We start from the raw sequence: 144,179 nt of genomic DNA on the forward strand, positions 1-144,179 counted from the left end.
ATGGGCTCAAGAAACCAGGAAGAACAGTATGTAACCTCTTGTAATAATAAACTAGAAAAAAAGACTTATATAATTTTCCAAACAGCAGTTCCCAAAAGGTGTTTTGTGGAATTTTAGGGTTCTAAGGGAGTGTCACAAAGGATCCGGCAATTAAATTTAAAAAAAAACAGTCATGGTTTTTAAAACCTGCGATGACATCTATTTCCAAATAACAATCCATTACTTGTTTAATATTTCCGTTATTTTTATGAAATATTTTTCTGGAAAAATATACTAAATAAATTATGAAAAAGATCAGCATTTATAAAAAATATTCCCAGTTGAATTTTTCACTTTAAAGGGAACAAAAAAAATCAACAATAAAGAAATGTTTTTTATAACCATTCTCACATTTAGGACAGTACTTTAATGATAGTTCAATCAACGTTCCATATTCCTTTTCGAATAAAAACAAAACATAATTAATTGTATTTCATTTATTTTCAGTTTATACATACCAAAATTAAGTTCAGAGCTAAGTTTGATACCTGTGGATTCAACTGTCTTACATAATACCTATTTTTAAAACTATTATTGACAAAAAGGTTTAAAAATGTATACTTGTATTATTCGAAAATAATTAGTAGTGCTTCTTTGGTTAGGTTTGCAATTGCTGACGAACTTTATTAAGCTGTGGTTCCGCCAAAAGAAGGATCCATCCATTAGAGTTGCGTAGTCAGAAAAAATTGAGAACCGCTGTTCCCAAATATTTGTACAAAAAATCGTATTTTTCACAAAGCGCTGTGTTACAAATAACTCGATTACCTGATTCACGCATTCTATTTCTTTAATATCTCTACATTATTTAGTGGAAAAGAGAAAAGAAGTAGTCACATGAAAAATGATAAAATACAGATATACTTTATTAAACGGGAAGAAAAAAAATGAGAAAAGTATAAGGTATAAAATTACAGGATTAAAAAAAAGTAATGGAACTTAAAGCAATTTACAGTGATGGATTCTGATATGTGAATGTTTTGGAGACAAAACTGCTCTCACAGTTTCTTCGAATACCTGTCAACAAAAATAAAAACAAGTTGTAAAAATGCAATGGTAGTAATGCAATGGTACATTATGAAGAAGAAATTTATACAGGGTGTCACAAAAGTCCCAGAATGGGTTAATACTTCGAGAAATGCACACCGGATCAGAAATAATGATGTTTAATGTTTCACGAAAACTTATCCAATGACATTGAACTCGCTACCCCAGATTAGGAAGGTGAACCATCGTATCATTATTCTCATTTATTCTCATATTTTCTTCTGACATGCATTTTTCGAGATATGCCAGTATAGAATAAATAAAAATATATTAAATATAAGTACTGCCCTTTTCATTTATTTAATTTTAATTATTTATCAATAAAAGCGTTTCTTACAAATGAACCACCCTTTGTGGCGGGGTGGCATTGGGTTATAACATTATTTACAAGTAAGATATTATTTTATTTTATAACCTTCGTTGAACAGGTGACCCGATTTTTGTGTTTACGACTACCAATGTTCAACTACGTAGCCTTGTAATTTTGAACCCACTTCAGAAGTCAATGGAACTTCTGGTTCAAGTATTGGGAGAAATTTGCCTTCGTGGAAGAATTTTTTTTGGAACTAATCCGCATTTGCGTTACACGGAGAGGAAGAACACTAGAACTTCGAACGGTTAACCTGACGGCAAGGGAATTCTAAGCCATTGTCCGTCTATCGCTGAGGATATTTCATGTCAGCACTGTGGTCGATGCAAGCCGGATGCGGAATTCGTATCGACCAGCCATCACGGGGATTCGAGCCCGGTTCACCTCATTGGGAAGCGAACGCTCTATCTCCTAAGCCATCGCGGCTCTACAAGTAACATTCAATTATCATTTCTTAAGGTCATAGAGTTGTTTAAAGTTATTCTCTGTTGTCTTAACGTTTCTAATTTTAGAATGAAAACGTTCCGCAATGAAAATTTCTTTTCGGCGGCATTGACTTTATTTTTATGATCTTCTAACGATGCGACTTTCATAATGATTGGAAACTGAAATTTTTCTGAAGAGAAATATTACGACTGCTGCACACCAGCTTAAGCGTCTCCATTTTCAAAATAAGTCTTAACATTCCTACACTGTTTGTGAGACACAATACGCTATTCCTGAGCATGTGCAGCATCGCTGAGAAACGGAAAAACACGTTAGCGTTAATGTAACGTGTACGCAACACAGGAGTTGTTTATTATCCAAAGTTAAGGGGCCTAAAATTAAAATTGTTCCATAATTACACACAAAAATTATCGAATGATATTACTTTAATACGAAGCATTTTATAGATTTATAATATATGTATCGTTTTATATTTATTATAACGTTAACTGTTTTATAATTATAAAACGGTAAGTAAGATAGATTAACTTTTTAATAAGTTATTATTTTTTTTTAACACATTGTATACAAAAGTTGCATTTAGTTAACGCAAGCAATTAAAAAGTTTACGATAATTTTTTTAAAAAACTTTTTTTTTAAACTTAATTTTTTGCACTACTGCTAAATAATTTCGTTAGCAGCAAAAAAAAAAAAATGAACGGCTTCTGATAGCAACCAAAAATTAAACAAGTATTTAAAAACAAGTTTGTGGATGATGCTGCAATGGTAGCGAAGAGAAATTTCAGATTTAAATTTTATTCCAATAGAACCGAAAACTAAATCTGCGGCGAAAAAATTAAAGATCATTTAAATTAATAATTTCAAATTTTCATATAACACTTTATTAATCGCTTTATTTACACTTTATTAATTCACTACATGAAAGTTTAAAATCTCTAAAACTCAAAGGTGAATAGAGATCAGTTGAAATTTAGGCTTTTATTTTTAACAGAGAGACTTAGGGTGTTGTAATTACTGTCTTTTTATTGTTCAAATACAAAATGTCTTTCTTTATACACTCTATTGCATTTTCCTTATACTTATTTTGGTGGAAACGGAAAATTTATTGAAATAAAATAAACTTTTTTTTTGTTTCCAATGAGCTGGACAATCGGTCTTGCCGATGAGCAGACCTAGTGCGTTCTCCAGAGGTGGTATCCACTCTTTCAGGACCACCACAATGGGTGAGATACCGTTGGTCATGTTAATTTGGACGTCTAGTTTCTGCCATACTAGATGGCAGCACCGAGACTCTATTTGGATGCTAAAGTGCACTAGGAATTTAATTTTGCCGAAAATGCGAAGAGCCAATAAGGCACTCCAGGGATCTTTTACATGCCGCATAATCATACGACATCCCGAAAATCCAGTGTCTGGGCCGGGGATCGAACCCACAGACTTGGACTCAGGAGGCCGACGACAAACCAACTGCGCCACCCAGCCACAAAAAAATAAAAAATAAAATAAACGTTGCATAGGAATTTTAATTTAATTGATTGAAACTTTTATTAAATGTCTAGTGTATGGACTACTCCCTACTGGTTGTTTTCTTATCAGCTAACTCAGTATTTATCAGTTGTCTTAAAATTGTGAGTTATTGGGTGAGAAATATAGAAACAATATTATAAAACAACGTGACAACGCCTTGAGCAGCAAACGTTTTACTGAAGAAGCCTCTGAGTAAATATCATCACCGGTTGCAATACATTCGAAACAATCAGTATTACCATATACCAGGCGTTTTATCAACACCTCTTAGAAGAGAGAGGCTCAATTGAGCAATCCGACGTGACGGACATAAACTGCGCAGTGGGGATTCAAGAAAGATGTCACTACGTTCGGGCTACTAAACTGAGCATTCGGTGAAGATATCACTGCGTAAGGACTCTTAAATTATCAGATTTCTCGCTTATTGTAAAACGCGCAAAGGCCTTCTCCTTTCCTGCTTGATAGACACTTTTTGTGTAAATGAAATGTGTAATAAGTTTTGAAAATTAAAAGCATTTTCGTTAAATTACGAACAGTAAAACTTAGAGGTGCGTAACTTTAAACTTATCCCCTATCACTTAACATGTTATTCCACAACGCTCTTTAAACATAAACTTGTTCTCAGATTTCACAGATTTGCATAATTTATCTCAAAACTCAATAGATCTCAAAACTCAATAGAAAAATTTTATCTGGTTTTATTTTTAAACTTTCGGCTTTTAGGTTTTCTGGTTTTAAATTTCTGCTTTTAGTATTTTGCTTCGGCACTTGCCGTTTCCATGACTTTATTCTCCCCTTAAACTGGCATCTTCATTATACATGGGACATTCGAAATGAAACCTTGCTCTTGGTCAAATTCAGCACCCTCTGTCTTACCTGGTGTCATCTTTGAGTGTTATCATCTCAGTGAAACTTTGGTTTACCTTAGAACATTTTAATCTTAGAAGCACTTAGCCTTGAAAGGGAGACACTTGAACTTTTAGTCGACTATTTTATTTATTCTATTGGGCTTATTTTAGTCTTTTTTATTTTTAATGTGATTTTTCATATTTTACCATTTGTTGTTTTACCTGACCTTACTTTTATATGTTTTTACCTGTATTTTTGACACTTTTATTGTCGGTTGATTTTATCCACTTTGATGTTTTAAGCACTTTTAATCTTTATTCTGTTTTATTTTTATTTTACTTTTTCGATTTTGGGATTTTTTCCTATGTGTTTTAATCTTTTTAATTTAGTACTTTTACTTTTCTGTAGTTTGGTAGTGTTTAGTCACGTGCAAACGGGTGAAACCCTTATCCGCAAACTCCTTCGGGGGTAGGTCGGTTACTATTGGTCTTGTTCTTAGATTTCACAGATTTGCATAATTTTTCTCAAAACTCAATAATAAGACTTATATTAGTGTTTCTCGACAAAAATAACTCTTAACACATAACAATAATAAACAATAGTATAGTATATCTGTAAAAAAAAAAGCCACTTACTTCTTTTACTCCATTAATTTCCTTTGCTGAACATTCTACATATTTGGCAGCCTTAATTTTTGAAGCCAGTTTTTTCCCTTGCGTTCTACTAATAAATTTATCTTTAGACTGTCCTTCTGCATTTTCTCTTAGATCTGTTTTAGTACCTGTTCAAAAGTTATTTCATAACTAAGTGAAAATTGATTTCTAAACATTATTTATTCGATTAACATATTGCGAAATAAACTCATTACATGAAATTTCTAACAAAAGAAGAAAAAATCAAGGTTTGGCAAAAGCTATCAAAGATTTTCTATTTGGCTGCAAACTTATTGTATTTGACAAAGACAACCACAGTTATTGTGATGCTGCCACATTTATGTCAGTGTACTAGACAAGCTCAGATGGTGCAAGCTTTGAAGTAAAAGTGAATGTATAAACTAATAAACTAGAAGCACTAAAAACCATACTTACTTCTATTGAAAATGAATTTTAGTTGTGTTTGCAACTAGACGCGTACCTCCGAAAGAGTGTACATCATTTAGCTACTTGACTAGTTAAGAAAAAAAGTTTCAGAATCGTGCCGAAAATGATGAACGATTTTCAAAATTAAATAAAGATAGATATCTACGGTCTGCTTCGTATTTCGTCGATATTTATTCTCACTATGTTTCAAAATAACTTGCTAAGTAAGTCAACAGAAGGCTCTTCTGTTGATGAATGATTTTAAAGCAATTAAATCGGAAAAACTATTAAATATTTCTTGCTGCATATCAGACTATCTGCTGCACCGAGTTCTGTTAATTTTGTCCCCGGCCTGCGATATACTGTTGTTGCAAGTAATTCTTATTTTGGAAACATTTGTTTTTTAGCTTTTCGCAGTTAGCGGCACCGTTTGTTAAACTTTTTTAATAATTTTGAAACTTGGAGAGAAGAAATTTCTCGGCCTCCTAAGCAGAACACTACTGTCAACCGTACATTTTGATTCCCCTTTCGTATTCGTTTTTCTCTTTTCAAATCGCCTCTCATTTTTTGGACACCGGGTAAAATAAATAGATTTAAACTGCTTTTCATAGATAAGTCAAATTAGTCCATTTAAGCCGGGACAGTCGTTGATTCTTCCATGCTACAAAAAAAAAACAATACTTGCCTTTCACGCCTTGCCAGTTAACATCTAAAATGTCTTACTTTTTCTCAGGGTATAAAATCCAACCCCTTTGCCCGAAATGTCACCAACATCAGGCTTTAGCTGAAGATATTTTAAGCTGCTTAGGAGTTAGTTCTTCGAGAAGAAATTTACCCTTCTCCTCTCCTTGTTTTCGACTTTTTATTCGTCAACGGATAAAAAGTCGAAAACAAGAAGGTTAGCTGAAGTAATTTTAAGCTGCTTAGGAGTTCTTTGAGAAGAAATTTACACTTCTCCTCGTTTTCGACTTTTTATTCGTCAACGGATTTATGGATCTGCACTGACACCGTCAGACCTTTGGAGATAAGTAACAACAACAGTCCATCAATTCCTTCTGGATTGTGATCTTTTCATCGTGATTCATCGTGATCGGGCGATGACATCACGTATGATTCTCATCACACGTGATGTTATCGCCCGATTATCCCTTCACGCCGGTATGTACATTTATGTTCAAATGTACACTTATTCCATGTACACTTATTCCATGTACACTTATTCCATGTACATTTATTCCATGTACACTTATACATAAAAGTACATTTCAAATGTGCACTTATGTCCATGGTATCATACATAAAACGTCCATGGTATCATAAATCAATTCGTCACCTAACTCAATTTTTTTCCTTATGCGTCGTACGCTATTTTCAGCAACCTTCATGATATTTCAAGGCTTGAAAATATATCACCATTCACGAGAGCCTTTACTTACAGCTTCTTTGCACGGTGAAGGATCGCCTTTTTTTTACCTATTAGGAAAGTTTCCAATCGATAAATTAAACACTGCACGCAAAATAAACAAATAACTGCATAGTATAAAACTGTGAAACAAATAAGCACAGCGTACTATGCCACAGAAACACGTCCGCAACTGAAGCATGTGAAAACGCGACTGAAACCGGTTTGCACTTGTTTACTTTCGTGTATCAGTTGGTTAACATTGTAATGCAATACGTTAAAAGTAAATACAGATAGGAAGTACATAAAAAATCTCCTGAATGAAATCCCATTACATGTACATTTAAATATATAAGTATTGTATATAAACTTGTGCGAAACGTGTAATTATTGAAAAACTACAGAGAGTCTAATAATTTGGCTAGGAACTGTATACTTTCGGAGTGGGCGGTAATGTACTGTAGAAGCGTACCGTACTCCCTTAATAATGTATTGTTTTACAGAGAAGTTAATGCGCACTTACCTACTAAGATGAAAGGGGTGGTAGGGCAGAGATGCCTTATTTCTGGATACCATTTTGTTGAGATATTTTCATAAGATCTGTTGTTATCCACACTAAAACACAGCAGGAAACCATCTGTCTGAAAAACAAAAGATCCATTATTTTTTATTATTAAACAATTATAAAATGATTTATTCATATGCATGAAATTTTTTTAATAACGATGTACTTCTCACCAAGTCTTTAAAATTGATCAGCAATTAGTTTAGTAACAACATGTGCAAGAAATTCACACAACAGGAAGTAGAAAAATGCAAAATTATAACCACAATTTTACTAATTTTATTAGTACTAAATATTTCTCGGGAATACTAAAATACTTTTCGGCTTCTCTCATTACTGATTCAGAATTTCAAACGAATTTCCAAAGATTGGACTGAAAATTCGCGGGACTTCCAGTTTCAAGCAGAAAATTTTGCCATAAACGTAAAATTATTGTGAAATTTGCGGAGCTAAGTTTGAAATATTGATTGTACGTACGTAACATTTGGTTGAAATAAATAGAATATGGCCACCATTTTGGGGAAATGCATGCATAAAAGTTTGCGGCAGCGGAGTCGTTTTTGCTCTGCGCATTTTAAAGTCCTAATGGTTCCAGAAAAGTAAACTTTTATTACACATTCCAATTCATTTTGGTTATACAGTCAAATCTCAATATCTCGAACTTGAAGGGAGAGGAGAAAAAATTCGATATACCGAAAATTCGAATTATCGAAAATCGCATGTTATCGATAGTAAAATAAAGAAAAATGCTCTTTACATACCTTATTTACTATTCCATATTTATTCTAAAAACACTTTTTACACTTTCATTTAAAAAAAGATTCAATTGTTGTTTGCTTTAGAGATGTGTAAGGAAGTTTGTAACACTTTCCAAGTGGACTATAGCTTTAAATGTCTCTTCTGACATATTTGGCTGCCTCTCAATAAATCTCCTTCCAGTGTCCACTGCAGAAAGTGCTTGTAACATTGGGTGGTAAATCTTCGATTTCCTCATCCTCTTCTTCTGATAGTTCACAAGAACCTTTCGTTTGAGCGATGATATCATTGTCATCCCACTGACCACACACTGTTACTGCATCATCTACGCTTACAAAGTCATGAAATTCCATGTCATCAAGTTTCAAGAGTCCGGTCAATCTGTCCCAACCATTTTCGGTGTAGTTTTCAGCAGAATTAACGATATTGATTGTTTGACTACTTTCGTGATTTTTAATGAATCCAGCCTTCTTGAAGCCATTCATTATCGTAGCGAAAGACGCATCATTCCATGCCACTGATGTCTTCATGTCCATTTTTTTTAAAAAGTTAATCATTATGAGAATTGGTTTTCTATTCTTAATTTTTTTTATTTTTTAAGAATAGTTTTTTATTTTCAGAAGAAAAATCTACACTATTTATGGAGAAAAAAAATTCAAGTTATCTAGGGATTAGAAAAAAAATTCATGAAATCAAGTTTTTTTCAACATTGAGTGTATAGGAAATTTGAAGGGAATTTTTTTTCCTTCGAGATATCGAAAAATTCGTGAAATCAAGGTTGGAGTTAGCGAGGTTCGACTGAAGTAAATTCTACAACGCAAGGAAGAAAACGACTAGCTTTATGATGAGAAGAAAACTTATCTGTGTCGTGGAGACATTAATATTGATCTGCATTTGACTACTAACTAGGTATTTGAGTCGTCATTTCCCAGAAAAAGTTTCGCAATAACAAATAATATAAATACACTCTATAACAAAAAAAATCGACGCACCTAGAAGGAGTTGTCCGATTGAAGCGAAAATTGGTGGATAGGAAGACAATGTACAGAATAGTAAATGATTAAAATTTCAGGACAATTGAATAATTTATTGCAGAGTTACAGTAAAAAGTTCAATAAGGTGTTGACCCGCCTCTAGCCTGGATACAAGCTGCCACACGGAGTGGCATAGACCGATAAAGCTCCCGGATGGACTCTTGCGGTATTTCCTGCCAAATTCGATCCAATTGTCGAACGAGGTCAACAACATTCCATGCCAGATGCAATCGCCCTCCCATCATATCCCAGGCATGCTCGATGGGAGAGAGATCTGGTGAACTGGCAGGCCAAGGAAGAGTTTGAGAAGCTTTCAGACAGTTCATAGCAACATGTGCCGTATGTGGTCTGCAATTGTCCTGCTAAAAAATCAGCCCAGGGCGCTGCAAAAGGAACGGTAGCAAAATAGGTCCTAGGATGTCGTCGACGTACCGCTGTGTAGTAAGTGTACCTCTAATGACGACCAAAGGGGTCCGGCTGAGAAAGGAAATGGCACCCCAGACCATAATGCCTTGTTGAGGGCAGGTGTGGCAATGTGAAGGCAGGATCCCCCTCTGCCCTGTGCGTCTCCAAACACGTTTTCGATGATCGTCAGGACACAGTCGGAAGCGGGACTCGTCGCTAAAGACTATACGTCCCCAGTCGGCATCATTCCAGCCATATCTGTTCAAAACATTCATGCATACGAAATTTCAAAGCAATCGGATGATTGCTTCTTGGTGCGTCGATTTTTTAGTTATAGAGTGTAGAATATACATTAAAGTATAACTGATAAATTCATATAATCCATTCATTGTTTTATAAGAACTTTTACTAATTATAATAAGTGAGCTTTAGTTTTTATAATGTAAAAGATAAATATGTAAGACTTTTCTCTTCTTTTAGCAAGAATTTTCTGAAACCATATAATTTAGTCATTGTTTTAGGGTCATAAACAGAAAATGATATTTTGCGCCCTTTTAATTAGGAATTGAGCAAAAAATGCACCAGATGAATGTTCGATTAAAAAAAAAAAAGAGGCAATCGAGTAAGCAGACATTTTTTAAATCGCCAATTCTAATATTTAGTCTCCCTGTGGCCGATAGTGTCAGCTAGTTTTTATACTTACACATTTATTAATGTCAATAATAATAAGAATAATACCAAGAAGAAGAAGGTGAAAAAAATGCACATGAGATGAATTTTCAATTAAAAAAAGAAAAAAAAAGAGGCAATCGAATAAGCAGACATATTTTAAATCGCCAATTCGCTAATTTAATCGCCAATTCGCCAATTTAGTCGCCATGTGGCTGATAGTGACAGCTAGATTTGATTTACACTTAATTTGCTTGAATTTATTCTTCAATAATTTGAGTATTTTGTAGCAATAGTAAAAATGGTGAAATAAGCATCTGTGATGAAGATAATAGCATTAAATATTTCTTACTTAGTTAGGCGTGGAGCAGTTTCATAAATATTTTTTTATGGAGAAAGAATAAAAATTATTTAAATTAGAAAATTCTAATAAATATAACTTACACCTGGATACGATAAGGGCCGTAATCTTTCGTAATCTTCCTGCCCGGCAGTGTCCCAGAGAGTTAAACTGACCCGTATATTGTCTATTTCCATGCACCCAGCATAGTTATCAAATCTGAAAAAATGATTAAATAAATAAATAAAATGAAGAGAAAGAAAGATACTTAGGCATAAATCATTTGTCCACATACACAAATTCTTCAATTCTCTATTCTTATAATATCTGGTTTAGTTTACTACACCATTTGATTACATTATATTAGGTACGTAATGAAATTTGTGTTGGACGCAGTGCAGTCGAATACGTCTTTGGCGTCATTAAACTTTGCATGGATAAAACGAATCAACCATAAACGTCGATAGGTAAGTCAGAAGTCACATTCAATAACGTTTTTGGTCTTTGTTTTACGTCGCAATTGTTTTGTTCCGAAAATATATAGTTCAGAAATAATGTGATAAAGACACAATTAAAAAATAATAAAAGACGTCAGCTGCTTCGATTCTATAAACAAATATTTTCCTCAGTAAACAAAGATGCAGAAAGGGTGAGTCCCGTGCAACTTCGTCGGTGGAGCGAGCTCTGATTTTTTTCTACTTTTAAAATGTAAAAAACTGTTCAATAATGTTTTTGGTCTTTGTTTTACGTCACAATTGTTTCGTTCCAAAATAAATATAGTGCAAAAATAATGTAATAAAGACACAATTAAAAAATAATAAAAGACGTCAGCTTCTTCGATTCTATAAACAAATATTTTCCTCGGTAAACAAAGATACAGAAAGGGTGAGTCCCGTGCCACTTTGTAGGTGGAGCTAGCTCTGATTTTTTTCAACTTTTAAAATGTAAAAAACTGTTTAATAATGTTTTTGGTCTTTCTTTTACGCCACAATTGTTTTGTTCCGAAATAAATATAGTGCAGAAATAATGTAATAAAGTCACAATTAAAAAACAATAAAAGACGTCAGCTGCTTCGATTCTATAAACAAATATTTTCCTCAGTAAACAAAGATACAGAAAGGGTGAGTCCCGTGCCACTTTGTCGGTGGAGCGAGCTCTGATTTTTTTCAACTTATAAAATGTAAAAAAACTGTTCAATAATGTTTTTGGTCTTTGTTTTACGTCACAATTGTTTTGTTCTGAAATAAATATAGTGCAGAAATAATGTAATAAAGTCACAATTAAAAAATAATAAAAGACGTCAATTGCTTCGATTCTGTAAACAAATATTTTCCCCAGTAAACAATGATACAGAAAGGGTGAAGCCCGTGCAACTTCGTCGGTGGAGCGAGCTCTGATTTTTTTCAACTTTTAAAATGTATAAAACTGTTCAATAATGTTTTCGGTTTTTGTTTTACGTCACATTTGTTTTGTTCCGAAATAAATATAGTGCAGAAATAATGTAATAAAGTCACAATTAAAAAATAATAAAAGACGTCAGCCGCTTCGATTCTATAAACAAATATTTTCCTCAGTAAACAAAGATACAGAAAGGGTGAGTTCCGTGCAACTTCATCGGTGGAGCGAGCTCTGATTTTTTTCAACTTTTAAAATGTAAAAAACTGCAAATAACTACCGTTATAAGTCTGCATTCAGTAATGTATCTTTTATCTACATTTTAAATAATTCTATCGAAAAAATCTACAATAGAAAAGATTGAGCCGTGGTGAGTCAGGAAATGGAACATTCTCTTCCCAATGAGATAGCCGATGTTCGAATTCCAGCGGTGACAAGTTGATGACATCCATCACAGTGCTGACGTGAAATATCCTCAATGATAGACAGTGGATAAGGGAGAATCCCCTAGTTGTCAGGCTAACTATGGGAAGTTTTCGTGGTTTTTCTTTCCATGCAAGGCAAATGCTGGTTAGTTCCTTCGAAAAGTTCACCACGATGGCTAGTTTGTCTTAATTTCGATCCAGAAGTTCCCTTTTCTTTTGGGTGTGGTTCAAAATTGCAGGACTAAGAGATGATCATTGATGGTCGTAAAATCATAATTGGGTTAGTTGTTCAACACCAGTTATGAAATAAAATATAAAAGACTTAGATATAATGATATTCGATTGACAATTTTTAAGGAACATTTTTAGTGGATTTAGTTTGACTATTCCTATCTAAATTTTAATTTATTTTATCACCGTCGTCGAACAGCCGACCCACTGTTCAAATCTGTTGCCTTGTAATTTTGAACTTGATCCAGAAGACAAGAAAACTCCTAGATGAAGTATAAGGAGAAATTTGCCTTCGTAGAGGACTTTTTGATGTTACTAAAATGCATTCGCGCGACATAGAGAGGAAGACTACGAGAACCTCCCACGGTTAGCCAGACGGCAAGGAAACTCTCCATGATACGTCTACCACTGAGGATATTTTACTGGGGTGCAACCTAGATGCGGAATTCATATCGAACAACCATCGCGGAGATTCGAACTCGGTTCACCTCATTGAGAATCGAGCGTTCTATCCCCAGAGCCACCGCGGTTCATCCATTCAAAATTTTTATATCCGTCGTTAATTAGCAGACCCAATTTTAGGTTTACGACAACTAATGTTCAACTACGTATCCTTGTAATTTTGAACCAATCCAGAAGACAAGGAAACGCCTGGATCAGTAATCCCAGAGGTATGATTTGTCATGGGAACATGGAGGACTTTGCGACTCGACTGATTTAACGTGCATCAGTCACTATTTACTACACGGGGAGTCATTAGCCCGCAGGAATCGAACCCACGAACTCTTGGACATGGGCCCAGTGCCCTGCCATCCCAGCCTATCCAGTCTAAATTGTATCAATCAGATTCTCAATTTCACAAAGCATATTTACTATAAATTTTCATTTTGATGAAAAAGTTACAGAGGGAAATATGGTCGGAACAACGTAAGAAAATATTTTACATTACAAATACAAGTTTGCTACTAAAATATTTTATCGTTTATAGCTCGAGATAAATCGTTTATTTATTTAAAAAAGTAAATAAAAATAAAATAAAAAGTTGATGAAGAAGAAGGAAGGAAGGAATATATTCATTCTCCTGCCTAGAACCGTGATCGTTTGAACTATTTAAAATTAAAACTTTTAAGTAACGAGAACGGTTTAAACTGCTTAGACTAGCTTCATATTACGAACCTCGCTCTATTCACACTCGATGAGAAATGCATATTCAAAGTTGTTCTTGATTTATTTAATAAAATCCCTAAAAAAATAGGAGTGATTACGAAGAGGTTCTAAGTTCTGAAAAATCAATACAGTTTGACTGATTCTCATCATTACTTTCATCACCGATGCATTCGAAAACCAAAAAATCTTCGAATTAATTATTTAAAAACTTTGTATATTGCAGAAGTGTATAATTGTTTCAACTTCGTGACAATTTTATTCCCATTAATTTCCCAGGTGTAAACACAACTAAAAAATTGAGTCACTTGACTTCAATATTATATGTTTTACATTAACTAATATTTTGAAGAGCAATTTGAATTGCTTCCAATAGGATAATCGATGAACTTACACAGTTGGTACGTATTCTTCATCTGGAAAAGCTCCTGTGGTGTAAGATATGAGTAAACAAGTTTTACCAACAGTTCCGTCTCCCACTACAACCAATTTGATTGCTCTGTTGACGAGCTTTGCCATAGCCTATAAAAACAAAATAAAAGATTATATTATCCAATGATCGCAAATCAATAGTTTTATAGCGCTTGCAAGAGAGGCCTATTTTTGTTCCAGGACATAAAATAAAAATAGCTAATGCAACGCATAAAATCTCCTAATTCTTTGAAATGACCGGCAATTTGATTCGTTAATTAAAAAGAAACAGAAGAAAGTAGATATGTATGGTTTGCTGAGTTCTGTTTCAGAAATCAGAGTATTTATTCTTACCAGTTTTAATATTAATTACAAAGCTTGTCTAAATATGGCACTGCTGATTTTAGGTAATTTTATAACCGGCGTTTATCAGTCGACGAATTTACTCCAATCAATGTTCAACTTCGAAGCCTCAAACTAACTCAATGATCATAGGCAGACAATCACTAAATTAGTATTCCTGAATTTATCTGAAACCGTGTTTTTATTTTGGATGTGTTTATTTATAATGGAATGATTTTTGTAAAGGAAGGTGGTACAAAAAACCGTCGTGCTATCTTTTCGAAGAATTCAGCATTCTTGAGAGGAATCCTTGTACAAGTACTATGTGCAAGAACATAGTATACAAGTACAGTTCTGATTCAAAATATTAAAATAATTGAAAACTTCGACTATGAACTCTGTTATTTGTTTTTTACTTACTTAAATTAAATTACGATTTTAACGAGTCAAGTCTACATATTTCACAATATGTTTTAACTTAAAAAATTAATTATTAAAATAAAATTTTATTTGGTCCAAAACATGTCATTATAAACACTAAAATTCAATTATAAACGGACAAAACATTGCTTAATATTTTGTAGCTTTGATTGCAATAAGCGACATTGACCCAAGTATACTTAATGCTCTGCACTGACTCAGCTTTGTTTTCAGGAGCAATATCTTGCAGTTTTTTTTTGGGAACTTCAACTATTTCTTTGGGAATGCATTCCATTTTAGGGTCACTTGCGCATATGGAAATCCACATCATCACACAGACTTCAAATTTTACAGAATGTTTCGGGTACTTTTTATTAATTTGTCTTCCAAGCTCGAATGCCTTGACTGCCGTAAAATACACTGAACATACTTTTGTCACTAAATAATATCTTTTTCCAATTTCCCAAGTATCATAAGTATTTTGATTTGCACCATCTCATTTTTTCAAGTTTTTGTTTAACAGTCATAAGTGGTTTTGTTTTTGAAACAAGGGATTGAAAATTAAATTTATGAAGACGTTTTAATGTGTTGCCTATTTAGAAATATTAATTCCTCCTCTCAATTTCCTATGCAATATTGTACACCCGGGAAACGCTTTTTTTTTTAACTACAGCCTTCAATTTTCTACCATCTCTAACAGAAGTTTTTTTTGTTTTCGCTCACCATTGCAACGATTATTTCTAAACTTTCCATTCTTCCGATACTGTTGTAAGATTTTATTACTGATTGACTGAGGACAACTCAAGTAGTAATATATTGTTGATTAATATCATGTCGATGTTAAGTCATTAACTCATAGTTTTATTGATTCTGGAATATCACGTAAGCATCTCATTTTAAAACAAATTCCAAACATAAATAAAGCAGTAAAGTCTTTTTAAAATAATCGTTTGCAATAAATATAAAATTCTTTTGAGCTTTCTCGCTATTAGAAACAAATTAGAACTATTAGAAACATTCTACATTCTAAAAATTTGGATTAATTAAATTAAGTATTCTAATATTTTGAGTTGTAATAATATAATTTTATTTGTTATTAGCTTTCCTTAAAAAATGAGGAAATTTTAGGCTTCCGTCGCAATTTCACTGAAAAATAAATTCCTAAAAAATATCGTTTGCATATATGTATTATATAATACTTAAAAATAAAGTGTTTTCTTTTCAGAGAAAAATCGATTATTTTAATATTTTGAATCAGAGTCGTACTATGTTAATGAAGACTCTATTGAGAATTCTTCGCGTCATAAATGTGTGGCTATCATTTATAACATGAAGATAGTGTAAGATGTTGATATATTTCTTTCATGTACGATATTAATTCAATAATTTAAATTACTTTTAATAACTAAATAAATGTTTCTAAAAATTTTGAAAATTTATTTCTTATCATTCATCGCCAGTTTCTTGTCAAATAAAAAAAAAGAAATTCAAAATTCATCATAAAGTAGTAACTTTCTTCTACGATATTTAAAAATATATAATTTTTTATTTTCTAATTTACGTTTCTTTTTCATGACATTTCTTTTTACGTTTCTTTTTCAGCAACATACAAAGTCTTTTAGTGATATACTATTTTCTTATGCTTTGAGCATGCATCAAAATTTTAAATGGTATTGTCTAAAATAAACAAAATAAAGCTTTTTTTTATAATTCATTGTTCTTTACATATATTTTTAGATGTTATAAAGAATTAAAGCTGGAGTAAAAATTCTTATGGGTCACTGAGAAATAGTATAAAAAGAGAAATATAGTACGAGAAATAAGAATTAAACGCTGTTTTTCGAAGCTCAGTCGCCAAGGAAAATAAAATAGCCATAGTTTAAATACCTTACACTTAAAGCAATGTGATGATTTTAAACTGTATATAATCTTGCCGTGAAGAATTATTTGGACTTTAGAACAGACGAAAAACTTAAATATTTAAAAAGTTATTAAATTTTTTTTTTAAAAAAAAAATCTCTAATTTCACGACATTTTTCAACCTAGATGAAAATTATCAAAATCATTGTCTTATTCCCAGTTTTTGCAAATTTTTATGAAAGCAAGTATGAAAGCGCTGGAGTAAGTTTTTTAAATATTAAAAAATTAGACCAGAAACGCTTTCCATTTTCACAAAACTGTGGTTTTTCTCAATAATGACGTTTTGCGCCATTTACATTATAAGCATAGACAGTGCTGGCTTTAAATGGGCAAAACTTAACCTAGCAGTCATGAGTAACAGTTGCAATCTCACAGCAGTTATAAAAATAGCATATTATTCTCAAAAAAGCATAATTTCATAATATTACGACGTAGCCTTCGAAAAACAGCATTAGATAATTGCTTTCGAAAAGAGAAATAAAAATGGAAGTTCGGCGATAGTTGTAGGGATCAAAATTCAAAATGAATACCTTATTTTAATAATATAAAGAGAAGCAAAAAAATCGTGATTCAAGAATGTGTATTTTTCATTTATTTCTACGTATTTTTCTAATGTACTTTGAAGAAAAACGTATTTTTGATGTTCTAAAGCAGAGGTTTCCAACTTACATGAGGCTGGGGGCCGCAATTAAAAACACCAGTCAAATGGCGGGCCGCTACTTAATAAAAATTTTATATTGAACTCTTTTATGTTTGAAGGAACATTAAATATTACAGTCAGATTTTTATCAAGTTGCACAAAACAAAAGTATTGAATTACAGATAAAAATACAAAGTAGCTTTTTACCCGAGAAATAATTTTTTTTTTTGCACCGTTGGTATGTTAAATTTCACAAAAACAAATAAATTAGTTTTTTTTTCTATTTTATTTAAACGAAAGAAAATTATTTTAAACCCATAATGATTATTTACTCAAATTGTCCGTTAAAAATAACAACAAATATATTTTAGTTCGCGGGTCACAAAACGCAGGCCGGACGTGGCCCGCGAGCTGCCAATTGCTTAGCACTGTTCTACAGCATAGTTTCCATTTTTTTTTCTCGCGTTACTTCAGTTAATTTTATGAGTTTATTCATCTTTTTTTTCTTTCTATGTGTGTAATTTTAAATCTAATCATAAAATCTAATCACAGTGCTTAAGTTGCTTTTAAGCTTATTTCTGTTTTAATTATCGACTTTTTTAAAGCTTTTTCATGCATTGCTGTAATATTTATATACACAAATTACACAACTTAGGTATCTTTCTCATTTTAGGAGTTATTGTGTATTGTGACTCAAAGTTAGGTAATTCTCAATCACCCTGTATTATCTTCAACAAAGAACCCAATAGTTCGCCTATGAATACTAGATGTACAGTTTACCTCCACTTAATATTAAATTCACCACCCTAGACAATTAAAGACCGTAGTTGTGACAAAGAATGAGATAAGAAAAATAAAAAGAACGGAAACGCCTCCACTCTTAAGCTTCTGACAAGCTCAGGTCATCACCGCCTTCACAAATAACGCAGACAAAAGAGAGGCTTAGAAGCAGCTAATAAATAGCTGCTTTTGTTAAGAAATGTCAAATGGCGGCAATTTCTGTCTCATTCAGTATCAAAGGAAGCTTGTATTCGAAGTTGTAATGACTAAAGCTGAAGGAATCGTAAAATTTATTTAAATGCTTAATAAATTGGGAGTTATTCTCAATTTAAAAATGTAGATTTACAAACAATGCATAATTTGGCAACTTGACAAAAATTCTTCGGTATGGCGTAGATATTATTTTTTTTCCTTTCGGTTTAGTAGTAGATTTCTAGTCATTTATTATTCTTGTGTGCTAAAAAAAATTTCCATTAATAAAATGAGAAGCTCATTTAGTTTTTGGTACACGTGTTATGTTTCCTTTTACTAACTGAATATGCGTTCTTCGTATTTGGTGGGGAAAAAAACAGAGAAAATAACCAATAAATCATAACTAAAGAACACTAAGAAATCGTGCACAAAACTGGATGACGTATATCAGCACAATTATTAAAGCTAAAATAATTCCAATACATTTATTTACTCTTACATTTTGTCCTTCTCTGTTACTTTACATTATTAGATAACCAGCGTTGAGCAGCTGTCGGGCTAACTAACGTCAAAAGATTATCAGTTCCATAGTCTTATATTATCATATTATAACCGTAGTTGAACAGCCAACCCAATTTTGGGTTTATGACTACTAATGTTCAACTCCATAGCCTTGTAATTTTGAACCCAATCCAGAAGACAAGGGAACTCCCGGATCAAGTATTGCGAGAAATTTGCCTTCATGGAGTACTTTTTGATGGAACTCACCCGCATTTGAGTTACATAGAGAGGAAAACCACAAAAACCTCCCACCGTTAGCCTCACGGCAAATGGACTTTAACCCATGATCCGTCTACCAATGAGGATATTTCACGTTAGCACTGTGATCGGTGCAAGCTGGATGCGGAATTCGAATCTACCAGCCATTCTCGGGATTCGAACCCTGTTCACGTCATTGGAAGGCGAATTCTCTATCTCCAGAGCCATCACGTCTTAACTCGATATTCTTGAAATTCTGAATCAAACAAGCACCTGGATCAAGCATTGAGTTAAATTATCCTTCGTGAAGGTTTTTTTTCTTCTTTTTTTTCGTAGAACTAATCCGTATTACATGGTATGCAAAACTACGAGAACATCCCACGGTTAATCCAAATTGCAGGGTGGCTCTAACCCATGAACTGTCTGTCACTGAGGATATAGATATTTTACGTCAGCATTGTGGTCGGAGCGAGTCGAGAACAGAATCTACTAACCATAATTGGGATTCGTACCTGGGTTACCTCATTGAGAGGCGAGAGCTCTATCCCCTGATACTATATAGATATATACTATAACAGACCATCCATATAGATAAGAATATATACTACTTCAGAATGTGTACATTGGAATTTTAATAACGCTCTATATATGTATCTTGAGCAAGTAACGATATTTATAGATATATACCCCGATAATATTTAAACTCAACTAATTTATATTATTTTTATTCTGATTAATGTTTTCGTCATACAAATAAAATTTATCAACACTCACGATACTGTATTTAATAATTGAATTATCGGTAATGCTGTAAATTTATCGTTATCGATGATCATCACAATATTATAGTATTATATAATTATAATTAACGTAATACTGGTGATTTCAATCCAAATCAATATTCATCGTCATTGGAAATAATTAATAAATTTAAAAAATAATTAATAAAAATTTAAAGAGAAAAACACTAGCTGGAAATTGGTTTTAATTTTACATTTTATAAAATAAATTTGAATTTTTACTAAACACAATTTGATTTTAAGCAGACTTCATCAATATTCTTCTCTACAATCTGCAAAGTATCCAAGACTTTCTGATCCACATTTTCTGTAGGAATATTCAGGATATTTACTGCGTATTTTACTTCAGATATTGGATGATGCTGAAATGTCATTTTCTTCTAAGAAGTCTCTGTCGCTATCAAACTTTTCTTTTAAAACTGGGGTTCCGCCAAAAGAAATTCGATCGTTCAGGGTTCCATAGACCCAAAAAAATATGAATTGCTGCTCTAACACTCACCATTAGCTTCTTTTTAGATGAATATAATGCTTAGGAGAGCATTTTTGGTTATTCATCTTCGTTCAACCAACATTAAAACCAACTATTAACACCAGAGCCAAATACACCACTTATATTTCGCGTCATTTGTGATGCCGTAACTCATTTTTCAATGAAATTAATTTTTTAATTTTTAGAACTTACGATGATTTATTTCTTTAGGCAGGTGTGATACGTAAAAAAAAGACATACGTGAAAAAAAATTGAAAACAGTAAAATATTTTGTCAAGTAATAAACTGTTAACCCTTTAAAGAAGAATTTTTATTAAATGCGTTTTTCATATTTTTTCCATTATTTTGTATTAATTTAGTTCGAAATAAGTGAAAAATACTATATTTAGCATTTTAATAATTTATGGTTATGAAATACAGCATAAAACATCAGTGTCTAGTTCTGCGTTGAAGGTAAAATCTCCCAAACACGACTCCCTTATAAACAATTAATTTTTCGAATTTGCAGTTATTTAGATCTAGTAAAAACAGTTATAGATCATTGGAATTTCTTTAATTTATAAAATCAAGTATTGATTAATTTTTGAATATGAATAAAAAAGAAATTCTACCTACTTTTTTATTTTATATTTTAGTACAAATATAATTCCTGTATTCTAACAGATTTTTTAGTAACTATTTAACAATGTTTTTTTTATGATTAAAAATTACTAAAATATATTTTTACTCGTAATTAGAACGTCAGGTAAAAATTTATTAAAGGGACACCGGTGTCCCTTTCTGTGTCAAACGGTTAGGAAATGACAATTTCATGTATACATATAAAATTATATTCTTTATAGTATTTTAAAACAAAGCGATTAATACTTATAAGATTATGGTAATCTAACAGATTTTTTTAAGTAACTATTATACAGTTTTTTCGATACAAAAAATATATTTTTGCTTGTAACTAGAGCGATAGAAACAAAAAAATTACAAAAAGGGCACCAATGCGACAAAGGGTTAAAGTTGTCACATCCGATCGACAAATTTTATCCTTGACGATCTAATAACGGATATTTAAAAAAATCTAATAAACCTTGAAGAAGGTTTTACTGGGCAAAACTACATTGCATTAAAATTAGTATTTACACTAGCGTTTAAAGGCGAAAAAAAGGATTCTACTTTGTAGTCTCTGCATTTTTTCCTGTTCTGAGTGTAAGTAAAGAAAATGAGTTTACAAAGGTCTTTTATGTTCAGTTTAGTAAAAAAGAAAAACATAAAATTCGACTTGTCGTTCAAAGAGACATTTTTCTACTTCCCCCTGCGCCGTGAAAGAAATTTTTACTTTTTACAGTAAATTAACTCGGAACTAAGGCACTATTTAGCGCCAATAGGCGACGCGCTGAGGCACTTATTGACCTTTGATCCCGAAAGACGCGCCAAGTATATCATATAATGCCTCACGCTTGAACTTGATTAGGAAATAATGGGTACAAAATATGAGAATATATTTGGGGATTATTTTTATTAGTTGCATCATAAAGGGTAGTGTTTTCTTAAGTATTTCTTCATGCGAGCCTCTTGTTTAATTCGTAATAACGGGTGATTAGGAAATAATGGGTTCAAAATATGAGAATATATTTGGGGATTATTTTTATTAGTTGCATCATAAAGGGTAGTGTTTTCTTAAGTATTTCTTCATGCGAGCCTCTTGTTTAATTCGTAATAACGGGTGATTAGGAAATAATGGGTTCAAAATATGAGAATATATTTGGGGATTATTTTTATTAGTTGCATCATAAAGGGTAGTGTTTTCTTAAGTATTTCGTCATGCGAGCCTCTTGTTTAATTCGTAATAACGGGTGATTAGGAAATAATGGGTACAAAATATGAGAATATATTTGGGGATAATTTTTATTAGTTGCATCATAAAGGGTAGTGTTTTCTTAAGTATTTCTTCATGCGAGCCTCTTGTTTAATTCGTAATAACGGGTGATTAGGAAATAATGGGTTCAAAATATGAGAATATATTTGGGGATTATTTTTATTAGTTGCATCATAAAGGGCAGAGTTTTCTAAAGTATTTCTTCATACGAGCCTCTTGTTTAATTCGTAATAACGGGTAAAAGAAAGATAAAATTTAGTAGAATAATTATTTTTGATGCTGCTTATTGTCTTTTAAATTAGGTACGAAAACATAACTTTAAAATATTTCACCACGAATATTCATAAAAATAAAATGATACTTAAGATGAAATGAAAACAAAAATTTTCAAAAAACTTTATAGTTATTTTTTAAGCATACGTTGAATTTGAAAATTCAATATTTGCAGCTGTTTGCTGAAAGAAAGAAATTTAACGTTTGGACGTCATGTAGGATAATTGTAGTTTTATATTAAGTTTTGATTCATATTCCAAGTAAGTTTTTACTAAATTAAAAAAGGCCAAAAATGGGTAAAAGGCATTTGATAGCAAAAAGTAGTAAACATTTTAACGACTGCACATTTTTATTTATTTATAACACTGAGCCTGAAGACAATTAAAGATTATCACTTACCTACTTTATTCAAGAATACAAGTAAAAAAAGATTACGTATTCAATAGTTTGATAAGAATATATCGCGTCTATTAGGAAAATAATCATCAAAACGTAACTGGAGATACTTCAGTTATTTACATATTTAATGTTTTCTTCGAGTTTAATTGAATTTTCCTGTGGAAAAAAAATTCTGAGAGAACTAATTGTATTCCTTCAATCAACATTAAACATTACACACATAGTAAAGCATCTCAAGTTTACGCGATTTCCCCGCTCTTTCACCCTCTCCGTTACCATGGTTTTGGCAAAAAGATGATAATTTTTCGGTAGTACGCTTTAGTAAGTTATCTGGATAGACTAGCATGGGGAGAAAAGGCAAGATTTTCCAGAAATTATGGTGGTGGAGAGGAGAAAAGTGTGGAGAGTGGGAAAATCGCGCATTGAGACGTCTGTTCTATTTACAAAGACTATAGATACAAAAGTTGTACTTCTTAAAAACTCTTCAGGTTTATCCTACGCACTGAAAATGGTAACATATGCTCCTCGTATTGACAGACGTAATTTGTTTAATTTACAAGAGATATTAGCAAAGTACACAAGCTTCTGAAGCCAAAGAATACTGAATGCACAAGAAAAAAAATTAAATGCATGATCAAGGAAAATGAATAGCAGATTTCCCACTAGCAACAGTGCGGTAAATATATGGGTACTGAACATTTGCTATTTAGTTATTTTAATTTTACATAAACTTTTAAAAACTTTCGCCAAAACAATAATATTTTCGTGAATTGGAAGCAATGATATAGGGCGTAAGTTAATATCTCGTCTAAGTAAGTTGCAAAATTTTTTTTTATAAAATAAGATAAAATTGCTGAAGAATGCGGCCAACTGCTGTGAAAGTTTTGTGTGAAACTTACTCAACTTAATGGTGGAGCCTCACCAAAACATTGACATTTTGACAATACTGGCGAAAAAAGCTGGAGAAAGAACTTTAAATATAACTTTATTAAAAATAAGTAAATGAACAACATATAACAAATAAGAGTAGACTTTTAATAATACATAAATTTAATTGGTTGCAAAGTGAGTTAGTAGTATTTTAATCTATCCCATTCTCGCCAAAGCGATTACTTTAGACAAGCGGTTTGCTATTTTTTTCGGCTATGGAACCCTAAATAATCGAGCTTCCTCTAGTGGAACCCCCAGCATATTAAGAAAAAGTTCGCTTGAAGCTGTAAATATACTAATAAAAAAACTACTATTTAAAAAAGTAAACTATTTAGCAGAGTGAATCATTTCACATTGTCGTTTTCCTTGCGTAAACAACTCTAAAATAGCATTTGGCTTAACATTGCAAAAAATGCTAAAAAAAAAAAAAAAAAAAAAAAAAAAAAAAGATATGTTATAAACTATTTTATAATGAAAGTATGTAGCAGACAAAAAATGAACACACAAATTAAAAGAAATTATTTAACTTCTATAATGTAATAACTTTGTCCGAGCTTTTTTGCCACACCCAGTAGAAAGAAAATAATGTTTTTTCTCCACTTGTCGCTCAATACACACTTCAAAAATCAATTTGCTAAATCAGTTATTGTTCATGAATTCTGCTCGCAAAAAATTACTTGAATAGCAAAATAATTCATTTCGGGGAAGAAATCGAAAATGTCCTCTTCGAAGAAAAACCGCGCAATATCTATACAAAATTGAATATGAATTCAAAAACAAGTGAAATGTTATAAGACAGTCTTAGAAAATGAAAAAAGAATACATTTTTACGTTTTTCGGAATTTAGCAATCACTTGATACATAAATTTGTAGGATAAGATCATTATTTAACTCCATAAATACAGCTTAACTGCCAGATAAGCTAGCTTGAAAATTTATGGCTTAAATTATATTAAGTCCAACTCCCATTAAAACATAACGGCAAGTGTTTAACTCGTTCGTCAGGAGCTGCGTTTTTAGCAGGCATCCACGAGATTACCTGTATGTACAAGCGCCATATTTAGCCGTACATACAGGACAGAAGTTTGTCGGCTTGAAATTTCTGAATTAAGTTACTAAGAATTTTTTGAATGATCCTAAATTGTATTTTTATTCATAATACTTGCAAAAATCTCCAAATATATTGTTAATTAACACTTAAATCGAACCATTCGAACATTAATTAAATAATAATCATAGGTCAGCATGATTGCCATTTTTTACTCTTCCTGCATAATACCTTGAAGTTTCCGACACATGCTTGTCACGGAAATTTTTTAAACCATAACCATACGTCAGCATAATTGTCCTTTTTTACTCTTCCTGCATATTACCTTGAAGTTTCCGACACATTCTTGTCACGGAATTTTTTTAAACCATAACCATACGTCAGCATAATTGTCCTTTTTTACTCTTCCTGCATATTACCTTGAAGTTTCCGACACATTCTTGCCACGGAAATTTTTTAAATAATCATACATCAGCATAATTGCCATTTTTTAAAATTCTTCCTGCATAATCCCTTGAAGTTTTCGACACATTCTTGTCGCGGCAATTTTTTAAATCATAAACATACAACAGCATACTTTTACTCTTTCTGTAAACTTTTACTTTTTCTGAACTCCTCTGTAAACCCTTTTTAAATCTTTCTGTAAAATATTTTCCAAGTATTAATTAAATAATAACTAAAGTAGTAGTAGTAAATATTAATTAATAACAGCTAAAGAATGTCGTGATTAATTTTTAATTTCGTCAGCACAGGAGAACAATAAGCACTTGTTTGAGGTCTATGGAGTTTAGGATGTTCAGTAATCCCTGTCTTTAATATATATTTTTAGAATCTATTAGAATCCAAAAATGTTCACAAAATAGGGATCGTAAGTTAAAATAGGAGTGAATTGAAAAAAAAGGAATCACAACAGAGTACAGCAAAAAGGTGAAACATCAAAACTTATTAGACTGATTGAGGGAACAGCATGGAATTGAAAGATGATCATTTAATTTCAACACGCAATCAAAGTGGTTTTTATTATTTTTACCCACTTTACATTAGTGATTCGTTATATTTCGAAAGCCTTTTTATTTTTTCTTCCGTTAGATGTCAATTTATGCACCCTAACGGATGTACTTTTTATCTTCATTTTTTATACACATTAAAAGCAGTTGTTACTGATGTATGTTCGAATTACTTTCGTATATGGTTTATAAATCCGATTTGCTAAACCGAAAGAAAATTATAGCAGAATGTTTTTTTAAAAATAGATTTTTTGAATAAAATTTGTAAAATATAGTAGCCTATTAGAACTATCAACTTAATTTTTATTTAACTATTTTTATTTTCTAACCAGTTGAAACGTTTTTGATGCATTCCATTAATAAGATAATTCACTGACAAGGGAAACTAGGGAAGTGTGACTCGCCAATTTTAAAATAAACTAGTGGGATGTATGCCTTATGAGAAATAATTTTAAGGGGCAACATTCGTTTCGGTCCATAGAAGGCCCTGTGAGAGATAAAAAATAATTCAATATATAGAAAAATCGATATTTTATTACTTCAATGCAGACTATTAGTTATTGTAATTGTCTCATACTCTAATTAATTTGTAATTAATTCGTTAATTAATTAATTTTCTAATTAATAAATCAATTAGCAAATTAATAAATTAATTAATTTTTAATTAATTAATTATTAATTAATTAATTGATTTGCAATTACATACTCCAATTAATTTGGAAAATTTTTGAAATTTGATGTCAATTTTTTTTTTTTTAAATTAACCTAACAGGTTTTCTGAAAAACTACAGATATATAAAATTTTCAAAATCAATTTTGAGAATAAATATGCATTATATAGTACGTGAAAGTAAGTACCACAAAATTAATTGGAGTATGAGATAATTACAATAACTAATAGTCTGCATTGAAGTAATAAAATACCGATTTTTCTATATATTGAATTATTTTTTATCTCTCACAGAACCTTCTATGGGCCGAAACGAATGTTGCCCCCTAAAATTATTCCTCATAAGGCATACATCCCACTAGTTTATTTTAAAATTGACGAGTCACACTTCCCTAGTTTCCCTTGTGAGCTCAAAAGATGAGTTAATGAGTATACGTATAAGTCTCCTTAGATAAATCACTTTTTAAAATCAATTAATCGTAAAATCGATTTTTCCTCTTAGTTTCAAATTATTAAATTCTTGAAGAACGTAAGAGCCTTGAAAATTAATAGATACATATCTATGGTTATATGGCTCTTTATCTAAATTTAAATACAAAATTAGAATTTATGAGCAATATATGTCTAGTCTCATTAAAGCACCGAAGAGAGAACATTATGCAACAGATGCTCTTATTTTTCTTTTTGAAAAAAAAAGAAGATAAATAGAGGCTACCGAGATAAGATGATCTTCTTAATTGAATAAAAGGATATATCAGCGGTTCGTAGAAGAGTAAAAAGAAGATAAGTTCTATTCTTCTTATCTTGCGGACAATAATACGGCAGATCAAAGATAAAAAGTTTAAAAATAAATTTCTTTTTCAGAAACATTCTCAAACAATTTCAGTTCAATTATACTATTTCATGTGGTTTTATTTTAATTTTCCACATTTTCGAAATAAAAATCAAGTAACTTTCTTGTCCGTTTGTACATTCCATAATATTCCATGGTCATAGTCATAATATTCGCATATTCTATGGTCAACGTTTGTATATTCCATAAAGTGTATCCATTATACTTGGAGTTTCTGCATACAAATACCTAGTTTACTGTTAGCTATTTTCTCATTTATAAAATTCATTCATTTAGATTCCAAAAATAAATTCTATTTAACGCACAATGCGACTGGGAAATTAGCAAGCACTAATATTAAATTGCCGGTGAGCATAAAAGATTAACTGAGGCTGAGTTTTTAGAGCAAATTTAGAGCAAATATAATTCCTTTAATGTAACATATTTTCTTAGTAACTATTAATAATGAAAATATCTGTATATATATTTCTCTTACACGGCGACAAAAAAAAAAGCCTCATTGCAACGCTAGAAAATCGACCAATGATTGCCGCTAAAAATGTTACATGCCAAATCTAGTTGAGATGGCTTAACATATAGCGCTTTTAAAAACGGAAACTGAAATAACCAGAGAGAGCATAAGCTAGGCAGAAGTGAGTAGTCTCTGTCGATAGATCTCTATTTTAGTATTTTGTCGAAAGCTCTTTTTTCGCGAATTTATATTATTACGAATTTATTTGACGATTTTTGATTTATATCACGAATTTATTTGTTTTATTATTGTTATTAGTTATTCATTGAAAAATGAGTCTCAGTCGAGCTGCTACGCTTTAAGATTTTGTACTATAGCACATTTCTAATAGGTTTAACGAATTACATAATCATTTATTTGAATTCAAATTTATTTTAATAATTTAGTATTTACTAAAAAGATGTAATTTTTTTTTAAAAAAAAAAGTTGTTATATTGATTTGAATGATTGTTTTGAATTCTTAGAATTTTGTATATTTGCAATGTACCGAAGTTAGTAGCGAGCGAAGCGAGCTTGGTTTGCAAAGCAAACCATATAAGATTGCGTAGCAATTTTCGGGGGTTGGCGAGCGTTAGCGAGCAGGGGGCGCAGCCCACTAGCACTAAAATATACTTTTACTTAGGGAGTTAGGAAGAAAATTTATAAAAAGGACAATGGTGTCCCATCTTCGTCACAGGGATAAGAGACGAGAACTTCATGGATAAATATAAAACTACGTTCATATATTTTTTAAAACAAAGCGATTAATACTCATGAGAATCCATTTAGGATTACTAAAAAATTGCAAACATAAAAAGATATAGTTTTGAAAAATTGAAAGGGAATCTACGATTTCAAACTAATCTCGGCATCTCTGTGATTTTCAAAGGTTCATTCACAATTATAGCATTAAACTTGATATGAGTCAGAGATATACATTTGTAACTATTTTTTATCATAAAAGGAATTATAACTTAGAAATAAATTTAGAAAATATATCTGATGAAATGGATACGGTTTTATAATTCTAAATGCCGAATTCAATTTAGTAATGCATCAGCAATCGTAAAGAAAAAATGGATACGTATACAGTGGGAAAAAAAATGTCTGAATGCATAATTTAATGGCAGTAGAAGTGGGGGGGGGGGGGGCATTTCGTAGAAAGTCAAATATTTTTCTCTTTCTCGTATAATATGTTGGTTCGAATTGGTATGAATCTTTTTCAAATTTATGATAAACGTTTTACCTTCATTTTGTCCTGTTCAATCAGGTTAGAACATTATTGAATATTTTTTTAAAAAAATTAGTTCTTTAGAAAAAAATTAGTTTCTTATAAAAAAAATTGAAAAAAATTAGTTTCTTATATTTAAAAAAAATTAGTTTGCTAAAAAAGATCTTTGGGTAATAATAGTTAACACGTTGAATGCCTTAGGGGTCACGGGTGAGCGGCACTGAGTTTGTTCGTAGCGTCACGGGAATCACCGGAGACCGGCGAAGCCAAGATTATCAGAAACATATAATTCGAGTAAATTTTTAGATATGTCATGCTAAACCTTTTAAAAAACTAGCAAAGGTCTAACATTTTGCAAATTTAGTTTGTAGCTATTTACCGTTTGGGCAAGCCATGTAAAATTAGCGTGGCATTTAACGTGTTAAGTCACATTTTTTCCAAAGTTAAAATTTTTTTTACATCAAATTGCACATTAGTATTGTTTCCAAGTAGGTTCTTCTATCAAGTTTTTGCATTTTTCCTTAGGTAACAGTGCATTACGCAGAAACATCTTATTCATCATGTAGTAACTTTTTTTACGAAAAAGACTTCTAAACAACTATCCCTTGAACAATATGAAATGTGGGTTATTATTATACAGCTGAAACCCCTTCAATTTGAATTTTATTCAATTCATTAAAAGCTTAGTGAGAATTTTAGTAATTAATATAATTATCGTATGGTAAATAGTTAGTTAAATATTAAACTCGAAATATTAGGACAGATTTTTCTTTCTATTTGACTTTTTTTTCCCAATAAAAATTATAATTGTAATGGAAACTTCAAAATTATCTGCAAGCTGTTGAATTTTTAGGTTCTTAACATATCAATTTGAAATTTCAAAGCAGCTAAAAATTTTACATTACTATTTCGAAACGCTTTTGGGTTTTATTTTCCTTTACGGTAGTAAATTCTTTCAGTAAACAACTCAAATTTCAAAATATTTTCAAAATATATAAAACTTAAAATAAAACTTAAAATTTGTAAAAAAAAAAATAATAATAATAATAACAATAATAATGCTTTTTTTTGTTTCTACAAATGATGCAACAGCAAATGATATAACAATACAAACGTTTTAATTATTCAATGTTACATACAAGTTAGTTGTTTCGTGGTTTTCTTCCCTCTGAGAGGTACATTGGAAATTTTTAACAAAAAAAGACACTTAAAAGGTTTTTCACCAAAAACTTTTCACTAAGAGAATTTTCTCTTACTAAGTAGGTAATAAATAGATTTGATTTCGAGTTTAAAAATTTTCGAGTTTTGAGTATCTTGGAGTTTAAAAACTCCAAGATACATAGTTGGCAATATTTTTCTTTTCTCTATAATATACCAATATGAAAAACATTCACATTTTCTACAACTGTGTTAAGAAACGGAGATAACTAATAATTCAAGAGAAATAAAACGTGATAAAGAAAACGTAAAAATAATACCATTCGTACAATAAATGACCTAGCATTAATTTGATTTATTTCTTTTAACGTTTCTGAATCCCAAAACGTGCTGAATGCCATAACCGAGTTTATATCTCATCACATCTACTTTCTACACCATTTCAGAAGTAGAAAAAAAAAGAGAAGTTGAGGAGCAACTTTGTGAGAGTCACGATTAGCTTAATTAGGTTACAATAGGCACTCAAAACGTGACTACAACAGAATTTTTCTGATTCTTTATTTTTTTAAGCAGGTGTTAGGTGGTTTATCATTGATCCACAGCAATCTCTATTGTAACTTTTTTTATAACAATAAATGCAGAAATGTTTCAGTATTTCAACAGAATGATATCAAAAATGGCATTTCAGGACTTCCGAAAATTAAAATATTTCTAAGGATATCACGAGCAATTCGAAATCGATAAACACATCCTCCATATTTTGACAAAAGCTTATATAATCAAACAGAAATAAATTTAATGTGTTAAATATAAGATCAAAATAAGAAGTTTGCCAAATAAAGTACTTGAGTACTGAGATTTGCGAAATAAAGATTTAAGATAAAAAAGTATTTAAAGGTTTCGGTAATGTTTTTTTATAATTTAATATTTTTTTATCTTCTATCTGTATAATGAATATTCGAGAAAACAAATTACAATTTTAGAGGGTTATTCTAACCCATTTAAATACCACTAGGTATTTTATTTGAAAAATGAAAATCAATTATTTTTAAAAATAAATATTTAAAACTTCTTCTTAGAAAATATTTCTTATTTCTCCTATATTCTTGAATTCCTTTATATTTGAAAAATAAAATTCAAAATGTATGAAGTACTGCTTTGAATTATTGAACTCGATTTAGAAATATTGAAGTAGTCACAATGGCCTGGAGCTCTGCCACGTAATTTGATACCTGCAAATGACGTCCTCGTTGGAAAATCGTGGTAGTTGTCGATTCAGAAGCCAATCAGGTTTGACACATACGCGTGACGTCATTTACAGGTATCCAATTAAAAATTTAATTCATATGGTTAGGTATAATCACATCACATCTGCTCGAGTTACAAGTATCCGATTTCGAACCTAAAAAGAACTTGTTTGTGTACAAGACGCTTTTTGAATGATTTATAACACAAGAAAATTGTTATAATAAGAAATTTTAAGCTTATTTTTATTTTAATTTTTAAACTAAAAATGTATGTTAATAATTTGTCTTCGCTCTTTGCTTTTTATGCCTTATGATAAATTTAGTGTTAATTTTTTAACAAAATAAACAAAATCGATAAAAAAAATCAAACTATTTTTTTTGAACTCCAACTTATTAAAAGCATAGTAAATCAAACTAGAAAAACGGTCACTTCAAAACAATAATAGAACAAAAAAATGAAGGAAAAATGTTCCATCTTGATTGTCACTATCTTCATTTACCTATTGTTACTTAGATTGTTACTTAGATAGTTGAAATGCGGGTAGATGTAGATTTAATGACAGATAACGAGAGCCTTAGAATTTATTTAGATGCAGAAACTTTGAAAAAATTCAAAATTAGAAACATAATTTTTTAGTTTTTCTAATATTAACTACGTTATTAATATTTTTTAAAATCTTTTGTAAAAACGAATTTTTAAGGTTTTTTTCGGCTCAATATAATTCTTATAAAAATAAGCTTCAAACAATGTAATGTTAGTGAAATTCAACCTTGTATAAAAGGGAACATTTTTTTCAATCATATTTACTTTATTTCCAACTATTGTAAGCAAAAACTGATAATTCAATAGCCAATGTTTACAACATGCAAGCTTCTTACTTTTGAAACGTTCTCCAACAAAGGCGAATGAGGAAATATATAAGTTAGGAAAATAATAGAATTTCGTTTCGTAACTAAAAAATTTACATTTTCATTTTCACACAGAAATGCTGGGAATGATTTATGACTAGTTTAATGAATGGTTGGTTAAGCACAGAAAAAATATTATGAAACCTTGAACCTGAACAATCAACGATTCATGAAAAAAGACTTTTATTAAATTGAGTCATTCGAAATGTTATTTTTTTTTTTCGTTTTTAGAAACTGTCACATTTATAAATTGATCACTCCCAATTTCAAGCTTCGTCATCGTTGGTTAGGCTCAGATTATTATAGCTACCTTTAATTTAAAAATGGCAAAGAAAATAGCACAAAATATTTTTTAAAAAATATTTATTTCAGAGGAAAATAGAGAATGTTATTATATGATTAGGGGACGTACACAAATTACATGATCTGTTAGGAGGTGGGGAGCTCCCTATAAAATCAGGCGCAATCACGGTGGAGACTGAAACTTAGAAAACGTTTTCATTGAAATTACGGGAATTCGTCTATTTTAAGAAAGAAAATAGAGTTTTTATTTCCTTGCAAATTATGGGAAGGAAGTATAATGATAACTAAGAGAGAAATCTTAGTGAGAGAGGAAGTGCCTCAAACGGTTCAAAAAAATAATCACGTGATTTATTGACAACGATTTTGTCTAAAATAGTAACAACATTTTGGATTTATACGTTATAAAATGATTATTTTCACAAAATTCGAATAATTTTTAAAGAGAATATAAAAATAAACAATTGTTGATACGGTGATTCATAGGTCAGCTGCACATGAAAATAGACAGTGACGTCCATTACATTATTTTATTACTATTTTATTACCATTTTATATTAGTTATACTTTTCTTTGTAAGCCTTTATCCAATAATACGACAAGAGTAAGGGGCCTTTTAAGTTCTGAGACGTGCGCACATGTGTTAGGCAATAAATAATTCCCCCACCAGAAAAAAGTGTCCAAAGATTTTTTTTTTCATAACAAACAATGAACAAATATAAAAAAGTTTCGGGTAAACGTTGTAAAAGAAAAAACCGTCACGATTACAACAGTTTATTTTACTATTTTATGTTTAGAATAAAACCAGTTTTGTTCATGTTTTTAGATATACATATTACATAACAATAGTACATTTTACTAAGATAAAAAGATGCGATAGAACTTAGATAATCCGAAGTAATTTGAACCGAAACTATTTTGGGTAACTGAATTTTTAGTAAGATATCTTATCATCTTGCTCAATAAAATTAAGTTTATAGTGAAAATCAAACCAGATTCACGGGATTTTCACTTTCACGCAGTTAAGATTTTTCATTCAGGATGCTATATTGCGATTGGAATTCAATTTAATAATGTTTTTACACAGCTTTAAGATATTACTATATCACGGTTCTTGTTTACATGTTTTACAAATGACACATGTCCTTTATTTTTTATTGTATTATGATCTTATCAAATGAAGGGATTTCGAATTGTTGATACTTGTCTTAATTGCAATTTTTCTTGCAATAAACTTCTGCAATACTCTGTTAACAAATGACGAAACTTTAAGTACCCGAAGAGTTCGCAATCAAGTTAAATTTTTCCATGGTCATTTTTTACGAATTATGTTTTATCCGTCAAAATTTTGTCGATTTCATTTTAGTTGAGAAGCTATAAATTATCCAAAATATAAACGAGTCAGTTGGATAAATGTAAAGAATTACAGAAATTTTGTCTATTGCGCAATAATGATAAATGCGCTGGAAAAATCACTTTTAATGTAATTAAAAAGGTAAATAAATTTTATAAGATTTTTCGTTAGAGTTAAAATTTTGCAGCTAATGGTTAGCATGAATATTGCTCGTAAAATTCTGAGTTATGCAGGAGAATTAGAGTTTAAAACTCATATTTACTTTTAATTCTAATTTCTAAATTTAAAAGTCAAATATACCAATTTTTAATGACCCTTTGACGCCGATTTGACACACGTATCCCTTTTATTTACTTTTTTTTGACGCTCTAATTACAAGCAAAAATATATTTTGGTATTTTTTAATTATAGAAAGCAATTTAATAGTTACTTAAGAAATATGATAGAGATAGATTATCGCAATAAAATTTGTACTAAAATATATCATCCAAGAACAAAAAAAAACTAGTTTAAAATTTTTTTCCATTAATACTCAAAAGTCCATCAATCATAGATTTATATAAATTAAAGAAATGTCATTGATGAATAACTGGTTTTCTCTGATCTATTTATATTTTTTAATAATTTATATATAAATTTAATATTTTTCAGCTATTTTGACCAAAATTAATGCAACATTATTAAAAAAGTATGAATAAAATATTTAACAAAAAATCCTGCGTCAAAGAGTTAAGGGCATAAGCATGACATTAGACATAAAGATTTTCAAAAGAGTGAAGAAACCTTTTTCTTCAAACCTTGAACTTGTCAGCAGAACAGATTGCAATTCTCATTATAACTTAATCATTACTTCGAAATCGACAAAACAAATTTCTTACGGTTTTTCCCAACCTCGTAACACGAAAAGAAAATCAGCCTGTTTGGAGGTTGGAACATTTGTAAATTTTTAAAAACATAATAAATTAAAAATCATTATCGGTTAAATTAAATTTTCGGATGAAACATTTTCCCCAAAACGATGTTTCATTTGTTATAAAATAACCCATACAAAGAGTACCTAAACACACAATGTGTCTTCGAAGTATTTTACATGGAGTTTATTTTTAAAGTTCTATTTTAAATATTGTTCTTTCTTTTGCTCCTATCTGTTTCTTTTCTGAATTCAGTGGAAGTAGTTTCACTTCCACTTTTGCCAATGAGCTATCAATTTTTCAATCGCGCGAACTAGACCACATCCGCTTATTATTCACTAGTAAGTTTCAAATTGGAAACTATTCTGTGAGAAAATGCATACATAGATATAACTGATATCATTCATTGTCTAATTTAAGCTTAATAGTCTTTATAATTGAGTGTGAAGAAGGAGAACCCTGGAATGGAAAGTTAAGTGATGTTGATTACACAGTTGATTTGCTGTTTTATTTTTAGTCGAAAAATAATAAGTGAAATAAAAAGTCAACGGGCAAAGCATTAGTCACCGTTAGAGAAATAATAGAAAGCGTCATTAAACAGGAGGTGGGTCTGCGATGTTTTAATTTAATTTAATTTAATTTAATTTAATTTAATTTAATTTAATTTAATTTAATTTAATTTAATTTAATTTAATTTAATTTAATTTAATTTAATTTAATTTAATTTAATTTAATTTAATTTAATTTAATTTAATTTAATTTAATTTAATTTAATTTAATTTTATAACCGTCGTTGAACAGACGACCCAATTTTTGGGTTTACGACTACTAATGTTCAACTCCATAGCCTTGTAATTTTGAATCGAATCCAGAAGACAAGGAAAGTGCTGGATCAAGTATTGGGAGAAGTTTGCCTTCGTGGAAGAATTTTCGATGGAACTAACCTGCATTTGCGTTACATGGAGAGGTAAACTACGAAACTTTCCCATGGTTTGCCCGACTGCAGGGGGACTCTGACCAATGATCCGTCTACCACTGAGGATATTTTACGTCTGCACTATGGTTGGTGCAAGCCGGATGCGGAATTCGTATCGACCAGCCATTGCTGGGATTCGAGCCCAATTCACCTCATTGGAAGGCGAACGCTCTATTCCCTGAGTTTGGAAGAGAATTTATTATTATTAATATAAATTCGGCCCTGCTCACTAAGGTGGCCTTACTGGTAGCGGAAATCCTACAGTACGGCAGCGGACGCAGTAGATTATCACAGATTTGTTGCAGATTATTTTTCATCTCAGACTTAAAAATATAAAACATTTACTCAACAAACAAGCCTAATAAAAAACAAGCCGAAAATAACAATAAAATAAACCAAGGCGTAAATATTACTGAGAGAAGAAACAAGAGAATCATTTTTAATTCTTAAACTTACTGAATTACTATGAAGAAAAAGCTGAAGACAAGTGATGGCTTTCAAAAATTTCAAGTTATACTACTTTGAATTTTGAAAAATAACTTCTTAATTTTCGAAAACTATAATTATTTGTTTGTACACTGTATGAGGACTAATTTCATTTTTTAAATTTGAATTACTCCATTTTTTAAAATATATAAAAATTTTCTATTAAAATCAATAATTTCTAATGTGCTAATTTTGCAGTATAGTTTAAGCCAATTTTTTACGATAGTAGTATCTGCCCGGCAATGTAATGGTCGTAGATAAATTTGAATTTATGAAGATCACGCTGCCGATTGACTCTGTGAATTCTGTTACCGAGGTGACCACTAGGTGATGCTTTTCTGACAATATTTTCCTGGTGAGATTTTAATACTAGTATTTTTTAAGATGGCAACAGCAAAGTTCATCGCGTTGGAAGAATATAGCCGTAGTTGCCAACTCGTAAGTTCTAGCTTTCAGAACATTTAAAGCGGTAGTCAAATATCAATTTAGAATAAACTTAGTTTGTTTAATTTTGCGTGCACTTAAAAAATTCTCAGTCCAATTCATAGGGCTTTATAGATATATGTTTCAATTGTTTGTATGTAGTGCTGAAACAATCATTCTAAAATAAATTAATTTAATCAATAATAAAATGTAAAACATGAAATTTGCTACCGCTCTAAATATTCAAATAAAATCGTTCTGATAAATTAGAACAAGTTGGCATGTATGAGGAACGCTTACTCATTTTTACACTTCTCGAGGACCACCTGATTGGAGTGCAACAGACATATTGGTACAGCAGGTAACAAGGCGAAATCAGCAACTCTGGAATTAGATGGATTTGTACGATCAAATCTCAATGAGTGACAAATTGGACATGACGAAACTGAAAATAAACCTTGCGGACACACATTATACCCGAATTCAGGCGGTTATTAAGTTTAGAAACGGAATTAGATGATATTAAATTATAATCTTTCATGATTCCTCTAGGTTTGAATTTTTTTTTTGTCTAGTGAGTTGAGTAATTGACAATCTATAAAAAAAAGGCATTATCCTTTTTTACGAACGTATAAACTATATTGTAATTTAATTGGATACTTGCAACTCGAGAAGAAGTGAAGTAATTATACATAATCCATGTGATTTAAATCAGATTTAATTGGATACCTGCAAGAGACGTCACACGTGCGTGTCGAATCTGATTGGTTTCTAAATCGGCAAATGACACGATTGAACTATGATGTCACTTGCAGGCATCCAATTAGAAAGAGAAAAAGTTTTGTTTCCCAGACATTTACTTTAAAGCGAACATGAAAATAAAAACTCTGTTTCATTTTTTAGCACTCAAGAAATAGGCTTTCAAAATAGATTAAAACTAAAAGTTTTATTTATTTTCTTGTTTTATTATAAATAGGTAGTTTGAGTAACAAACTAGCCTTGTAATGGCGATCGTTACAATAGTTTCGGCGATAAATTAAATAATAAGTTTCACCATAGTCATTTGATTACAAACTCTATATTTTTAAACTTCATAAAAAGAACCAGTCTTCATTTTAGTTTTACATCTTTTATTATTTTTTTGGCAATATGTATATTTGTTAAAAAAAAATAACTGAAATAACACTGGAGAACAATGTTTTTTTTCTTGTTGAAAGAGACTTTAAAACAGATATTTTCAAATTTGCATTCGGATTTACTCTCCAAACTGCATTTTTTTCTCTTTAAAAAACGACATTATTCGTTTTTTTTTTGTGGTAATGTACAAGTCTTAAAACGTTATATATAAAAGGAGTAAAGTTTCTAAGAGAGACAAACTTCTAGGGGAGTTTGAACATGTCATCTAGATTAAAATTGCATAGAAATGTCTGAAATAGCCCAGCCCATGTCGGAAATAGCCATAATACGCCGCTAGGGCGGATCTCTATTATGAATTATTTCTTTATGTACTTCTGAACAGGTTACAACAGGGGGCGCTAGAGGACGCGTACGACGACATTTTGGGGCTTGGGTTCCAGTGCAATTTGAATCTTGATAGTGTGCCTTAACTCCCTTTGATGTTTGTCATAACATTAATGCGCCCCCCTGTTATACATAACGTGTTTAAACTTGTATATTTAGACAACAAAAAAAATAGACTGAAAATTCAATTTGAAAAAAATCTGTAGCTTTAGAATGAATAAGTAAAACTATATTCAGGATTTGAAAGCCCCCACCTGAATTACGCAAAATCAAGAATTTGTACAAATACACTAAAAAATTGTTCCCCAGTCTAATCTGCGAAAAATATTTGATCTGTTTCATTAAGAACTTTTTTAATTTATCACTCATTTTTTAAAATAAAAGAAGCTCTATATCACGTTGTTGAATAATATGCATATACAAGGTACTATTTATTATTTTTGAAATTTCTAAATTTAACTAAAATTCTCGGAATCGTTGTGCGAAAACTGTTTCAGACGTGAATATTTACTTTTAATTTGTTCAAAAATTTCCTAACAAAAAATTTAATTAATTTCTTTAAAAAATGATTCAACCTATTTCAAAAAAGCAAAGAGGAACTTTTTTGAGCCTAGTTGGTGACATTATCCCAACTATGCCTTAAATTGTAACTCCTTTTCTAGAAATCATTCATCTTTTATTACTTGAAACTCCAAGTTTATAATGCCCGTCTTTTTTCTTTTAGCACAAGATAGATTATCATTATTCATGAAGAACACAGATGAGCAGTGTAATAAGAGAAAAACTGAATAATAATAACAAAAAAAAAAGATTTAAGAAGCAATGAAATCCACTTATAATTAATTCACTTCCAAGTTACTTATATCTTAAAAGCATCGGTTTTTATACTTTACGTATAAGGTGAAAACAAGACAAGAATTGTGGGGGGAAATGTTATCGATATTGCCAACCTTCATCTATTAAAAGTTTCCTTAAGATTGAATTGAGTTAGCATGTTTTATATACCAGTGAATTAATGTTTAATAATTGTAGTGGTAGTTACGTCGCAAAATGTTATGAGGAAATTATTTTTGTTTTGTTAGCTCAACAATTTTGATCTCCGTCATAAAATTTTGAAATTTTATTTCAAATATCATAATTATTTATTCCTTTTTTGAATTATATTTATAAATTTTGCATTCTAATTTGACAATTTCAAACAATTTCTAACTAAACAAGAAACTTTTAAATTGAAATTTAGAAAGAAAAATGCAAAATATAAGTTTTTTGATTTTAGGTACTATAATTAGAATATCGGTGTTCAGAAAACGAAATCAATAATGAAAGTTGAAAACTAGAACATGTAGTCATGATACATTAGAGGTTGCAAAAGCTAAACGGAGTCTCCTATTTCTTCGCGAATCAAGAAACGTAGCAATTTTTATACAAATGCTAATTACAACTGATTCACATAAGTTTATTATTACTATTAAGTAATTACAGTAATAAAATTACATATTAGATATAGTTTTAAGAAAATTATTCAAAAAACTCCTTGCTTACCAAAAAAACGTATGACTTTTACACAACATTGTATCCAATTTCGTTTTAGAACTCAACCAAGAAAGTTAATCAATCCACGGATCTTTTCTTTAGCTGCGATGAACAATTTTTCCATATAATAGATTTATAGTTCCTAAAAATTTACAGCTTTGCACTGAAACCTCGTAACTTCGAACAGAAGAGAAAGAAACACGCGAAGCAATTTTTAACTCGCAAAATAAATCCTTTCTAAAAGAACATAATTATTTTGAGTTATAATAACTATTTGAGATGTATGCAAAGGAAAACCACAAAAAATTTATACGATTACTTTAACTACAATAGAAATATAGCCTGTGACTGATCTATTCTGCTTTTGAAGATATTTTAACACCGCATTTCACTTTATCTTTTGGCGACATTGCAGTCACTGCCAAAAAAGATTTACCCAATAGGATACCTGAAAATCGAAGATAAATCTTGGCATTTCTCCATTCAGAAGCCAATCAGGTTCGAAACACACGCGTGACGTCACTTACAGGTATCCAATTAAATCTGACTTAAACCACGCGGTTAGGTATAATCACTTCTTCTCCTGAGGAAAGTACTCAATTGCTTGTCTAAAATTACAAAAAAAAATATTCTTGATGATTTATTAAAGGCTGTTTTTCAAAGGCTCTGGTGTCACATTAAATAATGCTTTTTAGTGAATAATATGCTATTTTCTAATCTGATATGAGTTTGCAACAGTTATTTAAGACTGTTAGGTCAAGAGCAGCCTATCTCTTGACAGTGTCTTCTAAGCTAACCCTGAAAATGGCACAAAACGTCAATAAGAAGAAAAGACAAAATTTTATAAAAATGAAAACATTTGTGATCTAGTTTTTTTTAATATTTAAAAAGTTGCTCTAACTCTGTATCGTATGGGCTCGTAAAAATTTGCAAAAATTGAGAATTATTCAATGATTTTGATAATTTTCATCTAGGATAAAAATCTCGTCAAATTGATGATTTAAAAAAAAATTAATGACTTTTTAAATATTTAAGTTACATGTCCGTTCTTAAAGTAATACCTGATAGTAAAGAGAATGCCTTAGCACGGGTTACCATAAAAAAGAAATTTGATCCTTTAGTAGCCCAATCGTAATGACAACTTTCGTATTTTCCCCACTGCGCAGCTTAGTGGCTCGACCATAGTGACATCTTTCTTATTTCCTCCACTGCGCAGTTTATGTTCGTTACGTCGGACTACTAAATTGATCTGTGCTGAGACCTTTTATCTTCTAGAAGATGTTGTCTTTAGTTCAGACTATTCCTTACGGCCATAAAGGTACATATTGTTTAAAATTATAACTTTTGCCTCAAATGTAAGACACTTTAATTTTAGTTTTTTTTTCCTAACGAAAGAACTTCAAAAAAAAAAACTGTTAATTTTTCATTTATGAGTATCATCTCTATCCTACATAGTCCTCCCTCATGCATTCAAACAAAAGGCAATTGATCTTACAAAAAATAGACTTGTAGCTCAATTTAATGAATAAATTTATTTTAATTAATGAATAAATAACAGGCTTATTTTAAAAAATAACTTTAAATGGCTAAAATAGAAACACTTGAAGTTAAATTAAGCTGAAACAATTCAAATTGTAGTGTATGTCTGGAATATTGTGTTCCAACTTCTTAAGGATAGAATTATTATAGCGTTTATTTTTATTTTTTTAACATGATGCATATTGTTTAAATTCTTTGAATATATATAAATTTTATACAATAAAATATTCATTATTTTTTACCATTTTTCTTTTATTTAAGGAGATTTTATAACTTTCTTTTTAGATGATATTACTATTATTATTTTGAAACATTCCCAGTGGGCTAGCCACGTACACACTTCAGAAATCACTGATCTATTAGATTTACTTCAGAAATTCTTTATTGTATACTCACAAACAACTGAACATAATTATTATAAAATACTATTCCTTTTGAAGTTAATGAGGGACAGTAACATTATATCCACGAAAATGTGTTATAAATGTATTATAAATGAAAAAAAATATTATAAATGTATAATAAATGGAAAAAAAATTATTATAAATTAAAAAAAATTCTTTTAATGAACAGTTATAACAGTATAAGAGTTACTTTCATAATCATCCTTCAAAAAAGTCTATCAGACCTTCAACGCACAAAAATAAAATATAAATTCTCAGCAAATGCTTTAGATACGAATATCTCAAGCCTTGAAATAACTAGTTTAAAATGGTGGACGGAATTAATGAAAAACTGTTCTTTCTTTTTTTTTCACATGGCCCCCTTTTATTGGATTTAGTACGTCTTAAATTATAAAGCTAACAAATGGAATTTAAAACTATAAAGATACATCTTTCGAAATGTCTAGAATTAAGTTTTCAAGGCATCTAGAGGTTTAGCATTAAAAACATTGTTAATTTTCAAAAAAATAATTGTAAACTTTTAAAATTTCTAAAAAATTCAATAAAATTTGTATAAAAATTCAAAAGATTTCACACTATTAGTACTATTTAATTATTACTATGAATGATTATTTAATTATTGAGTATTAAATCACAGAATTTACTAAGGCATTATTTGGAAGTCGAAACTTGGAAAAAGACTTTTTTTTCTTGTCTTTCTAGTGTCAATTTCAAATAGCATCTGAAATTTTAAATAATCGAATAAGTTATTAAAACATTATAAATAATCGAAATTTTTAACTAATTAAAGGTCTATTTAACTAGAACTAACGAAAACTGATCATTCACAAAATTCAGTTATTTTAATCTATGATAACATTTATATTCAATCTTTCCTACAAATATGAACTTTTTTAGGTATAAATTATTTTTCAAGACGCATATTTAGGATGCTTGGTAAGTTGAAGAATGCGTAAAAATATGCCATTTATCAAACATGAACAACTAATTCATTTTACTGCATATATGAATCAACATAGGTTGTGGAATATCACACTTTCAATATTTTTAATTGGTATTTAATTAAACTCAAAAACTTATTATTTTCACTGGTTATCTATTTTTTTTAACTACTTAGTTTCGCGTAAATCAACTTAATATATTTCAACTATTAGTGATTCTTAAAAAGTTGAATTAAGTAAAGCTTAGGAATTGGAAAATACGAGATGAAAACTAACTATAAAGATGTTTTGTATTGACCAACCTTAACATATATTTTTTTGAATCCAGGAAAAAATAAAGTAAAAAATAAAAGCATTAGAGATAGCAAATCAAAATTTAAAAAGAAAAACTATGACTAATCATTATTGAGCTAAAAAGTTACAAACGATGGATTAAAATCATCCAAAACCTGTTTAGACATTTGCTAGTGTACAGGGTACCAAGAAAAGAGGAAGACCTCACACAAGATAGATTGCATAGAGGCAGATCTCAAAACACTTAAAACCAACCGTTGGCAGATCATAAAGCCAGATGAGATCCATTGGAAGAAGATTATTGAGACGGCCTTGATCTGTAGTAGGCTGCAGTGCATTTGAAGAAAATGAAAAGCTTTTTTACAGAAGATAAAACTTAAAGACACTTAAATATTAATTTGCGATCTCATAAAAATATGCATGTAGGGCGATCATTACGGAACACCCTGTTAAGTCGATAAGTAATTTTTAAAAGTGCACCACATTTGGAAATATAGGAACATATACAGTAAATACTTTTTAGGTTTATGTAATTCTGCAATAAATATCCCCCGTTACAGTGAGTTAATTCACAAGGAGTGATTAACTGAATTTATATATGGTGATTCAAGCTGCTGTCACGTGATAATTTTTAATACCTTAATGGTACAGGGTGGGAATATGAATTTCGAACAAATAGTCACCCAATTTTTGATGATTTCTTTCATTATTTGACTAAGCTAACTGAAACCTTGTCATGCATGGTTTAATTACTTACATTGGACAATTTTTTTTCGCTATTGACTCATTATTTATTTAAGATATTTTTTATTTAAATTTAGTCCTGTGATAACACATTTTAATGATTACGTCTTTTAAAGGAAAACAAAGCGATACCTTACTAGACTTAAAAATTATCAAAATTGGTTCGTAGTTTAATGACATATTTGTGATTGAAATTTGTATTGGTGGTGGGAAAAAAATTCCCCTTGAAGTATTGTGTATTTATAGCTGTTAAGTTTTATTTCTTTCCTTTTTCTTTACAGTTAGGTTAGAATGCTTAGGGCCGAAATAACTGTTTCAGAATATTTTTAAACCATTTTTAAATATGGATATTTTTTTCAGGAAATTTCATTTTCTATGCGAGGAAAACATTTAAAATCTAGTATTCTTTGATAGTTCTCTTAGTTTGTTCACTTTTTAGCACTATCAACAACAATAAACATAGAGACTTTTAAAATGAATATTTTTCGTAAAAGATTATGCATGATTTTAATTTTTTTTCTTCATTTATTTATTTATTTTTAGAATCGTGGCTTAGTAACAATTGGGACAAAAAAATTATAGCAACCTTAACAAGAAGATAACGAATTTGCATACTTACAGATAATATAAATTAGAAGTTAAATAAATTTCGCCACGAGTCAGTATTGATAAAGAATAAGAAATAAATTTAAAAAACTCAGAATAAAATTTACAAACTTAGATTTAGAAGGAGTCAGAGAACTATTAATAGTACGGATAATAATTTTGAAAGCCTTAGTAATTTCAACTTTTACAATCAATGCAAGAATATTATAATCATAGAAATAACAATTTGCAAACTTAATTTTATAGTTTAATGTAAATTAAATTAAGAAAAGCTGATAATAGAATTAATAAATACTATGAAAAAAGCTTCAAAGTATGAAAATGATTAAAAAAAAAGCATCGACCGAAACAAGCAAATAGGAATCATTTTAAAAATTCAATAAGCTTATTTTATTTACATGATTATATACAAGAATAAATTACGGTTATACAAGATGCTTAAACAAGAATAAAACAAACACTATATTCAACAAAAATTTCAAACTTGATAAAAAAAATTTGAGCTTTAAATTTATTGTTTCAAGATTTAAAATTGGAAATTTAGATTTTTTTTAGATTTTTTAGAAGAGGAAAAGAACAAATTTTAGTACTAGTGAAATTAAAATTTCGAATTTTAGAATTAGCAAATTTTGAATTGTGAAAGCTTTTTAACTTTAACAATCAGTGCAACTATTTAAAGTTCTTAATAGCAAGTAATTCTTATAAACAATATAGATAGCTGTATAGCTAGATCTAAATTAAATTGTGAAAATAATAATAACGGTGTCGTAAAAGTAAACAAATTAAAATAAATTTCAGATAGTTTCTTCTTAAAAATTCAGAACTAGTTGCTTGGTTATGGCTTGGCACATTAAAAAATAAAACTAATTACGTACACAAGGATAAATCAAAAATAAAATTTTCGAGTTAGTTAAATATATTAAGCTTTATTTGTGATTTTTTTTTACTTATAAGATTAGCTGAATATAAAACCTTATAAAAACTAATATTTAAAAAAAAATATTTAAATATTAAATTTTACAAAAACATATTTAAAAAAAAATTAAAATATGAAACTTAACAAAATTTAAAATTTGGTTTAGAGGTATATAAGCCATTGGAAACGAATCACATGCCGTAATTTTTTATAGATCATAACGATTACAATTAAGAACGCAAATGTCAAATAAGTTTTATGTATGTTTACTACGATCTTATCTATTTTTCAAAAGAATACGATCAAGCAAATAAATAAAATACAAACATACCTGTAAACAGAGAAATCCAGGTGTTGTGAATTGTCACAGCACCAAAACAAAAACACAAGTTTCAAATTATACCAAAAACTGACACCTCCGTATTAAAAAAAGAAAATACATAAATAAAAAACCAAAACAAATGCACCACCCGAAAGAACACAGTGTTATAGACACTTGTGGATGTTCCGCAGCATCCCAACTTCCGCCTAGATAATATTCACGTGACGTTTGTTTCCGCTTTTAAAAAAATGAGATAAATAAAACGAGGAACTCGAAAGATCTCTCGAAAATTTCCCGAAAAAGGGATTTTTCAGTCGTTATGTAAAAGTTAATGGGGAAAAAGATTACGTCATAAATACTTAAGTAATTGCTCTCAAAAGGGACCGATATTAAACTAAAATAAGTTGTTTGCAGATACAATCTTTCCACATTTATACTTGGAGATAAGACTGCACCGAGTTAGAAACTTTTTTTAAGAAGAATAATTTAATTGTTATGAAGCATATTTGTTTTATCTTTAGAATTTTAATTTATCAAACACGGTTTAAACTAAGTATATTTTTGTTTTGTTTTGTTCCCCATAACCGTTTAAAGGAAATTCTCGACATACTATTAAGTTTCTTCATTTATTATCATAAAAAGATAAATTTTCTTATGCGTATTTTCATTGGTCAGGAAAATCATAAACTAAACAAAAAAAGATTCAGATATAACATGTCATCAGCAAAAAATTAATAAAAATTAAATTCCTCTATTTAATTGTATTTATCAGTAATATTTCTTTAATATTTCTTTAATATTTCTCCTTATTATTTTCTGTTATAATTACGAATTGGATTTTCATCAAAATTAATGGTTTTAAATTTGAAAAAATACTGGTCCTCTATTACATTATCGAGTAATGGTATGATATTACCTTATTAGGCAGCATTTCATTACAAAATTACCCAGTTATCGTTCTAAAATTACGAAACTGTAGCGAAGTTATTTATATTTTCTAATAAGCTATGATTATTTTTAATGCTAGATTTTATTTAAAACCGTGTTCAGTTCAATGCATGTCATTAAAATATGAAATACAAAATAAATATTAAAATTTTTAAACCATTACTACCGATTAACTATTGTTAAATAAGTTATTCGACAAAAAATATTCAAGCTTTAGTAGTTATCAAAAAGTGAATAAGTAGTATTTAAAAATAAGTTTGTACATGAAGTTTTAATAGTTACTCAGCAAAATCATCAAGTTTAAATTTTTTCTCAAAAGAGTTAAAAATTAAATCTGGAATTAAAATCTGTGTATTACAGTCAAAACTTTTGCAGGTATTTTACTTGAATAATTGTTAATTTTGATGTAAAAATTTTTTTTTTATCGTCGAAAAAGAAAAATGATTGCAAAGCAATAATGAATATCTGGGAGCATGAGCAGGGGTCATCTTAGAGTAACATATATTTGCTTAAATTCAGTCAAAATTATAAAACTGTTTAAATTAAAGAATAAATAGTATAGCTGGTTAAGTAGCCTAAGGACAACCATTCTAAGTGAGTAAATGATCATCTTCCTTTAAAAAAAAAAAAAAAATAATAATAATGAAAAACGTACATCACATGTTCGAATTTCGATGCTAAATGTAAGAACATTGCTCTTGAAGTGTGAATTGGAATAGAGTGCAAATTTATTTAAACCAGGCAAGCGTCGATGCTAAGTTGCTTGGATCTCATTCTGATGAGCTTCAACTTGTACTTTTTGGATAGTACTTTTAATAGCAGAATTTAGGGGTTAAGGTACTGATCTGTTATTACTAAAGACCGGAGTTCAATATCCAGGGGTAGCTTGAAATCCATTCAGCTTCAAATCGACGGGTACCAGCTTGTATGAGTAATAAAGACATCATTGTGAGCAATGTGAAACATACATTGTCACAATTATGTCGTAGGCAACGGGGTTGTGTCACCTCTATTACCCCCTCAACGGTCTGTGGTTTTATTTGATTCTTCAATTTGAATACTTTCGAATAATTAAAAAATGATAATAATGGCAAAATAAATCGTTTTTTTTTTCTTTTTAAATTATTCTGAGAGACTTTTATGCATTCCTCTTAGAGTTGCACTAGTATACTGCAGACCACAAATTATTAATGACGAAGAGTATTACCTTAACTTCTTGATAAAATATTACGACAATATTCTCAGATGTGAGCATACTGTCGAATTGTCAATTGAATCGATCTCTCTCGTGTTAATTTTGCACTGAGAGATCTTTATGAATTCTTAGAGCTGCACACATGCTGCACTAGTACATCACCAACAAAAATTTCGAAAAGATGGAAAGTTTATCATGATGCCTTGATTAAAGAATTCTCTGTTTTTCTTGAACTAAGATCGAGTTCAAAACTTAAGTTATGTATGTATCCTGTGATGAAATGACAACAACACGAAACAAATAAATCTATTTTTATCCTAAATCTGTTCTATAATGCAGTTGGTATGACCAAACTTTTTATATGCTACCTTTTCTCAGAAATACAACTAAATAGGATATTATATTAATTAACTAATAAAATTTATAAAAATGAAATCTAATTAAACATGATTGAAATTTTTTTAATATTTCTAGATTAAAAGGCTCAAAAACTTGAAATTCCTTTTACAATATTATAAAATTTCCTTCTAAGCTTATTCACAACAATAATACGAGTAAAGTTAAGAATTTTTATCCTTTGCAAAGCAATACGAGCCGTGGTAGCCCAAAGGTAAGAGCATCAAAATTCGGTTCGAAGAGGCCGGGCTGCTAATTTACAATCCAGCGGTTTTTAACAATTTGCTCTCTTTTTTGGAGTTTTTTCTTTGTTATAATTCTAAAGCAAGCTTTTATTACTTTCAAAATTTGTTACCTGAACCAAAAAAGGTCAAGAATGACGTTGTTGTTTCCCAATTTTTTTTAGAAAATACCAAATTGAAAAGTCATTCGTTAAACGCCGCTGGATTGAAAAATCACTGTCCGGGTATCATGGAACGCAGTATCATGGGTACTGAGGTCAGGAGAAAATTACCTTCCTCTTCAGAGAGCTATATCTAAATTGTGAAAGTGGCCTCATGACTGAGTGGTGCTGCAATCTATCCGGAGGGGATGGCTCTGAGCTAAGTCGCACTATTACTCTAGCGGTGCTCTCTTATCAGAGGAAAGACGCTCTTTCCTGGTTAAATTCGCTAGACCATTGGCTACATATTCCGTGAAAGAAGATATTATTTGGTAAACCAAATTAATTTATAATAAAACTTATTAAACTAAATTTCTTCAATACAATCTCTTGCTAAGGAAATCACAGCATTGTTTCTGAAGAAAAAAAACTGGTTTTTCGTTCCGTTAATTTTTTGGGAATATTTCGTTTTCTTTAACTACTAAGGCTAAGACAATTTAAAAATTTTCATGATTTTAATAAGTGAGCGAGTAGAACTTTTCCTTAATAATTAATTAATCATTTTAAGTTAGGTATACTTTTTTGTAATTTTTCGGTTTTTGGAAAATAATACATTGAAGATACATTGTCTTATTTTACCCATTTTTTGAAGCTAATTTTAAATCTATTTCTTTAGAATTAACAAAAATTTTACGAATCACTAGAAAAAGCTTATTCCCCCCCCCCTAAATGTAAACAATAAACACTTGTGACCGAGCTCTCGAAATTTAATTATTTAGAATTCGTACAACATTAACAATGGAAGAGAATAAGCAAAAGTTGCGGGAAAAGTGGTTAAAATATGAAAAGAAATGAGGCAAAAAATAAATAAATACAGAAATACGAATTATAAAGTCTTATTTTTCAATGTTTAGTCAAGATTTAAACTGTTAATTAAACACTGCAAAATTATGTCTTCGTTTATCAAGAAAGTATTGTTATGTGATTTGGCCATTGCTTAACTCAGTCGTACATATAATTACTTTGTCTGTAATTCGACATGAAATTTAAGTTCTTTCATATAAACTTGAAGAAGAAATCGTAGGAAGCTATGTGGGAAGAACAAGACATTTAAAGAATTTTAATGACAAAAAAGAATAAAATGTGTGCTACTTCTCAATCAGACACACCTTGAAAATGCAAGTCACGGACATCTTTGTTGTCAGCAATTGACACATATGTTTGTCTATAGCTATGGGCAGCACAGTAGATTATTTAAGTCATTGAAAGCAGGGTTGTATAGAGTCATTGTATAGAGTATAGAGTCAGAGAAAATTTTGCAGGAATTGGAGTCTGAAAAATTTGCTCGCTTCCGACTACGTTTGGTTGAAATAAGAAACTGTGTTTTTGATCTTACGAAAATTATTTAGGCAAATATTTATTATTAATACGTGAGAAAAATTAGTAATCAAATTAATATTTTGACTATTATTTAAATAACAACTTTTTAAAAATTTAAATAATTACATTCAAAAGTTAAGTTCATGTTTAATTTAACTTTTGAAGAAGTACATAAATTTCATTTTATAATAAAAAGTACATATAAAATAATCAAATTAATTAGTCAATTTGAAAAGTTAATTAAAAATATGTGGAAATAAATTCTATGCATTATTTGCAATATTTTTTTCCTGTTTTTTATCTGTAACTTTCGTAAAAATGAGGAAAGTCAAAGAATAAAAAAAATTCAAACGAATTGAATTGGTTAGAGAGGTAACTGTATTAACGGTATGATCATTATGATTGTTAGAGAGAAAAATTTTTGAACTGTTTCAAGTAAGTTAGATAGGAAGTATTTAACAAAAAAATTGTAGTAAAAATTATATTTGAATAACTTATGTCTGTTTTCAGTTCAATTTTATTAAATTTAAAATATTTTTTTAGTGATATAGCATAATATGACAATTTAAGTTACAGACACCCGTTTTTTTTTTAAATTTCAGATTTATAACAAATGAAATTCGAGGATGATAAGAAATTTCTGGTTCTGACATTAAACTCGTGTATTTTAGAATTAATTGTTTGGAGGGGGGGGGGGAAATTAAAAGTCAGTATTTTGATTTCAATTATAATTGCATTGTTAAAATTTTAGTTTTAATATGATGAATATTTGCAGACCTTACAAACTCCATTAACAGGCAAGTACAGCCTAATATATGCCTATAAAAAATGCTCACGATGAGATTGAATTTGTTGATTGAATTTAATTGCTGCATTTAGCTCATTTTATTTTTAACTAGTCTTTCTAATCATTTTATACGTATAAAAATTTATGAATACCAAGCAAATATTAAAAAAAAAGAAAAACTAATCTAAGGGAGAAAGAAAAAAATTCTATGGTGTAGGAAATAATAAAATAAAAATTCATCCCTTCAAAATACAAAAAATAATTTAGCTGAATTAATTCACTATTTCATTAATTCATAAAAAAAAATACATTCAAATAATCCAATTCGACCTCAAAACCACGCAAAAAGAAACTTGTACTTGGTCCTTGAAAGAGAGGGAAAAGTTTGGGGAATTTTCATTTCCTCGTCAAGTCTCAAGGGTTGGGCAAGAGAAATTGAATAGAAGTAGAGACGGTGAATAATTGATGTTGATTATCTGCGTGAGCTGGCGAACGCATATGGAAATAATAAAAGAGAAAATATCAAGAGAGGAGGGATGGAGAGCATGTGATATGACACCCTTGTCAAAGCTTAGTTCCATTTCGAAACCGAAAGAAGTAGCAAAGGCCAGACAAAAGCATCAATGTCTGTTTGGAAAATTACTATTTGTTTTACATAATTATCAGAGGTACTACTAAATACTTAACAATTATTTAAGAATAAATTCGTTAATAAGGATTCGTGGTATTGAAGCAAACTTAAGAATAGCAATTAAATATAATAATAAAGAATAGCAATTTGAAGAAGACAAAAAAAATTATTATCAAAATAATTATGATTAAAAATTAATGCAGTTTCCTTGATGCTTATTTAATGGAGAGAAAAAATACAGTTTAAATGAAATTCGTATGGTTAAATATTAAAAATACATAATTTATCTTTTCCATTAGGAATGTAAAAATTATAAGTGAAGAAAAAATTTAATTTAATCATCATTTAAAAAATAAATATGAAGATTCTAAATATGAAATATTTTTAAGATCAATTTCAAATATGAAGTAGTATTTATTTGGTTGAGAAACCGTTTATTGGCATAACCATGGCGTTTATGTAACTTGTTTGATTTCAGCAAAATTGTAAACTCAATACCTTAGCTTTTATTCTATAAAATCTTTTATAGTTTATTTTCATTGTAGTAGATGCTACGTCACTTGCTTGCTGTTGCTAGCTAATCCTCGAAACTGTTTGCGCAGTTTTTACCGGATAGTTTCGCGATCTGAGGTTGATTCTTTCATCGATCTAACTTGCAAAAAGACGGATTATTAATCGAATTAAGTAAAGTCGAGTAATAGAATGAGATAAAATATCAAGGTTAAGCAACTGAACAATTTTATTAATAAAAACTAATTGAAAATTTAAACTAAGTGAGATTGACATTGTTATTCTTCTGATATAGAATTATGCTGCTGCGAAATAATTGTTTTCTCCGAGTTAGAATAAGTACACTGTTATAGATTTCGTAGAATAGAAATATGCAGAGCAAAAAAATAAATAAATAAAATAACAATAAATAAATAAAATTAAAATAAAAAATTCACTTTAATGATCTGATATTTAAATTACATATTTGAGGCTCGTCAATCATCAATTTCCAAGCCGTGGTGGCTCAGGGGTGGCTCCCAATGAGGTGAACCGGGTTCAAATCTCAGCGATGGCTGGTCGATATGAATTCCGCATCCGGCTTGCACCAACCGCAGTGCTGACGTAAAATATCCTCAGTGGTAGACGGACGGATCATGGGTTAGAGTCCCCTTGCCGTCAAGCCGACCGTGGGAGGTTTTCATGGTTTTCCTCTCCATGTAACGCAAATGCGAGTTAGTTCTAATTAGAAAGTCCTCCACGACGACAAATTTCTCCCAATACTTGATCCAGGAGTTTCCTTGTCTTCTGGATTGGGCTCAAAATTACAAGGTTATGGAGCTGAACATTCGTAGTCGTAAACTCAAAATTGGTTCGACTTTTCAACGATGGTTATAAAACAAAATAAAATCATCAGTCACCAGATCGTCAATCTCCAGAATTGCTTGCGAGGATCTTTTCAGATTTCAGCAGCTGTTTTAAGCTATATAACTATATAAAATCAGAATTAAAAAAATTGAATCGAAAAACCTAAATGAAAAATCAAATTTAGAAATTTGAAAAATAATTTTTTTTTTTTTTAAATATTACCCTGCAGTAAATACGTTTAAATTATCAAACTCAACCTGAAAGAAAATAAAATTAAAGTGAGATAGATATTTTTAAAAATTCAAATCGGAGGGATTTAAATCGAAGAAAAATTCTTTACAAACGAATGAAAATATGTACAAAATCGAAAATGGAAGAGGATAGCTTAAGAATTCCTGATATTTCGAAGTTACTAGCAAGAATTCCAGGATAATCTGGTCACACTCAAGCGTCATTTCGAGGAGAGGGGGAAATATATATATAAAAAAAAGCAGGAGAGAATTTAAAACTGTCGATATTAGTTTACATAAATCTAAGCCCCCTATTATAATAATATCCCCCAATTTTTTTTTTAAAACTGAAAGCAGAATTTTTGAATATGTGCCCGTTCAAACAATGGAAGAAGTACGAACTTTGTTGTTAATCTTTCGGGATCAAATAAAAAAAAAAAAAAAGGATTTTTTTTTAAAAAGTTGAAAAGTTTTTATTTATGCATATGTACATATTTTTTTTATTTGTTAGTTTTTCTTTCGCTATTTATCACGCCTAAATTTTTTTTTTTTTTATCGTTTTAAAAACTCAAACATTTATTTGAAAAACCAGCTAAGACAGCTTGTTTTTTTTTCCTGCTGTTAATAGTTTTGGCAAAATTGAATTACGTGACGAAAAGAAAAAATATTTTATGTAAAATAATTATCGCTCAAAAACTTATGACAGCTCCTCTTTCATATAAGAATGTTCCTGATACCTTTCCTTAGATGTGTGTAAATTTTAATATATTTGTCTCATCTCGAATAATTTTTGAATGCGAAGCACGACCTGAAATCATGTCTTTATGAAACTGCCGTGGATTCGGTAGTAACTTTTGTTTTTTAATATAGAAGGAAAAACTATTTCTGTACTAAACTTCGCAAAATTTTGATTAACAATATTTAAAATGGGCACAATATTGTGGCTTAAATTATAATCTTAAGGTTCAATGTTCAACTGATATTTTTAGGATTGTAGATAAAAATAAAAGACTTGCAATATTGCGCTATCGCTGGGATTCGAACCTGAGTATTGTGGTAATAGGTTCCGAATATATTGAGATATCATGTTAATAGGTTTTAAAGACCTGCTGAAATCGAATAGTACCGAAATGTAATTAATTAAAGGTTTTACAGGATGTATATGTTTTATATTTTTATAACTTTATTTTATAAAGATAACCACCATTCATAAAAAGCAAAACTAAAATACATTAGTATCAAATGAATGAGCAAAGTGATTGGAAAGCAGCTTTGTTGGGTTGTCGAGCGCAGCGAGCGAGGGGTGGAGCTCCCTAATATGATATAATCTAGTAATTCTTTGTTGGCACCAAAGAATTTCCTTCACATCATTTTGTTTTTGTAACTGTATTTAATGATCGATGATAGAAAATTTAGCATTGAAATTCCACCAAAATATGACCTAGTTTACGCCTTAAAAATTTATATGAAAACAAAGGTAACATAAATTTTAATTCATTGTCAAATAGGAATTCTTTTAATGAAGCTTTATTTTTTTTTCCTGATGCATTTTTTATTTACAATACATATTTATCTACCGTGAGTATGTCTGCCTCGTTACCAAATGAAAAATGATCCTAACTTCTCGCGTCACTCAAAACATGAATGAAAAATTAAGTGCAGACAAGGTCAGATAATACGGATGTACTCCGCATATTTACTCCAAGATATCTTGGCGCAATTAAATGAGGTGTTTAAAACATACTAAATCAACAAGATTCTTAATTAGGTTAAACAGTTGTTATGAGAAGAAGAAAGAAAAATGTTTCCCGCCTTTGTGAATCACGTGATGGTTAGGTCAAAGCCTTTGAGGTACCTGAAAGATATCTTAACAAAAATTTTCACGTTTAGCGGAAAAACTGTAACAAGGTATCAAAATTACAAGCACATCAGTTGAAAGAGAAAACGCATGGAGTAGAAAAGAAAGTGGAAAATGTTAATAAGAACTGGTTCCCTATCATGACACCAGGACAAGTAAGCAAATTTTATTACTTTATACATTTCCTGAAACCAAACACAATCAAGCTAAATGTATGATTCTAATTTTTACATTTATTTGTAAGGTAGATCGTGAAAATTTGATATTGTATTGCTATTCTATTATTCTATAAACAGCTGGGAAGGGCTAACACAATCTGAGGTGGTAACACTATTCTAAAATCCTGTTGAGATACTAATTAAGTGTTAGTAATATAATTAAGTGGTTAAGTAAATAAATTGTGTGGATTTATTGTTTATGGCACCTGGTAAAATAGTGATGCTCTATAATTCCATATAGTATCCCACTCTAATGTGTTAGAAGATGGTGAAATCCTGTTGAGATGTTTAAGAGCTGTAAATTCGCTTCGTAGATTATTTTTTTCATAGCCAGTGGTAGCATAGTAATACCATATAGTTTCATATAGTATTACTATTCTGTTGCTCTCTAATGATGGGTAGCATGACTGGGTACTGCTACCAGACTCTAATGAGGTAGCACAATGGTAAAATAGTATTGGGATACTAATTGAGAGCAATTAATTAGTCATCTAGATTAATTGCTTATTGCCCTTGGTAGAAAAGTGATACTACATAATTTCATGTAGTACCACACTCTAATGTGGTAAAAGACGGCAAACTCCTGTTGGGATGATTAAGAGCTGTAAATCAGATGTGTGGATTAATTAATTGTTCATGGCCAGTAGTAGAAAAGTAATACTATACAATTTCATGTAGTACCACACTCTAATGTGGTAAAAGACGGTAAACTCCTGTTGGGATGATTAAGAGCTGTAAAACAGATGTGTGGATTAATTAGTTGTTCATGGCCAGTAGTGGAAAATTTTGTTGACACAAGGGGTGATTAAGAGCTGTAAATAAGATGTGTGGATTTATTGTTCATGGCCCATGGTAGAATAGTAAGGTAGAATTATACTACATAAATTTGTATAATATCAGCATTCTGTTATTTTATAAATGGATAGGTAAGGCTACCACACACTAATGTGGTTGCCTTATTTATCCATTTATAAAATAACAGAATACCACAAACAGCTACCACACACTAGTGTGGTAGCTCGATGGCAAAATCCTGTTGTGATGATTAGTCGTTGAAAATTGGCTGTCTAAATTTATTTTCATGCCCAGTGGTAGAATATAAATTTTATGTAATTTCATTTAGTGTTACTGTTCCATTACTCTATAAATAGATGGGTGAGGCTACCACACTCGACTGTCGTACGTAGCACGGTGGTGAATTCCTGCTGATATACTATTTAAGAACTGTAAATTAGCTGAGTGGATTTATTGTCACGGCTCTTAGTAGAATATATCATATAATTTCATAAATATTTTATCACTTTATAAATAGTTGAGGATAGAAACTTTAATGGGGTAGCCTGATAATTTATGCCTGCGGAGAAGTTTAAGGTTATCATCACGTTTTTCGACTTGAAAGTGATGTATCCCAATTTTTAATTCTTAATAAAGTTCAACTGTTGTATAACAATTTTTATTGTTATTCTAGCTGAAATTCTATTTTTATGATTTTTCAAACACTCTACGTACCATTTATCACTATCTATTTCTTTCGGGTTCTTTTTCTCTAAACTGCAAATTTCAACACAAATGGAACATTTTCCCATAAAACTACTGCTTAAATAAAGCTGAATTTCGGTATACATGTTTATAATAATATTTAAATTACTTTAATACTTTCGCTGAATTATTTATTCAAAATTTTTTTTGACTATGATAGTGAGGCTTTTCTCCTTTTAGTAATTCATTTTTATTCAGGAATCTTTGTACGATGCCTCAAATCTCAACCTGGGGGTTGGGGAGGTATTCCCTCTAAGGGGAATTTCACAGTTACAAAGGGGGAAATGAGGTCAATCTGATTACTCTTAGTTTTTACTGCAGACCCCTTTGTATCATTAGAACATCAATTTAGATAATGCTCTCCCAAAATCTCTGATAAGAAGATAAATTTAGCTCCAAACCCATTATGTATGAAAAAGTTCTTGACATTTTGAAAAATGAGTTTTTTGGATTACAAATGATCTCTACGCAAAGAACACATTTGAAGAAAAATCAGCCACAGAATTTCGGTCTTCAGTGTGTCAGTCTTATCCACAAGCAGTATTGGTTCCATGCAGGGCATTGGTTCCATGCGTGTTGACTTATCTTTGCGATTCAGACTTGACTGCGTTGCAAATAAAATCAACTAAAGGAAATAGAAAGTTGAAAATGACCTGTGTTTGGTCTTTTCCTGTGCTGCGTCTATTTAATTATAAAAAAAGAAGTGACCAACAAAGTGCTGGTTTGCTATAATAATACTTTTTTCTGATAATTGAAATATTATTAATTCTATTTTGTTTAAATCATTAGTTTGCTATGCTAATGGAAAGGAAAGCAATTAGTAAATAGAGATTTTCTATACTTTTGTTTTAAAACGTGTTCAAAATTCATCAAAATCTAAATAAGTATAGTAAATATGTTTTTTTTTTAAAATTCTTTAAGAGGGGATGAGTTTCTAGCAATAATGAAAAGCCGGAATTGGATCAAAAGAGAAAATAAAAGAGAAAGGGAGCCACTATTCTAAGTCAAGCAAATATTTTCTACAAAAAAACTGGCATTTGAAATGTTCAACTGCACTTAATTTTTCGATACTTTAAATTATTTATGTTAAGGAAAGAGAGTTTGCCATGGAAGGTATTTTCCACGGTATAGTGCCCTCTCAAGAGTTGTATATTGATTGTATTGAATGAACGATCAAGGCTAGTGATAGAATAAAATATAAACATCAGTTTTACTATAGTTCAATTATTTTGGAAAAGACAAAAAAAAATTATAATATAGACATCCGGGTAACATAAAGATAAGAAAACTAGAGCAAGCTTACTGCTGTCAAACTATACAGGATGAAAAGATAAAATACAATATTAAGTGAGAAAACAAAAGTGATTTTCATTAAACAATCTTGTTTTCCAAGTGTATGGATCACATTATAAATAAAAATATCAGATCAATCGGGCTAATGAGATAAAAATCTGAACTTTCACGATTATTATTTTTTTTAGCTGTTGTGAATGTGCAACAAAATATTGTTTACTGTGTTTTTATTTTGTCTTCCTCTGCTCATGTATAAAAGCATTGAATACCCAAAAATAAAACTTACAAAAACTAAAACCATGTTTCTTACTAGCCCCAATAAACGGAGGTAATATATTTATTTCAAATAATTTTTAGGCTCTATAAATTTGAGAAACATGTCTGAAATACTTTAGATTTATCGTTTCAGCTGTAGAATTTCAATTTTTTTCATCTTTCATTATATCTTAATTTTTTTTATTTATTAAATAAATGATATACTTACAGCACATTTTAAATTAAATCATTTAACAATTTGCATTTGATCGATGTGATATCCTCACGCGCCTATATTTTTTAAACAAAATGGAATCTCGAACGAAAAAGCTCCTAAATAAGCGATTTAAACCAAGTAGTTTTTGAACACTGTATACTCTGTATGTGCACAGTTTTGAACATGAATATTAAATCGCGAAAACATTCCATGACAAAGTGCGCATGAGCAGTTTACCATTAATAATATTTTTGCATCAGCATTGTCATCGTCGCAAGCCGTGTGCAATATACCCCGATCAATATTCATTAAAACATAAATTAAAAAACAACTTTTTAATCATATTTGAATATGTATATTAATATCTCTTTTATATGTTTCGTATACCTCTTATACGTATATTAATTTTACTTGCTAAGGTTCTGCTTGATAGTGCCCGGAAAATACATTCTTGAAGTGAAAACATTGAACTGTATGAAAGCAATGCTCAATATTTTTATAAACAAAAAGGTGGAATCTTAAACAGAAAGCTCCTAAATAAGTGTGATTTAAACCTCATAAATTTTTCACCCTGTGCAATCTGTATGTGTACAGTTTTGAACAGGGAAATTTAAAATTTAATAGTAAATCGCGAAAACAACCCACTACAATGTGTCCAACAGCTAACACACATTATCAGCCTACCACTAATATTTTCCCATCTGTCTTGTTATCGGTGCAAACCGTGTGCAATATACATTATCCATTAGAACATAAATTTAAAAAAAAAGCAATTTTTTGATCGTATTTGAATTTGTATATACGTATATTAATATAACTTTTATACACCTCTTATACGTATATTAATTTTATTTGCTAAAGTTCCGCTTGATACTACCAGGAAGAAAAAAATTATTGAATTTGAAACACTGTACTGTATGAATCCAGCGCTTATAAATTACATTTGCTAAGACACAATTTGGTGGTTGCAATTTTCAAATTGATTTTGACCTAATTTAAAGGGCTAAATTCGAAAAAAAGTAATATTTAAGAAAATTTTAACAACTGTTTACTTCGAAATCAAATACACTGTATAACGTAAATAAGGTATAAACTCCAGATTAAGAAAACTCATGTAATAAAATCACAAGTTTATATTTATTAAGATAAATTTTACAAATTTTGTGTTATATTGCTGGCTATTCTAAATTTAGAAGTAAACAGATAAATAAAACTTTTCATTAATATTCTAATCCACTTCTGCTCTCAATATTTTACAATGAAAGAGACTATGGAGAAACCGTAACCAATTGCAAAAATAATTAGTGCGGGGATAGTGAAAGTTGGGACAGATGTTCTCTCTAGCCACCCGTAGCTACGTCACTGATATACATCCTTCTGGAATTTTACTAGCTACGTCACTGACATACATTTTTCTGGAATTTTAATACCTACAACATAATAACACTTTTCTCTAGCCACCCGTAGCTACGTCACTAATATACATCCTTCTGGAATTTTACTAAGCACAACATAACACTTTTTTTGCCTTTGTTGCAGCTAAAATCTTGATTGTTGATTCCATTGTCACAGGCATAAAAATGAGTTAATAAAAATGTTATGTTCATTCTCTTTCGTTAGGGTTAGTTAAATTATTAATCTCCTACATTAATTTTTCTTCTCAAATATACAGAAATTAATTATCCAGTTAGAGGCATAACAGGATTATCCCGGTTAATTAAAAGTCTATTTGTATTATGAAACTATATGACTATGGAATGCTTTAAAGAGCTGTAGTAGAACATATAGCACATAAAACTGGAAATAATAATGTTATTGGTAGTATAATTCTGCATACAAAACGGTTATTAATTTTATATGTATGTTTGTTATCTTTACATGTAAAAAGACAGCGTTAAAATAAAATTGTTTTATCGAAAAAAAAATCTATCATTAGTTTCTATTTCAAAAAGAGTTTACTATAATTTTTTTTTTTTTGTATCTAGCTAAAAGTCACACCTCACCATCCCTCGTAATTGCTTTTTATGCATCAACTCTTTTTTTTTCTTCGCAAAAACCTATATTTTCAATCAGAAACTAAGAAAATTTTGGTAAAGAACTATACAATTATTGGAATTTTATGTTCGCATATCTTGTGAAAGAAATATACAATTATTGTAGTTCCCTGTAGGAACATTTTGTCAATCGTAGCGAAATGAACTATTACCTGGATTTGAAAATAATCATGTGTACATGAAAAGAAAATTATCCTAAGTATTACAATTCATACGACTCTATAAGAAGAAATAAATAAGAAGTAATTTTACTCGTTAACTAGATTTATAACAGTTCAAAGAGGAAATGGTTTTCATAGCTCTGGTATTAAGTTTTTTTTCCAGCATAAATTTCAAGATTTATATTTGGCAACATCTAATCTCTTCCTCTCTCTTTGTTGCTTTTTACAACAATTCAAGCATAAGCTCATAAAATCAAAATCTCGAAAAAGAAAAAAAAAAACAATTTTATTTCCAACAATGGATAAATAGTCATTTAAGTAAAAAAAAATAAAGAAACAAGCACTTAAAATTGCAATAACTATCGACGAATTGGAATTAAAAAAAAAAAACTTGCGTTTAGTTTATAAATTAAAATTATATTTTCCGCACGTCTGATTTCAACTTAGTAAAAGCATTTCTAAGAGCGGCTGTCATGGTATTTTTTACTCACAAGTTTAACAATTAAACTTGTAAGAAAGAAAAGTCTTAAATTTGTAAGTAAATTTTTTACTAACAAGCTTAACAGTTATGTGACTTATATTCTCGAACAAATCATTGAATGTTAATTTTTTTTAATACTGCCGTACATTTTCTACACCCATAGTAATATCTCGCTTTTAAGCTTCATAGTTTTTACATAGCAAGACAAAATGTAATTTAAAGGAAAAAGGTACTTAAAATTGCGATAGCTTTCGAAAAATTTAGAAAATCGAGAAAAAAAAGCCTCAGGTTAAGTTCATAAATACGTCCTTTCAGTACGATAAATTTCAGCACTGAAGTTACTTTTCTATTGTCTGTAGATCGGCCCGCATGGTATTTTTTCCTCCAAGTTCAACAGTTAATAATAATTTTCGAACTAATTGTAGAATGTTTTTTTTTTCAATTCCTCGTATTCCCTGTATATTGCTTTTATACACCTTCACAATTTCAAGTTTCTAGAAAGCTGATTGTTTTTGCACAGCAAAACAAAATATAACGTCAAGTTGAACACCCAAAATAGCGGTGGCTTTTCGATTCCTCAATATAGCGAGAAAACAGTTTGGCTGAGTAAAATGAAACACCACACAATCGTTTTTTATATATCAATATCTAAAAAATAACTAATTGAATTTATAACTATTTAACTTTTATCCTTTAACTTTGTACTTTTTAAGGTTTGTTAAATAAATATTGATGACTGTGTTTTGTTTGCGCAGTTAGCTTATAAAAAGTTATAAATGAAACGCATTGAATGAAAAAAAAACAAAAAAAAAAAACAGTAATAAAATACCAGTATAAACTAAAATAATGTCAGGCTCATTATCAAAAATATTTTATACATAACATCTGATATAAAATATTTACGATACGAGGCATTGTAAATTCTAATCATAATCTTAATTTTTATCTCTTCATCAGCGGCAGTGCTATTAAAAGATGATTACGCAGAATTGTGTTAATTTCGCCAAGCTTTCATTTTCATTTAAAGACGTGAATGAAATTATTACCAATTATAAAAACGATATACATTTTACGTCTTGTTTGACGTCACCCTTAATGATCTCTTCTTGTATCGGTCGACAAGAAAAGACAAAGAAAAAACAGATAATAATTGAAGAAAATTATTTTCCTCGTCCAGGCTGTAAAAGTAGGTCAAGTACCCAGTAACCCTTACTTATGAAAACCAAGATTCGCTTTCGCTGACCTTATCTGAGAAAATATCACAACAATTGGCTTGTTACTTATTCAGAACACGCATCAGAATAGGAAAAAGACGATGAAGAAAAAGCGTTTTTAAGTGTTTTAAACAAAGAGAAAATTCATGCTGGATTTCTTAAGTCGTTCAAAAGCCTGATATACTTCTTTATTTACTTTTTTTTTTTAAATGCTAAAGGAAAAAAAAAGTGTTTTTAGATAGCCTGACGAAGGCACTTGAAATTTAAATCTTACAGAAGTAGCTTAATGCTTGTAAATGAAAACAAAATGAAGAAACGTCACTTAAAATTTAAAGTCGAAGAAGAAGCGTGTTAGTTTTAAATAAATGAAAACAAATATTGTATACAATGTTTGTTGTAAACATTGTATATGTTACCGTTTAAGTATGAAATCCGTTATTTTATAGAATACCTAGTTATTCTATGAAATAACTGATAGTGTCCGTTAAAGTGTAAAACTCTCTTGTATTTCATGGTTTAACTAGTTATTTCATAGAATAACGATCTGCAGCCCGTTAAAGTGTAAAATAATCGATATGCTACAGCTGAAAGTTTAGGTACTGGTCAGGGATTTAAAAAATGTTCGTGTAAAACCCAGTGTGTCAACAAAAAATGTTTGTTTTTTAGAAATAATGTTCTTTGTAATTCCAAGTGTCATTTTAGTAATCCTTGTTGTAACAAATGATTTTATGGTACGTTTTCATAAATACCATTTATACGCTGCATAAATTAGATAAATTGCTTCTTTTTCATTTTAATTGTCGATCATTAGTTTATTTATAGAATACCTAGTTATTTCATTTTAGATAAATTGTTTATTTTACACTTTAACTGTCTCTCATTAGTTAATTTATAGAATACCTAGTTATTTCATAGAATAACTAGTTAAAGTGTCAAATTAATAACATATTACACACTTTAACGGACACGATCAGTTATTTCATGGAATAACTAGGTATTCTATGAAATAACTGCATTATATACTTTAACGGTAACATATACAAGAAACTACATTGTGTATGGTACTGCCTCCGTAAGATGTAAAGTATGGACTGTACAGTGGAATAACTTTTGATCTAATGATTTTATTTTCACGTACTAGGATTTAATTTAAATGATTCCGAGAGTTTCAATTTAAATGTGCTAATTAATTAGTGCAGACGATACTTAAAGTTACAAAATCAGACGAAAAATATACCTTCGCTGAATAAGTATACCTATTTCGGATTCCTTTTACTCAAAATATGGGGAGGTCTGGAATTCACATCTGGGAATTCAGAAAATTCTTCCTCGCAATTATAAAACTCGTTTATCCAAAGAAAATTTCTCGAAAGTATATTTTATAATAATTATTATTTCTTTTTTTGTGAAAATATTGAAAGAAAATAATTGTTTTCGCTAATTTTTTATTATTTTATTTATTAACAGTCGAAAAAAGTTTGAACAGTAAGGATTAAAAATGTTTGCACAATTTTATGGAATATAGTTTTAAATGGTAAAATACAAAATTTGAACAAAATCATGGGAAAAGTTCTTGAAAAATCTAATTACTATTGTTGCACAAGCTCTTGGTTCAGAAATTATATCTATACAGTGATTTTGCCCTCGATGACGCATAAATAATTTAAACATGTAAAATGCCACTAACATCATCTTGTGTTAAAGCTTTCAAAGTGCTTACGGCTCTCTTTTGCAGCATCATTCCTCCAATATTTCATGAATATTCATAATCGCTTTTGCTTTTTGCAAGTAATATTCTACAATGAAAACCAGTATTGATGCACCGTTACCAACAGCAAAAATAATTAGTGCTCCGGATAAATCATGAATTGATATCTGATGCTTAGAGTCCGGAGTTTTTAAAGTTCCAACAAACTGAAGCCAAGATCGGTACATTTCATCTTCAAGTAGTTTTTGATAAATACCAGCATACTTAATTTTAACAATGACAGAATCGAGCTGTTTTTTGCAGCAGAACTTTTTACTCATACCCATCGCCATTCCAAAAGAAAAGGCCGTATCTTCGGAAATATACATTCTTGTGAATGGAGCTTTCCCAAATCTAAAATTGAGAAATGTTCTACTACCCAACTGTGCTGTTCGTCCATCAAAATGGTTTTCGGATTGCGATTCGGCGAATGTTAGGAACCAATCGTTCTTTATGATTGTGTTAGCCAAAAGTACAAGATCTTCTCGTTCGGTAGCAAGCAAACTTGGAATGGTAACAGTTCCTTTCAAATCAACTGCTCGATATTGGCCTTTAGAGGAAGCTACAGCCAAGTCGTGAAAATTTCTAATGGGATTTTCCCGTAAAGGCATGCTCAAAAAGGAGGAAAGCGCTCCAGAGTAACTCAACGACAAAACAAGCGAAGCAACCCACCAAGAGCCAAGGAGAAATCTATTGTAAAAATGGTCATCGATCAAAGGTTGATGTAGAATTGATCCGTAAAGATACAATAAACGTTCAAAGTACGATGGACCAGATGAAGAAAACCACCGAAATAATAAGGGAGCCACGAAAATGATGAGGGTTATACAACACCACGTGACAAGATCGAAAGGATAGAAAAACACATACTCTTTGGGTGTATATCCTGGCAAAGTAGTGACATAAGTTAATTCATTCACAGCGTATGGTTCACTAAAGTCAACAACTTCCAATCGTTCTTTTGTAGCTGTACTCCATAAAGTGAAGTCAGCCTCTCCTCTAAACACTTGGCCTATCATACCTGTCCAGTTACCGTCATCGGTCTTTCGGCCCCATTCATTATCAGGTGGTATATTAATGCTGTATTCAAAATTCAAAGCTTGGGCTAGAATATTTAAGAATTTTCCATCAGAACCTAATAGGTGAACGCGACCATCAGGACCTTCGTGTATTTCCATCACTCGTCGTAAAGGAACCATAGCTACAGTGATATTAGATGGAAATTTGGGAACCATTGCACCAAAATCACTTTTATATTTATTTGGCTACATTAGAGTATATGGCAATTCAGAGTTTGTGGTCGCTTCTTTTTTGAGAACAGAGGTAACGAAATGCGTGTTTAAAATCTTCATACAAAACAATAAAACAGATCTGTGTTGAATTATTAATTCACACACATTTCAAATTAGAGTTTTATTTTATGCCCACGTATCAATTATTGAATTCTAAAATACTTTTGTTACTTATTGGAAGATAATTTTGCGTGAGACACAGTGCTGCAATAAGTAGTATTGAACTATACTTAAACCAGAAGAATCCATTGCGAGGTTATTTTCCATTTTAAGTAGAGTTAAAGCTGTGTAGTGTATAGAGAAAACATTAGCGTAATGGTGAATGAAGATAAAAGTGCATCTAAATCATAGATATAATCCTAACGCATAGCGATTCCAAATTAATAACAGTATTTTTAGTGTTCTGTCAACTAATGTAATATTTTAAATATTTAAACATATCTTTTTATTTTCAAAGCTTTTCTTTCATCGTTAAGTAACTGTTACCAATACTTTTTATTCTTCTTTTTTTAAGGTTATCTTCCACGTTTATTCCATGAGGAAACGGAAAACAATATTTAATTTTTGTTTCCCACTTTTTACAATGAGTCTGATTTTAATATAGAATGTTTGAAAACAATTCTTTTCGAAATCTAAAAAACATATGTTATTTAGGGTGTTTCACAATGACCGCCTTTAATACATATTTTTAGAATCATGTCTACAGTAAAATAAAAGTAGAAACGCAACAGAAGTCTCAAAGAAACTGGTATATAAGGGGGAAAAAACAACAACAACTGAAATCTAACGAATCACTATTGAGAAAGGTGGGAAAACATTAAAACTTGTTTGATTGTTGATGGAAGTAGAGAGGAATTGAAAAGCTGTTGTTCGAAGCATCTAAACGTTCCATCAGGCTATTAACTGGTTTTGGAGTTTTTCAATCGATATTCCTTACTAGTAGATTTCGATAGCGCTTTTGTTCACTTCTTGCTTAAATATTTATTTTGAAAATCAATATCAAGTTCCCTGTATAATTTATACTTATGGGGAGAGAAAGTTTAAGCTACAAAATGTTTTCTTGAAAAATTTCGCAATAATGTTAAGAAATTTTATTGTTTGAATATTAGGGTTGAAATGTATAGTAATATTAAAATAACACTGACGGAATAAAATTAGAATGAGACAAGTTCCTTAAATTTCAGGAAGAAAAGTGATTCTATTAAACATAGTAAAATCAGAATAAACTAATGTGAAACAGCGTAAAACCGATGTTTTTTTCTTTAATTTGAAACAATAAATATAATTGTGCGAGGTTTTTTTTAAGCTTTGAAAAGACAAAATTTTATTAAATATCATTGTTGGAAAACAAAATCTTGGAAATATTCTAACAAAAATTGGCGGAATAAGGCGAAGTAAATTCTCAATAATAAGGTAGTTAATTTTTCAATACAGTAAAAGTCATATAGGATCCAACTAAAACCTATGCATGGTCTCCTGTAATGACTGCTCTTAATGTATATTTTTATTATCCTAATAGAAAATGAAATTCAAAAAAGATTGCTCATCCGAAGCTGTAAATTGGTATTTAGTTGTAGTTAATTTACGTCGCACTAGAGCTGCACAATGGGCTATTGGCGACGGTCTGGGAAGCATCTCTGAGGATGATCCGAAGACATGCCATCACAATTTTGATCCTCTGCAGAGGGGATGGCACCCCTGCTTCGATAGCCCGACGACCTATACGCGAAGTCGAGCACTTCACGGTAGAACAGTTTAACGAGGACCAATACCGCACACCCTCGATCCCTACGCAGACTGATCCAAGTGGTCACCCACCCGCACACTGACCGAAGTCAGTGATGCTTGACTTCGTAAATTGGTATTTAAGCGAGGCAAGAATGAAAATACTACCCAGACCTGTTTAATTGCCGGAAGAAGGCAAATCGATGATGAGGGAATATTGATGTTAATTGAAAAATCGATGTTTTCTATTCTTCTTAGAAGTGGTTTTGTAGATTTCGAAAGCGTTTTTGTTTTTTGCTCTCATTTATATTAATTTGCAATCCCTACTGCAGTGTTTCCCAAACTTATAACTTTTGTGTACCCTTTCTAAATTTTTCTTAACGCTGTGTACCACTACTAAAAAAATGAATGTATTTTTTGCTATAAAAAAATTGCCCAAAAGTTAAAAATCAAGACTGGCTGTTGACACCACTAATAATTAACTGTTAACTCTGCAAAAAATAGCCAATGGAAAAATACGTAATCGCAAATTTTCATGGATAGCTTTGCTTTAAAATAAAAGTTTTTGAAATTTCCGTTTGTTATACGATATTTCACATAAGAACGCGTACCCCCTCTAAACTGTTCCCGTACCCCTAGGGGTACGCGTACCACTCTTTGGGAAACACTGCCCTACTGTATGTACTTTTTTGACGAAGATTTGAACATAATTAAACGAAGTTTCAGAATCTATTTTAAAGGTTCCCTACTTTCTCTACCTCAAAGAGCACGTTCTAGAACACCATCCAGTCAGTGGGCACCATTTAATTTTTAAAGTTTAATTTGTAGATGAAATTAATATTTTTCTGTGGCACCTTTTTAAAAACTAAAATATTTTTTACCGTGTTTTAATACCGACAGGCATACTTAATACGATCAGCGGAAATCCACGGGTATGGGGTTGGGTACACCTGATTTGACTTATTGACAAAGTTTTTGCCGCATGAACATTAAATTATCATACGCTTTTTTGTACTTAATGTCCTAAAACAAGATCTCCCAAGGAGAGGGGAGGTCGGATAGATCTCATGACGGAAAAAAAATTTCTACAACAAACAATAAGTAATCAATATTTAATGCAAAAAACCACGAAAAAGTACTTAAATTTGCAATAACTCCCGAACCTAGGTGTATTCTGAACAAATGGGAATTTCCAAAAAACTCTAGTCAAAATTATAATACAAAATGGACATATTAGCACATTAAATTTCAACTCTGTAGTTACGTTTCAACCGATAGTAGATCCATGAACATGTTTTTTTTTCTTCAACTACAGGTCTAAAGTTATTAATTCTCAAACAGTAAAATTGTAATTATTTTTAATTTCATCGAACTCTCAACATATCTTCGTAATTTCAAGTTTCTAAGTTGCACAGATTTTGAGCAACAAAGCCAAAATGTAACGTAAAGCGAAGTAAAAGTGAGAAAAATTTGAAACACTTAAGATTGCAATAACTTTCAAATAAATTAGAGCTTTTTTAAAAAAAACTGTGTATTAAGTTTCATAAATAATAGTAATTTCAAGTTTTTAAGTCTTATAGTTTTCGGGCAGCAAACTAAAATGTTACGTTAAGTTGAACATCCAAAGTAGCGTCCCTGACGATTTTTGAAACTAAACTCCAGAATTCATGCGAATTTTGACAAAAAAAAGAGAAAATAGTGATTTAAAGAAATGAAAACTGTTTTAAAGACTGTATAAAAAATATAATAAAGTATTTTTTTGCCTCAACAGATTGGCCTATTACTGACGTTATATTTAGCAGCAGCTTATGGACAGTGCTTCAGAGAAAATGACTATGTTCCATCAAAACATCAGTTATTTATGGGCATGGAAGATTTCTTTGATGCATCAACGCAATTTAGTATCCGATTACTGCACGCACTAAATACTACCGAAAATACGTTCATCAGCCCATTCAGTGTATGGTCATCATTAATCTTAATATATCTCGGTTCCAAGGGGGCAACCGAAAAAGAACTCGAAGGTGTTCTGTCATTACAGGGATTTGAGAAGAATGTTGTTGCTTACAGCTACCAATCTTTAAAACTGTGGTTCACATCGAAAATAAGAACACCTTCCTCTGCTTTATCTTCATTCACAATGGTCAACCATTTATTTTTACAAAAAGATATAAAAATGAGAAGTTGCCTGCTTCCTTTCATGGAGGATGATTTGGCTTACGTAGACTTTTACCAAAATCCTGAACTAGCTAGGAGAGCCATTAACTACTTCATACAAAGACAAACAAAGAATAAAATAAAAGAAATACTCCCTCCAAGCAGCATTAAGCATTACACAGACTTTGTAGTGACAAGTACTATGCATTTCAAAGGAGTATGGCTTCAGCCGTTCCTGCCACAATCAACCCAAAGAGGACCCTTTTTTACCACCAATTTAGATTATAAATTTGTGGATATGATGGTCACGCGGGACACCTTTCTTTATGCTGACAGTGAAGAATTGCAATGCAGTGCCATAGAAATGCCGTACGCAGGAAGGTCTTTAACGATGGTCCTTATGCTACCAAAGAATAAAGCCCACGGAGTTCAAATATTGTCAAGTTCGCTAACCATGAGCAGGCTGGGGAATCTTACAGAGGACATGTTTCCGAGAGAAATGGTGGTAGTTGTTCCCAAGTTTCAGTTTGAAGACAGCTTTCAATTGTCCTCCACATTGATTAAAATGGGGCTGAGGAGTCTCTCGTCTGGTGCGCTAGAACTAAGTGGTTTTAGCAAGGATAGAGTTCTAAGAGTGAATTCTATCTATCATAAAGCAAAAGTGTCTGTAGACGAACAGGGCACTGAAGCAGCAGCAGCGACTGCAACAGCATTCGCCAGAAGTTCTCGGCCCACAAGAATAATTGAATTCATTGTGGATAGGCCATTTGTGTTTTATATCCGTGAAAATCATTCTGGTAGCATTCTTTTTGTGGGCATTGTTCGGAATCCTAAATATTTACAGTCAAGAGATCACTAGAGATGTTAATAAATGCAAAAATGATAATTATTTTTTCAGCCTAAAATAATATGGAAAATAACCACAAATAATAAAATCAGATTCCAGTAATTAGTCAAAAGAGCTGTCTAAAGCATAGAACTTCTAATGTTATTTTTTTGCTATTTATATCTTTAAAATAAACTAATTGCATAAATTAAACAAGTTGAAAAGTCTAAAAAATTATTTTCCAGCATAAAAATAATTTTTTAAAATTTTACTTTTATTACAATTTAATACAATGTTAGTAAATTTCATATGAAATAAGAGGTTATTCTTAAATTATGCTTAGCTTCTTTTTCAATATTTTTGACCCCTCCTCTCTTTTGGTACATCTCACTATATCCTTTACCACACATCAAGTTATATTATATACTTGCAGTTCAGAAATAAAGATCTATGCTATAGCTCATGTTTTAATGATTTTTGTGCACATGACAATAATGATTTGTGTACGTTTTTGTTAAAACATATGAAAAAATATAAAAATAAATTGTATAAAAATATTTAAAGTGTTATTTTTCTTTTTGCAAAAATGGATGACATCATACTTGTTTCAATTTCATGAGCTTTCAACCTTCATAAGTTGTGGAGAACCTTAAGAAAAAATTTCCAATGGGGTACCCATTTGTTACTACTATGTTATAACATAAGCTTGATTTTCAAAATTAGTAGTCAATAGTAATGAAAGCTTTAATACCTTTTTTTTCATGAAGAATAGTAAATATTTTATAAATTTTTCAGTACTAGGTATATTTATTCTACTTTATAATTCTTTAACAGAAAATCTTATCTAGCACCTGAATGAATTACAACTAATGATGTTGACTTTTACAAATGTTTTGAAAGTACTCCTCTGTAAGTACAATGGATATTATTTCGTAAACTGAAATTGTAAAAAATTAAATAAATAAAAGTACCTCAATTGGTTAACTGACAGATTGTGCATAGTTACTAACATAACAAAATAAAAATTATTTACAGCACTTAAAATTTCCATTATAACGGGGACTTTTATAATAAGGACACTTGCGATTATACCAAAATAAAACATGGTGAAAGCATTGCATTGAAAATATTACCAATAAAAATTCCCCTACTGCTTTTCTTTTCCTGTTCATAAATATATTGATTTTTCAATATTTATATGCACAGTGGCACGTATACTGCATGGAAAAAAAAAAGGACATCCTTAATAACTTTTGATCTAGCGATAGGATTTTCTTGTTCTAGGACTTAAACTGAATGGTTTGAGGGGATGACCTTAAGTATGTTAATTAATTAGTGCAGACGATATTTTAAGTTGAGAAATCAGACACAGAAACGTACTTTCTCAGAATAAACATAAATTTTTCCTCAACAGATTGGAATTTCTGACCACCAAAATATAGGGAGTACTTGAGAAATATTGTCCCCACAGTTTGGTCAGGAGAGAGATCCAAAATTTGGACCCTACAATTTCAATTATACTTTTTGCGTATTTTGCCACATCTCAAGAACTTTTTTAAAGAATTGAAAATTTCTTGCACAAAATTATAAAATTCATTTATCGAAAGATGATTCCATGCAAAAAATAAATTTTAGTAAGTATTTATTAAATAATAGTCATAAACTTTTTGAATTGTAAGGTATATTTTTGACTATCATTAAATAAAACAATAAATATTTATTAAAACTTATTTTATGCATGTAATAATCTTTCTATAAACAAATTTTTTAATTTTGTGCAAAAATGTTTCAATTTGTTTAAAAAGTTCTCAAGATGTGGCGAAATATGCAAAAATTAAAATTAACAACTTTGGATCCCTTTCCTAAACAAACTATGGGGACCATACTTTCTAGATTCTGGCTACTTCCTATACTTTGGGGGTCAGAAATCTTAATCCGTTGTAAAAAAAGGCATGTTTATTAACCCCTTAACAATCGGTTAATTTTCAAGAAAACGGACATAAAAGTGCCTATTTTTTTATCCCTGAAATATATATAAAAATATGCGCATGAACAATATATATATTCATTTTTAATTTGAAATTTTAAAAAAATAAATTTTTAGGAAAAGCCAACATTCAAGGTGATTTAAAGTTGGTTTTCCAGCAAGCATGGAAAATGTAAAAAATATGTGTTTCAAACATTAAAAAAGAATTTTATTAAACTTACGTATAATATAAATTAAGATTAGTAATTCTTTCCTGTGTGATAAATTTCAAAGCATGAGATACAGAGGTCAACGTCACAATCTGGACAGTAGTACCGAGTTTCCTTCCAACATCTCTCTTATTGTTTTCACCTGGTGTGTAAAATGAGAAATAAAATGTTTTCCGAACAAAAGAAATGAATTAGTTCTATTCTTATTAGCGCGTTACTACTGAACACCCCAGCCCGGAAATATCACGGGCGCGAGAAGGAAGGGGTTCAGAGAAAGTATGTTTTTACATCAGATTTCATAACTTAAAATATCGTCTGCACTAATTAATTAGCATATTTGAGGTCACCTCCTTAAACCATTAAGTGTGAGTCCTAGAATCTGAAAATCCGATCAATAGATCAAAGTTATTATTAAAATTTCTTTTCAATTTATCAGGGTGATAATTTCTTTTTTGGTGCACTGTACAATTATGCAGTTGGTTTGTTATAATGTGTTCTATATATCATATCAATCACACTAAAAATATTTTCAGCCCAGAGTAATAATAAATAGATAGTAAATTTTTTATCATATAAACATATTTAATATTACTTACAAAACATTTTAACCATTTGACTGACTCCATTTAAATATTGAAATCAGGTATTTAAAATTTGTTTATTTTACAATTCAAAATTTTTCTAACTATTATTTAGTTAAATTATAACATATTTCTTTAACATATAAATTACCTTTGAATGAATGAGTCTTATAAATGAATACAAAATTTGAACATATCCATTTAAGTTTAAAATAAATATTTTTTTTTTTTGCAACTTAGAAATTTTATTAATTAATCAAAAGTTATTATGGTGTTTTTTGGTTACATTTTATGTTGAATATATTGGATGTCTCTGGCCAAGTGTAGAAGAGCCTGGAGTTCAACTCTGCGGAAGGCAAGGGCCCATCCCGGGCTGTCAGGCCAATGAAGAAGATGTTGAATATTCTGTTATATTATATAATGGATTTTTCATATTATATATAGCACTGATACAGTAATAGATTCATATGCTATTATCTTTCTAAGAAAAGAAATTTTATGATCTCTTAGAAAAATACTAAGTGAGGAATTTTATTTATTTACTTTAGGAGGGCAAAAAAGAGCAACAGAAGGAGGTGCTGTATTTATTACGTAAAAAATTTATAGATTGACTTCATTTGACATTGATAAGGGGTAGCTGAAAAAAGCTTTAATTAAAAGAATGTTTCAAATAAATGGATTAAAATATTTCCATAACTATGAGTCAAGTAATTAAACTACACTTTGTACACAATAATTTTATCTACAAACTTGTACAAGAATATAAATTTGCATTCAATATACAATAAAAAGTATAATCATAGCTAAAAATTAATAAAAAAAAATCAACATATATATTTCCAAAATGACAATTTAAAGTAGCAACCAGGAGCAGCGCAGAACACTTATTCTGATTTGACAATCTTGTGCACCTTTTTCCTAGACGCCCGCAAGAAATTTTTCTTCATTTCTGAAAAACGACTGGATTCCTTGGCTTCTAAATCTAAAGCATCAAATGATTTAGATTTTGGTATGGATTCAGTTGATTTTGATGCAGGCAACGCCTATGCAGGAAAAAGTAATCAATAAGTAAAAAAAAGCTAGAAAATAAGAGAAACAATTTCTTTCTATGAATCATTTAATATTTTTATCATATGAAATAAATCGCAATGGAAAATACAAATGTAATTTTTTTATGAACGTTTTAAAATCTTGACCGGGTGAAAAAAAAACCCATTAACTTTTTGAACCCCATTAACGTATCAGTTAATCAACAAAACTATAAAAATTGAACACTGAAAATATAAATGTAGCTAATATTTTTAGCTGCTAAAATTAAGCAATATTTCTAAGTTATTTGGTAGTGTTGTGACATGTTGCTGATTAGGAAAAAAAATCAAATCAGTATTTAATTTTAGTTAGATTTCCTGTAATATATGCATCATAATTATTATTCTTATGAAGTGATAAATCCCTATCGATGATAAATCCCGTTGATGAATGACTACAGTTATGAACACAATCTGTTACATTTATTTTGTCAATCAAGAAAAAAAATCAAGAGAAATAAAAAAAAAAACACAATTTTAAATTAAAATTATGGTTTGCTAATTTAAACTTTAATTTAATCAGTCCAAGCCAAATTTGCTACTGCTTAGGGTACCTTCACAAATTCATCTTTAGGAAAAACGATAGTTTCACAAAATACTTTCGTTTTTTAAAAATTTTATTTTTGTGTTGATTTTTTAATATTATTTTTAATTTTCACAAATTATGTCTAAATTTTCTCAAAATAAATACCTCTCAGAAAAACCTAGACAGACCCGTTTCATTAAATTCTCTATTTCATCTAGTCTTCATTTCAAATATGTATTTGTTTCAAAATGATTGCTATGCATTCAAAGCGTATTATAATGAAAAATTATATTAGTAAGTTAGAGCTTCTAAAGTATTGTTATAATATTGTTTTAATATTAATTTAATTTTGATTAAGCATTTATAAAGTATTTTTAATCATAAATTAAAGTTCTTACAATCTGTTTGAATAAAAAAAAAATCTGATTTAAATCAAAAAAATCACAAACCCTGTCTAATTAAAAGAATGAAAAACTTCTATTCTGAAATGTTTTCACACTCTAAAGCACAAAACAGAACAAACTACATAATTTTGTTATCTTTTTCTAAAATCTTTACAAGAACAGAAATACTTTGTGTTCAAAAAAGAAACAATTGAAATATTACTTAAATTAGCTATTTTACCATGAATTTAAATATCACACTTAGAACTACTAAATGCTGAAAGTTTTGAGGGCTGACTACAAATTATGCACAGATCTTTTGATTAATAATGCTACTTAGAAAACACATAGGCTGTCTGAGGCCCTGAGACTGGGCACAAAAGCCAGAGAGTTGGCAGGAGTATAATGAATTTATCATGATATATATGTAAATGCCTTGGTTACCATTAATAAAGTCAATCAAGACATTTAATGATTATGCTTATTCTTTAGTGATAACATGAGTCACTCGGACTCTTAAACAATTAAGATCGAACCACACAGGTTCCCAGTTTCACACAGAAACATTTAGTTACACAGGATCGAACCACACAGGTTCCAAGATTCACACAGAAACAAACTTCAAATGACTAATAACATAGTCATATGGACTCTTAGCCACTAAGGTTACCCGTTTCACTTAGAAACAACTCCGACAGACAATTCCAACTGACTCCTCATTTACATTGAGAAAGTTCTATGCATTTCATTCAGACGAGCGACATCTGGCGGGATAACATAGAGGCTGTTGTCTCGCTTATTACATATATATATATTAAATACAATCATATTTTGGATAGAATACAAAAATATAAATGTTTCATTAACCAAACAAATAATAACTTAAATACTCAAATAACATTTTTAGGCATTATTACTTAGAAATGTAAACTAAAATACAAGGTGCTGGGAAAAAAAAGAACGATTTTCAATATAAATTTATTAAAAATAAATAAATGTAACAAAATACAACAAATAATAATAAGAATAGACTTTTACTAATAAATAAATTTAATTGGCTTCAAAGTGGCTGCCTTTTGCAACTATGTAGAAGCATAAATGATTATTGAAATTTTCAGCAATGGGCTGCAAATGTTTTATAATTTATCCCATTGCTGTTGAAGTGATTGCTCACAGAGCAAATGAAAGATTTCAGAGTGACATTTTTTTTTGTTGTTGCTTAAACAACTCGAAAATGGCAGATCTTTTGCTGTACATTGTAAAAAAGCCAAAAAACAATATGTAAACTAAGAGATACATTATAAAATATTTTATACTTAAAGTGGTAGAAAAAAATAAATAAATATAAGAATTAAAAATAAATATTATATTCTTTGATGTAATAAACCTTATCAGAGTTTTCGTTGTTCCACCCTTTAGGTTACATTTCTCTTTCATTGGTTAATATCAGGAGAAAAAGTGATCAAATTATGAAGTAAATGGGCAGTTATTTATTCTATTATAACAATTTTGTAAGATAATGAAAAATAGATCTAAAATGGTAATGGTGCAATCTTAATTGAAATATAAAAGATAAAAAAAAAGAAAAAAAGAAGAAAAGCAAGGAATTAAACGGTAAACAAGACAATGATAGATTAAGTAGCAAATTGAAATTTAATGATTTTTTAAAAATGAGAAGTTACCATATCATATGCTGAATGACGAAGATCTAAATCTTCTTTCTTTTTATGTGAATTCTTCAGAATGTGCCTCTGTAAATAAAATGCTTTCAATATAAAGCAATTGAAATATATTGAATCTTAAAATGCAAGAATAAAATAAACAGAAATAAGTTTCATTATATTTAATTGAAACAATTATCAACTGAATAGTTTGTGCTCTAAAAAAAGGCAGCCTGACTTTTAATTATATAGGCTTGTGATCCACAAATTAACATGAAGATTATATTCTTACTCAAAATAATTAAACATTACATTGTAAAGTGATGCTTTTATGCACATGTTATCATTTTTCCTTAAAATAGTGCACGGTGAACTTTCAGTCTTGAATTATTTGTAAGTAAGGAGGATACTGCTATCTTAATAATTTTAGAAAAAATTTCTTTGCTAAAAGTCAGAAATTTTATTTTAATTCATTATTTAGTTATTTTCCAATGAAGAATTTCTTAACTAAAAGTTGTTAAACTAGGTAATATCTAAAAAAACCCGCCGGTTAAAAAGAGTCTTTTATATATATATATATTTTTTAAAAACCCTGTTACCAAAAGTGAAATTCAAAGAATTTATTAGTTTTTTTAATGAGTTTCAAGATTAAAAACTAAGAATATCAAATTAAAAACTTAATACAGTCGAACCCCGCTATAGTGAACCTGGGATATAGTGAACACTCGGATGTAGTGAACTTTTTTAGCGGTCCCGTCCGTATTCCTATTTAAATAATGTTATTTTTAACGCTTATAGTGAACAGCTTAGAACTTAGAAACTCGGTTATAGTGGACTCAAATTCCATTTCTTTAAATATCTTTTTCAGTCCTCCATCTTTAAACTTGTAGGTGTTGGGACTGAAAATGAATGCATTCCTATAAAATGTGTCATATTACTCTCCTTTATGCTTATCACTTTTAACTATACTGTAATAAATGTCAAACAGATCATTTATCTTATACTCCCCCCTCCCTGACAAGTCTCGCTTTCTCTCTTTTCCCCAAGCTTGCTCTACAACTAGTTAACTTGGCCACCTGCTGAATTTTTGGAATTTTCTTATCTGTTCAAACCATATTCTTTACAAATCACCCCTTGACAATCAAAAAGGGGAACAATTTAACTCATTCTACAGCTGCTCTCTTCATATTCTTACATTATCTATTTGAGACAAGATTTTTATTTCAAAAGCAGTGAAAATGGCAAATTCTCTAAAGAGAAAAGCGTTTTCGATAGACGACAAAGTTAAAATTGTAAAGCGTATTGATGATGGAACCAATCAATCGACACTGTGTAAGGAATTTTCCTTGTCAAAATCTACAGTTTCAAACATTTAGAAAAATCGAAGTGCAAATCTTGCGGCATACGACAAAAACATGATTTCATCGAAAAAACTGCGTGGAGCTGAAAGAGAAAACGTAGAAGATGCTTTGTTAGGATGGTTCGAAATCTGGTTCAAAATGTAAAAATCTTACATTCTTTGCACATTGTAGATAAGAAAATTGATGAACTCAATTTAAAATCAAATTGTGTTCAATCAAAAATCACAAATTTTTTTCATAAAAAGTGAAAATAAAACTAATATTTAGCGACGTAATTACTTTTTCCATCAATTTTTGCTTTATTATCTGTTAATTAGTTAATAATTTTTCAAATAACTTATGCAAAATTGCAAAGCCAATTTTCAATCATTCAACTGTCTTATGCAAAAAATATTTTTCAAAAAATTTGGATATAGTGAACCATCGGTTATAGTGGACACATTACTGAGTCCGCCGACGGTTCACTATAGCGGGGTTCGACTGTATTAATTTTATATATTAACTGTAGACTCATAAACATTTGTCTCACAGATCTCTCAAAATATGTAAAGGTAAACACTTTTAGCAATAAACTTCTAAGTACCTTTCAAGATTGTTAGATGAATGTCCATGAATAGTGTATCGAATAGTTTGTGCTCTAAAAAAAGGCAGCCTGACTTTTAATTATATAGGCTTGTGATCCACAAATTAACTTGAAGATTATATTCTTACTCAAAATAATTAAACATTACATTGTAAAGTGATGCTTTTATGCACATGTTACCATTTTCCCTTAAAATAGTGCACAGTGAACTTTCAGTCTTGAATTATTTGTAAGTAAGGAGGATACTGCTATCTTAATAATTTTAGAAAAAATTTCTTTGCTAAAAGTCAGAAATTTTATAAAACTTTAAGAGCATACAATTTTTTTTTTAAATAAAAAAAGCACAGGTATTAACTCTAAAATATTGTTTTAACCAAGAAATATGAAAAATCATTTTAATAGATTTTATTTTGCTGATCCATGCCAAAAAGGATTGAAATTAGTAATAATGAATATAAAGTGAAATATATTAAAAGAAATTAAATATTCAATGCAATTTAATTTGTAAATTTTCTTTTTACATTCAAAGACATTTTATGAATCTAGAAATAATTATATATGATGAAGCTTCCTTTGTAGTTAGTTCATTCAAAAAGATATGGAAATAATATATACATATATGGAAATAATAATACATTGGATAAAAATGTGTGATGACATTTGTATTGGTGAGGTTTATAAATATTCGAAAATATAACAGATCCTCACCTTTATTGCAGCGCCAACAGACCGACTTCTGAAATGCTTCTTTTGTGGTTCACGACTTATTTCCATATAATTATCTCTTTGAAGCTGCAAAATATTATTTCTTTTATAGGGACGATATAGAATGAGAATCAAAAGAAAAGGTTACAAATAAAAACAATTTCTAAATTATGAACTTAAATAAGCATGAGGAAAAATAAATACAAAATATCATAAATTCATCAGCAATGTAATCCAGTTTTTAAAATATTTTATTTTTATAATTTGAAAACATCAAAACTTTACCACCTAAAATCCTTAATATTTATTATAAGTTATAAAGTTTATATATATATATATATATATATATATATATATATATATATATATATAAATTATAATTGCATAGTAATTTTAAAATTGCAGTGGTAGTATTTTGAGCATCAGAACAAAATATTAGCAGTTTAATACATTGCTAGTAACTCAAATATATTTCCAGTTATTTTGATAATGGTATTTTAAAGATTGAAACAATATTCATGTACATTAAAATTAGATTGATTATACAAAATTAAAATGCAATAATTAGATACATAAAATTTTTTCTTAAATAATCTTAAATGCAATTTAAATATAAGTGTATAGAAAATAGTGCAATATAGCATATAAAATATGTTTAAAAGCGTTGATAGAAAAGCATGGGGGTGTTGTTTATATAATAACATAACTTAAGTAAAACAAGTGAGATTTTAGCACAGATTTAAAATTCAAGAATGCAGTAACTAATTATGGGATTCTGGAACTAATTTTAACTTTTAGAAGAATATTTTTATGCAGCATAATTCACCAACATAAACACACAATAGCCATAATTAAATTGCAATTGTTTATTATCACTCTTAAAGAAAAACAAAAATCTTAAAAACTCAAACAGATAACTATTTACTTAAAAATTATGGTAAATTAAATTAAAATATAGGAATTTCTTAGGAGGCAAGATAAACTTAATTATTAAGTATATAAATGAAAACCAATGTAGCAAGTAGAGAACTTATTCAGGATGGCCAAAATTTCTTTTCCATAGCATATACTTGAAAACTGATATTCCTATATAAATATTTGATTTTAATGTTGAAAGTGTTTTAAACTATATAAAAAATGATTGAGAGACCAGAGAAATTATGCATTACGTTGAGGCGCATCATCATCACTCAACCATGACCAACACCTAGCTCATTCCCAAGGCTCTAATCTTTTAAGTGCTATGGTATGAATGCCACATAATTTTGACCTTAGTCAGACGATATGGACATCGCCTGAGCTGCTACCCCTCTCTCCAAACTTCCACACCACAACCAACTAGAGGACTTTTAGAAATGACATATTTAACAGGCGATTTGCTTTGTATATAATGTCGGTTAGTATTGTCAGCTGCCAGGACCGAACTATGAACCTCCAGCTCTCCAATCAGTGTTGCGAGAGACGCCTTAACTGAATGTGCCACTGGAGCGTTACATTGAGGTGCAATCAAAAGTAATTTAATTCAAGAAATAACAGATCTTGAGAGTAAATATTAAAGCAGCTAACTACAAAATTTTAATGTGTATCTTTTCGTTTATAATACTTAATCAGCAACAAATAATCTAATAGTCAAGATTAAAACAAAATCCATTTCAATAAAGTAGGGATCACCTAATCCCCAAAAATTTGATTCAGGGCGATTCAAATAAAAGAAAGCATTAAAAAATTTCACTGCATTTAATTAATGGCCATCATGTGCTAAATTTTATAAAGATACTAAGCACAGTGGATTAGTAGCTGATACTGATATCTACTTTTTTAATAACAAGCTTCCTTTACCTGGTAAAATTGGGTAAGACTTCAATGTAGGTCTGAATAAAATGTATTTATGAATTAGAATATTGAGCTAAGATATATCTATAAATCATATTATTTAATTAGCTACAAATAATCTAATAGTTAAGATGAAAACAAAACCCCTTTTAAATCATCAATTTAACCATCATTTAAATCATCAATTTAACAATCATTTAAATCATTTCAAAATCCATCCTAGATCACTTAGCCCACTAAAAAAACAGACAGTTCAGGACAATTCAAATAAAAAATTGAAATATTTCATGTAATTTAGTTTTGCACATAACAACCGGGAAAACAATTGCAATTAACTTATGGTCATCATGCATTAAATTTTACATAGATATCAAGCATAATAGCTGCCATTGATATCTACTTTTTTAATAAGTTTCCTTTTCCTGGTAGAATTGGGTAAGTTTTCAATGTAGGACTGAAGTTCAGACAATGCTTTATTTGTGTAATCAGAAGACTCCTCCTCAGCAGAGTTGGGTCTCTCACAAAATGCAATCACTGTCTTCACAGCTGTTGTCTAAAAGAAATAAAAGCATGAAATCTTTTCCCTTATCAAACTTTTCTTTCACCTTTATTTACATATGCAAGTTTGATGGTAAAAGTTTATGGTCAACATTCTAAGTCAGATTTTAGTTTTCATAAAATTTTGTCGCACAAGAAATAATTAATACATATAAATATTTATTCTGTCAGTGTAATTATGAAAATAAAACGTAGAAAGTTTCAGTTGGCTCTTTTCATTAACTTAATTTTTTTATGAAAATAGAAAGGGGAGCCTAAAATAATTGCCTACATTTACAGAAAGCAAATTTATCAATTTATTTATACAAGGCTGGCATAACCTGATTGCTAGGGCACTGGGCTCATGACCAAGCGTTTGTGGGTTCGATCCCAGCCGACTGAAGACTCCCCGTGTAGTAAATGGTGACTGATGCATGTTAAATCCGTCAAATCGCAAAGTCCTCCATGTTCGCATAAACAAATCAATACCTCTGGGGGTACTGATCCAGGAGTTCCTTTATCTTCTGGATTGGTTCAAAATTACAAGGCTACGGAGCTGAACATTAGTAGTCGTAAACCCAAAATTGGGTCGGCTGTTCAACGACGGATATAAAATTTATTTATACAGGAGTCACAGTGGTTCAAGTGAGAGAGCGCTTCCCTCCCAGTGATATGACCCAGGTTCAAATCCCAGCGTGGCCTGGTTGATACGAATTCTGTTCCTTGCTTATACTGACTACAGTGTTGATGTAAATCCTCAGTGGCTGATGGATCATGGGTTTTGATATCTTTGCCGTCAGTCAAAGCGTGCTAGGTTTTGCCTGTCTATCTTCTCTAATACACAAATGCAAGATAGTTCCACCAAAAAGTCCTCCACAAAGACTAGTTTGCTCGGTCTGATCCAGGCATTACCATGGCTTCTGGGTTGGTTCAAAATTAGAAGACTACAGAGTTGAACATTGAAAGTCGTTAACTCAGAATTGGGTCAGCTGTATAACACTGGTAATAAAATAAAATATATTTATACAGGATTCAGTTATTTTGAACTGTAATCATAAACTATAATTGACAAAGTTTTTTTGAATTGTACTGTTGTTGAAATACAACATTGCACCAAACAAACTACTAAAAGTTTCTTTGGTCCAAACTTTATAAAGTTGTAATGTCTAAAACAAAACGTCAATGTTTTTTCTAAAATTGTTTAAATCTCGTCAGACATTTTAACTGGAATTATTTGACAATATATAAGGTCTGAAAAACCTAAGAACAGTTAAAATATTTACACAAAGAAATGTTTCACGTTTTAATTATGTGATCGCTCAAAGTCATAAAATCAAATTGATTATTAATTTTTTTTAACCACTTTAACAACATTATATGACACATCTGCATTGTATATAAATCTGGATAATTAAATAAACAAGCTATCAGAGAGTTTCAATACTTTAAATTGAGTTCAAGGTTGATGAACATTTAAATTTTCCATAATGGTGTCCAAAGTATTTAATTAGAGACTTTAAAATTTTTGCATCAATAACAAGGAATTAATTACATCAACAATAATGATTATTTGAAAAACATAATTTCATTTTTGAATTATCAAGGTATGCAAGGAATTAAAAAAAAAAAATTGAGAAGTATTCATTCATTTCACATCAAAAGATGCACAGATGGGTGAAAAATTAGTAGTTAATGTTTGCTTTGATAGTGCTTGTATCACTCTTTTGTTGGTAAATATGAGAGCAAATTAAAAGGGAAATAATAATAGTTTTATTTCGAAACTGTTTTTATTTTGTGAGTGACAGCATTACTAAAAGGTAATTTTAAATGATAGATTTCCTTGCAAGTTGCAACATGAAGATGTGATAACTAGAACTTTGAAATCGTTTACCACCACAAATTGCAAAACAGCAATAAAAGTATCTGAAAACATTTACTGGGAAGAAGCAGAATAATATAAATTATTTTGAAAGCTTTGGATTTTATACCAAAATTAACACCTTGCTGAATTAAAATAAATAAATTGAAATTTTTATTATTTGTAATCTCTTTCCTTAAAATATAAAATCTTTAAAATTTATAAGTGATACTTATAAATAATTCAGATAAAAAAACCTCTTTCTCAGCAAACTGTAATTGTCCTTCATAAGACATTTCCTGAAGATACAGATTAACATCCTGCACAAGTTCAACAGGTGGGCTGAAAACAGTAGTTGCATTTTCTATCAGAAAAGTAATACATTTCACCATGCGCCGGAAATTTTTCTTTAATTCTTCAGCAGGCATCTGTAATTATGAACATTTTTGTTAAAATCCAATAAAGTTATTCATTGATATAAGATACAGTTTTTATTACTTTAGATGATTGTGCAGTATTTTCAGAATTACATCAAACTCAAAGAAAATAAATTCTAAAATTAATTTGAGAATAAAAATTAAAAAAAGCATTAAAGAAATATCAAGAATTTACTAACTAAATTTTTTGATACAGTGAAGGAAAATGACCATATTTTTATGAAACACGCATAATTGGGGGAAAATATTAACAATTCTTTCATACTAGCAAACTTTTATGTAGTTGTTAATTTAGTTGAACAATGAAGGGAAAAACTGGTTTAGCCAAGTCAACAGCTAAAAATATCAAAAAAACAATTCCTCAAATAATTAACTTATAAATCTTTTCTATTATATTAAATAATTATTGTTAATTCTTTATTGTAGCATCAGTCCCCAATTATAGAGCAATGTAAAAAAATCAGAGTTACAAACAAGTATTTTATTTAACTGTAGGGTAATTTTACAGAATACATCAGTCATTAAAATTTCAGAAATACATATATTTGTGAAAGAGCAGCAGGTTCACTTACTCTAATTTATAATCTTAGGGTTTTTAATGCAAGAATTTAATTTACAGGGGAGGAGGAAAGCAGAACAAATTGTTTTGCATCATATTATTTGTTACAATGTTGTTATAAATTTTTTGAAAACATAATAATGGTTACCTTTTTAGGACAAATGATATGAGGTGCAAATAAAGTTGCTAAGTTTTGAGACGTCATTTTGTTCTTTTCTTGGGCGTTGTGAATTTGATTTAGCAACAAAAGTAAGTATTTTAAAAGGCAGTAGTTATCAGGAGGTAAAAGCAATAAAAGTAACTGAGTTGACTTCAACTGTTTTTCAAGTATATATTTCTTTTGACTAGAGGACAACTCATCTTGGCACATATCTAGAAAAGAAAATAGTTGTAATTAAAACACACAACCTTAATTTAACAAAAGCCTTTTCTGAAGTAAAAAACAGATGGTAAAAACCCTGGCAGAATTCATATCAATGCTACATTTAATTTTTACAACACTATGATTACTCAACTCCTAGCATGTTGTTTCTCACAATAATAATGGCCACTAAATTTTCACAAGTTGAACAAATGGAATTTATTTAGATAGCAGCAATAATTTATTTTTAATTCACCTTTTTTAAGATTATCAATATCGGTTCATATCGGTTTTCAACCCAGTCACAAGCCCAAGTGCTTTAAAAAAAAAAACCCTAATAAAACCTTAATGAGTTTACCATAAACATAATCAAAATTTACCATTATATCAACTGTTATTTTTTATTTGACCTATAAATAATAATACATAATACACAAATATACATAACCCTACTTTAAATTAATATAATAATTTTTCTTACTCCAACATTAAAAAAAATCATTTTTTAAAAAAAGCAATAATTTGAGCTTTCTTAATGTGATTTGTTTCGAATTGAATAGGTGAGGAGTACAGGCCGAAATAACTTTGTCTTTCTTTCATATCTTTAATAAATAAGTTTTCAAATATGAATGAAATAAGCATATATAAGTATTATAACAAAGTATCAAAAATAGAATTTTTCAATTCCTTTTATAAGAATATTTTTGTTTTATAAAATATACAAATGGATGGATTAAAATATAAATATTCATAGAATTTAAAACCATGATAAAATATAGAATAACATGAAATTAACATTAATGTTTGCATTATAAATTTTATTTAATAAAAATTTACAATATTGATTAATTATTTTATTCACATTATTAATCATTTAACTTGCATCAAAACTAATTTTAAATACATAATTTAAAGAGTAATTCAAAAAACTATTAAGAAAATTGTGAAATAAAAAGTAGTTATGTTGTCCTGCAAAAGACAAATATATATAATTAAAAACTGAAATTATAACTTAAGTATTTAAAAACAAATAAATAAAACAGAAAACAGCATCTTTTTCTAACCTCAAAATTATGCTTTTATTTCTGGTCAAAGAAGGAATTAATTTAAGAGCCTTTTATTATTGTCAGCATGAAAGGATGGTACTGCATTAAAATTAAAGCTATTTTTTTAATTTTAATTCATTATTTAGTTATTTTCCAATGAAGAATTTCTTAACTAAGAATTGTTAAACTAGGTAATATCTAAAAAAACCCGCCGGTTAAAAAGAGTTTTTTTTTTTTAAAAAAACCCTGTTACCAAAAGTGAAATTCAAAGAATTTATTAGTTTTTTCTAATGAGTTTCAAGATTAAAAACTAAGAATATCAAATTAAAAAACTTAATATTAATTTTATATATTAACTGTAGACTCATAAGCATTTGTCTCACAGATCTCTCAAAATATGTAAAGGTAAACACTTTTAGTAATAAACTTCTAAGTACCTTTCAAGATTGTTAGATGAATGTCCATGAATAGTGTATCGAATAGCGTTTGTTTATAAATCTAGTTTTTTTTTGTAATAAAGGGTTGATACAAATGCTTCCGATTTTAAAGAAATTTTCAAGTGTTAAACAAAAGATATTTTTTTAAAATACCTCAAGACAGGAAAGGAAAATCAAGACAGAGACAGGTAAATAAGGAATAAAATTATGTATTCTAATTAAAATTGGCAAATACACCCTACTATTCTAATTGACTATTTGCCATAAAAACTAAAAAAATTGAGTCATAGCTTTTAAAAATAAAGAGGATATTTTGGATAAAACAGAAAGAAGTTCAAATTACCAGTTATTTGGCAGTGAGCAGTATAATGAGCTTCAGACAATAATGGTTCTTGCAATTCAGCCAGGAAACTCTTTAAAACACATGCACAATCATGAACTGTAAACAATTCAGAACTGAAGTCAATATTCTCTCCCAGTCTTAATAATGTTTTAAGTTGGTGCTGACGAGACAAGCTACCAGTTTTTCGAAAGAGTCCTTCACGGCTAATGTCTAAAATAAATAAAAAATACTTCAAAAGAAAACAAAACATAACATTCCTACATAGCTCCTTAAAGTATCTAATAATTAAAAAATTTACTTCAATTTACCATACTCAGGCAATTGCATTATGATAAATTTAGTGCTATTTAATGCAATTTTAATGTTAATTATTTACATATTATACAGTTCTTCTACAGAGGAAAAAAAACAACTTCTTTTTAAACAGTTTTTTCAATTTAATTTAGATGATAACAATATTAATACTTAAGCTATTTAATATATAATTTTTAATTAAGTGAAACTTAAAAAGCAAATATTGGAAAGAAAAATAAAACTAAATTATTTCTTGATTTATTTGTAGTTCATTAATATTTACATAACAAATAAGTGTAGTAAATTCCAATTCTAGAATTACATAAAGAAATGTGAAAATATCATAATAAAATTTTACAAGTACTTCAGTAATTAACAAATCACAAATTAAACAGATATTCTAAACTATTAATCAAATTTGGGCTTACATTGACAAACAACATACTAACTTTCATACACTGTTAGAATGTAAGTCTATACACAACTTTTAAAATTTTGTACCAAACTAAATTAAAGAATTTAAAAGAAAGTTAATTTTTTAAAAAGTAAATGTAAAAAACAATATTTTTAATATGAAATTCAATTTGCTCAAATTTAAACTATTCTATTATCACTTATATCTAAACAATTGTATTGGACATTTTTGTTTCTTCCATTTCATTCAGTTTCACAGGCTTTCTAGCAGACAAAAGAGGATATCAAGACAAAATTTTTCGCAAAAGATCAAGATAAAAAAGGTTCATTTTTTGGAACAGTACCAGATAAGAATAATAAAATATACCATTTTTAATATCAGAATTACTTTTTTTTAGAACAACAGTTTTCAGTAAGATTTTACTAAAACTGAACAATCAATTAGTTAATATTCCCCGATACCAATATATAAGTAAAATAACTCTCAATTGAATTCAAGATTTATTAATCTTTTTCAGAAAAAGTAAAAACAATGGAACCTGTGGGTAAGGCTATATGCCTGAAACTTGTGTATAATTAGTACTAGTAGGCAGTTAATAAATTGAAACTATCAAATTCAGCGATTTTTACCAGCATTAATTATTAAAATAAAAAAATACTGTATTAAACGTCCAAAATTTTCAATTCTACAAATTATTTATTAAATCAGCAGTGGTATTTTAAGAAAAGGAAATGTTCTGAGTAAAATCAAAAATCAGGAATATCAAAACAAAAAGCTGAAAATCAGGACAACCACAAACCCCAAGTTTCATATTTGTCCAATTTTTCTCTTTTTTATCAGTGTCCTGGATGAAAAGTTTCTTTCAGTCAAGATGCCAATACTGCCGGTAATACACATGAAGATTTTTCTAATTTTTTTACACCATATCTAGGGCCCTATAAATTATGCGAAAATTTTTCAAAAATTATGCGGCTAGGATGCGGCGATTTTTAAAAACTATGCGGCAAGGATGCGGTGTCTTTTAAAAATTATGCATGCAGAAGTTAGTCCAGAAGCTGCGTTTTCTTTCAAACTCTGTCTTTGTTTTGTAAAAATTTGGCCGTAGTAGGATACAGCTCTTTCACAATCTACTGAATTAGGAAGCACTGAGAGCACTTGTCTTGCTTTTTTTGTAAGTTCTGGAAATCTCTCTGAGACTACCTCTGAATTCCAGAATCTAATTAAGTCCTGGTTTGAACATTCTTTTACATATTCTTTGTAAGCAGCATACTCGAGTTTTATATCTTGACCACTCATTACTGGAATATTCTTGAATACATCGTCGTCTTCAATGTTTAAGTTGACTATTTGTTCTGGATCAAAAACTCGAGCAGCTTTCATGAAGCTTAATGCAGATTGACTAAACTTAGGCGGCGGTTTTTGAATATGTCTAGTTCTGGAGAGTAGTAAGTATTAAACTTTGCAATTTGTTTTGTGAAACACTTCTTGAAGAAATACGTTGCGTGAATCTTTTCGTGAGTATGATGCCTGAGAATTACATCGAAGTTTAGACCGCAGATCAAAAATCTTATTGTAAGCTTTGTGAATAGATACACCACATGTTTCGAAAAAGAGAAAAGTATCCATTAATATCTGAGCGTGTTCTGCAATGAACTGAAAGTCTTTGCAAACGCACTTGCTTTCCACAAAAACTTTGCACTGATTGAGACAAGCAGTGTCAGGAGTAAGGTTTATTTCACTGCTAAAAAATTCTATGTAAACATTACAATATTCAGCATGATATTGCACTGATTTAAACCAGGAATTCCACCGTGTCTTCACTGGTGCTGGACAAAGTTTAGCTTTCTTATTGTCATCTGTTAAAAACTTTAAATAGCGGCGCTTTCTTGCAGGACAATGCTTGAACAATTTCTTAAAGTTTCCTGTGAATTTGTCCACCTCTGTCAGATTCTTGGAAAGATTTGACCACCTGACCAGAAAGATTCTTGGAATTGAAAAAGAAGATACATTTCAATTGAAAAAAAGCCCTTAAGGAGAAATTTATCTGGTAAACGAATACATTTTGCTGAAAAATAAAAATTATACAGATATGCTGCAATTACGCGGAAAATTGTAAGTTATGCGGATAATTGTGAATTATGCGGGTTTCCGAATCTTCCGCATAATTTATAGGGCCCTAACCATATCTCATTTTATTTTCGCTGAAAAATATTAAAATTTTTTTTGTAACTTAAATAATATCTTCATTTTAATTGAAAGAATTTTTTCGAAACAGATTAGATTAGATTTCAGATTTATTTAGCTTGTTTTTTATCACAGTTGTTAAAAGTTTATAAAATGACTGATGCATTACAACCTTGTATTAATATTAATAAAAGTATTTTTATTAACTTACTTATCTCACGTCCTAGAAATTCAATGATCTGATAAATATGAGATATAGTCTCTTGATTCAAAGGCATCACTTCTGATATAGATTTGTCTAAATAAATGAAAAACAAAATGTAACAAAACATGGAAATTTAATTTAAGAATACAAAGATGCAAAAAATTCTCAGAGACTAATATTTCTCCAGAATAGTTTATTGGTTTGAAATTTCTTTTACAATTACAGTGTTTTTTCCAACTTACAATAACTTTTTCAAAATATTTTTAGAAAGTAAAGTTTATATTTTATGAAATTTTTTTCTTTAATGGAAAAAAAAATCGTCTGATTTTAACCAGTTCTTGAAGTTGCAATTTTAATAAAATAGAAATCAAAGTATCTCAGAGTATAAATCGTTTTTCAAAACCTCAAAATTATAGCAAAGTAATAAAGTAGAGCATTCATTGATTGTGAAATATTGATACATCATAAACAATGAGATAGTCATGAATAACTGAGTATAAATTTACCTTTTCCAAAAATTATTTTTAACTTAATATAAAGAATTAATTTTACATTTTCTCTAATCCTATATTCTTTACAGCAAAAGGTTTTTATTGGAAACAATACATTAAATTACGTTTAGAAAAAAATTATGGAGAAGAAAAGCTAAAGTATTGAAGAGTATTTCAAAAAATATAATACAATGAAAACTTTTATGACATACCATAAAGATACAAATTTAAAGATTCAAAAAGGTCATCTGCGTGGGATTTAATAACATTTAGCGTGTAGTCATAAGTAATTTTACTCTGCAATAATTTTACTTTGTCCTCACATAAAATTGATTTCAACCCCATCTAAAAATTCCACACAATTTGAAAGATTTTACAATAACATTTGAATTCAAAAGTTGCCCTGCATTTATTATCATCTGACACTTGACATTTAAAGGAAAAATTATTGACTTATACACACAACAAACCAGAAATTTGCAATCTCGTAATCAAAAATACGGGGTTAACTTTTACAATTGGTCAATATGGAATTACAGCATATTTAAATAGTAATAATTTAAAGTTATAACTTGCAAACAGAGAACTTTTTTTTTACAATAAAACATTAAGTAAAATTAAAAAAAGAAAAGAAAAAAAGAATTAGACCAAGAATTTCCCCGGGACTGCTTCAATTTCCCATATACCTTGTTCAAACATGTTCTGCACCATTATTATATTATTATTGAATACATGGAAAAGATTTAGGTCTTTTTATTTATTATTAGTTTTTTCCAAATACTTTTTTCGGAACAGGCTTAAAGAACTTTCTTCACAAAGCATTATTAAAAAAGAAAAAAAAATCACTATACAGGGTTCCCACTCTATGATGAGATTGAAATTCAAGGACTTTCCAGGACTTTTCAAGGACCTCAACAAAATTTTCAAGGACCTTAATCTAAGACCAATTTTAAAAATTATTCTCTTCTATCTTACTAGAAGCAACAATGCTTGTTGTGGCAATAATTAATTTCAAATATAATACCTAAATGCTTTGCCTATATGGAGAGAAGAGAGTATATGTATTATTTATATTTTTTTAAAAACAACCCTACTGGTTTTACATATTAATTCACAAAATCATTTTCAGCACAATCTATAACTAATGGTAATGAGGTGTTAATGGTGAAATCCTTTAATCCTGTGTATTTCCATGTGAAGGCTGCATGAAAGACAGAGCTAAATCTTAGGTATTCCATATTCCATGACTATTCCATAACCCCCTCCTCTCCTCTATTAAACATCGTTTCTGAAATTATTCATCCATAATTTACACAACCTTCTCTAAATGTTATGCAGCAACAATTCTTTCTGAAAATAAAAATTAGAAGGAACATATCCCGTTTTCACCATGTTTAAAAGTATTATTCGTTATGTGTAATCCACAACTGCCAATGAATATGACCTGGTGGGAATATTTCTCTTTTAATTCACACTGAAGCTTCTAATAGAATTTCCAATTGACATAGGGTCCATCCATGGATAATTGAAGTATTTTAGAGAGCTTTTAACCATCATCCATGCATTTGTAAAAAGAGGACAAAATATTTTCTGCAGTTCCATGACCCATAAATTGGGAGGTAAGATACTTAGTGAAAACTTTATTATCAATTCCTTACCATAATGTCCATCTGCTTAGATGGTAGAGACTGATTTAACGTCTCATCGAAGAGTAGTGTAGCAATCAACATTCTTCAGCTCATTTATAAGAATCCCTTTGAAGTATAGTGCCAATCCAAAGGAGCCCAAATAGGCTCACAATGTGGCACTACAAAAAAATTGTCTCGCTATACAGCTATCAGCAAACATTTTGGAGAACAATTTACAAATCCCTTCACAGGAGTTACATAAATAATTACTAGTGATGCACTTCAGACTCCAGAGAATTTCAGCATCAAGCACATTCCTTTTGAAGACAATGTTACCTCGGCCACTGAAGTTTCTGTTTCACATGGGGCACACGATGTTGAAGGAGTATTTACACCAGATGAATTAAATGTTGATGTCTTTGGAAAAAGAGAACTCAAGGCATGAGACTGCTTTTTTGTTTTACCTTTCTTTCATGTGTGATTTAAGTGCAAATTCTTCCATTTTCGCGAAATCGATCTCCTTCATGCATAATCGGCACTTGACTCTGAACTTCTTTTTGGGCATCGATAAAATCCATTCTTTATAAGCTTGATTATCCATCCATTGGGGATTAAAATAGCACTTCCCAGACATAACTAGTCTAAACTACATAACACAAATACGAAGCCGTGCCTTTGCGAATACGCTTTACAATAAAGTTTTGAAATGACGCAAACGTAAGGACAAGTGCGGATGGTAAAACGGCAAATTTATTGAAAACTACAAGGTACATATTGTTACGAAATTCGAGATTATTCCAGTTTCGATAAGAAAAGATCTAAGCATATGCGACAGAAGATGAAGTGGAGTCTCGCCCCGAACGCATTGATTGTCTGCTGTGCACGCGCTTGGCAGACACCAAGACACTAGTCCCGGTTAGAAATGGTGGCGTTAAAAACCAGGTGAGAGAGCTCGGGAACAAAACAGAAAGAACAAGAAAGATCCGCGGGTGTTTTATAAAAGCGGCTGCCGGCAGTTTTGGACAAATTCAAGGACCTATCAAGTTTTTCAAGGACCTAAGACGTTTTTCAAGCACTTTCAAGGACCTAAATTTAGCACAAAAAAATTCAAGGACTTCCAAGGACTCTCAAGGACCGTGGGAACCCTGCTATACAAGTACATAAATAATTAACCTTTAATTGACATTTAAAAGCAACAAAGTCAGAAAAAAAGTTTGTTTGAATATTAACTTCATCACTGGCTGTAATTTAAACAGCAACCCAAACAACCGATAGCATGCAGTTCATGAGTTCAAAACTACTTATCAATATATTGAAACTAATAAAAAGAGATAAGAGTTTTAAAGTATCAATTAAAAGAATAAAGTATTTAAATAATTATTAAAAAAATTCACCTTTCATAAAACGGCTAAAATAGTTGCGTTGTTTCTTTTTTCCATTGTCCTTTTCTAGTAGATGAGAAAATGCATCATTATCCAAATCTAGAGTAAATGTCAAATGCATTCGACATAATTCAACTAGTTTCTCAGGGTCGAATTTCTGAAGTTTCAGTATTGCTTCCATTTCTGCACATTACATTTATTCTACAATTAAATAAAATTAATTTTAATACCAATCTAAAATAATCTTTATAAATATAATATGATTATGACCAATAAATTCAATTTAATTACTGTAATCTTAATTTGGAACAAAAATACAAAAATATTATTAACCATTCACAATAGCAAATACGTATATAAATATTATTATATTATGTGATGTGTAAAATATTTAGAAAAACATTTTTTTAAAAAAATAAATGGTTAGAAAATATAGAGGTGCTATCTGAATCAAATGGATAAGTACCATCTAATCTTAAATTCAGCTGCCTGCATAGAATTGGTGGTTCAAAAAATAAAGTGTGATCAGCAAATAAATTTAATATTAATATCTTAAGTCATTAAAATAAAAATATTCTTCATATTTGAGAAAAATTAAGAACATTCTGTTTGAAAATACATAAAAATGGATTTAGTTACTGTAAATTTGTATCATTTAATTTCATTTACCCCCATCAATTTTATTTACACTCTTCTTTTCAGGGTGTTTAATTGAGGATCTTGGCTTGGGCAACCTTAGAACACTGCTTAATTTAGATATTTATAAATGATTTCATTTTTAATTAAACACCAGAAACTTCTTCATATTTATAGTATAGGGATGATTTATATAATGATACCTATGCTAAAATAATCGCCAAGTCCTGGTGACTTCTTGGTGTTGGTACTTGAGAAAAAAAGATCCCATTAGGAGACCAATTGGTCTTCATCCCCAAGCAAACTATAACATAAGTTTTTGGTGTTTTTTGGCTAGCCAAGTGAAAAGAAATTCTATTTTTTTGCAAAAATTGTTTTTGTTCAGCATTTAATCAATAAATAAAATAAAAAAAGAAAGAAGAATTTGGCAAATGCTTTTTTTGTGTGGCAATTTTATGCCTTTGCTTAATAGGGTTGTAAAAAAAAATCCAATCCACTGTTTCCCCCCCCCCCTCAAGGCTTAATTGTGTTTTGCTAACTTAATTGAGTTTTTCACCATTTTCTTTCATTCCTTAAAATCTTAGAGTAAGTTTTACTGTATTAATATGTACTACTACTTTGATTAATAACTATAATTATTAACACTTTTTATAGTAAAAGTCATTTACATTGATAAATTGCAACTAATATTTTTCATGCTAATAAAGCAGTTCAATTACTTTTGTAGAATTCATCTATTCAGTTGCAGAATTGTGAAAAATTAATAAATGTTCAAGAGAATAAATAAATTATTGATTTTAATTCAAATGAAAAAAATTTTCAAATTAATTCTTAACATGAAAAATATATTGATGCAATGGAGCATCCTATTACTTTTCCAACTGTGTTATCCTGTCCTATGTTATGTTCAGTGAAAGAGGGCTTCTAGAATAAGCTCTAGTAGGAAATCAAGGAATACATCAGAACAAGAATTCAAGAAAAAGTATTTAAAATGGAAAAATATTATTTAAAACATATTTTTATAAATAATTTCCCAATTTTATTGAATTGTGACTCTAAAAATATTACATATTAAATCTTGTTATAACATAAGTTTAAATTGAATCATCAGAACAAGTAATATAACAAATGTTTGTAAAAATACTGCACATTATTTAAAATTTCTAATACATGATTTTAAAAAAGGTTAATTAGAAATTTTAAAGCACAGAATATAGAGGTAAAGGAAATACAATAAATTTAATGAAAGTAATTTGTATTTTATTACAAATACAAACCCTTGAAAAAACCAAACTGGGATTTTATGAGTTTAAAATCATAACTCTGCCACTCAACTACAAGAAAAGTAAATTTTTTTTTTGCAAGTTCTAAAATTCTCGGCAACAGATACAAAAAGATCCCAACACAGTGCTTTAATCTATAATAACAATGATCACTCAGATTTCAAATATTATTCACAAGCATAATAAACAACAATTGAAAATGATCAAAACTAAAATTCCTAAAATAGTTAAATCAATTTTCTTAACTCGTTTGCAATTTGATGCACATTTGCTTATAAGTACTCAACTATCTATCATATGTACTCATTTATCTACTGTACCCTTGTACTCATTGTCAAGAAAATAAATTCTTAGAGTTCTTCTGGAAGATTTCCGTTTTGGTACATACTTAGGATAAAGCCAGTCCCAAGTTTTGGAGACTCTTGGGAATCGCATACAAGATGCTAATCTTTCACATGATTATTTTCATTTTGCAATTTAATTGTTATTAGAATTGTAACTCTAGGGTAACTTTTATCTCTTTCTAAATTATTCATAGTTGATCAATCATATTAATTTTCAAATATGCATGCGGCAACTTTTTGCAAAGTTTGCAAGCTTCCCAATGATATTAAATACGGAGTACTTTTTCTTTTGCACCATTTGAAACTTTAATCAAAGAGAACAAACAAATTATAAACAATAGTTTTTCGCGAAATCGTAACGGATGTCACGATCAGGGAATTATGATATTTTAACTTTCCTTATATAATCAATGATCACAATGAAATGAAATTGTATTACCTTTAAAGAAATTTCGAGTTATTTCGGATATCACAATGAGTTTTCATATTTATTAGGATATTTTACATGCACTTTAAATTTACAAACAATCGAAGATCACATTATTATTAAATACTGCGCTCTGCTTTAGCTGCCGTTCATTGGCTGGCACTTACTGCCATTCCCTGTTAATCAAATTTCGTTTTTTATGAGTTTGGTAATTTTGAGTTCACATCAGATAATCTGTCTCTGTCCTTAATTAAAATAGAATTTTTCTTTATCACAATTATGTTGTAATAAGAAAATAATCTTTTATGGATAAAAACAATAAAATTATTTCAACTAATCGTAACCTTAAAGTTATTTCTTCTTTCCAGTTGAGTTTAAAAATTTTTCCAGTTTAGACCGATCGAACTGAATAAACTTGAATCAGAGGTAACTCTTATATTTTGTACTTTCATTTGAATGTAAACGGAAAAAACTGGTTCAAACGATTTCTTTAGACGTAGTTTTATTCCAAATATTTACATTGGAAACGATAATTATCTAGAAATCACGATGAGTAAAAGACATTCCTAATTTATCTGAATGCGTTATTTTATTATCTGTAGAAATTTTTTTACATTTATCAAACCATTTCATTTTAACTTGAACAGAACTGCATCAAATTTTACGGCCATGGATCCTCAAGAAGCAGCGAAAAAAGCAGCAGCTTGTCAAGCTATTAAAGATCACATATCAGTATGCATAATTTTTCTTTATCAATTAATAATACTTGCAAGTTTTAATTTAATATTAGGAATGTCTCTTTCATTTATATCTACCAACGTAGAAAAAAGGATTTAAAACTTAGCTGTTCTAATTCAATTGTTCTCCATATTTCGTTAATTAAATAAGAAGTATAAATAGTACAAATAATTGATGATGACTAATTTATTGGGAATTTTTTTAGTGCTATTTCAATTATCATTAAGTATTTCTGCACTGTAATTTATTAGCTTGCTATTTCGTTAGTAAATTAGCCATTCATTCTTCTTTTAGAAATAATTTAAATGTTTTTTATATATATATTTTTATACATTATTTTTATCTGTATGATTTTAAAAATATCTATGATTGTATTAATTCTCTCTATTTATATTAATCTTTATCATAAGCAAAGGCACAAATGACAAAAAAGTTATTAATTTTTCCAATCATTTACTTACCTACTTATTTTCATAGTGAATTTTTTGTTAATGATTTGGAAATCTTTTGGGAAATTTTATTTTAGGGGAATTGTGTTGTCGGAATCGGAAGTGGGTCTACTATTGTTTATGCAGTTGAAGAATTAGGTTTGTGTTATTGTTTATTCTATTTATATTAAATGTAAATACTTAATACTCTTTGAAATTTTAATAGAATACTAATATCTATTAGTTACAGTTGAGTAAAATGCTTAATTTAAGATTCTTTAAAAATTACATTGCATTAAATAAAATGATCTTTATGCTTTAAAGAGGTTTCCAAAATTCTCAAAAGTTGAAAGTAATCATCTGTTACTGGTCAATCGTGAATATTTTAAAATGTATCAAGATCTTTAGGCTATTTTTAAGTTTTGTGATTATATGACTGATAATATTGTCATACGATCAAAAGATAAAATTTTTACAGGAAAACATTAATGTTCATCATTATTTTATTTGTAAGTTTTGAAATGATTAGACAAATAAAATTTATGCTTCACAAATTAATTTATAGTATTTCATTTGTCTTTTTAGCAAGAATTGTTAAGGAAAAGAACTTGAAAATTCCGTGTATACCTACATCATTTCAGGTAATTTTTATTTTTGTTTGTAAAAATTGTAATATTGTTTGAATAGTCAAGCTCATCATTTTTAAATAATATATATCTCAGCATTATAAAAAATGTTGAATTTAGATTCCATTCCAATAAATGAAAAAAAGAGGAGAAGCGATAAAGAGACCACAATTTTGTATGAAGAGAGTCACTTATGAAGAAAACTTATGTATTTTAATGTCAAGTAGACATTAAGACTTGTGCAGCATATAAGTGCACAAGTCTTGTGCAGTACTTAATAGGTGTAGATATAACCTGGCGATTCTCATTTGACTACATCATATTAGTTAATGTCTTAAGGGTAAAAATATCTTAATGTTAGTTTATTTCTTCATTAAGTTTGAGATTATATAATATATTTGTGTTGTTTGTTGAGTGATTACAAATGCATGCATGAAATGAATTAAAATGACTCCTATTAGAATAAGAAAATGAACTTAAGTTTATTTCATTTAAGAATTTTTATAAATAGATGCTAGTTATTCAAGAACATTCGAGATATAGAGTCAATATTCAAGAACAAACTTCTAAGGAAGATAGGTTAAAGAGCTATAGTTACGTATGGCAGTGATCTCTGACAGATAAAAACTAATCTAAACTATTTATCTTTGAAAGGAAAGTGGAGGAAAGAAACAATAATGAACATGACAATTTAATCAGACTAAAAAACATAAATTTATTTATTAAATCCATACATTGACGATTTAATCAGATTAAAAACATAATTTTATTTATTAAATCCATGCATTTGGTATGGTTGTGACAAATTGAAAAGTTCAATGATTATAGAAATTTAAGATAACTTTTAAAATAGAAATCTTTCAACTGGGGACCAAGAGGAAAAAAGAGAAAATTAGACAATGCCACTAAAAATTTAACCACCTTAAAGTTCAAAAACTGAAAGTTAAAAGCCATAAATAGGAAGGTTTGGAACAATATTGTTCAGTAAGTCAAGGCTTACATCGGGCTGTAGTACTGTGCAATTAGAAGTAGTAATTATAATGTTTCTTAGAGAAACTGGCAACAACTAATTGTATTACATATGAAAAATATACTGAATTATTAAATAATGTGATAAATAAGATGAAAATATCTATTTTCATATTTTTGAATTTCATGTAGAAAGTTCATATTTTAGTTTGTGATAGAGTTATCAAATAGTTAATTATTTTATGCATTTATTTATAAAATTGATTGTTATTGTTTTTTTAGGCAAAACAACTTATCAGAGAGTTTAATTTGCTGCTTAGTGATCTTGAAGAATACCAAGAGGTATATTTTTGAGTTATTTATTTATCCCCTAAAAAGTATTTTAATTACTCATTTTGTCAACCTAATAAGAATATATTTATTTCCTCTTACTATTTAATTTATTATTTACTAAAAAAAATATTTTGTCATTATAAATATTGTTTTCTAAGTTTGCAACATTAAGTTCTATATTTTTTCATGATTTATAACATATGACTTTTATGCTTTTTAGAATGAATTTTTCAATGATAAATACTAAAACAAAACTTCTTAAAAACTATTAAATTTTTTTTTTTTAAAGAAACATTTCCTGCATTGAACAACATTACTGATTAATTATTTGGACATTTATATACACTAGCTGCCAACTCTTCTGCATTTTGCTGAAATGTTTTTGCATTCAGTCCCATATTTTGCTTTTTTGAACTGAGACTAAAATCGTCTACATTTTGGATAACTATAGATGACTCGCATCTTTTATTTACCATCCTATATATTTGTTTTAGAAGTGATTATACAAAAAAGGGATATTTTTATTTTGGATTTATTTCAGCTGATTGTGTTACTTTATATTCCACTTGTTCTTGTCCACTTGTTCTGATCATTTCCTTCAATTTTTTTAAATAGTGTATTAAAGACTCCAATATCACTTTCACAGCTGTAGAAAAATAACTTCGTAACCAACAATGGGAAAACTATTACGTTACAACTATAAAACTATAACAGTTCGTTATAAATCTGATCGAGGCTTACGTTAATTCACTAAACTGTTGATTCTTTGAATAAAGAATTAAAATTAAAAACATGCAAAATCTTTTGCATTTTAAATAACTTCTGCAATTTTGTTGTAAAGCTTCTGTATTTTTTTAAAATAAAAATAGGGGGCTGGCAGGTATGCTTTATTAGATCGGTGAAATTTAGTATAACAGATTATGGCTGTCCCTAGAGTAAATTTGCTCTTTTTATAAAAAGTACAACAGTGATCCTCCTTTTTTCGAAAAAAATTGGCTGCAATGGTACTTAAATATGCCAAATTAAGCTGTGAAAAGTTTCTGATAAAATCAAAAGATTACAGTTGTTAAAGAAATTCTAATAAGTATTTCCTAAATCAGAGTTTGCGAACTTTTTTCGAATGTTGTGCTAGCTTACTTGCAGTTAATTAGTGTCAGGTTTCTAATAAGCTGCTATTTTAATTCTTGTGAATTAATCAATTGTGATTTAAAAAAAAAAAAAAAATCATTGATTTAAATAATAAGTTATTTTTTTTAAATAAATCATTATATTTTTATAAATATATTCTTTAGGGTGGGATCTTTTTAAGTGAAGGTTTTACCCAAAGAAGTAATGAAAGGGGATGTATGTAAATTATTATATTTCTAATTAGACAATAAATAAAATTAGAGACTAAAATTGTGCAAGATTGGTGTGAAAGTGTTAAATTATTATTTTCTATTAGCTGTATATTAAATAATTTGCTGGTAATAAGCATATTTTAATTATTTCCTTTTAGTTTTATGTTTATTTGAATACACATGCTTTTAAAACTCTTAAATACCTAATTAATGTATGCAGATACTAAAGAAAGAATTTATTCTGCCCTGAGGAACATACAATATTTTTTTCCTTCAAGTTAAATTACTTTTCATACTAAACTTATTCAAGCAATTTGTTTAATACTAAACAAAATTCGAACGCTAATTTACTTTCCTGTTCTAAACTAATTTACTTTTCATTGGATATGTAATTGACAAATTGCCTCCTAGGCTTTAAAATTTTAAGCTGTCCAGTTTGAACATGGGTGCAAGTCTTCCGTCCCCAGGACGGATTTCTGTCTTTCGAAAATGTCCGCGGACGGAAGTAAGACGGAAACAAGACTGACTCGAAGACGGAAATCGGAATTTTTTTTTTTCTGTCCTTAAAAATATTTTTTAGGTCTACGTTATTGGTCTACTTTCTTATGTCCTGTTGTTATTTTATCAAAAGACAGATGAAAAAATATTTTTTGTACAGTATTTAAACTTGATGTATTATCAGGGCTTAATCTAGGTCGATTTTGGTACCGTTTTTCGGTACCTTCACAAAATTTTAAAAAAAGAATCGGTACCTTCACAAAATTTTAAAAAACGAATCGGTACCTTCACAAAATAAAATAAAAATCAGTATTTCAACAAACTTTGAAGCAAAAAAAACGCATCTTCACGAAAATAAAAAAAAAAGTTCGAAGGAATTTAAGTGCTGAATAGTTTTCCGAGCGGTTATTATTAGCGGTTATTATAATTTTATCTATGTATTCTGTATTTCTATTATTTTTTCAACCACTAATTCAAAAGTAAAAGTTAGCACAATATCAAAATAATAATTTCTTAATCATAATAAGTTCAATAAATTTTATTAGTAAGTAAGTTAAAAAAAATTTTTAAACTTTATATAAATCTAATTTTTAACCATAATATTAATCTGTATAGTAAATTCCATAATTTCTATGCTGGCTGGCTGTATAATTTACATTGAATTAATAAATGTAATTAATCTGCAAGCTGTCTTATAAGCAATTCCTTGAGCAATATGTGAATGTTTTTTATAGTATTGTACTTTTTGTATACATATGTAGTTTTTATGTTTTTTTTAGCAATACTAAATTTTCACAAAAAAAATTTTTTTTTCCACAAAAATCATTTTTCTCTCACAAAAATAGGTACTAGGATTGAAAACCTGGATTAAGCCCTGATTATGGTAAAGCTTTCTTAGATAGTTTGCATATGTCGAGGGGGTATTGTATATGTTAGGTATTTCAGTCAAAAAATTTTCAGTCTTGGCCTTTTTTCCAACTTGCACCCATGAGTTTGAACGAAAATAAGCATGACTTTATTTATTCTGTGATTAGTTTGTAATATTTAAATAATTTTTGAAGTATTTTTGGACTATTAAAGTTGTTTACGTGCAACTTAAATGAGTATAAATAATTTAATGTGTATTTACCATCGAAATACCTGTCGCATGCTATCTACTGTCATGCATATCATGTGTGTCACCTCTGTCCTAGATGGTTTAATAAAGCTTCCTTGAAGAGTAAAAAATGTATGGGTTTTGTTCCCATTTTAATGTTGAAAATTTTTGTGTAGATTTAGTAAAGATAAATAATTTAGATTTTAAAACTTATTCATATAATAGGTAATACATCTTTTATATGCCACAGTTTTACTTTTTATAGGTAACCTTTCTATTAATTTATCCATTGTTTTCTTCTCCCCCCTTTTATTTTTAAAACTTCATAGCATTTACTAATGAATATTTAGTAAACATTGTTAATTTCAAAATCCAGATTTACAAAGTGAATCTGCTGTTAATTTTAATTCAGGGTTGGGTCTTTGCCATCAATAACTGGTTTTTGACATGACAGTGGTAAAAACCGTCAAAAACCTACTGCTTTCTTTAATTTATGGCATATAGCGGACAATATATTATTTTCACATAATTGCCTTTATAAATGAATGTTGTAAATGATTGCTATTGATTTTGCAATTATATACATGTATTCTTATAGAAGGATATACATTCATACAGTAATATTGTAATATACTTATTGAAAATAGTGATACTTACTTTTATCATTATAGCTTGATTTGCAAAGGATTAAAAATTTTGCACTTCTTAATAGTTAGAAATAAACAAACAAACAAAAAAGCTTGGAACTATTAATAAATTCAAGAACTAATAAGAAGAATTTAAAATTTGGCATTTCTTAAATATTAGAAATAAGCTAAACAAAACTTTCAAAACTTGTAACTACTAACAAACTCTAAGTCAAGAATTACTGCTATTTTGTCAAGTTAAAAACTTTTATTCATTTGAAAAAGCTTATTAAACAAAACTTAATTACAAACAAAATTACTTGATTACAGTAGTCGGGATCACTGTGCCGAAGCATACGATAGCAAGTGACTAATTTTGCGCATTTTTCATTGCCCAGTCAATTTCTGAGTTTAGTATGGATGAGTCCAGAATTCAAAAAGATTCTTGATGCTTGGAAAATGTTGAAAATTTTGTTTAGTATCCTAATATTTTACTTCAAATAGTATGTTTTGATATAATCATAATGGGAAAATGCAAGAATCTGTTCTTAAATATCTTTTAACAACTTTTTTTCTAATTTTTTTGCCCAAAAATGAATTAATTTAAATTACAAGCAGTCAAACTCAAATAAAAATACAGTTTTACCGTAACTATGGGTTTTTGACAGAGGGTTTTTTGACATGGTAAAAACCGTCATGTGTCAAAAACTTGCCAACCCTGTTTTAAATTATGATCACAGTCTTGTAACTGCTGTGGTTTACAATATTTATAGTCATTTTTATCTAAACATAACTTTTTCAAAATTTAATTAACTGTTGAAATTAGCAAGATTATTTTATCAATCTGTAAATAATTGGGAATTTCTCTTCTATATTTATTAGGAGAAAACTAGCTATTGATAGTTAGTAGTATAATTAGTTAGCTAACTAATATAAGCTAACTAATATATAATGAATTGTTTATCCATAGTAAATAATTAATAAATTCATTGAATTATTTAACAAAATTTTATAAATTGAAAGATTACTTATTTATTCTGCCCAAATTTAATTTTCACAGTTGGATTATGTGTTTGATGGTGCTGATGAAGTTGATGCTAATTTGGCGTTGATCAAAGGTGGAGGCGGATGTTTAACGCAAGAAAAAATAGTTGCCTCATGTACAAATAATTTAATTATAGTAGCTGATAGTAGGTAAGATGATATAACTTTATAATCCTGTCATTATTATTTTTAAATTTATCAAGTTTATTTAATCTTCTATTTTGTGTTTCCTATTAATCACCCTGTTAGAATAGTAATTTTCTATAACAAAGTCATGCTGAATTAAAATGAATTTGTAAATTTCAAATCATGTGTAGCCAAATAAGGTGTTTTCATCTAACAGTTTTTTTTTTTTTTGCAATAATGATATTACATTACAAAGAATCTTACTGTGGAGATGTAGCTATCGACAATGTCAACCTTCATCTATGAAAATTCATATTCCCTACCATAGAATCGAGTTAACATGTCTTACATACTAGTGAATTGGAATTATATTTTTCTAGTGGTAGGTACACTACAGTACTCCCCCACCAGAATTATATCTGTGATAGAATTCAATGAACGGATACCACTAGTTGATTCATTGCTGTTTTGTAAGAAGCCGAGAGAGCTGTATTAAGATCATTGTACTTTTTTAGTGCTGATTGTGGGATCTGTATTAAGTTTGCGGTCATGGTCACCCGTGTGTTCTTTTTTAGCAGTCGAGTGTATATGTTGTATTTTATGTGTGATCGAGACTGAGAAGCAACAGCTTGAGGAAGGCAATGTCGCAGTCACAAGTAGCAAATCAACTGTTCAATGTGGACCATCCATCGAAGTAGGCATGTCAAATCACCGCGGGCGTTTCTGCCAAGTTAGGCGTTTTCCCATCATGTCCAGGGGTTGGTAGCTTTCGACAATGTCAACCAGTGTTTTCTTCATAGAAAAAAAATGGGTGAGAATTTCTCACCCTTTCTCAAAAACAGGGTGAGATTTCAAAAAGTTAAGTGAGATTTCTAAAAACTAAAAAAACACAAATAGACTTGGAAAAAAATCATTTCCTTAATTATGATACATTTTTAACATCTTCTATTTTTTAAAGCATTGAATATTTTTGCTGCATCATCATAGAATATTTTGCCTTTACGAGGTATTTGTCCATCTTACATTAGTGCATAAAGAATTTGAACGTCTTACATGAAGAAAACCTCACCTACGGTAAACACGTGGTAGCAGAGAAATGTGTTCTGAAAGGTGTTCCGTGCTTCGGAGGGGCTGTGTTCTGTTGTTCGAAAAGGTTCTGAACTATACTGGTAAATAGGGAAGATAGATAACGGAGCAGATGTTGCAATTAATGAAACATCCGGGAAGAAAAGTGAAACAGATTTTATTCTAAATGGCGTAATGCGAGAAATTCGCCAATTTTGAAATTGATTTATAGAATGCACGAATTTCTCGCGGTGATAATTTTTTAATGCGAGAAAAGAAGAAAATGTGCGAGATTCTCGCGCTGTAGTGAAAACACTGTCAACCTTCATCTATGAAAAGGTACTCCACCATAGAATCGAGTTATACATACTGGTGAATTGAAATTATATTTTTGTAGTGGCAGATACGCTCACTTATATCACAAATAAAATTACGTTATGAAGAATATTACATTATAAAGAATACTATTATTATTATTTTATTTTGCAACAAAAACTGACCAGACATTTTTATATGCATCTTTTCATATTTTTGTGATCTTAGTTGATGTTTCCAAAATACTTTATTGTGCTGCATGCTAATTTAAAATGAAATTAAGCTGTTTTCAGTGATTTTGATATTGATACAAATTCTTTAATCTCAATGCTGTAGCTATTGTATGCAATGAAAAAATGATAAACGTGTATTTAAAGAAAAAGTACAAATGGTTACTCTTTGCACAATTGGAGGAATTTTTAGCCAACTTTTCTACTTCAACTTTTTTAAATCTATTAATTTGATTCTTGTTCGGACTCAAGTTGGATGTATTAATTTCATTTTGGTAAAGTTTTATGCAATTAGTTGACTGCTCGCCAGATATTTCATATAATTTGAAAAAATGTGGCTTTCTTCTAATCATATTAAATGTTTAGTAAGCATTGTGTCCCTCAAGCTTTACTAAGTGCTGTATCTTAAGTAGTAAAGATTTATTAATTGTTACTAAGAATTTTTGCCAAAGCCTGTAACTACTTGAATAACAAATTTTTTTTTTCTCAGGTTGGCTTAACACAGCTAATATTTAATGTTAGCATATTTTAAGTTTTTAAATTTGACAATGTACACATAGCAATTTTTTGATATACTGTGCCTATAATTTCTATGACTTTTGACAGAAATCTACTGGATTTCATAAATATGCAACTATGTGTATAACAAGCTTATAAACTGTTAAATTTGCATTTAATATTCAGTGTTTTTTTTTTTTTTTTGTAGTTTAAACTTATTTATCAGGCCATTTTAAATCTCTAAATTGGTGATTAATGAATAGCAAAATCCATATTTGCAATTTTTTTGTCATTGGTATTGCATATTACTATAGAGAAAATATATTAGAATGAATTAGGGAAAAAGCAGAGTTTGCTATTTGCCTGGATACCAAAAAACGACATCTAAAAGAAATTGTTTAGTTATTATTACCTAATAAACTTTTCTAATTTTTTTTTTTGTTGACAAATTTCTTGAATAAAGTAAAAGTTATCTAAACACTATGGAGTTTGACTAATTAAAAAGGTAGATTTTAATGAATAAAAACACATACCTAATTGCTTAAACTCACTGTAATGAGGATACATATTTTTGTATAGATCTACTGTTTCTTATAATAAACAAAAATATATTGATTAATAATTTTTTAAATTAAATTCTAATTGAATAATTCATTAATCAAGTATTACATAGTTTTATAAATATAGCTCTTAATGACTGAATAATTTTATTCATGAACTCCGCAATATTCAATACTATTTCCACATTTATTTATGATTTATTTATTATTTTGATTATTTATAATTTTGATTTTTCATTATTTTAAACTAGTGTGAGTACAAAATAAACATATGGATATGTGCTATTCTTTTTTTTTTTTTTTGAATGAGTTTTTTTTCTTCTAACACCAGGATTAAGGAGTTGCTTGTTAAAAACAGTTATCTGTTTCTAAAGAGTGCATGTTATAGAACTTTAATTAAACAGTTTACATTTTTTTAGTTATTTCTATGTATATTGCATACATTTATGTTTTAAATTTTGTTTGCTTCATGGTTATAATGTAGGAAAGACTCTACATTTCTTGGAACTAATTGGACAAAAGGCATACCTATTGAAGTTATACCAATGGCTTATATGCCAATTAAAAGGAGATTAGAAGCTATGGGAGGACCTGCTGAATTAAGAATGGCAAAAGCTAAAGCTGTAAGTATAACTTTCATCAATCATAATAATTTAATCATTAAAATGTTATCAGTAAGACTGTTAATTTTTAATTGATTTAGTCATGTTCAAGTGTGTATTAATGTTGTACATATTTTCTTACCACATGAACCACATGTTTTTCCTGATTTTCAATAAAACGTTAGCATTATTAAATTTTTTTGAGAAATTTCCTATTCTTGCTTATATTTGTTTATAACCCTTCCTCCCTCTATTTCTGTTGTGAAATAATAGCAGCTATGCTATTGCTTTACTCTATGTTAAATTATTACAAAATTCAAATATGGAATTAAAATATAAATTTAATTTTCCTTTGAAAATATTCTGGCTAGGTCTTTTAAGCTATTTTTCTTTTCTGTATTTTCAATTATTTGCATTGTTAACATATTCAAGCAATTACATATTTCGAATTGTTTATCACCACTGTCATGTCGGGAGAGTTAGATATCGTTTGTATTTGTATTTATTTAATTTAAATCGACATATTATAATTGCATTAAATCGACATGTATTAAAATATGATTTAAATTGTTTAGCGTTATATAAATCTCAGTAAACATAAGCCTTTTTTTTGTGAAATAACTTGTAACAAACAATACAACAAAAATAACAATACAGCAAAGAATAACAATAAAATGGAACTGTTATCAAAATGAAACTGTGGGGATAAATGAATGATGGGACTGATTAGCTGGTGTGATAAATGAATCTCATTTATCCCACCAGTTAAATCATTTGTCCCATCAGGATAAATAAAGCTCATTTATCCTTTTTTATCAAAATTTAAAATAAAATCTATTGAACTGTGTAAGTCCTGGGTATTAGTCAAAAGTATAATCCACCATGCAGTACGCAATTTTCTCATTTTACAATATTTTGCAGTTGAGATAGTCATTCATTATTTTAAAATTCTGAATTATATTTTAAATAGCTATGTGGCCGATGTTAATATAATTTTATCTTGTTAATTATTCTTGTTATACAAACTATTACACTAATCTCTACTGATGTCTTTGTTACACAAATTTTTGGTCATCAATTTAATTGCAATTTATTTTGCTTGATTTACAAGTTTTCTTTTGTGTGTTTTTTTGTTAAAACTTAGCTTGATTTAGATGCTTCAAACTGAAATTAAGTTTGTTAAATTTTGTTACAACTGTATATTTTATGATTAGTTGTAATATTTTTACTAATTTTGTCTAGGAAATGAAATTATCTTTTCGTTACTCAAAAATTAATTAGAATGTTCTGTTTTAAAAATCTTTTTTATATTTAAATCAGCAATTTTAAATTATTGCAAATTATTTAATCATTAAGGTGCATTAGAAGAAAATAACTTACTTAAATGAAGGATTAAAAAAAGTTTGATACTTTATTAGTAAATATTCTTGTATTCTTTCTATATTCTTATTATATTATTGTTATTTAAAACAAAAAAGATTAATTATGTATTTTGTGTCAAACTCAAAGAAATATTATTGTTTTTTTCTTTATTAAGTCTCAAGAGCATTTATCTCTTATCAAAGACATATTCAATTAAAAAAATAAATAAATCAGGTAGTTCTTAATAACTTTTGTTAAAATAACATTTGGTGTCATTTACACTTAATCATATTATCAGTAACTTTCATAAGTTTAAAATTTCTTTAAAAATTAAAAACTAGGTATTACGATAGTAACACAATATGTTATATTTGTATAAGTCAGTTTTTAATTTTTAAAAAAAATTTAAATTTCTAAAAAGCTAATAAAAATTGATATGACAAAATGATAAATGGGATGAAATTAAAAAAGTACAAATGACAAAAAAAATTATTTTAACAAGAATCATTAGAACTATTTGATTTTTTTTGCCAAGTTTTACATATTTGCTGTCCGCAAATACGGCTTTTGTTTCTGTCTGCCAGTTTTTCATGTCTGTATTTATCATCTACAAACATGGCAGTATTTGGTTTCATTATCATTTTCATATTCTAGGGACCACTTGTTACTGACAATGGAAATTTCATTTTGGATTGGAAATTCACCATTAAAAGTGCGGACTGGAGGACACTGAATCAAAAAATATTATGCTTTCCAGGTTAGTGAGCTAATTTTATTTCTTTTGTTAATAGTTGATATTGGAAATTTCAAAGTTACAAAGAAAGTTTTTTTTTTTTTTTTTTTAAGAAATGTTTTTATTTTTAAAGACAAGTTTTTTTTTAAAAAAACAATTTGATCGCTAAGTGAAATGAACTATGCTATTCCCAAGTATTTTATAGTATTTGACTATTTCATTTAACTATTAATGTTTTCAATAACAATTCAAAAATATCCACTTTTGTTCCAAAAATATGCTAACACAATAATAAAGAAAGAACTATATGCTTTTATATTACTTTACAACTTCTAACTAAACTAAACTCAGTGGTGCGACAGCCCATAGAGGGCCAAGGCCTACTGTGCCCATCTCAGTTTTCTTGACCTTGGGCTCTGGGGTGCAGGAACAGATGTTCCGGTCAGGTGGTCAGCCGAATGCGACTTTACAACTTCACTTAACATTAAAATAAATACTTAACATTTAAATTTTATTTTAGTGATATATGTTAGAGAGTAATTTCTCCCCATGCTTGTATGTAATATAAAAATTCAATAGTATTATATTCAATAGTATTAATTAAGTTTTATGAAATACACATTTCTTGTTTTCTTTAATCCATTGAATCAATACAAATTTGAATATATTTAAGGCAAAATATCGTATTTATTTTATATTAAAAAAATGCTTGAAAATAATGGAATTATTAAAAAGTACAAAAATGACATAGGTTGCATTAGTAAAAGTAATCTTTAGTACTAATGATTTAATAATTAATAAAGTGTCAAATTCTCTTTTTAAAATTTATTTTAAAATAATAGAACTTCAACAGATTTTGTAGCTGTATTGAAATTTTTTTTATTTTTCTGATAAGGAAGCATTTTTTGTTATTCATCTTTTTTTTTTTTAGCTATTTGTTCTAATATTTCTGATTTGTGTTGTGAAATCCCTGTTTGAAATATTTGATTAAAGATATTTTATATATTTGCACATTTTAAATAAATATTGTTGTGAAGGAATGTTAACTAAATGATTATATGACAATTTTTTTTGATGAACAGTATCATTAAAATTTTTTAAATATTAATCACAAACTGTTATGAATTGCTAGGTGCTTTATTAATAAATTCCGCTGGAAATATTGTTAAAACTTCTTTTTCAGAATAAAGTAACTGAATTTAAAAGTATTACCTGTATTTTATTTATTTATTCTTTTTACAAGTCCTTGAATTAGTCCTTAAATTAGCCCTTGTTATATTTAATTAGAGCAAATTATAAATTTTTTAGTTTTTTTGTTTGTTCTTTCTAAAAGTAGTCTGGTACATGTATACTGTACCAAAAAATGTCATGGTTTTTCCTTTAGTCCACTAAGAAGTATACTATTATTATAATGCAGCATTAATAAAATAAAATAGAATGAGTAAATTTAATTTTTTTATTTTTTGAATAAAATGTTTTATACCAAGAGACTTTTTTTAAAAATTTGCAACAATATTTTGTAATTTATGTAAAATTCAAAAGCTAATTATATCTTTTTTATTTCCAAATCTATATAAAATCAAAATCTAAAGTTTGGAGAATTGGAATCTAAAATATTGTTCATATTGATGGGATATTTTCTATTATCAAACAAAATTTGTTTTTTTTTTTAATTTTATTATTTTTTTCTCCAAATTATACTTTAACTTAAACTATCAGGCTTTAAGTGTAAGTTCTTTCTTGGGTAATTACTCTACAGCTGTATAGGTAACAACTGTGCCTTTCAGCAGAATAATTCAACTGTTTATCTGTGACATAATTATGCTTTTTGATGGCGCTCAAGATTGAGGATTTTCGCGTTGAATTTCAAGACATGTGAATTAATTATATCTTCCTTTATTCTTCAATTTTCTTCTATTTTTGTCTGTTTTACATATTTTTTTTCTAAGGAATTATTTTTTGTGTATTTATTTATTTATTATTATTATTCTTTTTGGTGCTTAATACATTTTTGTACTTATGTCTTCCAATTTGGCAATATTAACATTTATTCAAAAAGCTGAAAAATTCTATGCTGATAGTGTGATGTGAGTTAAGAGAATACAGTATTACGATTTTTTAAAAAAAAATTATATTTTTTAAATTATATTTAAGCATTTCCTTAAATTATTGCATATTTTTTATTATTTTTTATGCTTTTTCTTGAGTAAATAATCCTGTTCATCTATATATTAGGCAAGGAGAAAAAATAATGTTTTGCTATACATTGACATAAAGAAACAATTTCAATGACATATGATGAAAATGGTATTCTTGAGAATTATGAAAAGTATCTGGTAGACCTGAAAATTAAAATTTTTTGTTAGTTATCAGTGGTTGGTACACTTAAATAACTTAGCAACCACTTTTCTTTCAAACCGAATGCATTGGTGTCTGATATCAATAGGTTCTTTTAATTTAATAGCCACTTTTTGCAAACTTGTTTTGCTTGGATTAAATAACATTTTTAAGAAAACTCATATTAGAAACTCATATTAGCTTTATTAAACTTTATTTAGCAATGTTTGCAGAGATAAAATTGTATGCATTACCTCTTTGAAACATGTGAATTGTTAAAAAGCTCCTCTCACATGAATTTTCCTATCTCAAACTGATGGATCCTGAGGGATCACAATTTTCAATGGAGATATTGAACATTTTAATGAAAATTCTGTTTTCCAGAGTCTTCTTGCATTGATGTATTTTCATCATTAAACGATTTTATAAAAAAAAAATAAATCAGTAAAGACAAAGGGAAAAAGTGACTGGTTACTTAATTAAGTCACCACTTTTTTTTGCTGACTCGCCATGCGGCGAGTGTATGTTTTCAGGTCTAGTATCCAGGATTTATATTTGGAAAGCTGAAATTTTTTAAACTCTTCTTAAACAATACCTAACAAATTTTTAACTACTAGTGCCCATAAAATGTTTTTTGCTTCAGTATTTTCTACAATTTTTTATTTTCTATATGCTATATTTGATTGATATTTCATATAGGTGTTGTGGAAACAGGTCTATTTGTTGACATGGCAAAGAAAATTTATTTTGGTGAAGAAGATGGTAATGTGACAATCAAGATATAGCTGTGATATAAATTTTAGGCTTTTTAAATTGTATGACAGATTTTTACGATGTAATATGCACTCATATTTTACTTTTCATTGTGTTCTAAATAAAGCTCTCTCATATGCCTTTTTTTTATATTTTTGTAAAAATTTTGTAAAAAAAAAGTGAAATAAATGAAATGATTTGCTTATATAGAAGTGTTATTAAATTATTAGTCAATTAAGTCCAGGCAAATGTTTGATAATTGAAGAAATTATGAAATCCCAATAAATAAATGGAATTAAAGCATTTGCATATGGCTATAGATCTGTTATTAAACTATCTGTCAAATTTTTTAAGGAAATGTTTGAAGAAATTGTAAATTCTAAGGAGAAAATAAAAATTTTCATTATACAGTTTTAAATCCTAAATTTTTTGCTGTTAAGAAAGGTGTGCTTCATACTTCAGTGCAATTTTTTCTTTTCTAAACTTTCCCTTTAACTAAAGAATTTCACCTTGTTTAGCGTTGTAATAATAATAAAAATCGCATTCAGTTTAGTAATAAGGAAAATTTTACCTCTAATATGTGAATATTTAGTGAAACAAGTAATATTTAATTGTAACGCATATTTAAATCCAAGCATAGTTTACAGCTTTAGTATCATTATATAATTTTCTTAATTTATTTGATGTTAGATATGTTAAACTTAATTACATAATTTTTTTCAAGTATAAATCTTTAATTTATATTTAAACTTTTTTTTAAATAAAAAGGTAAGAAAAGCCTAATGTTAAGCACATGCTTTTAAATATTCCTTTAACTAGCAAATTTAACAAAATATAAAAAAAAAAAAATGAAAATTTTAACATAGAAGTTCAGAAAAGTCAAGAAAATTTTATCCAGAACTTTACCAAACACTCTGATTAATGTTGCATTTGAATAAACTATCAGATTAAACTTTTTTAGTGTTGCATCACATAATTTAAGATTATTTAGGAAAAAAAATTGAAACAATTTTAGAGAATGCCAACTAAATCTATGCATGGCTGTATGTTGGATTTTTTTTTCAATGATGAACTTTAGATAAGGAAACCCATTTATTTCTGACACCAAACTTCGGATTTTATTTATAATAGTTAATGAACTAGTAAATTGTATTTAACAAAGTTTTGAAATAAAATTTACTTCTTTCATCAACTATGAGAATACATAGGAACACTGTGTTCAATAAACAATATTTGAACATTGACATCCATTTAAATTCAAGAGAGAAAAAAAATTAGTAAATAACTTGGATAATCACCTTGTTTTGCTTTAGGAGTCCTCCTGTTGTTCTAAATGTTGAATTGAAAAGAGATAAAAAAAAATTTGATATGGAAATTCTTCATTTGCAAAATTTATGTTTGATCATTCTAGTAGGATACATTGAAGCTCTGAGATGGAATGATGATTGTGGTGCAGTTATGAGAGTTAAAAAGTCGAACAAGCAGGGAATAAAGCTCTGCATTAAGGACCTAAAATTAAAAAAAAGGAATAGGTCAAAAAAGCATTGCAAAAGAAAGCATTATGTCTATGGATTCACCACCCCATGGCGTCTTCTTCTGTGGCCTTTTTTTATATGAATGACCACCACACTCTTCACCGTAAAGCTATTCGTGAAGCTTTGGTCACTGCGAGATATTAGGATACAAGGAGACGCTTAATGAGGAAATGACTTTTTGTATTTCTGTTGTAATCCTTGTATGTTCTTTTATTGTTATATTGTCAACCCTCTTGCAATTGGAAATAATAAAAAAAAGGAAGAAATACTGCAAAGGAAACAAGGATTACACTCAATGCAAATTACGCGCTACATCTACGAATAAGGAAATTTTTATTTATTATTTTTAAATTCCATTTCAACATTTAAATCTTTAATTTCTTTTGCAATCGTGTCAGTTTGTATAAAATACCCATTTTCATAGTATTAACAGTGGCTGCATATTAATTTGTTACATTTTAAAATTAAATTAATACATTTATAAATATTCTTAAAATAATATAGCATGATAAGTAATATTTTTTATTCATATTTTCAAGTTTTTGAAGAAGAGTTATTTCACTATTTTATTCTTGAATCCAATGATTTTAGTATTTCTTTCCCTTCCATGAATAACAAAATTAATTTTAAAAAAAAAATTGTCTAGCTTGTATAAATTTTCTTCCCTTTGTAACAAAATTATTAGCGATAAAAAAAATAATAAATACAAAACTAGGTTTTTGTTATTATTATCCGTTAGCAGAAATCCGTTATAAACACTACCGAAATAAATTCAAAATGATGTTTAATTTTTTTCTCTCTCAATAACACTTCAAAAGCTTTACTTCTGTTAGTATTGAAATGAACGACATTTAATTCCCGTTCTTTAAAGTTATCGTTTCTGAAAAATCTAATTGATCTGAAATTTCTCTTAAAATGTTTTTAAACTTTGAACCATGATATCGGTTTCTTAAAACGTAATATCGTATAAGTTTGCTGCAATCCCTTAAATAATTAATTGTTAAATTAAAACAGCTGTTTAATTTGAACAACGATGGAGTAATCACCTTTTAGATGGTTTAATTTGTACGATAATATGGTACAATAAGGCACGGAATTAAAGTTGGAGCAAATTCACGCTTTATTTTGTTTAATGTACCTTAAAATTTTTAACATAGTAATTTGTAGTAATTATTGCATCTAACAAATAAGATCAACCCACAAGGCATCTAAGGAATACTAAGGAAAACTCTATCATCATATGATCACAAGTTTCTATCTCTGAATAACTTCTGTGCCTTTTTATTTTTCTCACAGCTCATGAAAATCTTGACATTAGAACTTCACAGTAATAAAAATTGGCGTTCAAGAATAAATTTTTGCAATAAATCGAGGTTTATTCCGAGAAGTTATATGTGAGACGTTGCACTGTCAAATTAGAGAGATCTGCGCTCGTCTCCTTCCGGATAACTTCTTTCCACCGAATCAGATCATCACTGCGCAATCTCCAATCAGTCAATAACTACTTCACGCTTGCGCAGTATGGATCTTATTCCGTATATCAGTAACTCGTTATGAAAAGAGGTACGACTTCCTTAGATGTACAGCATATCTTCATACCATTCATAGATGTTTTATAGTACACATATCAAGAATAAAAAACTCGCTTCTCTGTTTTAGAAATAGTTCTCGATTATATATCGAAATTATACTGAAATAAATTGTCAGAAAATATTGATATCTTTCCATAAATCACGTTATTTTTCTAATTAATTAATATATTATCAACATTTACTTACATATCGCATCCGATAATTAACGGGCACCCTGTTATGATTCTAGTCTTCTGTCAACGTTTGGGCCGTGTTCGGTACCCCTTGCTTGTTCATAACTCGAGGTCTTATGTTAGAGAGTTTTCCTGTTCGGTTTGTCTGTTTCTCCAATGGTGATGACTTTTCATATTTTCTTCTGTATATGCCTTTAGACCATAGTTTGGCTGAGGTCTCAATTTTAAACTCACACTAAATGCTGGATTTCGGATTGGATTGAAAGTTTTCCAATCGTGTTTTAGTGGTTAGGAATCCACTCTTAAAATAATGACCCAGGCCGAAATATAATGACGTATGGTGGGGCAGTTGAGGAGTGTAATGCGGAGGGCAAGTGATAACTGCCGCCGCCTGCCCTTCGATCTAAATTGTGGTAATATAGTGCATGCACGAGCCAGTGTGGTCTTCAACATGGTCTTTTAACAGTGTGGACATAAAGATGAACGCCCAACCGTCGTCAATAGCTCATGAGTGTAGCTCTAGTGCGACATTAACAACCGAGCCAATCGATAATTATTGCTTTTAATAATCTTCGCATCATTATCGTATTCAGATCGCATTTAATGTTTATTGTTGTCAATAGCTGTCGTTTGTTGTCAATAACTGTCGTTTGCAATATTTATCATAAGCTGTGGTTTTCCCAAAACATTGTGGGAATACATATTAGCGTACAAGGGGGCCCATAAAAATTGCTTGTAATACGTATTTTCAGACTCCTTATCATAAACGAGAAGAATAAAGTATATACACGAGGGTCGCAAAATAATATTTAATTAAGGAAAAATATATAAACGCTATTGAAATCAGTCAAACCACAGTAGAGCGATACGAATGTAATTAACATCAAAACAGGTTTAACTAGAGATAGGTGTTTCGAATAATCCTCTTCCAACTCCTCTCCATTTCCTCTCGCAATCAAATTTGTCTTATACGTTCGCATTCCTGCACTGTTATTTGTCAGATTTAGATTTTTTTTCCCCATCAGTCTAATTTAAATTTGCGACCTTCATGTACATACATTTTGTTTTCATTTTCGATAAGAGTTCTAAAAATAAATTCTAAGGACGATTTTTATGGAATACACTGTATAGTTATCTTGATGATAGAAAAATATTCTCGATTCATTACCCAGCTTTATTCAGATATAAACAATTTTGACATTTCTGTGATAACGTCGTAAGATCTAGTTTATACCTAAGATTACTAAGATTAATTTTTAAAACATTTGCCAGCTTACATTCTTTTTTTATTTCCTCTCCGCAATAACATTGTTAAAAGACTTTTTTTAAAAAAAATTTTTAAACGAGAAACTAAATTTGTTCAAAGTGTTCCCAAAAATCAAATCCTTCATCAGAGAAAAGAATCTCATTAAAAACACAGTCCCAATCCTCTCAGTTGCTTAGAGACAATTTAACAATCTTGAGATATTTTGATGATAAAAAGTGAGTCATCTTTTCCATTTATAAACATCAATGAAATAAACCCAAGAAGATGATTAATTTATTTTCTCTCAAGAGCTCATTAAAAGCGTTACCTCTTCCGGGCAGAACAGTATTGAAATAAATTATATTTTGCTTCGTCTCGCTCCCTCATGAGAAGCCCTAATGATTAATTGATATTTGAATGAAAGAAACCGGAGTAGAAAAATTCAAGAAAAACAAACCTCTCCACAAAAGAACCTGGAGTCAAATAAAAGCTTCTATAAAAATATTGATGACAATAGCCAAATGAGGAAAGAAGAAAGAAAAAGAACAATAATAATAAAAAAAACTACAACCACCGCCAAAACTCTTAAAACTTCAATCCTTTTTCATTATAAGGAAGCCTTTAGAAATTGTAAAACTTGGCGGAGACGCTAATTCGCCAAATCATGCCTTGAGGTGAAGGAGGTGAGGTATACTGCGGGGAGGGATAGTTAGAAATGAAGGCCCTTGTGAAATTTCAAATGCTTCAAGAAGCGAGGGGGGTGCATTTGGGAAAAGACAGACGGACGAGCTAATTGGTCCGAAAAGCTTGAAATCTTTTAAGAGCCGACTTAATTGAGACGAGACCCAACTTAGGTAATGACCGTTTTCAACCGTATTTAATTAGCTTAGCATGGAGATAGCTCAGAGACTTATTTAACAATGGCTTAAGTATGTGCGTGCAGTTTTTGACTCGTCTTTTAACGATTTGCTTCTGCAGCTCGCATTTTTAATTCATTTTTTTTTACCCCATTTATTTTTCTCTTTTTGAAAAATCCCCCCCCCCTTTTTTTTTCCTTCAAAAATCATTTCTCGTAAAAATTATGCTTCCATTAATACTTGTTGTGGAGTTTTTTTTTTTCAAGTCACATTTAGCATAGAGTGATTGCTACCTTTTAGTTTTGGAAAACGCCCATGGCGTTCTTTCTTATGCGATGTGGAGGGGGAATTTTATTCTCGTCTTTATTGCATTAATTCTACGTTTTGAATGATGTTTTTTTTATACTCGTCTAAAAAACGAAATAATTTTAATAAAACACGATTTTTTTTTCTTCGTTTCAAAGGAGATGAATTCTTAAATGATCGGAATGAAACGTACGCTTTGCGAAACTTGAGATAACTTTAGTATTTTTTTTTTTTAATGAATCTAAGAAAAAGATTAGCTGAGGGTTTTTAGCTGGCGCTCATTTTGATATCGGTAATTAAGCTACTGCACTGTTTTTAAGAAGTTGAAAAAAAAATTGTCTTTGGCAGTAGTAAAAAACTTAGTTTTACATTGAGTAAAAATTTGGGAAATTTTCAAGTTTTTTTTTCTTCCAATTTTTACATGCTTTTCTATAGTTTTATTATCAGGAAAGTGCTAATTTTTTGATTTTTTTTTGCAGAAACTGTAGTTTATTTGTCGCCGTGAGAGGTGAGTTAAATTCTTAAGAAGCACAAATAAAACATGCAATACAACACGTTTTCTCTTTTTTTAAGGGTATTAGCACCTTTTTTTTTCATACCGAAAATTTTTCATGAAATTTCGTAAAAATGTTTCTTTAGTCTTTAAAGCTAAAGTGACACCAATTAAGGGAAACTTTTGCAGTTCTTTTTTTAGAATTAAATATTGACGTTTGTATCCATGAAAATAAAGAAAGATGAGTAAAAAAAATCACGTGATTTCTCAAATAACTGTTTCAGAAAAATAATTTTTGAGTTGAAGATTCGTTTTGGGTTAAAAAATTATGTTCTTAAAAATCTGGTGAGAATAATGATCCGTCTGTGCATTCTCATTGGACAGATAAATCACATGGTATAATCCAGTTTTCTGACATGAAGTTTTGATTTCTTTGGTTTGGATGTCATTAGCACAAAACCAGTAATGGTTATAAACATATTATTCGTCTGTAAAATATTTCATTATTTTTCCGTTCTCGATACTTGCCTAAAATATTTATTTATCATCCTTATTTATTTTGATTATTGTTCTAAATTAAAAACTTAACACTGAAAGTAGTGCTACGTTATTATAAAGTGGTGCTTTGTTACTAATTCTGTGATATTATCTTATTAAAGAGTATTTTATGATTAGCGTATTTAAATTGGTTTCTAAATTTATTAATTGTTTCAGTTTTACCGAATAATAAATAAAATATGCTTATTCTTATATATATTCTTATTTTAAGATATGCTTATTCTTATTTTGAGATTTGTGTCTAGTTTACGTAGCGTAATGAATACAAATTTTTTTTTCACGATAACTAATTTATCTCATTGGGGAAAAACATGAAACGTTTTTTTTTTAGTTATCAAAAATTAAATAGGAGCTTAAAAAATTAAATTGGTATTACGGTTAATGAGTAAAATGATTCGGTTTTTATTTTATCCCAGTGGAATAGAAAATTTAATCTGAAAAACCAAATCTGTGTGAACATAAATTTTTTTTTTGGATCTTTCAATTAAGTAATTTTTGATTTTGATATTAAATCTATTAATAGTTCAAAACAAAAATGATTGAATAGCTATAATATGGTTTTGTAAGTGAACAAAGCAGAGAACAGAGCTCTTAGTCTTGAGAAAAAAAGAACGTTTTTTTTTTCTTCAATAAACCATCAACATGATACAAGGGAAGAAGATAATTTATAAAAAATCTTTAGGTTCCCTGCAATCCTAGCTCTGGTTAATGCCCCTTTTGCCCCCACTCTTGCATCGGTTGTAAATTTTACCTCCATTCTTTCAATTTCTTTTCTCTTTTTATTCTCTAACAAAACATAACTTTCAACTGAAGTTGTCACTGTTCTGAAAGTTTAACTTAACTTTATTCCGATTATACTTTCTTCATGAACTATTTAAATGCGGGGATATTAAAACTATACTTCCTCCTAAACTTTAAAGTGTATAATATCGTTTCATTAAACCATTATATGGTACTGATTTGCTGCAAGTTAATAAGATATTAAATTGAACTACGTTTAGTTTAATTTTGACCATAGTATCATGTAAAAAAGTTAGGGAAGTATGTAGTTTCTCTTAGTATCATATTAAAGTTGTAGAATGAAAGATTGTTAAAATTATACTTCAACAGAAACTCTTGTTATAAAATAGATATTTTTATCACTAATATCACTAATAAAATTCAATGTTTATTATTTTAGACACTGGATGGCGCTGATGAACTATGTAATGTATAACTTTTAATAAGTTTTACTTTCACTACTCATTTATTCTCCATCTTCAGAGCACTAGCTCACCCCCTTATATAGTTTTTATTTATTATCTTTATTTAATAATAAATTCGTATTAAAAGGCAATCTTAAATTAAGATTGAATTATTAATCCCCGAGTAAGTCACTAGGTACCTGTTCTATTGAAGAATATAAAGTGAAGACAGCACAAGTGAGCATACACAAGACAAATGTAAGCAATCTATGCTACCTTTTATTCACCTAAGTGCGTGCATTAGCAGCAGATTATGAGACTGAAATGTCTCACTTAACTTAATAGTGTATGAACAAAAATTATTTCATGAACTGTCAATAACATTTTATGGAGAACTATACATAAATATAAACGTGGCAACCTTTAATGATAATTCTCCTCATGTTATTAAACTTAATGAAACAAATTATTCCTTACTGAAATTTAAAATGGAAATGCTTCTAGTCAAAGAAGATTTGCTCGATGTTACAGAAAAAGATGCCCCCGAAACGCCAAACGTCGATTGGATTAAAAAGGATAAACAAGCACGAGCATTAATAAATTTATATATAGATGACAATCAAATTGTACACGTAGAATGCAAACAAGTACAAAAGCCACATGGAAGAAATTAAAAACTACTCATAAATGTACAAATTTATAGAGTGAATTGTATTTAATAAGAAAATCATATAGCATTAAACTAAGTGAGCTGTATCAATTTTGGAAATTGTTGATAGACTGAAAGCCATTAATGGAAATATTTCCCCATTTCAGCTTTATTGCTCTGTAGTCTACCCATGAGCTATGAAAACTTAATAACCGCTCTGGAAGCTAGGCCAGAAGAACTTACTCCTGAATATATTAAATCGAAACTTATCGTCGAATGTAGGCGACGAATCGAAGCACAAGCGTCTGATAATTTTTCCTTTTCAATGGCTTATAAAAGTTCGAATTTAAAAAATAATAAAGGAAGGGAAGGAAACAAATTTTGTACACATTGTCACGAAAATAATCATCTTAAAGCAGAATGCTGGTTAATTAAAAATTAAAATAAGAATATTCCTTTTCAAAATAAACCGCAGTTAGGAAAAATTCCCTCTCATGATTTGAACAAATCTGTTAATATGTGAGCGCTGGGAAACGAAAGGTCATTCAATTGCGATGAAAAATACTATGGAAATTAGGCTTTAATGAACGATGGATTCGCTTGAATTTTCAAAGCAAATTCTCTAACGAGAGTAATAAATCTTTAGCATTAAGTAGTTGTATTAATAACACTAATAAAATATTTTACATTGATCGTGGCTCATCTCAACATTTAATATATAATAGAAACTTATTTTCTAAATTCAAAGAAAATAAGGAACCTTAAAAATAACTATTGCAAATGGAAAAGAAGTTTATTTTCGGAAGGATTCGGCTACGTTTGTCTCAAAACAAATACAAACAATGACAATTTTGACATAGTATTAAAAGTATTACATACCTGAGTCAGAAAGTAATTTAATTTCAGTTAAAAGAATTACAGAAAAAAAGTTTCCCAATCATTTTTGAGAAAAATCAATGTTTTGTGAATAAAGATGATATAAACTGTCATGCCTCCCTGCTGTGCGATATCACATTACCTATATGCAATCTATTTCTGAGAATAATAGTTTATATAAAGTGAATTTAAGCTATGATGAAATGCATGTTAACTATTCATTCAAATTCATTAACAATAATTGTATGACTTTATAGCATAAATGATTTGGCTATAGAAACAGTGAAGCTTTGAAGCAATCAATCAAAAATAATCTTGAAGAGGGTATTAAAATAGATTGTAGTCATCAAGAAGACAATTGTGTTAATTGTATTAAAAATTAAATTATATAGTCTCCTTATCCAAAAGAAGCCAAATATAGAGCTGAAAACTCCTTTGATTTGGTTTAATAGTGACATTCGCGGTCCAATGCAAATAGCCAGTATTAGTGGCAAACGGTATTTTTTAATATTTGTCGATGACTATTCCAAATACACAACAATTTATCTATAGTCTAAAAGAAGCCAAATTTTTTTTTGAAACTAAAGAGTACATTAGCGTTACTAAAGATAAATTTGGTAAAGTTATACGAAGCGATAACGGAGAGGAATATACTGGAAATGACGTTAAAAAATTCTTAACTAAATATGGTTTTGAACACCAGCTGACTGTTCCATTTTCAAATCCTCAAAACGGAGTATCAGAGAAAAAAAATATAAGCTTGATTGAAATAATAATATGTCTTATACCCAAAGCTAACTTACCACAAAGATTTTGAGCAAGCAGAAGTGATAATGACGGCTAACTACCTCCAGAATAGACATCCAACCAAAGTAACATCAAAAACTCCTTATGAACTTTGGACGGGCCACAAACCTGATCTTTCAAATATCAAAATATTTGAGATATTTCTATATTTGGGGCTTTTAAAACAATTTTAAACTATGAAACATTTGGGGCTTTTTGAAATAGGTCTTTGTACACATTCATAAAAGTAAACGGAGCAAATTTGATGTAAAAGCAGTTGAAGGAATATTCGTAGGCTATGGTCAGAGAAGTAAAGGCTATCGGGTGTATATTTCAGACACAAATATGATTATAAGTAGAAGTGTTCGATTTATTGAAGATTCTAATAAATCAGATGAAATTCCAATCATATTCATTCAACACTATAGCATATCCGATGAAGAAGAAAAAACATTGCTGAAGAAGTAAATCCTCGGGGCTACTAGCGAAATAACAGAAGCAAACGCTCAACAGTCAAGAAGATCAAACAGAATCAACAAAGGAAAACCACCTGAAAGACTGGTATATCTCGCAAATGATTTAAAGATGGAACCCAGCTGTTTCAAGGAACTTGAGAATTTCGATCCCGAAGAAAAGGAAAAATGAACCAAAGCTATTGAAGAAGAGATGAACTCTCTGGAGAAAAATAACACTCGGGATTTAGTTGATCTTCCAGAAGGAAAGAAACATATAGGTAACAAAAAGACATTTAGAGCCAAATCAAACCAACTTGGTCAAATAGAAAGATGCAATGCTAGACTTGTCGCTAAGGGATACAGTCAAAAATACGGATATGACTATAACCAGACATTCGCTCCTGTAGTAAAACGCACCACAATAAGACCCTTTTTAGCAGTGGCAGCTTATTAAAAAATGCAAGTAAAACTTGTTGACATAAAGACTGCTTTCTGGAATGGGGATATAGAAGATCTATCGTTACGAAATGCATCAACTCCATGCTCCATGCATCAACTGGAAGGTTCTATTAAACCTAGACTTGAAGGCAAAGTTTGTAAATTGAATAAATTATTCTATGGTTTGAAGCGAGCAATTAATACCTGAAACACTGAAATAGCAGATGTATTGTTGAAAAGCGAATTTTCGCAAAGCTTAGCTGACTCTTGCTTATTTAGGAAAATAAGTAATGGTAAACAAATCTTGATGATTCTCTACGTCGATGATATCCTTATTTCGTGCGAAGAAGATGAAGAAATTAATAAAGTCATAAAAGTTCTTCCAAATTACTTTGAAATAAAAAACCTCTGTGATGTAAAGAATTATCTCAGAATAAACATAAATCGTATCCGAAATTGAAATTTTAAGCTCAATCAAATAGCTAAAATCGAAGAACTGACTGAAATATTTGACAGGAAAAATGCTAAACCAATTTACACTTCAATGAATACATGATACCTAAAGAAAGCTTATTTAACTGTACTACAAAGTGATAGCAGCAGATAAGCTATAGTGACACAGAAAAGCTACAGGCTCCTTACTATATATAAGTTTATTTGCATCTCGACCAGTCCTATTTAAGGGCATACGAGAGTAATAGATCCTTACTATATATAGCAGCCGTCACAAGACCTGGCATTGTTATGGCTGTAAGCAGACTTAGTAGAAAGAAAGAAGCACCAGCAGAAAAAGATTGGGTGGCAGTTTTGAAAATAAAAGCATACCTTTACTCAATCAAGGACTTGTACTTCACCATCAATGCATCTAATCAACCAATCTTAACATGTTATTCGGAAACAGACTGGGTGAACTACAAGGAGACAAAATCATTAACCCGTGGAAACGTGTTCTTCCTTGGAGAAAATGCCATCTCTTTGTTTTCTGAGAGACAGAACTCTATAGCACTCTCTTCTAGGAATCAGAATACATTACAACAGAACACGCAACCTCAAAAATTCAGGGGTTACTACATTTACTTGCAGATCTCAGACTAAAGCAAACATAACCCATAAAACTTTATGAGGACAATAAGTCTTACATTCTTCTCTCACAAACAGGTGAAGCTGACACTCGTATGAAACATACGATGCAAACATCACTATTAGAGAAATTTACAAAATAATAATGTAATTAAGTTTGAATATTGTTAATCTAAAAATATGATTACAGATTTTCTTACAAAACCACTTCATAAACAAAAATTTTTAAACTTTAGAAAGGAATTAAAATTAATATCTCAAATTCAATTGAATCGTAAGATTAAGGAAGGGTGTTATAAAATAGATATTTTATCACTAATCATAAAATTAAATGTTTATTAGTTTAGCCACTGGATGGCGCTGTTGAACTAGGTAATGGATAACTTTTAATAAGTTTTACTTTCTATACTCATCCATTCTTAATCTTCAGAGCACTTCATTATTAATCCCTGAGTAACTCACTAGGTATCTGCACTATTGAAGAGTATGTACAAGACAAAGGTAAGGGATATTTACCTCTGCTACTTTTTATTCACCTAAGTGTGTGTTTTACCAACAGCTCCTAATAAAAGTATCAGTAACTTGAACCACTATATTATACACTGTTATTTTGCTGCAAACTTAGCACTAATTTCATGCAATTAGGGATGTACAATTATGTAGTTCAACTCAGAATTATATTAAAGTTGTGCAATAAGGGAAGGTTAAAAACATATTTCAGCAGAAACTCTGGATCAAAATATCAGTACCTGGAACTATTATGAGGTGCTAATTTGCTGCAAGCTTAATATGATGTAAGTTCAACTTAGCATCATATTAAAGGTGTAGACTAAAAGAATGTTAAAATCATACTTCAACGGGGAGTCTGAACCAAAATATGGTGTTTATTTTCTGTAAGCATAATATGTTGTTAAACTAAACTATGGATAGTATTCGAACTACATTGAACCATAATTTCGAACAATCAAGTTTAAGAAAAACAATAATACAGCTCAACTTAGCATCATATTAAAGTTCTAGCCTATTCGAACAATAATGCAGTTCAACGCTCTCCAAAATTCCTTTAAGTGTAGCCTATCAAATCTGAGGTTGTAAAACAGCAGGGTAACGAGGATTTATTCTCTTTGTTAACGGTCCCTGATTACTTCCAACAAACATAAACAACACAAATTCAAAGGTAGAGTAGAAAAAGAAGAAGAAAGCGATGGGAAAAGAAGATCCGGCAGAAATCCTAGCAATCTGAGAGTGACAGAGGAAAGAACCAGAAATAGGCGTAACCCTAGAGAGGGACTTGTCCTCTCTAACTTCACCACAAGAACTCAATCTTAACAAAAGAGATGGTACGGAAGACAAAGAAAAAAAATAAAACTTTTTCCTGAATGCTCCCAGGAATTGATAGAGCATTTGAAGGAAGGTAATTGGCTGAGATAGAGACGCTTGAGGGGATAAGGGGAAGGGAAATAAGTCCTCTTCGTCCCCCATCATCGTCCGTGACAATTAAGGGCTATCATTGGCTCCTCGTTACCTAAACCGAAGAGTAGCAAGAATCAAGGAGAAAAAGAGACAATAAAAAAAAAGGAGATGGAAAAAGTAAGGATCGTGACTTAGATTCTTTTAGGTTTATTTCACTGATTTCTAAAGCATAAAATTATGGATCTGATACACTACATATATGGAAATGAAATTAGTAAAATAATGGATATCCATAGAAATCATCATCCAGGAGATGGAATTTTAATAATGCTGTAATTTGCAATCGATGAGATTAGGCATGATTATGATATACATTTTCCTGATTCAAACGCATATTGTCAAAGAAAACTATAAATGACTACCAGACAATCGGTCAGTGATTATAGGATCTTGTTACTACAGGTAAAGAGGATGGAAAAGGAAATGGAATATAAGATTATTTTAAATTAATATTAATAGAAAAGATTATATGGGAATTGTGACAATTGCCATTTTAAGTTAAATTCATGAAATCCAAAAATAAATAAATATAGTGAAATGTAATTTCTAATTGCATTAATACCAGACCAGAAAAAAATATATTTAAGATATAGAGACTTATCTTTTGAATAGTTTATGTTCCAGAATCCAGAAAACTTATACTGTTTAATCGGTAATATATTTTAAAATGTATACATACCATCTATAAAGTGTTTACAGCACATTACACTGTGAGCTGATGGTGTCTATTCTTTCCTTCTTAATGAACTACTCCATTGAATTCGGTGAGATGGGTTCTGATTTCGTTCAAAATTTGTATTATGTTTTCGCAAAAATTGCATAAATTTTACCCTTTCTACATTTGCTATGGATAAATTTTGATACTTTTTCTAAATTTTTCAGCTGTAATTAATATACCTAACAAAAAGTAATTGTTTAAGTATGTATTCAGTATGTATGTTAAGTATGTATGTATTAAGTATGTATTAAGTAAATTATTTTTATTGCATCTATGAATAATAAAACGGAATTATAAAATCTATTTTTCTGTGTATAAATAATTTTTAAAAAAAATCTTTTTTTTAAATTTTCTTGAAAAAGAAAAAACTTCAGATGTAAATATACAATCAATAAATATAAATTCAGATATCGATATAAATATACGAAAAAGTAAAATTAAGATTAACAGGGTTCAAACTTTCGATAACTAACTATTGATATCATATAACCCAGATTGCGGTTACCACCCCCTCCTATTTTGAAATAAAAAATCCGAATCCCTCAGGAAAAAAATAGAGGCATGTTTATTTAGAGAAAATAGGTCTTCGTATCTCCTTTCGTATCTTAAAAATTCCTCTACATAAATTAAATAACATATTTAATTTTAGCCCTTTGAATCAATAAGATAGCATCGTAGTTCGTGAAAATACGATTATTAGATCAAAAGTTATTACGGTGTTATAGTATTTCGTTTAATCCCTGAACATGCAATTTAAAAAATCACCTTCTAGTAAAGATAAAGAAAAAGACTATAAGTGTTAAAAACACATAAAATGCGTTACTCAACTGCAGATCATTAGAAATTGAAGCTCAATAGAATAGCGCCTTTTGAAAAATTGTAAGAATGTTAATTATTTGAGTTCTATTCATTTTGAAAATACTTTCAAAAAGTATAAATAAATAAATAATTGAACCGTATAATAAAGACCTCTTTATGTGTTTTGAATGAAAGCCCTCAATAATAAGTGTTGGAATTAAGATTAATTTTTATTACAATCTAACAAAGGCATACTTCCAATTGCCATTTTACGAAAAAATACCGCTTTTGATTTATGATTTTAATAATGTTTCAAATTTCCCTCTTTTCAGCATCAGCTTTATTCTCAATTTTTCTATATTTTCAATTAAATTACAAACAAATGATCATTCTTTTTGCTTTAAAATTTTTTTAGAATTTATTAATTCTGAAGCTAGTTCTGAATTTTTTTTTTATTGGCAATTTTTTTTTTAAAATTCTTTATCCGTATGCTTAATTTAGCCAAATATATTCTATTCATTTTAACTCAATTAAGTCACGTATGTTAGATATAAAGAAAGCCTAATAATGCTTGAAAAAAAAACATTTATAAACTTATTGTGGGTGTGTTTTTTTTTAGTTCTCAAAAAGAAAAAAAAATAATTGAGAGTGAGGGAGAAAATATTTTGAAGAAAAAAATATCGTTTTTCCTTAGAATTTCAATTCATAAAAAAAAAAAGAATAAAAAGCATTTCTTTTAATTTTAATTCTATGAATAAACGTCATTAACCATCTCGATTACGATTATTATTTTTTTTCTTTATCGTCTGCCACTTAGAAGACTCCTGATGGCAATTAAAAAGCTTCAAACGATAACCTTTTGTTAGTCGTTGTGTGAATGGAAATTAATAAGGAAGAATCCGTGCTGTTGCATTTGCCGCGGATTTCTTTTCACCAAATCAGCACGAACGTGATTCAGAGAAACAACCGATGAAAATTGCTGCGTTAGCGTTTTCCCTGCCACTCTATTCATACCTAACAACGCACGGAATTTCAATTTTTTTTTATCCAGCGTATTCTCACTGAGAAGAATTGAGAGCACCGTGTCATTTCTTGCAGCACGTTTGGTAAGAAGAAGTTTTTCACACCAACTATGTTTCATGCTTTTCGCTTACACTTATCGAAAAGCAGAAAAATGTTGGCTAATTTTGCAGATTATACAAATTATTAAAATTAATGGATTTGTCTGCTTACTGTTGCGTATGAATTTGCATGCGTAAATATATCCTTTTGAGCTCTATTGATATTATTTGAAATTGTAGGATTCTTGATTTTTTTAAAAACCAAATTGAGAAAGTGCTTGCATGTTATTGAGAATGTGTTGTACCAAACTGTATCTTTTAATTCTGTTCAGTTATAAGTCACCAAAAAAAGGATTACACGTTAATTAATTAGCTTTCCGCATTAATTAAAAAGAAATTATTAAAGTAGATGCTTACAATTAGCTAAATCAGCCTTTAGCAATTATTCAGAAAAAGATCACTTGTTTCTGAATAAGCTTTCATGAGTTATTGAGAAAAATTCTTACGAAATTTTTTTTATAAAATTCTTAACGATATTTTAAAATTCTTAATGATATTTTTAAATTCTTTTAAAAATCACCTTAGTTTCGGATGGAGTGTAAATATTGCTTAAATAATATCTTATTACTTTGAAATATTTGTTTTCTTTTTTAAAAATAATCTTTAAAAATCTCAGTTGGAAATTTTCTTTCAGTTGGCAATATGTGTGGCTTTCCTTACATCTAGAATGAGTACAACTATGAATTTTGAATCTTTAGAAAGAATGGTAAAGTTGACTAACATACACACACTAATGGTAATAAAATAACTAAGACACATACACTGATGGTAATAAAATGACTAAGATACAATCATATACTAATGGTAATAAAATGATTAAGATGCATGCATACTGCATACACTATAATAAAACGACTAAGATTCATACAAACACGAATTGTAACGAAATGATTAAGATAAACAGACTAACCGTAATTAAGGGACTAAGATACATACGTATACAGTAATGATAATAAAATGACTAAGATGCATACACACACTAATAGTATGAAAACGACTAAGATACATACACATTTACTTATGGTATGAAAATGATTAAGATACATGCATACAGTAATGGTAATAAAAAACTAAGTTTTAAACTAAGATAAATTTTGGAATGTTCTGAAACAAAATAATTTTCAAATTAGGTACGACCTTAATACATTTCAAAGTTTACTATTTTATCTATCTTGTAAATTATTATATAAATAAATTTTTCCTGAATTTGATTTCTCGGTAACCATGAGCAAATAATACTTGATGATTCTCCAATGATGGTTGATCGAGCTGTCATCACAACGTATATTTAAAAATTTCTTTCAGCCTTACAAAGCGAGGGCAATACTAAACGGTAAGGAATCAGTTCATACTGTAGCTTTGAATAGTAGGTACTTTACGTTTTATAATTTAGTGTATTTTTAATATTTTTGTTTACTTTTGCTTATTTTCGTTTATTTTTCTTTAATTTTGTTTTATCAAAAATTCTGTAAAAAACCAAGAAAAGTAAAATCTGTTTCCATGGTATATCGAAAAGCATTCATGTAGTAATTATAAGGAATAACATTTATCCATATTTATTCTTCAATTTACTCAAAAGGATTAATGGTGCATACCAAACTTTCATATAAGCTGAAAGCTACTATGTTTATAAAATGAAAATATTTCAGAAGCAGAAGTTTTTCGTGACAGAATTTAAAGCAATTTAGTCAAGGAATCAATTCTAAGTTTGAAATTATAATCACTTTTGGAAATTATTAAATATTTGTAAATTTGGACTTAATATTTGATTTACTTTATCGATAAGGATCATTAGAATCATAAGACATGGAGAACAAAAAAAATTTACTCAAAAGATATCTAAAATATTTTAAGATGGAAAATAGTGTATCGGCAAAACAAATGCATTTAAATTACACTTCCAAATAATTCTCCTAATTTTGGCTGATTTATATTAATATTATTAATAAAATAGAAGTAGAGATTGAAACGTTAAGATTTGGTTTACTTTATGGATAAGAAGCAGAATCAAGAGACGCAAAAAACAAAAACGTATTAAAAATTTACTCAAAAGATATCTAAAATATTTTTAGAGGGCAAATAATCTATCTGCAAAGCCCCTGTATTTGAATTATACCTCTAAATAACTCTCCCAATTCCGGCTGATTAATCTTAATATCATAATTAAAACAAGAGCTTTCATGTGTTACAAGCCAAGCTATTTTATAAATATAATTCTTATGCACAAAAATAGACCCCTTTCATAAGAATAAAAGTAAAAAAAAGAAGTTATATTCGGAAAATTATGGGTAAAATGAAGCTCATCTTTTAAAACATATCTTTGGATTACACAAACTGTTGATTAATAAAAGTTTTTATAATCTTTTTCGTAATTACAACGAATTGAAATAAATGTTTGTAATTAAATAAATAATCCCAAGAAACTGAAACGATAAGATATTACTTAATTAAAAACTTCATTTGCTTCAAAAATATACAAATAGGAAATAACAGTCGACATGTTTCAAGCCCTTCGTAAATGGGCTCCTATTTTTGAAGCGCTTGCCTATTCATATATTTTTGAATGAACGAAGTTTTTAATCAGGTAAATGTTAGTAATACTTAGACATTACTAAGATTAAAATTTCTACGATTTACTTATTGCTAATGCATAGTTTCGAAAATCTTCTTACATATATTCTCAGTGTATTTCGATTTAGAAACATTGCTTGAAAAATATGTCAGACATTTACACATAACCCTATAACCAATTACAAAATTGCTCATCTTGCCAATATTTACACTTTTTTTAGCCAATTCGCGTAAACACGTCTGGTAAATTGAAGCTTGTTGACTGAAAACAAGCTATTTAAATTAAAAAGCAAACACCGGTGTAATTTTTGCTTCATTCTTTCTTCCACGAGTTGCAAACTCGACGCCAAATTAATATTTTAAGTCTCCAAAACTTTCGCTTCATCCCTTTCTCATGAAAAGTAAACATTACAAGCCATTAGTGCAAATCGACATCTTCCAACAAGGCAAAAACATTGGCGGTTGGGAAAAGGGCTTTAATAGATACCGAAGCTACTTTAATTAATCAAGAAAAGGGCGGACACCCAAAAAAATATCTCATTATCAAGATAAAGTGTTCTTTTCTCTAAAAAGAGAAAACCAAATACCTCGTTGCTGTATCCAAAACCGTACCCTTGCTCCTTTACTCTATTGTTTACCTTTATCCTTTCTTTTCAGGCAAGTGTAAAATAATCTTCATATCGACTCCGGGATTTTTTCTCCTCATCTTTTTTTCCAGGAAAGTTATTGCTCGATATTTTTCCTCTTTCAATATTTTTTTTCTGGAGCGTAGTACAAACAATTAATTAAGTATGCATTACGCTGGTTTTTAACTCCGGTTTTGAATATTTGAAGAGACGCATAAATAATAAATTGGCCCCTGTTATGCTTTTCCTCCATTATTTTGGAAAAAGAAAAATCCGGAATTTTTTCTATTCTCCTGATAGTAAAAGGTATTTTGCAAGGTGGGGAGAATGTAATAATATTTAGGGGATTCGTTTAAAGGGGTTGATCTTCATTATTAATTTTTTTTTCTATTTATTTTTTAGAATTTTTTAAACAATCCATTTGGAAAATTCGTTCTTACATTTTTTGTTGTTGTTAAAAAAATAAGTGGAAATGAAATTGTAATTTACACTCGGGAAATGCGATTGAAAAAGTGTTATAAAAGATGAAATCTTTTTAAAATGTTTTATAATAAGTAACTACGATGATTTGATCTAAAAAAAAGATTCTTTTAAAAAGGATTTTAGTTCTTTATATAAAGGAATGTAGCTACTTTTTTTTAATGAGATGAATATTTATACAAAAATATTCACTTAACACTCGATGAAATTTTTGTTAAAAAATAAAGATTTGCTGTTTCAGGGTAAAAAAAAATGTTAGTAAAAATGCGATTTTTATGCAATCTGGGAAATTAAATAAATATACACAGTTGTAAAAAACATTGTTTAAATCTCTTCAAAAATAATTTCAATAGTTTTTTCTTATTAAAAAAACATTTTTAATTAAAATGATGTTTACCTAGTCTAAAATTATTTTTTGTATTTATTTGAATAATATCTTATAAATGATAAAAACATCCCCTTTAGTACAAGCTGTATTGATTATAAATGTTATTTGGAAAAAAAGTTCCATGAATTATAAAATTCGCTTTTTATTTACTTTTTTGTTACTTATAAACTAAACTGAATTTAATTTGAGTTGCAAAATATGGTAAAATGAATAACAGATTAGGGGCAACTTTAGTAACACCAGCTACAAGTACATCAGTAAGTACATTAGTAACGTCAGTGTACAGTCACAATAATGGCACAGCATTTCAAGGCAATAACCCCACAAACTGAAGTAAAATTTTAAATAAATGCAAAATAAAACTAAATGAGGTAAACTACGTTGAAAAATTTCCGCAGTGATTAAACTGACTTAAAAGAAATCAATGAAAATATCGCAAACCAGAGAAGTAACTGGTCAAGAAAATTCTTGTAGTTTGAGAAGCCATAAGTTAAAATAAAAGAAAAAAGATTGTTCTTATTGAATTCAATAACAATAATAATAATAAATTACTCATCACTTAATTTAATAACTAAAAAATGTGCAAACATTTAAGCTGAAAAATCTATTGTTCCAAGCCAAACATAAAGCATGTAAAAGTTGTTTTTATTTTGTAGGGTTTCAAAAAAAACTTTTTTTTTTGAAATAATAAAAAGGAGTTTTAGCCCATTGTTCACTTTATTGACGACCAGTATCCGTGTTTGCTTTTCATTCATTATTGAAGATGAAGTATGAAAAATGGTTTATGTTTCTTCTTCCTTTTTTTCTTTTTAAAAAAATTGATTAAAAATTGGCAAAAACGATTGATTTGCCATGTGCTATAGTTTGAAGACTACTACGTTATGGTAAATCAATAGCATGAAAAATCTATTTTCCCCGAGAGTTATTATTCAGTGAAGATGGGCCATCATGCTGAAAAACAGTGCCTGTCCATGCGCAGATTCTTCGAAAGTACTGACATTCTGAGTGTCAATGCTTTTTACCACTCAGGGTGTCAATACTTTTTTTCTTAAAATCCATTTTTATCGGAATATTTTATGGAACAAAAAAGCTGATATACCGCAATTTTTACAGTAACAATCACCATGAAATCATTGAATCACTCTAATTAAATAAATATTACTGTAAACGGTGTGATATTTTCGCAATAAACATGGATTTTACGGATTATGCACCCAAAGTGCCGGTTCTATATTTTGAAATTTGATCCTGAATTTTTTACAGTGTAATTTACATAAATTTATTTTAATTAGTTTAATATGTTAAAGTTTAAAAATCATCATTAATTATTTTTCTAAGATCGCAAACAGTTGATAATATTAAATACATATGAATAAAGAAAAACAAATAATAAGTAATTTGAATAAACAACTACAAATTATAAATAATTTGATTAATTAAATACAAATAATAAATAATTTGAGTTAATAATAACAAATAATAAGTAATAAATTTGAATAAATATATACAAATAATAAATAATTTGAATAAATAAATTCAAATAAAAAGTATTTTTAATTTTTATCCGAATTCCAGATTGATAATAAATGCTTAAAGCAAACTATAACTTTTGAAAACTGGGAATCTTGATTTAAATCCTCATTTGGAAATATATTGCTGTTTATTTCTTTGAAATAGATTATGTTTTATTTTAATGAAGAATAGAAAATGCAGTTGTTTATTAATTTTTAAACTTAAAATAGCCTATAATGTTTATGCGATTTAAGACTGTTCTGTAAAGGTCATTTCGTTATTTAAACTAGTGCTTTTTTGAGAGAAACGTGCAATGTTTATTTATGTTGTGATTTTGTAAGCGAAAGAGTTTCCAGGTACCCTTGGTATAAGTAAACTCGTAAAAAGTGAAACGAAAAACACTGCGGGTTTACTTTACGGCGAGCATATTCTCCATGCAGTGAAACAGTTTTACAGACTCGTGAGGGAAAAGTTCTAAAATTAGTGGTTTTTCCTTTTGTGCAAGACAGTGAATGGTTTGCTAAATTTGTGTTCATCTAACTTAAAATAATATTTTCAAGTAGATGTCGCTGACATTAAAAAAGGAAAGTTCATTAATTAAATTTTTAGCATAAGTTATCAAACATAGCGTGATATGTATGCTTGGTAAAGGAGACATACACTGTAAAAAATTTAGGATCAAATTACGGTAAAAAGTGCCGGCACTCAGGTTGCCCGTACCTTTTATCGTAATATCCATTTTCACTGGAACGTGTAACGGCACAAAAAAATCTTATATACCGTAAAATCACTGAATTCCTCTAATTAAATAAATATTACTGTAATATTAACAGCATAATACTTTACGGTGAAATGGAATTTGCGGATGATGCACTTAAGGAAGTGCCGGTACTCTTATCTAACAAAATCCATTTTAAGCAGAACATGTTACGGAACAAAAAATTTATGTACCGTAATTTTTACTATAATAAGTACCGTAAAATTACTGAACCACTCTAATTAAATAAATATTATGGTAAAAATTATGGAATAATATTTTACGGTAAAATGGATTTTAGGGATGATTAACCTGAAATGCGGATATTTTATTCCGAAATTTGATCTTGAATTTTCTACAGTGAAGTTCAAAATGTGTATTGAAGAAAATCGACGAGGCCCTTATCAATAGGCTTAGCATTTGATTCCGTTTTTTAAAAATTTTCTTAAATATCAGCATTTTTTTTTAAAGATTTAAGCATTGTGTAATGTTCCGTCACTAAAGAATAGTCCTCATTAATACTATTTATAATAATGTTGAGAGAGGAGAAAAAATACAGATTCTATTGATAAAAATAGTAGTATTTAGATTGAATTTAATTGAATGATTTGATTTTTTGAATTATTATTATTATTTTTAATAATTTAAGCATCGTTCATTCCATGTTGTGTTACGTTCCCCGTCATTATAGAATAGTTCGCATTAGAACTGTTTATTGCAGAGAGAGTAGAAAAAAATTAGATTCTATTGATATAAAATTAGTAGTGTTTAGATAGAATTTATTTGAACGAAGGAATCTTTTAAAATATTATTTTTTTTTAATGATTTAAGCATTGTTCATTCTATGACGTGCAACGTTCCATCTCTTTAGACTACTTTGCATTAATACTCTTTACAATCTTGTTGAGAGAGTAGAAAAAAATACAGATTCCAATGATAAAAACAGTAGTAGTCAGAAAGAACTTAATTAAAAAAACATGAAAATCCTTTAAATTTATGAGATAAAAACTTTAAAAATGCGCCTTGGTTAAAATGGAAAGAAAAATTATCTTAACTTTCTTGGCATGAGTTGGTTACGAATATTTTTCTTGTGAACCATCGTCATAATTTCAACTTCTTTTATTTAACCAGTCTTTATTTACATTCTTTTATCCATAAATGATACACCAATTATATTTATGTTTTAAAAGCTACGGAAACATTTCACACAGCTTGCTACCTCTTTCATAAATATTCTATAAATAATTTTATGAATTTAAATACTTTTACTTTCATTTTTCTTCCACGAATGTCTTATAGCAGACGATAAAGGAATAATGATTTTAACTATTACTGTTTCGTATATTGTGTATACTTTCTCAGAATTTAAGTTTACTTACGTATTTGAGTAAACCATTTTATTCTTTTAAGTTTGAAGCTTTATCACATGATATTTTTTCACTATTTCAGTCTTAGTTCTTTTCACCACAACAACATGAAAGTGAATTAAAATCATGTTGCTTTACTTTTGTTCTTTGATATCGGAAAGTTCTGTAAAGGATAATGATTATAGAATAGGTGCTCCAGTAAAAATTTATTTATCATCTATTTGAAAAAAGAAGATTTAAAAAATGCTGTTTCCAGTGAATTGGTATAAATGTAAGTAGTGAATATTGATGAATATTTGATTATTTAATAAAACTTTCATATTTTAATTAAATAAAATACTAAATGCTTTTAATTTTAAAAGGCCATTAAATTAAGCGTTTTTTAAAACTTTTAGAAAATGATACAAACAGATAATGTTAAAGTAAAACTGTGCCCTAAGTACATTGTAAAAAATTACAGATCAAATAACAGTACAAAATACTGGCACTTTGGGTGCATCATCCGTAAAATTCATTTTTACCGTAAAAAAATTATAACGTAATTTTTATAGTAATACTTATTTAATTAGAATAATTCAGAGATTTAACCGTAATTATTACTATGAAAATTATGGCATATCTGGTTTTCTGCTTCGTAACATCTTCCAGTAAAAACAGATTTTATGGTATAAAGTACTTTAAGTATAAAGCACCTTAAGTTAAAGCACCTTAAGCGACGAGTTGCTCAATCTAAAAATTCATTTTTAAAATTCTCAAATAACGCAGGGAGAGTCAGAAATGAGGGGTAAACAAAATTGAGAGTCATCAGTCAAAATATTCTCTAAATTTGAAATCAAAAATCTCGCGATAAGCAGACAAGAGAGAGTTTAATATTTCTAATAGTTGACTTCAGCTCGAAACTTGTTTGTAACAAGAATTTTTATTTTTTAAAGTAAGACAATAATATTTTACGAATAGAGATAGAATCAAGAATAGATAATTAAGTAATATCTCATCAGAGTAACAAACCAAAATTTTAGGTTTATATATTTTATTACGCAAATCGAAATTTATTAGAGTTATTGGTGGCAATAAAAATCAACAATTAATGTAAATAATGAAAATTTGTTGCTTTGAAATTGATGAAAAATATTGATATTTGATCAACTTCATAAGCGATAGAGAAATATTTAAAATTGTTAAATTTCATAAGAGTTTAAATCTTCTCAGTTAATAATAATAATAAAATTCTTATGCTTGAAAATAGTAAGCTCTATTTTAAGTTGAGTATTTCTTTAAAACTAAGAACTAAAAGCATAAAAAAATGGTTTTTCATACTCAAAGTTCGTATGCATCATATTTTCTTGTTAGGTATGTTTTATATTTATTTAGAAATTTCGCACTCTCCTTTGTTTAGAAAGGAAGAATGTTCACAAATGGATGTTATTCTTAAAATTACTCAGTTACAGTATTTACTCCTTCTTCCATTCTTTATTTTTTAAATTTTTTTTAACTACACAATTATATAATTTGTTACAAACACTCAGAAAGATCATTTTAGTCTTTATAAACATTTGTTATAAAATATCCCTTTAATGAATTACCCCTTTTTGAACGCAAAGAACTGGTGAACATTTCTTTTAAAAGTTCAAAAAAGATTAAAAAGGTAAGATAAAGTGGTTATTAAATTGTTTATTTTAAAGAAAAATAAATAATAAAAAAATATCAAAACACAAAAATATAATGAGACGACAATTGAAAGCTTTATTTGTGCAAACAGCATACAATAAAAATTTTAAAATTAATTCTACAAAAATGACACATTATATATTGGCACAATTGATTTCTAAATTTATAAATTTTTAAATTATTTTTATTATTTTTTACTGTAGCTATGATTCATAATGTACTATGAAAAAGTGGGGAATATTTTTTTTACTTTTCTGATAATTTGTCATATTTAACTCTTCGTGATGCAGTTTCACCAATTCTTTCACAGATGGCGCCAGTGGGACAATTTTAACTTTTTGAAATGTTCAGAAAGAGTTTACTTCATCGATCAGGGAGTTGTTAGAGCTTCGCGAATTGTGCGATTAAACGGGCCAACTAGAAAACGACATTGACAGATGGATTTGTAATGTAACCCGAGGCACAAACGTCTACACAAATAGTTCTCTCGGATAACAAGCAGCCGTGGTTTTCCTTTTTTTTCTCTCCTTCCACCCACCCTCCAACCTTAACCCCTCATTTATTTATTTATTTCCAAGAGAGAAGCAGATTGTTAGCGAGAAAAGATTTGCGCCCCAGGTGTGTGCCAGCGCTTAAAATTTTCAACTAAAATAACTAAAATACCCCTTGACAATCCTTTACGTTTTAAATGCTTTTAAATTATTTTAATCGGCGCTAGATTTTTAGAACCGAAACTACTTTTCGATGGCTTCGGGCAATAAGGAAAGGAGTTTATGAACATTCTATAGATATAAGTATGTATTTGACGGGGTTGCCCAAATTGGATGAAATGAGCCTGAAATTCCTATGATTTGAAGGAGATGTAATGACGATGATGAAAATAGGAAAAGGATAGGGGAAAAAAATTGCTTGCTAGAGGTTAAAGCGATATCATGGGGAATTGTGTGTATTGAGCTTTTTAATATTCTTTACAGAATGGTAGTTCCTTACCTTTTCCTAAAATAAGATTACTGTTTGTTGTAAGTTCGGAAAAGCGAAAATTGACTGCAGGGTGGTGAAAACTTATGGATTTAACGGTGAGGAATGTTTTAAAAGCGCATTATTCTCCAATGTTTGACAGGTGATGAAATTTTAATATAGACTTTAATGAGAAAGAAGTTAAAAAGTACCTCAAACAGAACGTTGTTTCCGAGAATTAGAGTGAAGACTTTGAAATTAATAGCCAAATTAAAATTGCACTTTTTCTTTCAGAAAGTTTGAAAAGTCCCCGAGGGGAAGCTTATCCCTTTTATCGGAGTTTAATTTTGAAACAAACCGATTTAATTTTCACTTATGAGCTCTGACAGATAATTTAAATATCAAGAAGATGATTTTATTTTTCCCGAAACTAATTATACGAGCATAATTAATGGATATTTTTTGAGGCTAATTTTAAAACTGTGTTTGATGACTTAATAGAGAAGTAATGGAACTCTTTTGAAAACAAAAATATTAAAACTTGATGTTTAAAGTATTTTATTTTTATATACTACGGATAAATTTAAGATACAATAAGTTTCATGATTTTATGGCCTGATAATTGTTAAACAAAACATATTGTTGACCAACCAACGCTGTGATTTCGGTTTTTTTTCTTCTTTTTTCTTTTTTTAAATTCATGTTATGCTATTTCTAAAAAAAATGCAATAATATTGAAGAACATTTGACTGTTTTAAGAAAATGCATTTTCAAAGCATATTTCGAAAAATTAAATTTATTGGGAAAAGATCATATTTTAATTTTATTTAAATGCATAATATTTGTTTATTTTGCCAAATCGCTAAATTTGTCTCCCTGACACAGTGATCTCCATGACGCACTGAGCTGGCGATAGCGGCTTGAAGTCGACCCAGCTCGAGGTTATACCAGCTTCTTGAAAAGTTGCCTTGAAAAATACCGAAAGATATGTGAATTGTGAGATCATTGAAGATACTGATAACTTTTAGATGTTTCAAATAAATAAATGAAGTATTTCAATTATTAGTTGATAAAAAACGAATAAACTAATTGTAGAATTCTGTAGCTGATAATGAATAGAGGGCTGAATCAAGTATGAAAACTAAAATGAATAAGCAAACCAATTATTCGTCTTTTTTATATCTCGTAAATTTGCTTACAAATCTAGGATAATGATAGATTAACAATACAACTTCGAATCAAGAATTGAAACTATATTGAGAAACATACGCATGCAAAATATGTTTTCTTGAATAAATAAAATATTATGGATTTTTTATTATATTTGTACTTAAGGTTTTAATTTCAAGACTGGTGTTCAGTGCATAGACATCAGCTTTACAGAATACTTACGTTTAATTGATTAAAGTGATTTTTTGTATGGTTATGATTATTCTCTAAATTGTAATTTTGTATTTCGCAATTATCTACAGCATGATATTGAGCAGTAAAATTTATTTATGACCAATTTTATCGATATTTTCGGTTTTGAATAGCGATGAACTTACTTTTCGTTAAGTTTGAGTTGAATAATAGCCTTAGATCGCTTGAAATGTAAATTAATTTTAATTAGACTAGTTATAAAGTATTTTCAGAATTTATAAGCAATTTTTTTTCGATTTTATTTTAATATTTAAAGTATGTTAAATAATATTTTTTGGAAATTTAATAATTGCTAATATAGATATCCATCACTATATTTTATAGGACAAAATTAAGAAATTTAGTTGCCAGCGCCTTGTAGTTGCAGTTTTAATAATGGCTACTTTTTAAAAACAAGTTGTTCCTATTTTAAGATTTGAAAATTTTAAACCTTTTTTGCAAAATATTGATAATTTTAATCTGAACTTTTTTTGGGGACATTTTTCCAAAATATCGTAAAATATTTCCAAAATAAAGGAAAAAAAAGTCATCCTGACCTATCCATCGGGTGGTGATTGACACGTAATTTTTTGATTGCCATTTTTGTCGCCATGTGCGACGGCTAATTTTACAAATTTTTATAACGTTATTGTGAACAAAGTAAGCACAAAATGAGTAATTTTCAGAGTTCGGTGTAAAAAAAGAGAGATCGAGTGGTGATAGTGATGGATGAATAATTTTTTGATCACCATTTCTTACATTTTATGCCCTCGTGGCCAGTAAAGACAGTTAGTTTACCCAATTTTTATAATGTTACAGTAAACAAGGCAAGCGCGAAATAATGCAATTTTAAGATTTCGGTGAGCAAAATTGGCAATGGATAATCTTTTGATCGCTATTTTTTTATATTTAATCACTCTTTACTGTGGTCAATAGTGAGTGTTAATTCTGATAATTCTTATAATGTTATATAAGAGCCGTAGTGGCTCACGGGATAGAGCGTTTGCCTCTCAATGTCCCGGGCTCAATTCCCAGCGAAGCGAATTCCGCACTCGGTTCGCATCGACCACAGTGCTGACGTTAGATATCCTCAGTGGTAGACAGATCATGGGTTAATGTACCCTTGCCATTAGGTTAACCGAAGAAAGTTTTCGTGGTTCTTTTCTTCATGCAACACAAATGCGGGTTAGTTCTATCAAAAAGCTCTTCAAAAAAGCACATTTCTCTTAATACTTGATCCAGCAGTTCTATTGTCGCCTTCTGGATTGGGTTCAAAATTACAAGGCTACAGAGTTGAAGATTAGTAGTCGTAAACCCAAAATCGGGTCGGCTTTAACGATGGTTTAGAATAAAATACAATGCTATAGTATTCAAAGCAAGGGCAAAATAATGCAATTTTCAGATTTTGGTGAAAAAAAGCAGCGATTGGGTGGTGATTGATGAATTATTTTTCGATCATTATTTTTTGTTGTATCTGATTACCCTGGGGCCAGTAGTGACTGTTAACATTACCAATTTTTATTATGTTGTAGTAAAATGAGAAAGAGAGAAATAATGCAATTTTCAGATTTAGGTGAAACAAGTGGCGATCGGATGCTGATTGATAGATAATTTTTTTTATCACTATTTCTTATGTTCTGTCATTCTGTGACCGGTGTAAACAGTTAATTTTGTCCATTTTTGTAATGTTATAGCAAACTTTGTACAAAAGAAAAAAATTCTTTATTACATCAATTAAAAAGATTAAAGTATATCACCTATAAAAATGGTGAAACAGCCTATTTGGAAACGTCATTTATCGAGAAATTTATTTCCAGAAAGAGAAGAAAAAAAAAAAATTCCCACCGAGCACAATGTGTCAGAAAAAAAAGGGAACTCTTTCGGAAAAAGTCATCTGCCGCCCAAGAAGAAATAAAAGAACCTCTTCTTCCCAATTTCACCTGTCGTGAGCCCATAAACCCTAAAAACCTTAACTTAAATAGCTCTATATTCCCTGCCTAAAGATGAAACGGGGAAAATGGAAGTCATTTCCCCCAGGCCCATCTTTTCTCGCCAAAAAGCTTGACTCTTCCTGCAAGAAACAAGTAAATATATAAACACAAACGCCTGATCCCGGTGACAGAGCAAACGTTTTACCTGGAGTGCTGATGGGGGAGAGGGGGGTTCAGCAGCAAACGGACTTGCTTATCAGCCCCCTCTGAATGGATATGGCTTGTAGATGTATTTCTATCTATCGCTCAAAGTGGAGAGGAATCATTTGTCCCAGCACTTTCAGGGGTCTTCTTATTTCTCTTATACACCCATTTTTCCCATTCCTCTCTCTCTTAGTAGGTGTGGTGCTGAAAGGGGTTTATAGGAATGAAGAAGGTTCTTAGGATGAATTGGGGGATCTTGTAAAAATTTTCATTCTTTTTCAGATCGCTAAATTAGATGGATGGTTAGAATCACATTTTTGTTAAATGTGTTTCGTTTGGGAGGCTCAATTTTTTGCCTGAAATTTTACATCAGAAATTAAATTATTATCCCTCATTCAGGTGTTTGATTTTGAAGTAATGTTCCTGGTGTTTTTTAGGAAAAATTGTATTTATTGGATTAATTCATTCTGTTTGTAATGTTCAAAATAAACAATTTAGTTTCGTATCAGCTGTTTGTTAAATGGATTGGCGCGTTTAGTTTTACTATCAGTTCAATTCCCCCTCTGGACATTTTACTTTAGAAATTGCAGTTTCGTATCCAAGTGTTTAAGTTTCGAGGAAAGTTTCTGGTGTTTTATGGAAAATTGAATACCGCGTTTTGATGTGAAATTTTTAATTTCTTTCAAAGTAGTTGTTGCTTCTAATGTCATATGGACAAGACAAGTTCGTCAGTCATTGACTTTTTGCGATATAAGATAGAAAAATGCTCTTTTTGTTTGACAAGAGAGCATGATAGGGGTAAGAGTACATCTTGGCACCGAAGCCCACCCATAGATGGCAGCACCCCTCATTCATGAAGCCACTTCCTCAATTTAGACATAGATCTGAAGGGGAAGGAAAGTTTCTTTGTACTCGTGGCTCAGCGACTGCCCACAGAACTTTTGATTCCACAGATTTTTACGAACATTTATATCGCATGTACTTGACTGATCTTAACATAGTCGAGGATCGAATCCCGGCTCCTCCGTACTGGAGTCCAATACTATAACCACTAGGCTACCACAGCCCTTCAAATTGTCTAAACTATTGGGATAAGTTCCTGATTACGGTTACACCCCTATATTTTGAGGGATTAAGATCCAAATCCGCTGAGAAAAAACATGTTTATTCAGAGTTTTAGCGCATTTTAGTGTCGTTTTTTGTTACTTAAAATATCATTTATACTAATTGATTAGCATATTTAAGGTTAAGCACCCAAACCATTAAGATGTAACAGAGGTACTTGAAAATCAGATTATTAGATGAAAAGTTATTCAGGGTGTAGCAGAAAGTTTAAACTATCGTATGTTTCAAAATGACCAAAAATTTCTTTTAGTGTAATTTTGTGACGTGAGCTCATTTAAACAATCCGATTTCAAAAGACAAAAATAGGTTAGTAGGAAATAAATTTAAAAAAATTAAAAATAAAGAATTGGTTAAAAAAAAAGAAGCACATTTTTGAATATTATTAAATCAAAATTATTTTTAATGTTAAATTGTATAATTTTAGAACGTAATTAAACTATATCATTGAGAATAGTGCGCGCGTTTTTATTACTTTAACAATTTTTACTATTTTTGGAATTGAAAATCATAATTATGTCACTCGTTTTATTTAATTTTTACTTGTTGCTTTCAGCTAATTAATTAACGCATATGAGTTGAAAAAAATGTATTTTAAATAA

General features: G+C 29.3%; 4 protein-coding genes across 8 annotated transcripts; 2 read left to right on the top strand and 2 right to left on the bottom strand.

Annotated features, from left to right (window-relative positions):
- Positions 1–879: 879 nt before the first annotated feature.
- On the bottom strand, positions 880–46,097 carry LOC107457287 (ras-related protein ced-10). The gene is made up of 6 exons (XM_043043499.3): positions 45,860–46,097; positions 14,136–14,263; positions 10,631–10,745; positions 7,281–7,398; positions 4,912–5,057; positions 880–1,053 (listed from the first exon to the last, which is right to left on the bottom strand). Exons 2-6 carry the CDS (start codon positions 14,258–14,260, stop codon positions 976–978), a joined length of 582 nt encoding a protein of 193 aa, XP_042899433.1. The 5' UTR covers positions 14,261–14,263; positions 45,860–46,097; the 3' UTR covers positions 880–975.
- Positions 41,300–70,865, top strand: LOC107457288 (serpin SMSB4-like). 2 transcript variants are annotated; one of them, XM_087157695.1, is made up of 2 exons: positions 41,300–41,402; positions 68,981–70,865. In XM_087157695.1, the coding sequence occupies exon 2, from the start codon at positions 69,071–69,073 to the stop codon at positions 70,223–70,225; it is 1,155 nt and encodes a 384-aa protein (XP_087013821.1). In that variant the 5' UTR covers positions 41,300–41,402; positions 68,981–69,070; the 3' UTR covers positions 70,226–70,865. The 2 variants fall into 2 exon arrangements, with proteins under 2 accessions (XP_087013821.1, XP_015930910.3); XM_016075424.4 differs by lacking the exon at positions 41,300–41,402 and adding an exon at positions 53,934–55,168 and having other exon boundaries at positions 68,981–70,859.
- A 2,826-nt stretch (positions 70,866–73,691) lies between these two features.
- Positions 73,692–96,154, bottom strand: LOC107457289 (rho GTPase-activating protein 19). 4 transcript variants are annotated; one of them, XM_016075425.4, is made up of 10 exons: positions 95,989–96,154; positions 93,299–93,487; positions 89,792–89,878; positions 86,688–86,897; positions 84,649–84,872; positions 83,762–83,932; positions 81,510–81,662; positions 79,280–79,363; positions 76,649–76,717; positions 73,692–74,012 (listed from the first exon to the last, which is right to left on the bottom strand). In XM_016075425.4, exons 2-10 carry the CDS (start codon positions 93,465–93,467, stop codon positions 73,854–73,856), a joined length of 1,326 nt encoding a protein of 441 aa, XP_015930911.2. In that variant the 5' UTR covers positions 93,468–93,487; positions 95,989–96,154; the 3' UTR covers positions 73,692–73,853. The 4 variants fall into 4 exon arrangements, with proteins under 4 accessions (XP_015930911.2, XP_087013822.1, XP_015930913.2 ...); XM_087157696.1 differs by lacking the exon at positions 95,989–96,154 and adding an exon at positions 94,796–94,853; XM_016075427.4 differs by lacking the exon at positions 81,510–81,662.
- Positions 96,155–96,364: 210 nt separating this feature from the next.
- On the top strand, positions 96,365–112,461 carry Rpi (Ribose-5-phosphate isomerase). The gene is made up of 8 exons (XM_043043498.3): positions 96,365–96,708; positions 97,241–97,301; positions 97,728–97,783; positions 99,020–99,079; positions 103,691–103,824; positions 106,953–107,091; positions 109,087–109,189; positions 112,202–112,461. Exons 1-8 carry the CDS (start codon positions 96,556–96,558, stop codon positions 112,285–112,287), a joined length of 792 nt encoding a protein of 263 aa, XP_042899432.2. The 5' UTR covers positions 96,365–96,555; the 3' UTR covers positions 112,288–112,461.
- Positions 112,462–144,179: the final 31,718 nt, after the last annotated feature.

This window comes from Parasteatoda tepidariorum, chromosome 2, assembly GCF_982258835.1.
Source record: "Parasteatoda tepidariorum strain Cologne lab strain chromosome 2, Ptep-v5.0, whole genome shotgun sequence".
In the NCBI taxonomy this organism is placed as follows: domain Eukaryota; kingdom Metazoa; phylum Arthropoda; class Arachnida; order Araneae; family Theridiidae; genus Parasteatoda; species Parasteatoda tepidariorum.

What these genes read in the sequence shown, in the direction of transcription:
- LOC107457287 (XM_043043499.3), bottom strand. Translation starts at nt 14,260, where the DNA reads ATGGCAAAGCTCGTCAACAGAGCAATCAAATTGGTTGTAGTGGGAGAC. An exon ending in GGCCCTTATCGTATCCAGGT is followed by an intron (nt 7,399 to 10,630) that starts GTAAGTTATATT and finishes TTTGTTTTTCAG; the next exon opens with ACAGATGGTTTCCTGCTGTG. An exon ending in AAATTAATGGAGTAAAAGAA is followed by an intron (nt 1,054 to 4,911) that starts GTAAGTGGCTTT and finishes TTTTGTTGACAG; the next exon opens with GTATTCGAAGAAACTGTGAG.
- LOC107457289 (XM_016075425.4), bottom strand. Translation starts at nt 93,467, where the DNA reads ATGGAAGCAATACTGAAACTTCAGAAATTCGACCCTGAGAAACTAGTT. An exon ending in TTTTAGCCGTTTTATGAAAG is followed by an intron (nt 89,879 to 93,298) that starts GTGAATTTTTTT and finishes TCATTTATTTAG; the next exon opens with ACAAATCTATATCAGAAGTG. An exon ending in ATATCATTTGTCCTAAAAAG is followed by an intron (nt 83,933 to 84,648) that starts GTAACCATTATT and finishes TCATAATTACAG; the next exon opens with ATGCCTGCTGAAGAATTAAA.
- Rpi (XM_043043498.3), top strand. Translation starts at nt 96,556, where the DNA reads ATGCGTTATTTTATTATCTGTAGAAATTTTTTTACATTTATCAAACCA. An exon ending in ATTATAGTAGCTGATAGTAG is followed by an intron (nt 103,825 to 106,952) that starts GTAAGATGATAT and finishes GTTATAATGTAG; the next exon opens with GAAAGACTCTACATTTCTTG. An exon ending in AAAAATATTATGCTTTCCAG is followed by an intron (nt 109,190 to 112,201) that starts GTTAGTGAGCTA and finishes TATTTCATATAG; the next exon opens with GTGTTGTGGAAACAGGTCTA.